This window comes from Procambarus clarkii, chromosome 15 (genome assembly GCF_040958095.1).
Source record: "Procambarus clarkii isolate CNS0578487 chromosome 15, FALCON_Pclarkii_2.0, whole genome shotgun sequence".
In the NCBI taxonomy this organism is placed as follows: domain Eukaryota; kingdom Metazoa; phylum Arthropoda; class Malacostraca; order Decapoda; family Cambaridae; genus Procambarus; species Procambarus clarkii.
The window spans coordinates 3,677,026-3,821,204 of NC_091164.1; the positions used below are offsets into that span (position 1 = coordinate 3,677,026).

Consider the following 144,179-nt stretch of genomic DNA (forward strand, 5'->3'; position numbering starts at 1 on the left):
TACAGGTCTTCCTGTACCCTGCAGTTTTCAAACAAATTAATTTAAGTTTTGAAGGTTTCAGAGCAGGTAAAAGTAATTAGCCTATTAGTGATTTATATTACGCATGTGTGAAGTTGCTTCATGAAAGGGTTACCAGCGTGAGGTAGCCGGGGTGTCTCCAGCGTGAGGTGGCCGGGGTGTCTCCAGCGTGAGGTGGCCGGGGTGTCTCCAGCGAAGGGCTGTCTGTATACGAGTGAGGTTGGTTAAGGACAAGCAGGAGCTGCCTCGACTAAAATACCTGCTGCCGCTTCCTGTATTCTTGTGTCAAATTCTAAGTCTTGCGGCGGTGAAAACTGTCTTAAGAAATGTACGAAGTCTCAAGTGTTCGGTTTAGTTATCTCGATACATTTATAATTTGACAATATTCAAATGTTAAAAAACTTCTCCCTTACATATCTGAACAGGTAAAGATAACTACTGTTAAATTTAAATGCCTGTTAATATATTAATAACCTTGTGCTTCCCTCAGGATGGGGGGGGGGGGGAGGCGTTATCAGTGTCGTTGTTGGTAAGGGTTAATTATTATTTTGGTAGACATTGTTGTTCCACTCCTCGTGTTAACAATGATATAATTATCGCCATTATCATGTGATAACGATCATTATAAAGTGGGTGGCAGGTGGTGGAGTGCCTTCCCCACCCCGGTCCACCACACCCTGGTCCACCACACCCCGGTCCACCACACCCCGGTCCACCACACCCCGGTCCACCACACCCCGGTCCACCACACCCCGGTCCACCCAACCCTGGTCCACCACACCCCGGTCCACCCAACCCTGGTCCACCACACCCCGGTCCACCACACCCCGGTCCACCACACCCCGGCCCACCACACCCCGGCCCACCACATCCCGGCCCACCACATCCCGGCCCACCACACCCCGGTCCACCACACCCCCAGGAACACTGGGAGGCCGCCACACCACCCCAGGAACACTGGGAGGCCGCCACACCACCCCCAGGAACACTGGGAGGCCGCCACACCACCCCAGGAACACTGGGAGGCCGCCACACCACCCCCAGGAACACTGGGAGGCCGCCACACCACCCCAGGAACACTGGGAGGCCGCCACACCACCCCCAGGAACACTGGGAGGCCGCCACACCACCCCAGGAACACTGGGAGGCCGCCACACCACCCCAGGAACACTGGGAGGCCGCCACACCACCCCAGGAACACTGGGAGGCCGCCACACCACCCCCAGGAACACTGGGAGGCCGCCACACCACCCCAGGAACACTGGGAGGCCGCCACACCACCCCAGGAACACTGGGAGGCCGCCACACCACCCCCAGGAACACTGGGAGGCCGCCACACCACCCCAGGAACACTGGGAGGCCGCCACACCACCCCAGGAACACTGGGAGGCCGCCACACCACCCCCAGGAACACTGGGAGGCCGCCACACCACCCCAGGAACACTGGGAGGCCGCCACACCACCCCCAGGAACACTGGGAGGCCGCCACACCACCCCCAGGAACACTGGGAGGCCGCCACACCACCCCCAGGAACACTGGGAGGCCGCCACACCACCCCCAGGAACACTGGGAGGCCGCCACACCACCCCAGGAACACTGGGAGGCCGCCACACCACCCCCAGGAACACTGGGAGGCCGCCACACCACCCCCAGGAACACTGGGGGGCCGCAACATCACCCCCAGGAACACTGGGGGGCCGCAACATCACCCCCAGGAACAGCAGGTCGGTGTTGCCACACACATGTCAGATTTGCTCAGAATGTCGTAACAGAGCTCCGAGCTGAAATTTGCTTCAGTGTTATTTAGCGTTAAAATGAAAAAAGGAGAGCATTACAAACTAGCTACGGTTATTGCAAAACATTGAACGGGTCTACGAGTGTGTATATATGTCAGCCTGTAAGTTAGACTGCGCGTAGGCCAGTGCCAGAACCTCATTTTTTTTCATTCTCATTTAAAATAAACCATTGTTGTACAGTGACCTGAATTTAATTCATTTACCCGAGGGCCACCATCTCTTTAGTGACCTCGACGGGGACAGGAAACTAACGGCTTGTCAAAAGTTCCCACTATTCCCATTTTCCTGGTGATTTTATCCAGCTGGATTTTGAACTGGAGTAAAGTTATCAGCATTTACGACTTCGGCGGGTAGGCGGTTCCATAAATTTATAACTATGGGTGAAAAGGCATCTGTTTTCTGTCCTATATTGCGGCGTGTTGAGCTAGAAGCTGTTGCTCCTTGTGTTGCATTTGACCGTGTAAAGAAGTTGTGTGGATTAATATTACAGTCCGTATCACACACAGAGATCACACTAACGTGATGCATCAAATGAACAAATCCACAAGGGCCGTGACGAGGATTCGAACCTGCGTCCGGGAGCATCCCAGACACTGCCTTAATCTACCTTTTAACCCTGTCGTAGCTCAGTCGATTAAGGCAGTGTCTGAGATGCTCCCGGACGCAGGTTCGAATCCTCGTCACGGCCCTTGTGGATTTGTACAGTCCGTATTTTAAAGGTTTCAATGCGATCATCGCTGGTATGTATAGTGTGAAGTGTCGTTGTTTTCGGTATATTATTGTCGTCAGGCTGCTCAGGGGCAACCCAAGGTGGCAACCAACTCCCTCCTTAAGAGCTCATGCCTTTACTAACTCTTCAGTTGCATGATGCGTTCGGAGGCCAACACGGGATGGGATTCACAGGAGAGACGGATTTCATCATTTATTATATTATTGCTAGATAGGGTACCCGGCAATGCCCGGGGTCTCACTCCTCCTTTCTTGTATCCATTACCTTCAGCAACCAACTGGATAGTTATCCTGATATTTGTGATGGTCTGAAAGCATATTACGGTTCCAGTAATAATCTACTTATAAAGTGGCAAGTGAACCTTTGTCCTGAGATTATCATCAAGTTATCAATATATTGTATTATAAATCGTTGGTTTAAAATATAAAAAGTACGTTAAAAACGTTTTCTTTGAAACGGTCTAAAGAATTGGGTTTTCTGTAAACGAAATTCAAGGATACACTTATAGTTTTCGAATTCCACATTTCACATTTTGGCCAATATTACACAGTATTAACATACCCAAACGTTATGAAACCTAACCTAACCAAACCTTAACCTGAAGTAACCTTATAATAGCACTAATTACGTAGTCGTTGTAAATCCATTACCGTGAGCGGACTTCCTCCGCAAGGGCTGGTTGTGTACGGACGTATAGTAAACAATATCGGCTGAGAGCTTGTTGTTGTTGTTGTTATAGATTCAGCTACTCGGAACAAGTTCCAAGTAACACGGGCTATGGTGAGCCCGTAGTGGACTTACCTGCCACAGGAGTGGTGCCGGCTGAAGAGCGAAGGCCCAGTTATTTATACGAGGTCCAGTGGACTGGTATAGTGAACCAGGGAGCTGCTACAGGCTGCTTCCTGGGGGTGTGTAACAAAAAGGAGGCCTGGTTGAGAACCGGGCCGCGGGGACGCTAAGCCCCGAAATCATTTCAAGATATCTCATCTCAAGATAACCATGAATGTAAATAGTTTAGGAAAGGGTGCGCTTTATGATATCATCTATCTGGCTTAAAGCATCGCGTTTTGTTTCAAGTTCATGGGTGGATCTTAAATCATCTTGGGTGGAAAGGGTGGGATGGTAATTTGGAAATAATGTATAAAACTGATATGTTTAACTGTTAATGAGCATTTTATGTAATTTTTTTTCAGACGGAGAAGAACAGGGAAAACGAAAAGAACAAAGAGAACGAGCAGAAACAGCTGAATTCGTCCCGTCGAGAGAGCGCCATCAGTGTCATCGACGGACATGCTGTTGCAGATGAAATCGAATCCCTTGCTAGAACTATAGAAAATGGAACGAAGGCGGACTTGGCCCTAACTTAGATATTCATTTGTTATTGTGGAAGTGAATTGTGATATCTAATTATTAGATTTAGTATCTGACCAGTGATAGCCCCTCCATATCACGTTATAAGATATGATATTTATATAACTTAAAGTGCAGTAAAATCATATGCCTTAATTCACTCATAAGCAACCTGCAAAAGACCAATCAACCTGTCCTCTTACAAAGAACGTTTTTAATTCATAATAATTGTGCTGGGGTGCAGGCCAGAGTGTATTTACACACATTAGGCTTATATTGTGGTCCCATTAACCCCTTCCCCCCCAGATCGAATTACAGACCATCCCAGGATGCAGTCCAATAACAAGCTGACTAACTTCCCTACAAACACACAACGAAACTGTCCCTATTTTTCCACTTGTTACAACTTGTAATAAAGTTGTTACATCTTCTTAAAACGTTTTTATGACGTATTAGAACGTTACATGTTATATTGGTTGTTACATCTTGTTAGGTGTTTAAAACTTGTTCGAATATTGTAGCAACGTTGTATGTTTGACAGGCTGTCACCTACTTGCTGCTACGGGGCATTAGGTGATCGGAAATACACTCAATCATTTCCATACCTCCCGGGACTCGAACCTGACATTCTCGATTGAATTCCGGGACCTTTTGGGGAAAAAAAATCCGGATCAACATCCTCCAATTTGTTCAGTACCGTATTTTTTAAAGTTTCGATGAAATCCGCCCTAGTAGTAGGGTAAAGTGCGACTAGAACCATGCGCACCACCTGAGCAGAGGGGGCCTAATTGGCTCACCTGCTCAGGTAGTGCAAGCGGTTCTAGTCGCACTTTACCCTACTACCTCTGCTCAGGTGGTGCGCATGGTTCTAGTCGCACTTTACCCTACTTCTCTGGATTACAGTGTTGTCAGCCCCGTGGCCCTGAGCCGTTCATGTTATGGGAGTTGACTTAGTTCTGGAATAATTTTTGTTGCCCTGTGTTGAACTTTCTTCAACTCCAGTAATAGGTGATGGTGAGCATTGTATGTTCATGTAGACTGTCCAGAGTTGTTGTTGTTTTAGATTTAGCTACTTAGAACGAAGTGTCCAGGTACCACGGGCTATGGTGAGCCCGTAATCTGTCCAGAGGAACCTTATTCCAATATATATCTTGAGTGAGCATGAACGTCATTATCATTAAGTTTAGGGACACAGCGCCCCTGTATTTTAATTCCGATCACGACAGAGCCAGTCTAATTATTGTAACCAGTTGTGTGTGTATCCACCAGCTGTAGAGCATCTCGTTATCAGAGTCCTCGCTTCATTTGTTATCACATGCGATAAAGAGCTGTTAACCGGACAGGTGTGTGTGTCTACCCGAGGTAACAGTAACACCTTCACACGTTTGGTCTCTTTACACAACTATATTGCGCATCTTATCGTTTGTTAAACACGATAAAACCTCTACAAATATATAGTAACTATATTCGTCCGATATTAATTTTAAAAACTCCGATAACATTGGATAACAGAATGCTTTAATAAAATAACATTTTTAAGGCGTTCACATATAAAATTCTCTCTTTACAGATGTTAAAATTAATGGGTTTTGTTTTACACAGTGTTCCTCCCGAGCTACGAGAGAGCACCCGTGTGTGTGTGTGTGTGTGTGGGGAGGGGGGGGGGGATATTCCTGAGACCCTGCCCTGGCACTTGAATACTGTGTTAATACATTGATGAATAGCCACCTAGGAGGTGGCACGGGCATGAATAGCCCGTAAATTGTTAATAATGTTACCCGTTATATACATGTACCACCCGCACTCTCCTCCCACCCACCTCTCACTCCACTCCCACCTCCCTCACTTGACCCACCATTCCATCCATCCTCACTCACCCCTTCAAGTTCAAGTATGTTTATTGAGACAAGAAAAAAATTAATCTCAAAGGGATAGTGTAGCTTAGGCTATTTCTACCCCGTTCTACTTCAAGTCCCTGAAGGGGAACACAAATTCAGCGAGTACAAATACACAAATCACAGTACAAGAATCCCATTTAACATTGCAGGTTAATATAGTAAGCACAGCATATAAGTGTTAGACTCTTGGGGTCCACCTTTCTTCCCTCAACCCACCCTTAAATACCACCAACATGTTTTGACTTGTACAACCAGGCAACCAACTTACATGAATCTTTCACATGGCGTAATTAACGTTTTTTTTTCCTCAAATTTATATATATTGTGGGTTCATGCATAGTTTAGTCTGTGTAAGGTTAAGTAAGGTGAGTGTTGGTTACGGCCAGTTAGGAGAGGTTGTCAGTACAACCTAAAGTGAAGGAAGCATGTTTCGAGTCATAGCTTTGAACATTGTCACGTGGCCTATAGGTCGAAATACTGTACTTGACTTATGCATTGTCAACCGAACGCCCCTGTTTGTATGATGGGCTGGTACATGCAGTGCGTGGGTGAAGCATTCAGAAAGATGCTATTTGAACACAGGAGGATAGTATAGCACAAAGACAAATGAAAGGAAGGCGGGCGTATCCACAGCAGAGCAAAAACATTAAGTATTGATCAGCAGTTCCGAAACAATGAAACTCACTTTGTCTCGATTAACCGTTTCGAAACCATCATGATCCAGTTCAGTCTCCCATTTTGTTCACTTTCTCAGACCAAAGATCAATTTTCTGGGGTTATGCAGCCCGTCCTCATAAACAAAGGCCAAACGTGAATCCATGCACCCGCCAAACCCCGTTTATGAACGAAAAAAGGTTTACACGATTCAACCAATGACGTTCGAACATTTCTCGAACAGTGCTTCGTTGACTTTTGTTCGAATCGCAACTCTGTAAATGCTTCACCCACGTACCATAAATACAAATTATCGCCAACAGATCCTAAACACCTGATCTATGCATAACTATACAAAAAATGTAAACATATAATAATATTAATTTAAAGGTGAAAACTATTTTGAATGCACAATTCGGTAAAATTGATTAATATACGTCCTCGGGGTCGTTTGTCACTTTAACAAGCCTAGTATGAGGACAGGTTGTGTGAGGAGCCTGTAGTTGGCTTCAGTCACTGCTTGCACTTTAACAATGAAAGAATTTTCTTGACGGCTTATAAAACTTATAGATTCGCTATATAAGTTTTGGAAGACGCATCTCAAGTCTTGATATATATTAATATAAGCTTGACTATGTACGTGTGAATTTAAATAATAGATTGTTTTGAATATATTTATTTTACCCTTTGCCGCTAAGCTACTTGACGTGGCCAGGTTTACTGTAGTGAATCTAAGAGAGTAATGAGCCTCGACACCATCTCTATCACTGGCTACCAATTATAGTCTGGGATGCCAATATACAACCCATCCTCCTGTTTAGATGGTACTTTTCGTAACTATGCACACCATCGTACATATGTTGACGTAAAAGCTAATTAGATAGTAGAATTTGGTACTGTTCACTTCAGTCCGAAAAAAAATTAAGCTAAAAAAAATATTCCTAGGCCTATATGGATATTCCTAGGAATATTGATCAAGTACTATCACCTATAGCATATATGTAGTATATTAGGCCTCAGATAGCGTGCATTAGGTTAGGTTAGTTCAAGTTTTCTTTGCTACATAAATACAACACGGGTTGTATTTTTAATACTTTTCCGGGTTGTCCAAATTTAGTATTACCAATTTCTACTATGTAATTGCCTTTTACGTCAATATATATGTACGATGGTCCTCATCGTTACTATAAGTACTACCTAAGCAGGATTGTTGTTGCTTTAGATTTAGCTACTCAGAACAACATTTATTAATGTGGACTTACAGCCGGGCTCCTGTGCCAGGTAACTGTCACACCCCTAATCAGGAGGATGGGCCGCAATATATACAGAATGTGCTGCAGCTGTGAAAGGAAAGCACAGCACCGCTCCTGTGCCAGGTAAGTCCACTACGGGCTCACCATAGCCCGTGCTACTTGGAACATGTTCCGAGTAGCTGAATCTATAACGACAACAAGCTGTGAAAGTCTGGCTCTCCATCCCGCCCCGCCGCTTCCAGTGTGGCTGCATTACCAGGATGACACAGAGGGAGGAGTCTTGTCAGTCTGTCCTCTCGAGTTGTCACAACAATATGTACCAAATTTCCCGAAACTAACCTTACCGAGGGCCCACGTGAATAGAAAACGTGAGTTTTGCGAGCCGCTGTGATTTGTAGTACATCATGTTTTGCCCGTTGGGGATTGTGACACCAGTATGCGATGTATTGTTAGGTTTAGATTTATATTTACATCAATATGCGATGTACTATTTAGGCGATACTATTAGAGAGGACAGGTGACCACAACACACTAATAGGTAACTAGCACACGAGGAGAAACTAATGTAAAAGATAATGGATAATGTTCGCCCTCTCCCTCCTCCGACCAGTCACCTACCCAACAGCAATCACCATCTCAAACTCCCTCCTGGATGACCAAGAGACGATGAGCAGGGCATCTGAAGGCTTCAGTGATATAGAGGTATGTTAAAGAGTCCTTGGACCTCTAGTTGAAATCGAAGGACAAGCAGGATAAAATTAAAACTACTGTACGGCTGCCGTGTTGCCGGCGTCACCAAAGTGGGACTCAAATTCAGTGTGGATATAATAATGTTTTAAACTAACTGACCTAGCGTGAGTTGAAGCAGGTGTACGAGTGCTTATACCTGGCTCAGCTCACTATAGACCTTCACTCACATGTACTGCGGATAGACATCATCTAAACTTACAATGCAGCTGGTGTATGTTAAATAAAGCCATTCCAGCACTCTTAAGACTGCTGTTGCTATCGGTTCATACACAATTGTTCATGAGAAGTAAAACAACAACAAATTACCCGCTCTCTCTCTGTTAAGGACTAATTAAGGACGATACAGTTAACTGACCAAGCTAAACAACCTCCCTACTTAGCTGGATATTTTGCAAGAGTAGACCAGAACGGACGTCTTCTTTTGGCTCGATGTACCCTGGGGTAGAGTAACACCCATCACTGCTCCAGTGGAACTGTCTTAGTGGGTGTAGAGGATCAGTCTTATTGGTATAGGTGATTTAGATGGTCGGTGTGGCAAGAATATTGGACAAAATTAGTGTGGGTTTAACCTACCTCCACGCCGTCAGCTGGCTCCACCTCGTTTCTTGTTTTCAATCCCAGCTGGAGACCGCATGGGCTCCTCCAGGGGCTACCAGTAATTCATTTCTCTAGCGTAATTACAGTATTTACTGCTAGTAGCTATTCACTTTTACTATATTTATTTATTTAATATATTTAAGATTATCATAAGAGTAGGGAGTTACGATAGTTGATGGTATATTATTTAATTTGAAGAGATTGACAATTGCTAAACTTCTCGTTTAATATGCTTTGTGACCATTATCAAGATCCACATGTATTATGCATTATTCAGCATTAATTTGCCTATATACAGGCTATTTATTGTGTCTATAGGTTAACCATAATTATTACCCCAGCTGTCTCGACGAGCCTAAAGTTAGTTTACATCTGAACAGCCTTTCTGCGCGTGCGCAGTATTGAGAGGCAAATCTAGTTTTAAACTAATACTTCATAAATTCCAGTATTAAGGACATATGTTGGATTAGTATCAAGTTAATATTTCAAGTCTAGTATTAAATATTAAAATTCAAGTATCGCTAATTACGATACACATTTAAATAGTACCTTATGAATTTATCCCATATAATTTTAGCTATTTGTGGGAATTTCCCAGATTCAGCACAGACATTGTATGAAAAAATATTGTAGATCCGAAAATTGGGAAACCTCCGATTACTTTAACTACGGGAAGGTGACTCGAGCAAGAATTACATTGAGTTAAATGGTGCTAGTGTGGTCTCTATAAATAAAAATGTATATAAATTAAAAAAAAAAGTTACATTTCTTATAAGAATGATGTTAACAAATGACAAGGATGATGTGCTCTGTGACAATGTTGTTCCTGTATGCGTGTAGTTCAGACCATGGAAATATAGGAAAATCCAGCCCATCCTCGACTCGAGTCCATTACATCCAGCGATCGACCCCACAGACGCATTCATAAATTTTAACATGTTCATTCAAAACGGGAATTTCCCAAATATAAATTAATATTATAATATTAGCATATTGTGCATATATATAGGCTTAGGTTAGGTTTTTAGGCTCTATTGGAGATTATTTGTATTTGTAGTACAAATACCCGTCCCATCCCAAATCCTTATCCTGACCCCTTCCAAGTGCTATATAGTCGTAATGGCTTGGCGCATGCCACTGGTAGTTCCCTTGCAACAGAACCACCAACCACTTTGGCTGGACCGTCTCGCTTCATGCAGGTCGACGTTCAATCCCCGACCGTCCAAGTGGTTGACCACCATTCCTCCCCCCCCCCCCGTCCTACCTCAAATCCTTATCCTGACCTTCCCAGTGCTATATAGTCGTAATGGCTTGGCGCTTTCCCCTTGATAATTCCCTCCCCTCCAACAGAACCTAAACACCTAACTATACATAGAACTTTAATGTATAATAATAATAATAATTTATCTTTGAGAACAAATCAATTTTTAATACACGGTACGTTAAAATTGACGAATGCGTCTGAGGAGGACGGCCCAGACAGTTACCTAAACGGGAATTACCTAGGACAACCCAGACGACTAAAAAGCAGCTTTAAACAGCCTAGTGAGAGGACGGGTTGTTTGTTGGCATCACAAATGTAAATGCTTCACTCATGTACTACAAAATAAAAATAATCGCCAAAAAAAAAAAAAACCTAAACACCTTACCAATGTCTAAATATCCTAATATATAATATTGATTTATATGAGAAAATACCAATTTTGAATGAACAGCATATGAATGCCTCTTTTGGGGTCGACCGTTGGAAGGAATAAACAGACTGAAGACAGGTTGAGTGGCCAACTGTCAAAAGCCTTGTCAACCAACATTTTTGTTGAGAGCTGCATGTATTAGGTCATGCATATTTATAAGAGCATCGTTGGTGCTTTTATTGGGCCTGAAGCCAAATTCATTTGTGCTTATTTAAAAAGGATAGAAGGGTAAAAGGATAAAAAGGTCCGTCAAGGACGGACCAGAGACAGGCGGACAGGGTCCGGAACAGGTGGCGGCAATGGAGAAGGCGGTCAAGGGAAGCAGGTTGAGAGGGGGGCAGAAACACAGGAGCGCATCTCAAGGGCAGCAACCGAGAGAGAATCGAGGACTAAAGGAACCGCTATAGTTGGGACAGGGAGCCCAACTACCGAAATGGGAGGGGATGCAGTGATAAAGTCGGAGGTGGAGGGTGGGGAAGAAAGCATACCTTCTTATCTGCCGGGGAGGAGGAAGAAGAGCCAGGCTTACGTTTCTGACTTAGAGAGATAGGTGTGTCAGCAACAACGTACTGAGCGACAGTCTCTAGTGTCCCAACAAAAGGAGAACGGGAGCGAATAACATGAATATTGCTGGGAGGATGATAGAAAACAGCCTGGACAGAGAGGCGGCGTGGAGGGCCAAGAGACGGGGAAGGGCTGGACAGAAGAATCGGGGAGAGATGGGACAGAAGACATAGGAAACATGGCAGACTGGGAAGGAAGACGGGAAACACCAGATGGATAACCAGGAGGAAGACCCCTTGGTTCGGAACGTAAAGGAACAGGGGGAGGAGGCGGTGGCCGTGTCCGGGTCTAAGGCCTGGAAACAATTGAGAGACTGTGAAAGGAGGGAAGGGCGAGGATAGGTGGAATGCAGCACACGAGCATATACGCTAGCGAAAGAGATGAGACGGTGGACTTGGCGCCTCCCCTCAGGAAAAGACGAGCGATCGCGGTGCTTCAAATTGAGGATGGCTTCCTCAAATTTGTGACGGGAGACATCTCCCGTCACGCAGGGTGCAGTTGCACCTCCACAGATCTCCAGTATCAGCTCTTGATACTGGAAATGGCTCAAAAGGGCTACCACTTACGGGCTATTCATGCCCGTGCCACCTTTTGGGTGGCTTAATCTTCATCAATCAATCATCTCAAATTTGTAGCGTATACACGCGCGGGAGAAGGTAGAATGGTCGTCACCGATATTTAAGGCAGTGAGCCTGGGAGGAGCACTTCGTCTTGATCCAGAGTGATTCAGTCCCCCCCCCCCCCCCAACATTGGGCATAGACACCGCAATTGTGCATTTGAGGGCACCATGCCCAAATTTCCAGCACGTATTGCAAAGTCTAGGAGAGGGAATGTACTCCTAAATGGAGCATCTGGCACCAGCAAGAATTATAGAAGGCGGATGGGTCCTGCTATCAAAAGTGATCTTCACAACTCGACGACCATGAGGGGGTCGAGTGAACGTATCAGCCTGGAGGACAAAATGGCGTTGGGCTTCAAGGATATGTTTAATATCCTCGTGGCAGTCTTTCAGGTCCCTAACACCAGTAGCAACATGGTGCGGGAGGATAACAGTGCCAATACTGGCATTTAACCGGGCATTTTTGGAGACCCTAACAGGGGTCTCCCCAATGGTGGACAATGCCGCTAAGTGGGTAGCTGCATCCTGAGCAGCAGCAGCAACGATACGTGTACCAAAACGGTGAGGTTAAAAGTAACAAGAGGCATCTACCAAATCAACGAGGTGTTTATAGAGGAAGAAATCGTCAGGAAGCGTAGAATCCAGGTGGTTGAGATCAAAGTATTTAGTCCATGTAGCAGGCCCAAACAAGGAGTGGAACGCATTAGCACGGGAAGGAATCGCGCGAGAGCATCTGGGGGGGGGGGGGGGGGGGTACAGAGGGATTGGAGCTCGACTCTACCACAGAGGAGGTAGTAGTTAGGAAGGTCAAAGGATTAGCTTGGTCTGGGCCCAATGTAGCGGGGGCTACAGAGCCCGGTCTTTCATCACAGTCTGACTTGGGGGCCTGGTTGCCCACACCACGAGCCTGAATAAGCAAGCGATGTCGGTTCAGTTTTTATATCATCAATTCTAAAAGTCTGGGGCCTGGAGCCATGGGATACCACCTACCAGGGCAGCCGAGCGTAGGCTAGTGCAGGAAGGGGTGCGTCGTCCAAAGTGGTGCTCCCCCTTTTTAACAGGAGAGTCCTACTGCTTCGTCCATTCTCCCACACTGGTGCAAAGACCCCATTTTCCTTTTCGCCCCAGCCTACACACTCAACTATCCACTTAGGGCAGCTCCTCATGGGCAACCCCTCCAGTGGGTGTTCTGGTGACTCACAAGGCCCCTACGTTTGTGCTCGTATGCACGAACAACTCCCAAAGACGGGCCGGAAAGGGGGTAAAGGCATCCCTCAAGGATCCCAGGGAGGTGTGAGCGAGAGCCCCCGCACCACGACAAGATAACACTATGGAGGCGAAATATGCACCACAAGACAAGTTTGCTTATTAAGTTTGGTGCATCTGTTTCACACGTGTCATACCCTTGAAGACAGCCAAAATATGGAGCAACACTTGACAAATGAAATTTAATGTGAAGAAATGCCACGTTATGGAATGTGGAGGTGAGAATAGTCCACACAACCTACATAGGAAAAAAAAGCTTTAAAGAATTGAAATGTATCGATGGTGAAATATTAAAGAAATTATTCATGACCCTTTTGAGACCAAAACTGGAATATGCAATGGTTATATAATGCCCTAATCTCAAGATGCACATCATTAAACTAGAAAAGGTGTAGAGACATGCAACTAAATGGCATCCAGAACTGAAAAACTAGAGCTATGAGGAAAGGTTAGAAGTAGTAAGTATACCAAAGTTAGAAGTAATTTTCAAAAGAAGGCACCAAGCCGGGAGACCATGAAGCACCATCAAAGTTGCAGGATATTCAAAAGGCACTGAATGTCACTAAGGATGCCACCATAGTTAGAAGATAGAAGAAAATAAGGTGATATGATCACTACATAAAAAATAGTAAGAATCTACAAAAATTGACTAGGAATAATTTTTGAAAATTGCAATGTCAAGAACAAGAGGACATAGGTTCAAACTAAAGAAACAAAGCTGCCAAAAAACATTTAAAAGTTCACTTTTGTAAATAGTGGAAAACACTATGAACAAGTGAGGTGGTGGAGGCCAAAACCATCTGTAGTTTCAAAGCAAGTGTTATATGAGAGTCCTGGGAAGCTGGGACACCACAAGTGTAGCTCTCATCCTGTAACTACATTTAGGTAATTACACTTAATTACTCCGCACAGGAATGGAAATTTGCTGATAAATAAACAAAACAAATTCTCTACACTTTATTATAAGAAAAAGTTTGCCAGATGTGCAGAATTACACATCCTAAAATATATAATTTTGACTATACACTACCAAGCATTTCTGAAAAGAAAAATATTAAGAGCACTGCATATATTAAAACCCGAGCATAAGGATAATGAAAATAAAGTATAGGTGTAAACACTGAGACCAAATTTATTTATGCATATTGGAACATCCAGTACAAGAAAGCCTGTATAAATAATTATATTAAAAGCATTGCTGACCTGTCCAAGCACACTGACCAGCTAGGATATGCATCATGTGGCATGGTTATCAAGAGGTGCCAAGGGCAGGTTGGCGCCTCCCACACAGAACCAGTTCAATGTCAGTAGGACAATGGTGGTGGGCCACCACCTACCTGGCACAGGTGGCAGTGTTGTGTGGTGCCCCGTCCTGACTAGCTCGTGGGAATGTGCAGTGGTACAATAGGGAGGACAGGCCAGCCGTGCCAGGCCACCCACAATGCAGCCTTGACCAACCCTTAATGCTGGTCCTTAGCCAGGCATAAAAGTTTGGAAGTAAAGTCTGCTGGGCAACCGCCGGCGCGGCAGAGTGAGCACGGTAAAACCTGGCGGCCGCCTGCTAACATGGCAACACAACACCAACACATGGATACGTGGGGCATGCCGCAAGCACCGCCCTCCCAGCTCCTGGCCAACTGACCATTCATGGCCACCAGGATCACACATGCCGCTCTATCAACCACCTCAGCCTGTGGACTGCGGCTGACTACCAGAAAATACAGGGCTGAGAAGACGGCGGACACGACAACTCCCCTTATTGCTCCTGGCTTCATTGCTACATTGGGAGTGTGAAGGCAATGGCAAGCAGTACATGTTGGAAGTTAAATGATTGTAGTGTGTGAAGATTTATGCAAGGAAAAGGACAGAACCCACTTGGCTACAACAAGGATGGGATTCATGGGCAGCCCTTGCAGCAGTTGCGGCATGTCATGTCACATGGAGGTGGAGGCCCCGGATGTCGTGGTGGAGACTGAGGCTTGCATATGGGCAGGGACCGGGGCCACTGAACACACAAGAGAGGCACAGGGGGAGCACCTGACATTGCTGCAACAGCTGTGGCTGCTCTTTAGGGGATGGACATGAAATATGCCATGTGGGTTCCAAAAATGTGTAAGTGTGTTTTGCAATACAGTGAAAAATACTGTGGAATTGTGGGAAAATTAAAATGGGGCAGTAGGAGTGTGGCACCTCCTGAAGGTGAGGACCTGGAGCCAAGCAATGCATCCACAGCAGCCTGTCAAGAAGGCTTGGCACAGGACCCTCAGGACTAGACAAGCTCACTGGACAAGGAGGCTAAAACACATCCTCTGCCCCAGCATGTGGGTGGGGTGAGGGAGAAAGAAAAGTCCAACTGTGTTTCCAACTAGTGCTGCCTGCCACCTCACACATCACATGAATGTCACAAGTTGAGTGTGGTAACCCTGAGCAGGCAACAAACCATCCCTTTCACAATAGCAAGTACATTTTTATAACTTTTTGTAGACTTTAATATCTGTAAGTTACCTTAGCTTAGTCACGTATTAGATGCCACCACTACACAGCATAGAGAGACACTATTAAGCTCTTTTACATTTAAAGTGAAAGCCTCGACATTCGGACCACCGGTGCTACCCTAGACCACATCCTGGCCATAATCAACTTACACCTACTACTTCAACAAAACCTCACAAGGACACTAAGATAATTCCCTGTTGTAAAAGAGCTTAGACCAGACTTGAACACATTCTACATGTATGAGCAATTCGCCAATAATATACCAGTGATTCAATCTCATATTACTTGAGGAAAAAATACTGGCAGCAACAACCATACAGGGCCTAGCATCAGTCAATATTACGCTAAGTCCTGCACCAACGACCGTTGCCTTGCACATCTAAAAATATATGTATAAAACGTACATCACTCATCTAATACAAAATTCTGACTCGTTACCGGTGCTGATGTGATAATACCATTTAAGTTACATGGAAAGACTTGCCTGTCTAGCCTCAGGTGGAGCTATGGCAGGTTGCCACCAATCACCCCAGGAGCCCTCAATTATCACCACACACTCAAGGGGGGTTACAGTTGAGGGCTCACCATTGCCACTCCTAGTACTCCCTGAGGAGGAGGAGGGTTGGAGCAGCTTTGGGTAGGAGTTGGGGCATAATGGCAGCGGGATGCCACAACAGCAGCATCATACTGCAGCTGCGGGGTGATGCTAATACACACAAATGCTTTGGTTCACCGCCGCACACACATTACTCAAGAGAACGTGCACGGAGTGTGCGATATGTCTTGATGGTAGTATCGGTAAGATACAACTATTATGCCCTCATCAGTATACTTGTTCCTAATCAAAATGTCCAAAACGAGAACCATGAGAACGCAACCATCACTTCATTACATCTAGGTGATTAAGAGCAACACTGGAATCGGTGACAAAGGAACACAGCCTAGATTGTTTTGTGTATTTTTCTACAAGACATGACCAGATAGGCTAAACTTAAGAAAACTTACATTCAAGCTATAATTATTATAAGAGAAATATTATTTACTATTGATCATATCCAGTTATTACTAGTTTAATTTGGCACCATAACCAAGAAGTCATAAACCTATCAGTTGCTACAAATGGCACCCATTACTTCCTTCAAGGTATCTTTGGAATCTCATGTTTGAAATGCATTTCAAAGTTGACAAAGCTGCAACAATTGTCTTTGAGGTGCAGTACAAAGAAGTGGGTGGTTACAGGGTGGTGGTGGTGGGGGGGAGGGGGGTAGAATTTTTGGAAGGTGACCCCTGCCTAGCCATGGTCTGGACTTCACTGGCTAACCCTTCAAAGCTCCAACAGTTCTTATAGTGACCCAGCTTTTAGCTGCCTCACTTTTGACAGGGTTATGCAGCTGCAGGAAGCAACAAATTATACTTGAACTTTCTAAGAAAGTTAGGATATGGATTGTGACAATATTGTGACATTACTGCAATTATAAAATTGATTGCAGACAAATCTCCAAAATATAAGCATACAATGAAGCCAGGTGAGAGGCAGAATGGAGTCATTATTAAGTGCTGAATGAGTAGAGCTGAGTGTCTAGGGAGGGTGAAGGTATGTGCTCAGCCCTGCCACACTCTCCAGCTCCCCCCCATCGCCAGCACGAAATATATTACACCCACTAATATTACACACTTCTCACTCTCCAACACGATGGTAACAAAACTGAGATCAACTACTCCTCAGCTTTATTATTATTATTATTTTGACGAGGAGAGAACCGAGTAGTTGACTGCAAGTTAAGTCACTCTTTGACTGCACGTGTCAAGTTCATTTAAACTACAGTTATTACCACTTCATGGAATCAACTGTGTATATTTTAATCTATATAGCAATATTAAAAGAATATCTTGACTTGTACATAGTCAGGTACAAAAATCATAATACAAGTTTTATCACCCAAAAGCCTTAACTGGAACTCCAAGGATCTTTGGAATCAGGACACTTTTACAACAGGAATTACTTAGCACATTTAGGTGTGGGATGGCTGACACCACATAGGCACCACAGTGTTCCTGCTGCCAACAACCTCTCACACAGCAGTAGCAACTCTTAAGTTTTTGAAAAAGAGCAGAAACAGTTGACTTGATACACAACAGTAGCAGCAGTGGTAGTGATGCCAGTAAGTACTCCGTAGGCCTTTAGCCAACTCAATCTCTCCAGTTAGCAGTTGATGCAAACACTGCTCTTCTTACTGCCATCTGGTTGACTGCTCCCTGAGACCGGCCATGTGGACAACCACATACCTCGTATCACTGCCTGCTAACTGCTCAACATACCACAACCTTCAGCAAAATCTAATATATAGATCATTGGTGCTTTCTACACACTTATTAATAGCAAGTCCACGTAGTTCCTTGGCTAGCACTTTCCATTAATAAATTGAGGCAGGGTGTGGTACAGTCACTTATATGAGGATTTGCATTGGCGTTGCTACTCTTTTCCGAACTTATTTTCAAATGCTACACTGTACATTGTCCGAAGTTGTGCAGACTGTGTGACCCCCTTTTTAGAAGGCACACAAGCACAGGTGGTAGTGGTGGTGGTGTCATTGCAAGCCACCATAAATCAAACACAAGGCACATATACGTTGCACTTGCTGAGGGTAGTGAAGCCCTTGTGTCTGACCAGAGAGGGGAGTATCACACTTGGATTCAACTCACAACCATAACAACCTTAGGCACCTCACACCATACACTCTACCTGGCATACATTTTCCTTTTTTATTTGTTTTTTATTACTTTTATTAAATGCTTTCTCCTTTTTTTTCTTTTTTTTTTTTTGTATAGATGCCAAGCAGGATTATTGACTATTTTCTAAGGGAGGAAGTCGTGTGAGGCCCCTAAGCAAGGAAGATGTGTCGAGCCTGAAACCTAACCAGGGATATACTTCTTTCACCAGTATCTGGTACAAATTTAGTACTGCAAGTGGTTCTGTTAATGGGGTAGTAATGTTGAACATTACGGGAGAGAGAGAAAAGAGGGGCAGAGGCATGGGCAAGGTACATGCAGACTTGAGATCTCCAACTGACGGGAAGTAGTGGCGAGTATAAGTACAGTCCCTGGATAGGTAAGAGGCCCTGTAGCACTCCTAGCACAGCACCTTCCCTGCCCCAGTGATGCTGCCCACCCATACTATCATAGCATCACCACAACCACACTCATTTGTTAACACTTCAATACACATTACCATATACTATGTGCTAGTTTATTATATTTATATATATATATATACATATATATTTTATAATTATATTTATATAATTACTACTCATCCATACAATAAATTGAGTACATCAAGTCTTTTAGTCATTAGTACTATATTTAACCCATAAAACAAGAAAATCACCAGTCATTAGTCAGGAAACATAGTAAAACATCACAGGCAAAACTAAAATGATCATAAGTCACCCCAGTCATACTAACACAGCCACCTACACTCAGAGTGTCTTTACGCAGATAGGTGCAGAAGTGTGACATGTGCAGTGTGGGTGGGTGGGTGACAGTGTGGGGGCAGCAGGCAGGACGGGCAAGCGCACGAGCTAGGATGCCAGTGGCCAACTATTGAGGCTTTGGTCCTCCATCAACAGTCCATGGATCACACGTAGCACCAAACACAGCTTGTGCACATATAATCAACCACACAAGCCTTGCTTCCCTGCACCCAGCAGTTACTTTGTCACAGGTTCTTTTGTATACCAATAAAACAATCATGAAGACCAGTTATCACATGAGATGTGAAACAAGGCTTGTGTGGAGCTCTTGATACTGAAGACGCAGGCTAGGACGGTAGTTATAAGTTAGTAGTTGATCAGCGTTACTTCATTAAACATCACAACTACACTTCTTTTCTGAAGAGGAATGAATAAGGCATTGCGCTTCTTCTCTAGTCAATCTAAAGCATGAATACACCATGCATCACTAACTGTCACCCTAAAGCATGAATGTAAATCATGCAATCACTTATATGGTCATTCATGTGCACGAATATAATATCATGCATCACATACGATTGTCCACAAGACATCCTTGAGTTTTTTATGTGCATCAATTTTATGCATCAGATTATTTTTATGATCTTTGTATTTTGATAAAATATTGCACTAATAATGAGAATAAATGCAGGAGACGGAGTTTCCAACTACAAAGATCCTTACACCTACCATTCGTCGAATGCAATGAACGAGTTTCGCCCTAGTGGCAGACTGGAAAACTCTAGATGGGAGTCCTGCATAGTTTGAGAGAAATGCACTGTAGCACGTGGACTACCAAGAAATGAGCAGCAGATTGTTTTTTAGAACCAAGTAGATGCAATTGGTTCTCAAATAACAGACTGCTACTCAAAACACAGTTGAACATTATTGCCCTAAAACCCAGCTGTGGTTTATTACCTTCAACTGAGAAGCACACTCCTCATTAAGCAAACGAGCAGATCTTTCCTTCAGCTAAGAAACAAACTATTTCTTCAGCAAACAAATTGATGTTTCCTTTGGCATAATAAAAATATTTACCTTTCAGCAAAACAGGTACTATCTAAAATCTATGAGACCGTCTGTTGCAGTCTCAGAATAATTTACATATGTAACAAGCAGAATTCACTTAACATGCTGAGAAACAAGTTGTTTCTGTAACTGAAGAACCTGTAAACTAACCTAGGGAACCAACTATTCCACAACCCAAGAAACATAAATGAAACCCATGGAGCAGACTGCTACTTAACCTAAGGAGTCCAGTGTTCCTTAAGGAGCTAGCTGTTCCCCAAGAAGAGTATCAGACTGCTAAGCAGTGCATAACAACAGACTGTTCACTAGATAGAACAGCAGGCCGTTCACCAGTGCTGAGCAGATTATCCGTCCCCTGCGCCACAAAGGTTCCTGAGAAAATGCCATAAGCTGACCTCATCACCCTAAAAATACTATGCAACCTAATCTTAAACAAACTAAACAATTTCTTATCAAATAAAACCTACCATTAACAATTAGTTCCTCTTAAAGGCAGAATAACAATCACCCTAGCAAAAATCACAACTGCGAAGAGAAGTGTAGCAGCCGGCTACAACTTAGCAAATGCGAGATGACTATTAACCTCAGGTAAACCTTGGGACACAGAATACATAACCTAGATCTATAATGAAACACCCCAGAGATCCCTCTCAGCAAGAGTGTGTGCAGTGGTGGCATCTAACGCTTGTACAACTTGCAGCACAGTTTATATACAGTGCTATATGTAAATCATTTATAATAACCACAAAAAAATTAAAAGTTTGGTTCTTGTACATAGTTAACACAGGGAGAGAAGGCGAGTATCTTAACTGGCTAAATAATCTTGGAAGAATTACTCTTAGGGCAGCTGAGTTTCAGAGGAGCACATGATCACCTTTAAGTAGGGCATCCATTACTACAGCTGCACTAACACCATTTCTGAGATTGCTGCACATTGATACACGACCTCAGACGTCTACAAGTTTTACAAGTCAGGTTCAAGCTGATATAGCTATATTACAGCTAGAAGCACACAGGCCATGTACCGACAAGGGCAAGGCCGTGCACCTTCTGGTGGTCTCGTGTAAAGTCCTGACAATTATACTAAACTATGCTGGTGTTGGATCAATTAGAGCCCAGATTACAGTGCTCCTCTGAGAATAAAACCACCCAGGCATCAGGCCAAGCTAACAAGCATAAATCATGGAGCAAGCATCACCACTGCCAGTCAGTCAAACCCGACAGTGGCAGTAGAAATGTGTCTACTGCTATAAAGGGACTAATGCTAACCAAGGTGGAGAAAATTGACAAGTACCAGTAATGCTGTACCTGGCCTGGTACCTGACCTTGACAGTTTACACAGTTTCCTAATACTATAATAACCCAACCCCTACTACACATACCACTAAAAACTAGTAAATATTTGGGAGACCACACAACATGTGGTTCCCCAAAATGCAAGGAATCATCAAAGCTGATTCTCAGAACAGCTGGAAGTCTGACAGCTACTTAACATGCTGTTATACATGGAGAAGTTAGTCTCAATTATGATGATTCACTGCCTTGCTTAGTCTAGATTTTTGGCAGACTGGCTTGATTATTCATTGTATTTAGATCATTAATCTGAAAGCTATAATATTGATATGGCTCCAAAGTATCACTACAGCTAAAGGTCAAGATAATATCCAGACATATAAGAGCTCTGTCACTTACAATATATCATCCTCAAAAAAAAATAATAATTATGGTGGCACTTTGTTTATACTCCTTTTCAAAACTGTACAAAATACTGAATACGGAAAAATACTACACCATGACTTGAGTTCATAAAACAAATTACAACAATCATCTTTTTTTTTGTGCATTTTTTGTAGGGATAAAAATAGTAAGTAAAGCTGAGCGACAAAGAGAATTAATAATAACATTATGAAAGAGTGGACTGGACCTATCACTAAATCTCACATTTAGCATGATTATTTGCAGCACCATTGTTTGTCAACCTGACACTTGGTATGCTGCTGACTCACTCGTGGCTACCAACCCTACAACATCAGCCCAAATCGGCTTAAATGTGAGTATGCCTAAGTATTACATTTTCCTAATTTGATTAGTTGTCTATTATTCCAAGAGAACACTGATTGGCTGGATGTTGCTAAGTTGATTTCGATAGATATTGTAGGATTTGTACCATGATGCAACCTCAGCTAGCAGCCACGCTCACAGCGGCTCACACCAACAAGTATGAACCACAAGGGGTGGTGTTTAGGTGACTAAGCAGATCCACTGGTCTTTCAACAAGTGTCGTGTGAGGCAATGAACCCGGCTGCCAATCTCTCGGCTGCTGGAGCAAGAACCTGGGATCTAACACCCAAACCTAACCTTTGGACCACTGGTGACTTATTATATCACAACATCAAACTTGCCAGAAGTTACATAAACACATTATGTACAGCATGCTTTCCATCATCCCCTATTGAACGAAGTGACAGCAGCATCACAAAGTGATAATGTGTTAGTTTTCCAACAAGCAGAAGTAGCAGGGGAGGTTCACCCTGGGGAGAGGGAGACCAATGAGCCAAAGGTTGAATGGGTTTAAAATACAGGGATGATAATGATCATGATAATATAATAATGATGTGTATGAGTACGACTGAGGGTAGCAAAATTGAGGGCTTGCATGACAATGTTATGGCAGAGGCCACAACATTTGGTCTACCAGATGATAATGCAGCAGATCTGTGGGCTATGCTTGCTGAGTTCTCTGAAACCACAACACACTGCCATATTGGCTGGAGGCCTCAACTACATCATCACAGTAGACTTGGAGGCCAGCAGTATGATGACACATTTAATTAATTAATACATCACTTCAGAGTGCTAACAAAATAGCTGACTTAAATCTGGATGATGTCAACACCATGTAGCCATTAAATTGACTAACTTTATGACAACGGAACATAGTTGGATGGCTAGCATAATGACGAAACAGAGGCCTACAAGAGGCCAGGTGACAATTGCACAGCAGAGCCCAGTATGAGGCCTTTGATGACGACAGCAGAACTACTGGACGATCCGAGGAATGGTGCTTGGCTCCTCACTGCACCCCGTACCTACCTAATCACTAGACTGAGGAATATCTGCTGAGTCCTGGAGAGCTCCATTGTACATATGAGCAGATCTTGTGTGGAGGATGTAAATCTTACAAGCACTAGAGTCTGTGGTGGAACTTGAGATACATAAGTAAGCACATTTAAAGTATATATAATTATCCATTTAGGAAATATCACACAGAGGAGTGCTATCACTGAACAATTCTGCAACTTCAACTATAAACTTAATTATATTTTAACCTAGAACTTACATTTAATCTCTCTTAAAACTAAATATAACTTAATTGTTTATCTTTTGGTACATGTACATCAAAACACTGCAAAACTGTGTGTAGGTATATTCTTTTGTTATCATATAATAAGACTTGATTCATGGTAAGAACAGACTTAGATAATATTGGCATTTAAAAGTAGGACCAGTTATGTAACTGAAGCAAATGACAAGCGCAGGCAGATCATCTCTTGCTTCGGTTTAGCTTGCACCTTTGTTTCTCCTAAAATAATGGTCAACATCAGCATGTCAATACAAGTAACTTTGTATTTAAGTCACAGCACATGAACTATTTTAGCTCCATGGTCTTCACCTTAACCATAAGAGCATTGAAATGATTGATTATTCTTGTGTGTGCTTGGAGCTAAGTCTTTTAAGGCATTGTGTCAATAAAATGGGATTGATATACACATGTATGGACCAGCATAATTACTTAAAGGTGTTTGAGTAAGACTGTGAGCTTACCCTGTGTAGTGGCAGGGCTGTAGCATGTGGTTATGGAACTACACTACCACTGTGGTTTCTGCACGCAGGGTTTTGCTGTGACGGTGCATACTGGGTGACGGCACTTGCCTCCCACCTCCCCTATTATATGGACTCGGAGGTGAGAAGGCCATCCGGCAGGTAGGGTTTGAGTGAGGAAGGTGTGGCACGATGTTGATCCCCATCACCCAGACTGGCCCCACCCCACAGCGAGGACCCAACTGTAGGGGCAGTGCTCCACAAATTAGAACCATTACCATTACCCCACGAGTCTACTTTGGAGCCTGAAGACGACTGGGAAGTAGGGGTAGAGCCACGACCAGAACCTCCCCAGCTTGAGGCATTAGATGGGGCAGGAGTGGGTGGGGCACCTTGGCTCTGGTGGGTTTGTTGGCCCATTACTTGCTTTACTTCACTGTCACAAGCAAACTCAGCCAGGATTGTGGTATTGCTCAACAGGCAATTATTGAGATTACCTTGGGCCTGTAAAAAAAAAAAAAAAGTATGAATATTTTACACAGTATTGCCACATGGCTTAAATGACCTGAAAAAGGAATAGTTTTAATCACATTTCATCATTTGAAGTATCCAGAACTACTAATCAATGTATATTATAAATACAGGTGTGTGTACTCTTAAAAATAAAATCACCCCACCTCACTGTACAAATGTTATAATTTGGATAAAAAAAGAGCAAAAGAATTGTTCTGGGTGGTGTGGATAGCTGAGTAACATGTCCTGGGATGTGTCAATTAACAGCTTAAGTACCAGTGGTATTAGTATTAATGGTGTTAACACCACCAATGAAGATATATTTAATCTCTCATAATCTCATTATGAGATCACTCTCTCTGCCAAGTCTGAAGAACCGATGTGAACTTTCAATATTTGGATTTTCAGTGTTGAAGCATAATTAATCGCTATAAAAAATTGTCACAAGGACACTATTTTGTACACATAGTACAGCATCTTTCCCCTATTTGTCATCCTCCTCACCATTCCCCATAACTATTAATGTCTGAACACTCATCTTCAGCTATCACAGCATAACCTGGGTCATGTGCACCTTTAGGTTGATTGCTGCGGCTAATACACATCTCGATTAAATATTGATGAAGCGTTATCAAATAATGTTGCAAAGCAAAGCAAATCTTTCAGATAGAGTAATTTTATTTTACTGCACAAGAGGGTTATCTTGAGATGATTTTGGGACTTAAGTGTCCCTGGTCCTCGACTTGGCCTCCAAGTCGATTAATAATAAATTTGTAAATTTATTTGGCCAATAATGCATCGATTTAATGTATTTGTTTAATTTTTAATATGCCACTGCATGTCAGTAATTAACTATAACATCAAGCAAGCCCCATTATTCAAATTTGGTCCAAAACAACAAACGGTCTAACTCAATTGTGAGTTTGGCCAAACTACTCAAGAAGTTCAAGTTAGTGTGGGCCAAATGTGTAAGCATTCAGTGTATACACCATAATCATTTAACCAAAAGCAAAGCATTACTTTAAGATATAGTACCTTAGCAGCTTCCTCTCTAGAGCCGTAGTTGACGAGAGCAAAGCCATGGTTAAGAGACAGGTAGAAGTTGACCAGCGGCCCATGCTGCATGCACAGTGTCTTCAGGGTAGAACCATCAATCTGAAGGAAAGATTATAACAAAAACCTAAAGCAGATATATTAACACAAATATTGACAACATTTGAAGATGAAATGTAATATATTAATACTGCACTATCTGCACAAGATTATGTAATTCCACTTTCCAAACCTGAAAAAAAGAGTGATGAACCTCATAAAATGAGAAGAAACTTAAAGCTAATTCATTGAATAACTGGATATTTTCTGATGACAGCCAATTGAGTGTCAACTGATTCCCCTGTGCCAAGCTCACCACATAAAAAATCTACAATATTTGAAGAAAAAATAAATCCAAGAACTCTTTCTATATAGAGTATATTATACACTATTTCTATATAGAGTAAGAGAGACTGAGTGTGGGTGGATGATATTCTGGGTATTATGAGTGAGGGGGGGGGGGGGCACAGTGGGGAAAGCAAGTACTGCAATTACCGAAGTGTAGTTACAAAATAAGAGCTACGCATATGGTGTCCTGTCTTCCCAGTACGCTTGTCATATGACACAAACTACCGACTGCTTTGGCATCCTCCACCACCACCTCACTACACTTCTTCCACCTGACTACCACTCTGTAAAGGAGAATTTTCTTGTATTTTTGCCACATTTGTTTCCTTAGCTTGACCACTTGTTTTTGTAGTTGCAGGTTAAAAAAATTCTTTCCTGGCTATTTTGTCGATTCTTTTTACTATTTTTTTATTTTATTTATATATACAAGAGTTCTTACATTCTTGTAAAGCCACTAGAATGCCTAACATTTTGGGCAGGTCCTTAATGCAATTTTCCCCAGAATATGACCTGCCAAATCATTTAACAACCAGGTACCCATTCACTGCTGGGTGAACGAGGCTACAGTTAAGGATCGGCACCCAGTCAATCCTCCCCTGCCATGACACGAAAACAGACCAAAGCACCCGCGAAGCGTCTGGCGAGTTCTTACCACTGCACCATGGGGAACTATATTGTATGTAGTCATCATGTTGCTTAATTACTTCTCATCTTTTAGTATTGACATGTTTAGTGCCTCCAGTCTCTCATCTTAAATTTTGGAAGTCATTTAGTAGCATATCTTTGCTCCCTTTCTATTTTGTTTATGCACTTCTTGAGATATGGGTTCCACATGAACCCAAATCTCAAGAAGTTCCTGTCACCTGCAAATATGATTGACTTCCAGAAATGTGTCTTGTGAGGGGCTATGTCAAACTATCTTTTTCTTAATGTCCAGATTTATGCAATTAGTTCAACCTTCCATTTCTTGCAATATTTCTGTGATTCAAGACATTACCATTCAAAATCTAAACTATCTGTCCATTATTATATTGTTACTTTGCAGATACTCTGTCCATTTTTTTTTAGTGCTTCTACTACCATGCTGCTCAATGATACATGACTATAGTTTAGTGGGTCTTCCCTGTTTTCATTCTTATAGTATGAAACTGTTTGCCTTTTTCTATATGTCAGTTTGATTCCCTGTTTGAAAGGAATGTTTAGAAGATAATATTATTGTGGGACATTGCATGTGGGTGAGGCTGTGCAGAAACGTGCACCGAGTGAATATACTGTACGGCAGGTGATGTAGGTATATTGAAGGTGGAAACGTGGGTGTTGAGGTGGTGGGGAGTGAGTGTGGGGGCAGCTGAGGTGGTGAGAAGTGGGTGTGGGAGCAGCTGAGGTGGTGGGGAGTGGGTGTGGGAGCAGCTGAGGTGGTGGGGAGTGGGTGTGGGTGGTTGAGGTGACGGGGAGTGAGTATGAGTGGTTGAGTAAATACCGTAATGAGTAATACCATAAATATTCAAACAAAAGTTATGTTCAGTAAATAAAAAACAAGTCCCCGGATTCACGAATCTAATTTCAGATTTACATTACCAAATATTAATAGGAAGTTCAGCTTAATAATCATGCATATCTGTTTTAGCTGATAAGTTATAAAATGAGACATCATAATACAGTATATATCAGAATCAAGAAAAATACAACAGCAGTTGCTATTGGATTAGTGCGCAACATTGAATTCAGTTCAGTTTTATCATAAGCAAGTGGTGATGGTGTAAAATTAATGAGACTTAAAATATTACTTGGAAATGGATGAAAATTACCTGTACAAGTAATTGCTATTGGGCTATATTACTTAACTTTTATAGGAGCCAAACTTTATGGTTTAAACTTAAATATATATAAAGTTTCAAGTCATAGTGATGAGGCATTCTCAAGATAATGATTAGAATGAGCATCTGAAGAACGATAAAATATTTACAAAAAACTATATACTTTCCCTACCAAGAATATCTAATATGAAACAACTGGAATAATACATACTGCAAGAAAAAAAATACAACCGAGTCCTTAACCCTTTTGTTGTAATATTTGACTACAGTCCTATGAATAAAAATGGTACAACACTGTGATATGTAACACTTCTCCATTTGCATAGAAAACATTTTTCAAGTAAAGTGATTTTTGACCAGGTTCTCAAGCCTTAAAATTGGCACCTGGACCTGGTATGTGCTGCCGATCGATGGTGACAATCATATGTAAACCCCGTCACAAGGGGCCAGAAAGGAACCCCAAAACCCCATGGGGGAAGAGGGGTAACAACAGGGCGGGAAATGGTAGCTACTGATGTTTGAGCTTACTCACAACGGTGCCTTGGAGAACAGGACAGCTTTGCTGAAAAAGAACACACAATTAAAAGAACAGATAAAGATATAAAAGGGCTTACCTGTGGGAGAAGTAGGCAGAAGACCAGAGCACGGGTAAGAAGAGGGCCCCAAGCCCAGAGAATTGAAAAATATAAAAAAAACAAAGAACCCCATGAAAGGTGATCAGACGGGAAAGAAAAAATAAGCACCATACAGGCAAAAAGGCAAACAGGCATCAGCCAAACACAACAGACCATGGTCACAGCCAGTGGCTGATGCTGCTCAAACAGCAGGTCTGCACAAATCAGAAAAAGAACTAGTCAAGAGCAGGGGCCAGATTAAGATTTTGAAGGCCCTTGGGCTACAAGTACCGAGAGTTCCCAATAATATTTTCAAAAAGAAAAGAAAGTTAAAGAAAAGTTAAATATTTAAACAAAGTCAAGCCTAATTTAAATTAAAACATTTGTTTGTGCAATTTCTTTGAAACAAATTTCTCCAAAATTGGTAAATAAATAAATTGTAAATTATTGAAAAAATCGTTTTCAATTGCCATGGTAGCAAATATTTTTAGTCGTTCTTGTGCTACTGTTGATTTGTGTACGTTCTTTAGATGCTTCATCTTGGAGAAACTTATCTCTCCCATCACATTAGTTATCATTATGTAAATAAAACTATGCAAAATGCTTAAACCCATAATATGTAAATTACAGTTATGCAGGCAGAGGCCCCTGGGCTGCAGTCCCCTAAAGTCCATGCCTTAATCTGACCCTAGCCAACAGCCAGGTGACAGGAGACAGGACCTGTCAAAGATGATAAAAAAACACCATGGCACCCCAACCCAGGAAACAAAGAGCGAAGCTCCTTGTAGAGATGGAACATACCCAACAAAGACCCTCGGAGAAAAATACAAATCCAAGGAAACTGCCAGGAAAAACCTGAAAGAAACAAGAGGGCCACAAATCGATAGAAAGGCATGATGACCGGATATCACATATCAGAAAATGAAGAAACGATGGTGATTCGGTCCATCCTGGACCATTATCAAGTCTGGTGACAAACATTTAAATCGCTTTGTTTATGCAAAGGTAACATCTATCCGATTGTTACATATTGTACCTCTTGTTTGGAAGTTAATTAAGGGAGTATGCATTTTTTTTTTAACTTTGTAGAATACACACAGTCCAGCCACATCTTTCCTGTGTTGGTGATTCTGCATATACAGCATTAGGTCAAGTACATTAACTTTATTTCTTACTAAACACAGTCCTATCGTGAATATTGTCTAACTTAAGATTGTGAATAAACCCTTTCTATTAGTGTTGACAATCAGATTTCCTGGTTTTCAGAAAGTCCTACTACTGTTTTTGGCAAGAAGCAAGACACCCGACCCCAACCAGTCTTTAAGTTTAGGACGTGCAGCACTCTACCAATAGTACAGATCTAATAGATCCATTGACGAAGCACTGTGGTGATCTTCGAGTACATGTATAAAACAATATATACATAGGTAAGAGGACAAAGATTAAAGGCTAGCGCACAGGGAATAAATATATATATAAATAAAGGAATTCTTGAAAGGAGCACAGTTGGAGGCAAACCTCACTAGGATGTCGTTGCAAGGCATGATAAACTATGTGGTCCAGAAACATTCAAACACTGTAGAGAGATTCATTCCATCACACAAGACAAAGGAATAATGCACAATGTCAGTTAATAGTTTAACAGAAAGTGTCTTTAAGCAAAAAAAAGCAGAGCTTGAAAGAGGTAAATGGAGAGAACAGGAAAGTTTAAAACAACTGCAAGAGACGGGTATGAAAGTGTGTCAACAAAGACCGACATGGAAAAACAATACATGAAAGATATAGCTTCCAAAGCTAAAGAAACTACTACTACTACTACTACTACACCAAGCTAAAAAAAAGGACCAAACAAAAGTATGTCAAAGAAATGTGTGGTACTAAATAATGAAGCTCAGAGCAAATCATTTAACATTCTACAATGCTTCATTGGAGGGAAGGAGAGCTACCACAATGATAAAAGATGCCTTATAATATAATTATATATGAAGAGGCATAGGCAAGAGGCACTAAACTACAGGTCTGCTTCATAGACATGTACACCCCTGTAAGGTTCTATAGAATTAATTCCCAAGACAAATCTACTGGAATTCGACAAGATGTCAATGATCACACAAAAGAAGGATGGTTTTGGCTGCATTTTCCTGGATTACTAGAAGGCCATGGACATTGGTTTACATAATAGACTGCTACACAAACATGAGTAATGTAACTGGTAGCATACTGAGCTGGATGAGAGAATACCCATCCAACAGGAGGCAGAGAGCAGTAGTAAGATGGCAGAGACCAGAATGGAAGGTAGTAATGTAATCAGTACTAGGACCTATATTGTTTCCAAATACAGAATATTGTCAATGACATAACTAATGAAGATACTTCGTGCCAATGTTTGCTGACGATTCTAAACTGAAGAAATTGATAAGAACAGTGAGGATATGGTAACAGTGGATGGGGATAATTGTGTGTAAAAAAACAAAGGGAGGCACACGAGAGAGCAGCAGCAGCAGCAGCTTGATGATCCAATCCTCACAGATTTTATAGAACAAAAAATGTACAACACATGGAAAACATGATTATTAATGATTCTCCAATTAGCAAGCATATTATATCTTCTTTTATTTCAAGGAGCAATAGCTTAGATATTTTTATTTTGTGCAGGAATGGATGCAAACATTATCTAGCAATTAGCTATTTTGCTAATGGCCGATTCATGGTAATCGTTTGGCTATCAGCCAGTCTCGCCTCCTTAGCCCCCAGTTACTCGGGTCCCAATTTTTTTGTTTCTCCCATCTTAATTTTTATTTGGATGGTATTGTACTTATTTGGTACAAAAACTGAAGCACGCATGATATAGCTATATACAAAGCTTTCCATTTGTTGGTGGTAAGGGCGGCTCACTAAGGCCCTCATTGAATTATCCATAGTTTCTATCATTACAAATGTACAACACACAGTTTAAGAGTTTTTTTACTTTATTCAAGATTAACAATTGTGAACAAGCTGATTGTGTATAAAAACAGTTATGAATGTGGATAGAGAAGACAGCAAGGGGTGAGGCTGGTTAGAGCTATTTTGAGAATAGTGTGACTATCTGCCACTCTGATAGTAGTAGTACAGTACATGCAACTACTTTCGTCATTTACAAATACAGTACCATACTTGCATAAACATTGTACTTATTGCATTTTTCATTTTCTTTTAACTATAAGAGAGCTTGGAAAGGGTTTATTTAGCCAGGTTAGGAAGAGTTGTTATTTTTTCAAGTGAGTGCTGGTTGCCACTATAATTAAGCGACAATTCAGAAAGCCAGTGCATAAATCAATTTCTAGCTTTTACTGGAATATTCATTTGAAGAACCTAATGTTAATTATTTCTGCCTCTCCCCACTATGCACACATTTACACTTAGGTAATTACACACACACACACACACACACACACACCCTAATTATGTGGAAAGGTATTAAAGAACTCTAACAAAGAGTTATAGGGGCAGTTCCAGATAGTAGAATGTCACCAGAGGAACACACAAAAGACATTGTGTGAGGAACATATGCTGTGCTTTCCAACTTCAGACACTCTTAATTATATAATTGATGAAATACTAAAGAAACTGTTCATGACTTTTGTGACACCAAAACTGGAATATGCAGCAGTTGTATGATGCCCATATCTCAAGCAGCTCAACAATAAACTGGAAAAGGTGCAAAGGCATGCTACAAAATGGCTTCCAGAACTGAAAAACAAGTTATGAAGAGTGGCTAGTGGCATTAAATATGACAGAGCTAGAAATTAGAAGAAAATGAGGCAATATGATCACTACTTACAAAATAATAACAGAATTGACCATATTGACAAAGAGGAATTCCTGAAGCCAGCAACCTCAAGAACAAGAGGTCATAGATTCAAGCTAAGGAAACAAAGGTGGTGAAATTTTTTTAGAAAGTTTTCTTTTGCATAGTGGTAGACGGTAAGTGAGAAAGTGGGGGGCCAAAACCATAGGTACTGTAGTTTTAAAGTGTTATATGACAAGGGTGCTGGGGAAGATGGGACACCACGAGCATAGTTCTCATCCTGTTACATGAGGAAATTATCATACTTCTTTTGGTGTCGTCGGCAAAGGATGACATGAAACTATGGCTTTTACTTCTGTCTATGGCATTTTCTATGAAGATGAGAAAGATAAACCTGTGTGTGTGGACTATATAATGTACTGTAGTTTCATTATATTCTTGGGCTGGATTTTGTTTCATTTACTGCGATTCTAGGCAATCTGTTTTTAGAAAATTTAAACCCTTCGACAGCGGTTATCATCAAATGATGATTCACGGGGTAATGCGATTATTGTCATATGACGATTTAAACAATTATTGCCTGGGTTTTACATGCATGATGCAAATAAGGATATAATAGCTAGCTATGTAATGGAGTTTACCTTGACCCATGAAAAAAAATCTTGTCATGGTTACGTTACTAGTTTGATTGGATATAATTTATAATTATTAAATATGATTCATTGTCATACATGGTATGCACTCAGTTAATGGCTACCGAGTGTACTTAGATCAATAGTTATGTTAACTGCTACTTATCAGCTATGTGGAGAACCTGCACGTTACTTCTGATAGACTATCACAAAAAGTATCTAATTTGTTGATGTAATTGTGATAGATTTTAACTTAACTCATGAAACTCCTCAAGCATATAATGAATTATCCCTGATGAACAAGCTAAAAATGAATTTTGTAAAAAAAGATTTGAAAGCATATTGTTTATAACAAATGAGAAGAACATCATGGTCAAGATGAGAGTAATATTGTATGCCAACACATGCCCACACGCACGCACAGATGCACACGCCCACACACAAACATATACACAAACACTCAATATGCAGACAAGTGAAGAATGCATAAACACTCACTATCAAAGACAAGGTAAACAAGAATATAACTAACCTATTCTAAGCAAGAAAAGACATGATAGGTAGTGTGCATGATACTAAGTCCATAAGGGGGCATGGTGGAGGTTTATCACAGTACCTGAAAATAATATAAACATTAGTACTATATTCTAGAGGGCCAACGTCTGGGATAAACAATGAACTGCCAAGATAATTATAAACAAAGAATAAGAATTAAACTGCAAAAAATTAACAAAATATAACATCAGATTTTTAAAAGGAACTACAAAGTTGGAAGAAAGCACTCAACAAAACAGACTATACACTAAGTGTACAAGTTTGTCTAAAGAGCAGAAAGAGCAGCATACCATAATGATAAAATAGAAAACTGGTTGTTGTATATGAAATATGGAGCTTAAATATATACATGGGTTGATGTGTTTCACAGCATGAAACAAACCTGTTTCCTGTTGAAACATGAACGTGAAATAAACCTGTTTGGTACCTGCGTGTACATGTACGCATGCGACACACAAACACACTTTACTTCCACTGCCCCTATATATTGACAAATTAAACTCCATATTTCAGGTATTTTTAATTAACCAGTTTTCTCAAATTTTCGTTCTACCATACTCCTCTCTTGTGATGCTCTCACTCCTGCTTCACACACATGCCAGCACCAGTTAATGTCAGGAAACCTCAATACGCAATTTTACATTTACTCATCCAATCATTCTCGAGAATCATCTTCTATCACTTAGTGCAGTCAAAGTGTTAAGAATGACAAGGGGTGTGTGTTGTTGCATGAACTGATAGAAAAATGACAGCACATGTTAAACATAAATTAGATGAAGAAAATGGAACTATAATGAATAAAAAGTTAATAGTAGCAGCAGCTAAACAAGAAAAGCAGTGAATTCAGAAGTATATAAAAAAAAAAAAGTTCAGAAAACAAAGTTCTGGAAATAAATAGGTACAGAAAGAGTGTGGTGGCAAAGCCAGTAAGAATATTAAATATAATGATAGGGAAATGATAAGGGCTGAATAAAATAGAAGTAGATAGAAAGGAATACTTTGAATTTCTAATGGATGAAGTATTAATATTAAGTGCAAACTTGAACATGTTTCTGGTACATTTTACTGATACGAAAGGAGCAAGAGATCAGATATATTTATGGAAGGAGTAAATGCATCAGTGCAGAAACTGATGTGTAGGAAAACTACAGGTGGAGAGAGGGAATGGAGTGGGTATGAAGAATTTGCCAGGAGGCATTGAAAGTTGGTACTTTTGGTACCTTGGCAGGTGATATGAAAAAATATGCTGTAATTGTACTGGGACTGTTGTATAAAATTATGGGAACACAGTGAATAATTATTATAGTGGTAGCTGTGCAGCCCCCCTCCCTAGAAGGGGAAGGGGGGGGGGCCCTGGATCCCCAGTGCCGGCCACTTCAACATTCAGTTCCAAGGCCGAGCATCAAAAAATGCGAAAAACCACAGACGGGAGGGAGAGTGCCAGGGGTCTCTACGGCTCATCCAGAAAAATGGTGTTTCATTACGATCAATGCTGGTTTTCTGTGCGGAGCCCCGTCGGCTCCCAGGAGCTACCTAAACAAAGGAAAGTGACAAAAGGGACTTACTCGGTAGGCAGCTGCCACTCGCATCTCAACTCGAAGTCGAGGGGGGAATTTCAGGGACAATCGGCTCGATGGTGTTAAGTGACGTTTTTGCTTGTTTAATTTGTGAGTTTTGCCTGTCAGTGTTTTGGTAGTGATTTTTACCATATGGGGTTTGTTTTGTTATGCCAACCTTTCTGGGTGCCAGACCCCAGTTGATGGCAAATATGGAATGCTTCCAAATACATGGGGTGTTTCCATAGGCCATTGCTCCTCGTGCCTCTTTGAAGAGGCCAGGTTCTGGCTCGTGTTACCCAATAGACAAGAATTCCAATCGATCGATGCCACAGTCTAATACATACATATCAGCCCAGTAAGCTCTGGGGAGCCATAGGGGTTCCCCACAGAAATTACGACCATTAGGACCAAAATACAAAAATCCTGTTTCCAGATGAAAGCGTGAAGCTCCTTAGCGTGACAAAGCCTTAAAGAAAGAACAGAAAACTAAGGACAGGAGAGAAAACCCAAAACCTTATCCAAAGATCAAGATGGTTCAGGAGTATGAGCAGGCCTGAGATGAAAAATTGTTCAAGACAACCTGTGGCAAAAGGGCTGATGATTCGTCGGCACTGAATGCCAACGGCAACATTTCTGCCAAAGCTGAACAATACGAAGTATCAGTTTTCGAAATGATAAGCCTATCCACAAACCCGAAGATAAAAAAAAGTAACAAAAGATCGCCCACCTGTGGACCATACAAAAAGTGGTACACAAGAAAAAAAAATCCAAAATGTGTAGATCAGCAGAGAGCCTTGAATCAGAGAGGAACATCTCCAGGCCTCTCTGCAAAATGAGGAGCCACAGAAAGAAACATGGTTTAGACAACGAGCCCAAGGAGTCGGAAACAACGGCTGGACCAGCCAATATTTCTGTCCAATTTGGACAGAGCTGGAGCAACAGCCAAACCAGTGGAGAGAGAAAGGAAATCCCACTAACCCCAGTCCAGCTGAATGGTATCAATTGCAAAAGCCACATGATTGGGAAAGTACGCCATGTAAAACAAAGTCACCTTGCTGACGTGAAGAAGTTCACCTCATGGAAGCTGAACATTTCATAAGACCAACAGAAGGATGTGTTGCCAACATCACTATGTGGTGATGGGAAAAGGAGAGATTATCCACCAGAATGCTGGACCTGCTCTGAATATGAACTGCAAGGAGATGAAAACCCAGAGAATCCAGAAGACAAGCTAGTTGCAGCAAATAGCCCAACAACAGAGGAGACAATTCAATGCAAAATTCAAACCAATTCAAACAAACTAACAGGGAGCAGTCGGAGCCCACCAGTAGAAGCAGCATTCGCAGAGCATGCCAGACTGCTGCAAACTCATGCACTGTGGATGTTAATTACACATCCTCAACCCAAGGCGAGAGACATCCATGACAAGGTTGAGTGTGGCAAACACTAAAATAAAATAAAGAGTAAATACACAAGCAAATGACCCCCACAGAACAAAAAGTCCAGGACAGCTGGTACTCATCTGAAAAACTAGGACCAGAAGGGCGATGGGAGGTAAGTCGAGCATAACAGTATACATGCTAGACACAAGCGTCGAGCAACATACGAGACTGAGGTGACATGGTTCGTGGATTGAGAAAGATGGTGTGAAGTCCCATGGTGGTGCGCAGGTGGAACTAACAAGAAAATTGTCTCGCCACCAAGTGGTTTGTAAATCTCATGGCTTCACTGTTCCATATTCACACTGTGTTTACCTTGCTGTTTGTCTATCTTTCTGGTGAACTTTTCTTGGTTACTGTGATCAATGATCCTCCTGCTGCTTGACCTCTTCAGCAGGAGGCCAGGTTTTGGCCTTTAATCCCAAGTAGGCGAACACTTTGCCTGGCCCATAACTCATAATGTGTCCGTATATGAATATACTCAGACTGGGCGAGGACGCACGCCGAGTCCTCAATTAAAACATTCGTTAAAAAAACATTTTTTTCCCGATCATTATGTGAATAGTATTAAAATGTGCGGCTTATGATTGCAAACAATTTGTTACCAGAATGAATGATGTAGCACAATAATTGAGGTGATGAAACTGGAAAGAATAAATATTTGAGTGTGGGTGGTGGGTGCACGCTCACATGTAAAACTCTGCCAAACTTGGTGTGTGCTGCATTTGGCACTGGGCCATTTGACCTTATATGCATATATCCCTTTAGAGCATTCTATTGCAAACAATTTGATACCAAAATGAAGTACATAGCACGAAAATTTAAGGTGAGAAAACTTAAAATATTATAAACATTTTAGTGCGGGTGCTTGCTCACGGGTAACGCTTGGCCCAAATTTTGGGTTTGCTGCGGGTGGCAAGCTGGGCTTTTTGATCTTCTATGCATATATCCCTTAAGGGAATTCTATTGCGAACAATTTGATACCAAAATGAAAGATGCTGCACAAAAATTGAAGAAAGAAAACTGGAAAGAATATACAAATTTTAGTGAGTGTGTGTACCGACGCGAAACGCTCAGCCCACCTTGGGCTGTGCTGGGTGGCGCATGCCAGGCAGGACAAAGTGCTAATATAACTTGCAACAGCTTGGCGTGAATCGGCTTGAGTGGAGCTTGTTGGGTAGCAAGCACCAAGGGCACCACCAATAAAAGCCTTCCCAGAAAAGGTGACAGAATGCTATGTAATATAACCTGAATGAAGTTAAAGAACAATAAAATGCTATTAACACAATAATCGTAAATAACTTATAAAAATATACATATTTATACAATTTACCAACCCATTTTTCTGTAAGGAATTGAAGGAGACAAGTAGTCGTGTTAGGAAGAAAGCAACCACCTGCTCTCTCTGCCTATGGCACCTCTACTTCTCATTGGTTCTATTCTATATTTCATTCTGTATCTTTTGCTCCAGTACAGTATGTTGTTATTCTACTGTGCAAACTTAGGACCTGGCCTTCCAGTATCTTCCATATACTGTACATATTATTTGATGACACTCGTCTCCTTTCCAGAGTACATTTTGAAAACTTTGACAAGGTCCCAATAATTTAGGTCCTTTATTGTGTTTATGCATGCGGTATATGCTCTCTGTATTCCCTTTATTTCAGAAATCTCCCCTGCTCTGAAAGGGGAAGTGAGTACCGAGCAGTACTAACATGAGACAGCACCAGTGATTTAAATAATAATATTAGCATTGCAGTGGGATCCCTGGATTTAAATGTGCTCATGATCCATCCTAATTATTTTCCTGGCTGTAGATACACTCACCTCACCTTGCACTTCTCCCTTACCCTTCCTCACTTATACCCTTTCCTCCTCTTTCTGTTAACCTCTGATATACCAACCTACAATTATCCACATCTCTTCCCCCCTTTTCTCACCAACCACTACCCCTCTCAACTTCACCCCTCCACCATCCATCCCTCTAATAGTTAGGTACAAGTATGTAGTCATTTCCACATCAATGAGTGCTACATACTTAAATGAAATGCTTAAAATAGAAGACCTGTGCATTTACCTTATCCATTATAGAGAGCAACAAATGTCCATTGATTGTACTGGAAAATTAAATTGTGATAATTTTAGATGTTCCAGCAAGAATGTGCAAGATAAAATAGAAGCGTAAAATGGGAAGATGTAGATATGAAGAAATTGTTGATTTAGTGTATTTATTAATGTAAAACCATTTAAATGATACTATTGAGGTCACTCTCATGAGACATAAGAGACGACAATTTTTCCCCTCGAACATGTACATTTGTCCAACACTTAACTACAGTGCAAGTAACTAACACCACTGCATAAAACACAGCAGACAGTCTATATAAATTATAACTTTTAACGAAAGAATAATTGCTTTTCAATGCACACACTATAAGTGGGGATCTAACAAGAAAACAAGCTGGCACGGAGTGGCATTATAAGAAGCACTGTAAGGAGACGTGCACCATACATCACAGCAACGATGAGTACCACTGTACGAAGCACAGAATGGGGGACGTGCCACCACATTACAAAAATGACGTGTACTACAGTACAAAGAACACAGGTAATGTGCCACCATATAAAGCACAATAAGATTATGTGCGAATGTGTACACACAAAAATGCGTACCATAGCATAGTATAAAACATAATACAGAGAAGTGGCCCCATATAATGACTAGTAGTGTCAGTGAATGAAGTACAGTAAAGAGGTGCGCCACTGTATAGAACACAGTAAGGATGAGTCCCACTGTAAAGAACACAGTAAGGATGAGTCCCACTGTAAAGAACACAGTAAGGATGAGTCCCACTGTATGGAACACAGTAAGGAGGCATGCCCATGTATGAAGCATTCATACAATGTATGAAACACAGCAAAGGAAGTGCCATTACATAAGTACAGTAAAGGGGAAGCATTAATGTATGAAGCACAGTGAAATAGCGTGCACTTTATAACAGTAAAGTGAGTTCCACTGCATGAAGGAGTGCCACTATATGAAGCACAGTAAAAGGAAGTGCCACTATGCATCATAGTAAAGGGTAGTGCCACTGTATTATGCACAGTAGAGGGTAGGGCCACAATGAAACAGTAAAGGGGAGCGCCACAATATGAAACACAGCAAAGGGGGAATGCCAATGAAGCATAGTACACGGGAGTGTTCCTATGAACCACAGTAGAAGAGTGCCACTGTATGAAGCACAGTAAAGGGGAGTGCCACTATTAAACAAGGTAATAGGGAGTGCCAATTAATGAAGCACAGGGTGCCATGAAAGTCTGTGCCCATGTTTGAACTCTTAATACAGTAGTGAGTTATTTGTGTCATTCTACCATGTATAAACCCACCGAATGCTTGATTTCCTTACAGGACATCATAAGAGGAAGGACCATATAAATTTTAAGAGGCAATTAAAAAAAAAATGAACCTGAAGTGTGAGAGCATGGAACACGATCAAGTTTTTATTTGCAGCACAAGGCCAACCCAACACAGAAGAATGATCGTGAAAGAAAGGCGCGAGCTTGCTACAGTAAACATGTAGTATGTCAACTGAAAATAAGTTAATATGAATATATGAATACATGAATAAATGCAGTAGTATGCAGGCGATGAGTCACAATAACGTGGCTAAAGTATGTTGACCAGACCACACACCAGAAGGTGAAGGGACGACGACGTTTCGGTCCGTCCTGGACCATTCTCAAGTCGATTCTCACAATCGACTTGAGAATGGTCCAGGACGGACCGAAACGTCGTCGTCCCTTCACCTTCTAGTGTGTGATCTGGTCAACAAATGCAGTAGTAGTCAAGGTGTTAAAATGTCTTGCAGTAAGTAGCATGTATTTTATATAGAAATATAAAACACACGGGATGCAAACAATTAAAACTATTTAAAATGTTGTGAGCAGTACTATACCATTAAAGGGGTAAGACAGGGTTGCGCACACACACACCAAGTTCTCAACTAGAGCTCTAATTAAAAGGCAAGAACCATAAATAGGATATGAATATAGGTACTAAAAAGAAATGAAACAAGAATCATGCCTTACTGTGACAATTACAGCCCGAGTGTTCCAGTCAACACTAATAAGGAAATGAGATAAGGATATATTTTGGCTGCAGCAAGTGAATAATGAAATAGTTATCTTTATTTCACGGGTTTACATTAACATCATTATATGTTTTGAGAAAGTGCAATTAACTGTCTTTTGAAGAAGAGTATGAAAGTAATTAGTGTCAGTACCTATTATGTAGACAGTATGAGAGATGACCAGAAGATTATATTTGATAAATAAGGGAGACAAAAATATTAGTATAGAGGAAGGTGCAAATATGTCCAGCAACCAAAAATCCCTGGAGATTCCGAATTTAATGAGTAAGCAAAGAGCTATTATTGTGACAAATAAAGCCAATGACAATTAACATACCAGTTATTATATTAATGCTACTTAATTTAGTTACATACCAATAATTTTGCTGGCCTGTTATGTGCACATTGCATATGCATAATAATTCTCCTTTACTACTTTTCAAGCGTCAATCTTTACCTTCAAGGCTTTAAATACTTTCACCCCATCTTATGAACTCAATTTTGTATAGAGAAAAGCCAACTATTAAATTGGAATATCATGAGCCTTATAAGAAAAGACCTGCAAGGGGACCATATATTAATCAGTATATGCCAATCATTTTAATTTTTTCTCCTCTGGCCACCCCACCTATATTGGAACAATCTCATTGCTAATGTAAATACATACATTTTTCCTCCTCTTGTCAATATATTACAATTTATACAACCTTTGCCCCACTCCCACTCCTTATTTAAAGTGGTTACTCACCACAAATAGGCAGAACATGCAAAAGTTGTAATTAACTAAAATTTTCAGTTTCAGTTTTTTTTTATGTCTAGACCATATCACATTCTTGAGCTGTTAACTGGTGTCTTAGATCCTGAAAGCTTAGGATAAGTGTAACTGTGATAAGATTATATGAAAAGTGGGAAGTTACCTGAGGTGTTAAGTTCCTTAGGATGAGCCAGGTGGAGGGCAGCTGAGAGTTGGTCCAGGCTCCTGAAGCAGCAGCGGCTGCAGCAGCAGCCGAATGTAAGGCACTGTTTGGGGGATTCCTATGCTGCTCTCCAGACCATGATGTTGATCTGCCAAGGGTCCCCCATGACCCTCCTCCACTGACCACACCGCTATTCTTTTGAACACCAACACTACCGGCAATTAGCCCTGGTGGTGGGCCACGAAGCTTGTTCCCTGGGGCACCCCACAGTTCTGAGGCCAAATTGCTGCCACCTTCATGGACAGTCTCGCTCCACGATGACCCACTCTTGCCATTGGTCCCACTGCTCAGCTTGCTGTCCCTGCCATTGGTATTTTTGTTTTCTATGCTTTATTAACTCCTATTAATTTGTTATATAAATTAACATGTAATTGACGTAAACTACGGAGCACACAATGAGAGTAAAGTAATTTTGAAGGGGGCCAAAGAGTAACTACTCTGTGGGGCCTATTATATTCTGGAAAGCTGATATTCATTTCATGGCCAAAAATCTACAGTCCAATGTCACCCTTCCCTCATTAGAAAATGGTCCACTGAAGTTTTAAACATCCCCACTGGGTCCAAAAGACTTCATTCCATCTAGGCCCATATCAAAATTAGTTGGCATGGAAGTAAAAGTACAGGCAAAGTATGGTAAATTTCAAGCAGAAATGTACACCGGAAGCTCCCTAATGAATAAATTTTGGCAGTGTGACAGATGGACAATAAGCAAAGTCACAAAGCACATTAAAATGAAGTCCATAGGAAGTTCAAGCATTTAACATTTCATGCAAAAATGTTCAATTAAGCTCCCAAATAAATGTGCTCTGACACAGTGTGATATGGCAAGCCACAATTACATCAACATTTGATGACTCAATATACCAAATGACCCAATTTCACTTGGAAAACTCACTGGATGCTAATAAATGAATAAACTCTAAAATGGCTAAATGGTAGACACAGAAAGCTTACAGTACAATGAAGAAGAAATACTACTCTGAAATTTATTTTCATGCACACTCTCATCTTTTTTTTCACATATTACTGGTATTCCTAAAAATAGTAATTCTGAGTTCCTTCTTTGTATTACTATATCAGAATGTGGCTGAGAGACTGCAAGAAGTTAAAATTGTATATTAATAAGGACAATTATTATAGAACAACAAAGACATAACACCATTACCCTAAACTTAACTATTGTGGCTATCATATTTACAAAATAAAAGTAACCAATGACAAGACCTCTCAGGCGCACACACACATACCTAATTTGGTAATTACACTTAGGTAATTACACGTGCTAAGTAACCACAAATGCCGACGTACCCTGACAGCGGAGAGTTGGTGGTGTGGTGGCCGGGTCCAGGGTTGAAGCTCCAAGTGTTGGAGGAGAGTGAGAGAGAGGTGAGATGGCTGGTCATGTCTGAAACAGTGTTGGTGGTCGGGGTCTTGCTGATGGATGACAACAACTCTGAGTCCTTAATACCCAAGGACAAAGGAGAACGTGTCACTGAACCCGGCGTTATATTTGGGTCATCCTCAATATTCTTCATCTGAAATTTAGTTGTTACGAAGTATATATGTATATTTCAGTTTTGAACATTTACCCATAAGTTGAATACAGTACTTTATCTAGATCACAAATATACTCAATACTCAAGTCAAAATTATTCTCTAAAACAATTTTTTTGCAGCATCTGAACTTAAATATCCATACACAAAGAAATCACATTAACGTGATATATCTACAAGAAAATCTTTGGAGTAGGATGGCAGGATCGAACTAACGTCCTAGTAACCAAAGATGTGTGCCGTACCCTAAGGTATGGCACACATCTGTGGAACACAGGATAAAGTGATAAGAAATTAAAACAGTTGCAATCATTTTAGTCTTTAACAAGTTTAAAGTTGACTACTGATTGCAAATGTTAATTTTAAACTGAAATGTTGACGGATATTATTTAGATAAATTAAAAATAATAATATAAACCAATAGATCAGTTACCAACCATGCAATTCATCAGTGTACTGTAAATTTTTTACATACCATCCATGGTTTCCCAGGTTCAAAAGGCTTAATGTCAAGGCCATAGGACCCCGAGGCATTGGCCTGTGAGGAGGTTGCCCACTGCGAATCCATATTCGGCACTCCCTTGTCAACACCACCAGTGCTGTTGTCATTGCCAGCACTGCTACTATCTGGCCACCCAGTCTCAGAGGTGCGATTTAGAGACCAGGTACTGAAATCAATACATGACAAAATCAGTTATGAAACAACTCATGAAGTGCAGCAAACTGAATATAGCTCCTGCTAAACAAGTTATCCTTCTAAATACCTGCTGACATGGAATGAAGCAATGATAGGCACTGTATGATTTACAAAGCTACATACTTTACTCCATCATATTACTGTATGAGCTTCTTCGTCTGGAGCAAGTTCAACTGGACCTTTGGGTTATCCAAGCAAAATGTAGTCCAAATTTTTGGTTGCTAAACTTCACCATACAGTACAAGGACAAATTCAAATGATAGGATTTTGGCTTGACAACCAGGAACAGCATTAGGCCATACTGTATTAATCCTGTACAGAAGTCACTAGAGGCACAGGAATGGGAGGTGTTAGGGTGGGTGGTACCTTGGTCTACGAATGCCCCAGAGTACAAATTTTTCAGTGTACAACGTCAATTTCGTTGTAAAATTTGACCTGGTGTATGACGTTTACTCCAGAGGACGACTCACTCCTTGATACATTACTTGTATGGGTCAGGTGTGTGTGGGTTCTGCTGGGGAGCGGGGTGAGGAACGCTCAGTTTAACAGTGTATCCCCCCTACCTTGAGGTGCTTCTGGGGCTTAGTGTCCCCGCGGCCCGGTCGTCGACCAGGCCTCCTGGTTGCTGGACTGATCAACCAGGCTGTTAGACGCGGCTGCTCGCAGCCTGACGTATGAGTCACAGCCTGGTTGATCAGGTATCCTTTGGAGGTGCTTATCCAGTTCTCTCTTGAACACTGTGAGGGGTTTGCCAGTTATGCCCCTTATGTGTAGTGGAAGCGTGTTGAACAGTCTCGGGCCTCTGATGTTGATAGAGTTCTCTCTCAGAGTACCTGTTGCACCTCTGCTTTTCAACGGGGGTATTCTGCACATCCTGCCATGTCTTCTGGTCTCATGTGGTGTTATTTCTGTGTGCAGGTTTGGGACCAGCCCCTCAATTATTTTCCACGTGTAAATTATTATGTATCTCTCCCGCCTGCGCTCAAGGGAGTACAGATTTAGGCTCTTTAGTCGGTCCCAGTAATTTAGATGTTTTACTGAGTGGATTCTAGCAGTAAAGGATCTCTGCACGCTCTCTAGGTCAGCAATTTCTCCAGCTTTGAAAGGGGCTGTCATTGTGCAGCAGTACTCCACTCTAGATAGCACAAGCGTTTTGAAAAGTATCATCATCGGTATAGCATCTCTAGTGTGAAAAGTTCTTGTTATCCAACCTGTCATTTTTCTTGCAGTTGTGACGGCTACTTTATTGTGTTCTTTAAAGGTAAGGTCTTCCGACATGAGTACACCCAGGTCCTTTACATTGCCTTTTCGTTCTATGTTATGATTTGCCTGCGTTTTGTACGTGGTTTCTGTTTTTATATTTTCAATTTTTCCGTAGCGCATGAGCTGAAACTTATCCTCGTTGAATACCATATTATTTTCTGTAGCCCATAGAAAGACCTGATCTACATCTGATTGGAGGTTTGCCGTGTCCTCTATGTTGCCAACTCTCATGAAAATCCTAGTGTCATCTGCAAAGGATGATACAGTGCTATAGGTTGTGTTCTGGTCTATGTCCGATATGAGGATGAGAAAAAGTACTGGAGCAAGCACAGTACCCTGGGGGACTGAGCTCTTCACGGTTGATGGGCTGGATTTTATTTTGTTGACTATTACACATTGGGTTCTGTCAGTCAGGAAATTGTAGATCCATCTGCCTATTTTCCCGGTAATTCCTTTTGAACGCATTTTATGTGCAATAACACCATGGTCACATTTATCAAAAGCTTTTGCGAAATCTGTGTAAATTACATCAGCGTTTTGTTTGTCTTCCATAGCATCTAATGCCATATCATAGTGGTCCAGCAACTGCGACAGGCAAGAGCGCCCTGTTCTGAAACCATGTTGTCCGGGGTTATGGAGATGCTGTGATTCCATGTATTTTGTGATCTTACTTCTTAGCACTCTCTCAAAAATTTTTATGATGTGCGATGTTAGTGCTATCGGTCTGTAATTTTTTGCCTCTGCCTTATTTCCTCCTTTATGGAGTGGTGCTATCTCTGCTGTTTTTAGTATGTCAGGGATAACGCCAGTATCTAGACTTTGTCTCCACAGAATGTGAAGGGCCTGCGATAGTGGTTTTTTACAGTTCTTGATGAATATGGAGTTCCAAGAATCCGGGCCTGGTGCAGAGTGCATAGGCATACTGTTTATGGCTTCTTCAAAATCTAGTGGGGATAGGGCGACGTCTGATATGTGATTTGATGTTGGTATCATATCCATGAAAAATTCATTTGGGTTATCAATCTTTAGTGCATTTAATGGCTCACTGAAAACAGAGTCGTACTGCTTCCTCAGTAACTCGCTCATTTCTTTGTTGTCATCTGTGAAAGTTCCATCTCCCTTTCGCAGGGGCCCGATACTAGATGTGGTTTTTGATCTTGATTTTGCATAGGAGAAAAAATATTTCGGATTTCTCTCTATTTCACTGATGGCCTTTTGCTCTCTTTGCCTCTCCTGGGTTTTGTATGATTCTTGTAGCTTGAGTTCAATTGTTTCTATTTCTCTACCTAACCTTCTTCTCCGTTCTTGAGATAGGGTGCGACTCTCAAGTTGTTCCGCGATTCGTTTTCTTCGCCTATATAGGGAACGACGTTCCCGTTCCAATCTGCATCTCTTTCTCTTTTTTCTTAGGGGTATGCGGTTTGAACATATTTCTAGTGCTACTGAGCTTATTTTTTCCAGGCACAGGCACCCCACTTGAATTCTTTGTTAATAATTTCATTGTTTTCTGCTTTTTTGGATTCTAAACAGAAAAGTTCTTATTACATATCATGCCATGGGTCCTCATGTCATGAGGACCAATTCACGACAATGGATCAATTCAATTTACATTATTTTTACGGAAAAATTCAATTCGGTGTACGAATATTCGGTTTACAATCAGTCTCTTGGAACAGATTAAATTTGTAAACCGAGGTTCCACTGTATTATAATGGGGAAAGTATAAAATTTTTGTGGGGGCAGGGGTTTCTTGCCTCTGTAATCTTTCCTACTGGGCCTCTTGATAGCTCAGAGGATGAGATTCCGCTTCACACCATGTCCCCCATCCATTATAACATCAGGCAGCGAGTATTTTTCTGGGGTACTCTCTCTCCTACGTTTTGCAGGCATACCACTAAGACCTAGTTGTGGCTCACTGCTTGTTTGTCTCACTAAAAACCTGTCTATTGACACTTGTTTTTCCCTACGTTTTAACACTTGTTTGTAATGAGACATCACGTTGTCATTAAAAAGGTTAATGCAATGGCCTGTTACAGCTTTATTTGGGAGAAACTTTTCAGCAAAACTTTTCAGTTCTTCCCATACTACACACATTTTAAAAATTTAAAATAATCTCTTGTTTTTCCACTAGCATTATACTCAACTATTTTTTTAGGTTGAACTTTACCACTAACTTTCTTGGGGCCCACCGCGTGATATATAATAACTTTTACGTTCAGAAACCAAAAAAACGCAAACAATGAAATTCTTTACAAAGAATTCAAGCACGATCGTCACCAGGTGGAATACACTGGCAAACTGAGTGCGCCACCAAGGCAGAGAGCCGCTGCTACACAGAGGAATTCTGCATCTAGATGCGTACCTGTTGCCGACATGGGTACTGCCAAAAGAAAGTCCCCTGACAGGGGGCACGCACTACTTTAAGGCGGGCTTTCTCCTTATTTTGATGTTGTGGTGCTGAGCATGGCATCAGCTAATTTTTTCCATTGTTGGGCTGTCCCAGCTGGATTGTGCTTTTTTGTTGAATTGTTGGATCTATGTTGGGTACCAACTACAAGAGCATCCCACCGATTTGAACATTGGGTAAAAGCAGGAACATATATCACTGCTGAATCACTCAAGGTTCTTGTAGTATTTCTCTTACAAGGTCATTCAATGCATGGGAGGAAATGAAGGCTGGTAGAGCAATCTAGGAGGTTGTGCAAACACCAAGGCCTTCCTGCCCATTGAACCATTATGGTAGTTTCCTCCGTGCAGTCTTCCCATGTGTAGGTAGACAAGCGTTAACTCACCGAGGGTCTCAAACCATCAGCTACCCTCACCCGTTCTCCCCCCTTCCCCAAGTTGAAGTGGATTACCGGGTTGTGGCAGCTACTGGTAGTCACAGGTGAGAGATGAGTGCATGTGGGGACCAAAGCTGATAAACCACCCGAAGGTGCGGTATGACATCAGTATGACAGGTATATAACAGGTATGACATCAGTATGACAGGTATATAACAGGTATTACATCAGTCATACCTGTTACTTAAATAGCTAAATACACTCACATGAAAATAATAAAATAAATCTTAATGTGTTAAATGAAATAAATTTGATAAAATTATTGATAAAGATTATCCTGTCACCATTATGAATGTCAACTTTGAAGAAACACACAGCTTAATAAACAACATTACCTATTTGATGGTCCCAGCAGAGGTGTTAAATTTGGAGATGAATGAGACTGTGGCATGGCAGGTTTTCCTGGGGCTCCAGGAGCACGAATGAAGTCATTGTCATCATTTTCCAGAGAAGGCAGCTTCCACTGATGTAAACGGCTTCCATGTTGCTAGAGTATAAGAAATCAAAATGATAATTTTATTTGATACATCAATATTTGCATAGTTAGTATACATTTGGCTAGTAATCTACATAAAGCCCATTATCACTTCATTCCTCTTTCAAAAAGATGAAATATAATAGAATGTGAAAAAATTGTGGAATTCAGAAAGAACACTTGAAAAGTACGTAAGTACAGAGGGAGGGGGGGGGGGGCCCACTGTACTTATAAAGTAACTATGTAGTCCAGGCACAAATGGCTAAACATTTTCCTCCTTTTTGTCAATACCGATTATTTTGGTTACACACATTACAACATTCAAATCATAAAAAAAAAAAAAAAAAATCTCGCAGAGTGCTAGGGTTTGAAGGAAGCATCTTGGCTGATTTTCAGCTCTACTGTACTGGAAACAGTGACATTTGATTCTGCTGTCAATTGCCAGCAATATTTGACTAATTTGTGGGGCCTACTGTGAAGGTCAAAGGACCTAGTTGAACATTACATGATACGGAAAGCAATTTCTAGACATGTGGACCGAGGTCATACAGTACAGTCTGATTTTGTTTTGTTTTTAATTGACCACAATTGATTTACACAGCCAAAGGGTTAAGCTTTTAACCATGTTGATGTTTTACATATACATACACATACATACATACATATATATGTATATATATATATAAATTTTCAGGGATACTGCTGTGGGGGAGGGGGGGGGGTGTTTAAGCCTCTGACTGGCCCACCAGTTGTTACTCATTTCAGTCTCACCCTCTTGAGATGATGGGTAAGTGTTTATGGCTCATATGCTAGTTTCAGTGAGGTCACATCCAATGTGTTTAACAACTTCTGCATTTTTAAATCTCAAAAGGTAATCTTGCTTGGTTTGTTAACTCTGCACTGTTTGAGTTACAAGCCCACATAAACAGTTGTCTGTTTGGCAATCCTCCACAATGTCCTGTAGATATATTCCGTCCTTTTCTGGAACCTGTGAGCCTAATTCCCATGTACAAGGTATTCAAGCCATCACTGTTTCTACCAGAGGAATGTTCAAATTATAGTCACAATTTGGCATCCTATTTTTATCGCAAGTTTACAGTACATTATAGTTCTGTTGAACTATAGGTTGTCCATTAACCGATTTTCTCACACTCATTTTAACTGACATTTCCACAAGCTGTGAAATTTTGGTATTCTCAGTTGATTATTTCTCTATGAGTAACTCACCCCAATGTTTATTGCTGGAGGGTTTTCACTGACTGGCATCTGAGGGAAGTTACTAGGATACAGCTGATCTGGAAGACTGGGCTTGTTGAAAAAGTCATTTTGAGTGCCAGGGGGACCACCTGTCAAGTGGGAGTGAAGTTGGTGGTGATGCTGCTGCTGCTGCTGCTTCACATACAAGGCCTGCTGGGCAGCTATCTGATTCTGCAGACACACAAATTACACAAGTTATCCTCCTGCTGTAAAACAATTATTTTATACCCATTACTAAAAGTCATATAAACAGTTTTTTATGGAGTGGTTATTCAATTATGGCTGATAAGATGTATTCAGTATAGTAGTTTAAAATTGCAAACACATTTAAAAGCCATATTCAACATATATGTAACTCATGAAATGCAAGTTTCAAGTTAGAAACAAATTTCAAAAACATTTGAAAGAGAGATACAGTACCTGTAAGTTTTGGATTTGCTGCTTAGTTTTAGTGATATTAATGTTGAGCTGAAGAAGAGTTTGTGAAGAATTTTTGTTGAGGTGAGCCTGAGCTTGCCAAAGGGCTTGCTGCTGGGAGAACTTTTGTAGCACATTAATGTGCGAGAGCATATTATTGAGGAGCACGAGTGTGGTGGGGGCCAGGGGTTGGTTCAGGATCTGGGGGTTGAGGTAGCCCGCCTGCACTGCCATCTGGATATGCTGCATAAGAGCACGGACATGCGGGGAGTTGCCAGATCCACCCTGCTGTAAACAAGTTGGCTGTTATCAGTATATTAGACCTGTTCATTAATCTATGTATCTTTGATTGCTTGTCCCACTTTCAAGAATGTATCCTTTCTTGATGGGGGATGGTCTCATGCAGAACTTCACCCAATCATTTCACTGCCGTTAAATGTTAAAATATGTTTGAATGACCATTTGAAACAACTGCTAAGGAATTCCTTATGTTGGGTAGCTAACATAAGTAAATCAGTTACTACTTGCTTGCACCAAGAAACAGGTTGTATGGAAACAAGAATGACTACATAAGTATGCAAAAGTAGACAAATGGTATTTCAAGGATAAAACAAAGCCAAAATAGAGCAGCAATAAAAATAGCACACTACCACCATGATGGAATACTTTCTACCTGCATTAACTAATTAAACCTAATGGACAACACAACAAATTCTCAGCAGATGCATACTCTGCTGCTGGCAGCAAAATCTGCATGAAACAATTTGGGCTAATAATTTATTCGTCTGAATTAGATCCTTAACAAGAGCAAAGTTTCTGTCATGATGTATGGACCTAGATGAGGTTACCCAGGATAGGAGGGGGGGGGGGTCAGAACAAGATTACAGGGGGAGAGGTCAGAACAAGGTTACAGGGGGGGGGGTCAGAACAAGGTTACAGGGGGGGGGGTCAGAACAAGGTTACAGGGGAGGGGGGGTCAGAACAAGGTTACAGGGGGCGGGGGGTCAGAACAAGGTTACAGGGGGCGGGGGGTCAGAACAAGGTTACAGGGGGCGGGGGGTCAGAACAAGGTTACAGGGGGCGGGGGGTCAGAACAAGGTTACAGGGGGCGGGGGGTCAGAACAAGGTTACAGGGGGCGGGGGGTCAGAACAAGGTTACAGGGGGCGGGGGGTCAGAACAAGGTTACAGGGGGAGGTCAGAACAAGGTTACAGGGGGGGGTCAGAACAAGGTTACAGGGGGGGGGGGTCAGAACAAGGTTACAGGGGGGGGGTCAGAACAAGGTTACAGGGGGGGGGTCAGAACAAGGTTACAGGGGGGGGGATCAGAACAAGGTTACAGGGGGGGGGATCAGAACAAGGTTACAAGGCCCGGGATAAGGTCACAAGGCCCGGGATAAGGTCACAAGGCCCGGGATAAGGTCACAAGGCCCAAGATAAGAACTTTTATAAGTTAACCCACTAAAGTGCTCTGATGTCTTCCTTGCACCAAGTGAGAGGGATAGGTACATCTCCATTTGGGTGGAAATTTGAGACCAATAATGGAGTTCTACAAGCCAGTGGTGTTATTCTGCAGTTGTATTTTGGAAAATTGGTTAAAAATCAAAACAGAAGTAAACACTGCCCCTTCAGTCAAGATTCACACTGAGGACCAGCTGACCTTCAGTTCGATACGATAACTTCTCCACCGCAACACTAACTCAATACTCAAGTGAAAAATATCTATCTCCCAGGCTAAGCCATTGATCTTCACTGCAGGGACCTGAATACAGGACAACACAGTCATGCAAAGATACACGTCAGCATAAGGCTCCATAAAATATCTCCATCCATTTAAAGTTACAGACTGGACACGAACATTACCTAAAATTTCTGAAGTTTGACTGACATCAGGCAGTGTCAATGACCTTTTTGATGCCGGAACCTGAATTTGTTATGCGATACTTCATCCGGTTGATTCACACATCTGTGTGAAGTTCCAACAAAATAACTACTTTGGTTGAAAAATAAGGAACCACACATGAAACGTTAATGGACATAAAGCCAAATAGAGGTACAGATGTGTGAACAAACAGATGGCTGGATGCACACAATTGTATAGTGTAATGGGTTCCATAATATAAAACGGCCATGTCTTTTTTTTTTCTAAACACACAAAATAAAAAATTATGCCTGGAAAACCATAATTTAGGCACTGAAGTTATGTTAATTTTCTCAGTTGCAGTCAAGAAAATTAGAAGAATCAACACTATCTGCTTAAACCTATTTATAAATGCCATCCATTCTTGACAATAACACTAAATTTCAGAAGCAAGCTTCAGTGCTACCATTTTACTTTTACTTATACATCTTTTAAAGCAAAGCTTAAGGACATAACTTCTTTCCAATGGCTCCCGTGTCCTCGCCTCGAGTCTATGGCAAGAATACTGGAGACAATCTTATCGTGAGGACAAGAGGCTGCTATATCTATAATATCGATATCGTCTTCAGCTGACACTTCAAATCGAGAATCAGTACAAGAAACCCAACAAATAAGAGACCTCAGAAAGAGATCTCTGAAATTCCAGCACTCTATTTAGCCTCCTTGGTTGGAAACAAAGCACCAATGCATGAGTTCTTGTCTCCATTTTATTTCACTGGAAAAGAATTCAATGAGTAATTGTCAGAAGATGACACCAAGCCAGGAAGACTATGCAGCACTGGAGAACTCGATGAATTATGAACTACACCAGAAACCTGGTCCATAACAGGGTCATCAACAGAATTACCAAATTTATACTTGATCTCTAAAACCTAAAAACCTACACAGCAGCACTTCTTCCACGATCGACAATCTTGATGTAAAAAATATAATTACTCGCTCAAATTTTAAATTTCAAAACAAAATGTAACTATACTTATAAAAACTAGCAAAGGGTTGTGGAAAAAACCCACAGAACCCTGCAACTCCCTAACCATACTGCCATCATTCACTGCTGCTGTCACACTGTACCTCAGCTTCCCTTGCAAATCATCAATGCTCTTTCCCTCAGGAACACATTTATCACAATAACCCCTTACCTAACACGGTAACAATCATTGCCAAATGAGCAGTTAGGGATCGGGAAGTCGATGAGATGGCACACAAAATTAAAACAACAAACTCATTAGAAGAAAGAAGTGTGAAGGACAAAGGAGGCGGGAACATATTCCTGAAAATTGTGTATTCCAACATTGATGAGCTAAGGTAAAAAAGACTGGAGTTAAATTATATAATACAGTTTAATACAATTAAGATGCCGGATATTGTCGCACTAGAAGTTTAAAATGGATTATAAGATTTTGAATGAGGTAGTATTCCCAAGGGGCTATGCTATTTAGAGATGCAACAGACAAAGTTATAAAAGGTGGAGGTGTTGCAATCCTCCTGAAGAAATGACTGAAGGAAAAAGAATTGATACTTGACAACCCTTGAGAATTAGGCATAAGAGAACAGGAGATTTGCAGTCAGAATGAAAAACTAATAATCATTACTGCAAACAGTCCACCAGCAAGCAATACATGGAATGAGGAGGAGATCGATGACAAAAGAGAGGGCCTTATAATGATCATGAGAGAAATTCTTGTAAAAGCAGATAAACATAAATCCCGATTGTTGATACTTAATGACTTCAATTTAAAATCGATAGACTGGGAAGACTATAAAGCAAAACCAGGATTTTTGAACTGGCTGATTCGTAAACCTCATCAGGGAATCTTTCATTTATCAACATGTAAAACAGCCCACACGAATGAGAGAAGGTGATGCTACATCATTGCTGGATTTGGTATTTACCAGGAGAGAAGAAAAGGTATTTGACATTCAGTACCTTCTTCCCTTGGGAGAGTGTGACCATGTCCTGTTCGCAATTAGATAAACTATGCAATATAATCTAGAAGAGAATGGCAAAATTGAAATACAGTAGTTGACAAACTGTATTTTTAAAAAGGTTACTATAGGGAACTTAAATTCTTTAATGAAAGTAATTGGAAAGACTAGTTGTTTGGCAAGGAAATGAGATGAATGCCAAATTCTGTGAACTATACAATGAAGGTATAAATAAATATATACCAAAACAGATGCAGTACTGTACTAGAAAACAGGACTTGTTCAATAGAAATTGAACCAATTTCAGCCAGAGGAAAAGAAAAGAAAATGGGTACAATATAGGAAGAAGCCAAACCCTCAAACAAACCAGCAGTATAAACAAGCAAGAAACAATTACAGATCAGTGAGGAGAGAGGCAAAAAGTGATGTTGAGAAAGGAGTAGTGGACAAGTGTAAAAACGTATACAACTTGATAATGGTCCAGGACAGACTGAAACGTCATCGTTTTTCCATCTCCTGATGTGTGGTTTGGTCATCAAATGTAAAACAGATCCAGCTCTTTTCAATAAATTCATTAAAAGCAAGCTGCATGTAAAGGATAAAATCCAGAGTGAGAATGGGGGACAGGTTCACTAAGAATGAAAAAGAAATGTGTGAAATATTAAATGAACAGTTCCAAAGTGTGTGTACGCGTGCGTGCGTGCGTGTGTGTGTGTGCAAAATGAGGATTTGAGATAGCCAGACCCAATGCAAATTCCAGAAAACATCATAGAGTACATAGAGGTGTCTCAAGATGAAGCGAAAAATTTACTCGAGGGGCTAGGAAGAAATAAAGCTCTTGGACCAGATGGAGTTTTGCTTGGGTACAGAGAATGTGCACCAGAGCTCAGCATTTGACTTCAATTGATTTTTCAGACATCCATGTACTCAGGAGTCCTGGCAAATATATGGAAAAAAGCTAACCGTTCCAATCTACAAAAGTGACAGCAGGGAAGACCCCCTTTAATTAATGATCTGTATCACTGACATGTGTAGTAGTCAAAATATTGGATAAATAATTAAAACTAAATGAGTAGAACACCTGAAGAAAATTATATAATAACAAATGGTATGCTTTCGATCCGGAAGATCTTTTGTTACGAATTCACCGTTTCTATAATAGAGCCACAAAGATTTTACAGGAAAGAGATGGTTTGCGTGGTTGCAGTCAAACTTGTGGAACTTATGCAAGTTAGCATAAGTTCCACAAGTTGTTTATTATCAATGACAAGGTGGTGGAGGCCAAAACTGCCAGTAGTTTCAAAAAGAGTTATATGATAGAGTACTGGGAAGATGGGACACCACATTCTTAGCTCTCATCCTGTAACTACACTTAGGTAATTACACACAACATTCACTAGAATTATACCAAAACTGTAAATGTGGATATCGAATCTTGTCAGTTTATACAACCACTATTTTACCATTACAATTTTTTTGTTATCAAATACTGTACATTAAAATATTTTCTAAGGATAAATTTCTTAAGTAAGCATTTAACTGTTTTTAGTAAAGATGAATCAATAGTTTAACAAAACAAGCCACTATATTCCTATCCCATACATTTACTTTATGTAGACTTACTTGAGAAGGAAATAGATGATGCGGTGCTGGAGGGAAGCGTTGCTGGAAGTTGGGATTGTTAATATCGAAAGGAATATGTTCGTCTAGAGGAGGGTTGCGCCAGGCATCACTCGCACTCCCGGTAGCAGTTACCCCGCGGTTGCCAAGCTCCATTAGTGTGTCGTCCAAACCCATATTATTGTTGCGAAGTGCAGCTTCAATGTCTTCCTTCTGTATGGGAAGAGATTAAAGCTTTTGGCACATCCAAAAATACAGTGAAAAACACTGCTGAAACATATGAAGTCCACGGCCGATATGACCCGATTCTTCTGCATTCAAGACTGACGTTGCTTTGTATTAACCTTAAGGAGAAAATACTTATATTTTTGGAGACCATCATCAAACTAAAATATAATTTTGTTACATAAGCATGTAAATTTATTCATTACTCTACTCTAATTATATACTACACCTTCCAAACTTGGAAAAGGAAACACAGCAGTCAAAAAGGAAATGTATAGAACAAAATTATAGCAATAGAAAGAGAGGAGAGAGAAAAGGGAATGAGCAGTTGAGGTATGAAAAGAGAAAGGCTTAGAGATGGGGAATACGAGTGACAAAAACAAGAGAGCCAGGATGAGGGAGCGATATGGAAAGAGGAATAAGACGGGCACAACAGCACAATGAAATACAAGTATGCAGAAAGGCCATACGGAGGAAATGAGCAGCAGGAAGGAAGAAGGATAGACAGGGAAAAGGTGGGGAAGAGATATAAAGGGGAGGAGGCATGGACAGGGGGAAGGAGGAGGAGGCATGGACAGGGGGAAGGAGGAGGAGGCATGGACAGGGGGAAGGAGGAGGAGGCATGGACAGGGGGAAGGAGGAGGAGGCATGGACAGGGGGAAGGAGGAGGCATGGACAGGGGGAAGGAGGAGGAGGCATGGACAGGGGGAAGGAGGAGGAGGCATGGACAGGGGGAAGGAGGAGGAGGCATGGACAGGGGGGAGGAGGAGGAGGCATGGACAGGGGGGAGGAGGAGGAGGCATGGACAGGGGGGAGGAGGAGGAGGCATGGACAGGGGGGAGGAGGAGGAGGCATGGACAGGGGGGAGGAGGAGGAGGCAGGGACAGGGGGAAGGAGGAGGAACAGACAGGGTGAAGGAAGAGGAAGAGGCAGAATGGACAGGGGAAGGAGGAAAAGGGATGGACAAACAGGGAAAAGGAGGGGGGGGGGCGAAACAAACGTGGGGAAGGGAGGAGGAGGAGGAGGGACAAACGCTGGGAAGGAGGAGGAAAGCAGGTGGGACAGACAGGAGGCGGGGGATGTGGGCGGGGCACGACACGGCTGTCATTAAGGTTCCAAACTGTGATGTGCAGTAGGGATGAACGATGGAAGTGAGCTGTAAAGATAAACAAAATGATGTTGCAGTCAAGTGGAATCAATTGTCTTCTTGAACTGATACAAAAGCCACTAGATTAGACATGCAGGTTTGAATAATGAAGTTAAAGGCTTGGATTAAACTTTGGGAAAAATAAACCCATGATGGGGTTCATTGGCTTCCAGGCTAATGGGATACTATACAAAATTTGCATACAAATTAGCAAGTAGCCAAAGGGTTAAATTGGCCAAGAAATTTGACTTCAATTTTGTTCTTAATTTTTGAACATCTTAATTTTTTGCTTCTAAATTATGGATATTCAGTGAACAGTTTTTCTGGAACAATCAGTCAAATTAATCCAACCTGGATGTCAACTTCTGAAAAACATGTATGTTCCATGTCAGAAAAATAGAAACCTATCCCTGAGGTTTGAAAATTGAAGATCAACATCCACAAAATCAAAATCTAACAATACTGGAAATTTTAGATTTGTATTGACAACTTACAGCCCAATAAAACAGCACACAATTAACAAATTAATCAACTATATAAAATCATTGTTGTACAGTAGAAGCTCAATAATATATGGAGAGCAAATCATTCCCAACCAATATATGGAGGGCTAAGTCAGATATATACAGAGGGCTAAATTATTCAGAAACCAATTTTTGGAGACTAAGTAATTCAGAAATTAATACATTGAGGGATAAGTCATTCAGAAATTAATATATGGAGGGGATATGTCATTCAGAAATGAATATATGGAGGGCTAAATCATTCAGAAATGAATATATGGAGGGGCTATGTCATTCAGAAATGAATATATGGAGGGCTAAGTCATTCAGAAACCAATATAAGGAGGGCTAAATCATTCAGAAATGAATGTGGAGGGCTAAGTCTGAAATATACATAGGGCTAAGTCATTCAGAAATGAATATATGGAGGGCTAAGTCATTCAGAAGTGAATATATGGTGGGCTAAGTCATTCAGAAACCAATAAACATATTTGAAAGGCTAAATAATTCTCAACCGATATCTACACAGGTGATTTGTAGTCATTCTCAATCAGCATCTGAAGGGAAAATAATTCTCAGCCTTGTAGCAAGCCGAGAATTTTCATTATCGTCAATTTGCATCATGTTTAACATATGCAAAGAGGTGAAACTCAGAGTTTTAAATAAAAATGTAAACACAAATGTATATTATGAATCATATTGAATATAATCCTTATGTTTAGGATCCCAAGGTAGGGCAAAATATATAACTGCATATCCTTGTTTTATTTCTAGATGTGGATTTCTCAAGTATGATTTTATGAGCGATATTACACTAATAAAACAAGTGATAAATATAGAAAATTGTGTTTTCTTTTTAAATACATTAGGCTGTATTCTTGCATATCAGTTACCATCATTTTATTTATTTCTAGATTAACTATATTATGAAAACCTTTTATCTGGGAGAGTTCAAGAATTCAGGTTGCTTTTCTGAGCTATATGATTTGGTTGCCCCCTCAGGTGCCGTGTTCTCTGTACAAGGATCTACATTGTCAGGAAGAGGATATTCTATACCACAGCACCACAGGGAGATTTTTCAAATGGTCTCTGTAGGGTTATTACAGAGACTAGAAGCTCCCTGAAAAATAGGCTCAAATTAAATGATAGCCAAATACAGTATATACAAAGTGGATTTTTCTACTTTGTCTATTCTTCTCAGGATCTTATATATCAAGATCATATCCCCACACTGTTCATTCTCTCCTCTAAAGTTGTGGGGGCGAGTTCTCTCAACTTGTCCTTGTAGAATTGAGAGGCCTCTGCTGATACTAATCTAGTTGCAAACCTCTGAACACACTCAATTTTCTGTTTATGCTTCACAAGGTTCCATGCTGGTGCTGCATACACAAGTAAAGGTCTCACATGTGCAGGGTGTATGGACTTGAAAGCTTTCTTTTTTAGATTCTTAAAGTATGTTGTATATACTAACTACCCATATGCTGGTGACATTATCCTGTAAAAGGTTCTTGGCAGGAATCCATATGACCAAATCCAAAAGGTTCCATATGACAGGAATCAAAGTGTAGTGTGGTCATGAAACTGTTCCTCTTCAAGATTTCTTGTATCTCCAACCTGTTCTCCGACCAAGTCCATTCCATCCAGCAGTTGACCTCAAAGATGCATTCATCAATTTTAAAATGCTGTTCCTTCAAAATAGGAATTTTTTCATAAATAAATATTGTTATATTTTGGCATACTGTGCATATTATGAATTTAGGTTCTGTTAGCAATTATTTGTATTTGTAGTACGTGGGTCAAGCATTTACAGCGTTGTGGTTCAAACAAAAGTCGTCAATGAAGCACTTGTTCCAGAAGTGTTCAGACATCATCAGTCGAGAGTCGTATGTAAATCGTTTTTCATTCATAAACAGGGAGGGGGTTTGGCAAGTGCATGGAATGAACTTTGGCCTTTGTTTATGAGGATAGGCCACATGTCTTGTACCTGAGCCTTGTATCAAATGCCAGTGTTGAATCCTCTGTTGCTCAGATTTTGCTTCAATTTCTCAGCTCATCTTTTCATGCAACACAGTCATGCCATCCATCTCTGCCCATTCGATGTCCATTCCATGCACCTAAGAAACTTGGCTGGCTGTTAGAGAGAATGTTAACTTTCTCATCTTCCACTAGCTTTTGGGTAGTTCCTTTCTTTCACTTTACCAATTACTCTTTGTTGGCTCTTGCCACTGGCAACAGCAACAAAAGCAGCAAAGATGTGTGTGTTTGAAAGGGATGATTTATTGTTATTTACAACATTTTAACCAAAAGTCTTAGTTAAAAATGAGACTCGTGCATCACAGAGAATCCAATTCTTGATTGATTCCTGTGTCCTGCTGCTCTCCATACATACAATACGTCCAGTTGCTTCACCGACACTATTTGTATGTTACATCCAACTCTGTCAATCCTCACACTATAATTCCTCATTCTAAAGTTCGTACATCTTGGCTCTTGTGAACACTAGTTAAATCAAGTCAGCCACAGGCCCAATGAAGCGAGTGTTAATCGAGGTCCATGCTCAAGACTTTGGGATTACCATATAGAGGGTTGGCCATACTTTCATTCCACTAATCCTCCACCAGCTTCCAGTCAGCACATCTCTGCTCTCATATTTCATTTATACCATATATGAAGTTTACCTAAGGAAACAGCCAAATATAATTGTTCTGAAATATAAATTCAGTAAATGTGAAAATCACTTCTCTGAGCTGTCATTCGGTTGACCCTGATCATGTCCTTTCTCTTCATTTCTCCTGTCTGCAGAATGATGTGACTTAGAAATGAATATGAAGGGTATTCATATTCAAACCCCAGGAACCTTATTGTGTCCACGACTGTCATCTGGTGGCAACTGGGGGCTATTAAGTAGCCATGTAGGTTGTGGACTCCTAAATGGAAACCTCATTTGACAGTCATGTGTGGTGATAAATCTTACTCAATTTTGTGTTAATATGGAATGTACCTACCTGTTGCTTATTCTAGGCTATAATGTGCTTAATTTCAGTAACCCCTAGCATCTTTACGACCAAGCAGTGCCATACGAAATGCTTACCAAGGTGCCAGTGCCTAGAATGTCTCCTGCCTGCCATGACACTTGTCCACAGGACACCACATCTTAATGGAGCAACCAAATAGCATTGCTTACTCAATTATATGTTTACAGTTGTACTGTACTCCTAAATAAGTAATATCTCAGTTCCCTAATATGGGGACATGATCATAATTTCATGAGATTTGTTGAGTCACAACCACACATTACATTTAATTTAATCTCTTAAATTACTGCTAGTTAATCTTTATGTCAAGCATCACACACACATCTAAAGGTTCCCATCTATATACATCTTCATTGTACAGAATTGTTCTGCCAAATTAACCAACATCAAACTCCAGGTTAGTCAAATTCAGCAGAAAGCACAACGATGCCTTTGTTTTACATTAGTTGTATGTCCAATTTTAGTGAATTTGATTGCAAAAGTCAAGAGTATTTTTGCACCAAGAATAATCTGACAAAACACACTGCATGAAACAATGAAACCAAATGCTACACTCAACATAATCAAGCATTAACCTGTCGAGAAAAAATAATTAATTATTTTAATTATACACCAGAAGCAGCTCACCGGAGACACTTCTGGATATTATTTCCACAACTGTTGGTCAAATTACCAAAGCAAAATACATTGAATAAATATTACAGATGAAAAGAGAGATGTCTGCCAAGAGCAAGGCATTATTACACTTTGTGCATCGACAAGAGGGCCCACCCACCACAACTGGCAACCCTGCTTGTGCACTGCACCACCCTAAAATGCCATTCTTCACAATTTATAATTCTTGATTTGCTGATATGAAACAAATGTAACTTTTATCTAGCAAATCATTATATTTTTAAGATATTCTATATGAAAACTAAGTTTTGAATTTAGACAAATCCATTGAGGAATCATTATCTCTAATGAATTCTGCTAATTAAAATTTGAAAAGAAGCAGCAATAGGTCTTGTATCAGGATAAGTGCCAGACTCAAGAATGGCCTTATTTTCTCACCTTATAACCCATCTCCAGGAGTGTACGAAATTGCTTGCTGTTGTAGATTATTTCTTTTGAGAGACCCTTAGGAACCTGGCAACAAAAATCAAGACCCAGGAGTGAGCAATGTGCATCTCTGTGAGGGAAGGGGAAGGGAGGGGTAGTCTACTGATGGCCAAATATATACAGTTTGTATATATATATATATATATATATTATATATATATATATATTATATATATATATATATTATATATATATATATATATATTATATATATATATATATATATATATATATACAGCATATATATATGTGGCTAGAGCAGAAGCAGTGTATGATCTGAAGTAGTAGTCATCACTTTGCCACCATGCTCACTTGAAACCACCACCTGGTACCACCACCACCACCTTACCATCATAACGTCCACCTCATCAGAAACCCTCAAGGACCAAAACTCAAAGTCACCATGCCAGGCATCGGATGGAAAATGGCTCATCCTAAAGACTCATCTCATGCGGTTTACTTTGTAATAAAGTGCATGGTTCACTTGGATCTGACATTAATGATAAAAGAAAAATAAATTAAAACTTGTAATCTCAAATTATTGATTAAATAGTATTAGCAACAAGAGCCATAGGAAAAGCCAACTTTTAACATGCTCCTGAAGTGTTTGATAACGCATGCATAATGATTAACCTAGGCAAGTCTTAACTTTTGTTTTGTAGCATAATATTCTTTAACATGCACCTGTTAGTTTAAAGCATTTAGCCAATATATATAATAATAAAAAATATTCCAATCCCTATCATTTTTATTTACATTATTTCTGTACAACACTGTACTTCCAAAAAATATCTTCTCTTTGCAATATCCAACTGTAACCTGTAAAGATTATATAACTAATGTTAAGAGCAAAAATGTACCAATTAACCTACGAAGCATTACAACACATACAAAACTGCACACACACACTAGTCACTTGCACAAATATCAGCATCACATTAAGCTTAGGTTGCAATTTTTTTTTAAGTGGCAATTACTGTAAATCAGGAACATGAATACAATTAAATACTGAAGTCACACACTTCTAATGTGTGGCTTTAGTGTTTAATTTGTACAACCTCCCTCTGAGTGAAGTTAACCACAACAGGCTCATTAAATATGGTAAATGACAACACAAATTTACAGTTACAGCAATACTTAACAGCATTAAACTAAAGCTTACCATTCTATGAAATACTAATATATTGTATTTACAATACATTACACTACATACACCTGATTCAATTGCCATTTGAATAAAGCAAAAGCTCCTGGCTTTAATAACTATAAGGAATGAACTTGAGAAGTTTCACATATAATGCTCAATGCTGTAAATAGCAAATGTCAGAAAAGATGTAGGAGCAAGTCCTTACAGAGAATACAGTAAGAAAAATATGAACGTAACTGAAAGGAATCCTAATCTGAAGACAGAACTAAGCAAAGCAGGGGCAATATATTTGGACAAACTTTATTGGATGACACCATGCAGAGAAACCCAATAAGCGAGAATCACTAAGGAGAAAAACGACATTCGAAAATCACTAGTAATCATCACAAAAAAATTCAATATTGTACATTATGAAATATGCTAGCAAATCATACATGATATATTTTACAGGCTAATCATGTTACTACTTTACATAGTCCACTTCCAGTTGTGCACAAGTGTAATATTTAGACTGGTCATCACCTTAAAACGAGTGCATGTGTGCCATTATCAGTCATCATAAGCATGAACATAATGTTTCTTTTTCTGAATGTTATTATTACAAATTTGTTTTAAATGCATAGTATATTTTGAATTAACATCATTTTCTCCCTGAAATTTAATTGTGCTCAAACCACATGTTACAGACTACCACATACTTTCCGGACACACAAATTATCAACAAATGAGAGGTTTCTCATTTTTGGGTGGTGCGAATGAAGCTATTGATAAAGTTGTTAGCGACAGATTAAAACCAATTTTGCATAAAGGCTGTGAGAGCGAGTGATATGGATGTGTCACCAGAAGGGAAGGAATAATCTCTCTGCTCGCTGCGTTTGTGTCACATGAATGCCTCGTGTGCATGTGATCAACAATGAACCTGGACTCAGATTTTTTGTTTTTGTTTGTGACGTGGAAACTGAGGTGGTCATTCCCGTGATATATATGTGGACATAAAGGATCGTCAATAGTTATGAACATCCATTTGCTATGTTGTCATTTACCAAGGTAAAATGTCAGTAATGGATTCAACTAGTAAGAAACCCAAAAGAAAGGTGACTTTTGAAAAGAAAATGGAAAGGTCTGTTGAGGTAAGGTTTTCTGACATGATTACTCCTAGATCCTTTACATTGCTTCCTTGTTCTATAGTGTATTTTGATTCCGCTGTATATGTGATTTAAATTCTTACATTTTCATTTTTTCATAATGAAGGAGCTGAAACTTACTTTAATTAGACATCATAATATCTGTGGCCCTTTGAAAGACCCGATTAATATCCAATTGGAGGTTTGCGTTGTCCTCTATATTGTCAACTCGCATGAAAACCCTAGTGTCATCTGCAAATCATGATACAGTACTGTACTGTAGTTTGTATCCTTGTCTATGTCTGATATTCGAATGAGAAAGTACCGAAATAAGTACGATACCTTGGGGGACTGTGGTTTTTGCAGTAGCTGGTCCAGAATTTACTGAGTTGACCATTACAATCTGTTCTGCTTGTTAGGAAGTTGAAGATCCATCTCTTTATTTTGCCAGTAATTCCTTTTGCACACATTTTGTGCGCAATAACACAATGGTCACTCGACTTGAGAATGGTCCAGGACAGACCGAAACGTTGTCGTCTCTTCACATTCTAGTGTGTGGTCTGGTCATCATACTTTAGCCACGTTATTGTGACTCATCGCCTGCACAATGGTCACATTTGTCGAAACCTTTTGCAAAATCTATATTTTGAATTTATGTTTTGCTTGTCTTCCATAGCACCTAAGGCCATATCATAGTGATCTAGCAATTGTGAGAGGCAGGAGCACCCTGTTCTGCACACATGTCCCCAGAGGCCCACATCAAAAGGACATCCTCAGCGACATATGCTAGACTGGCCAACATAAGAACTGCCTTTAGAAACTTGTGTAAGGATTCGTTCAGGACCCTGTATACCACTTATGTCAAGACCAATCCTGGAATATGCAGCTCCAGCTTGGAGTCCATACCTAGTTAAACACAAGATAAAATTAGGAAAGATCCAGCAGTATGCCACCAGACTCGTCCCGGAACTGAGAGGTATGAGCTGCGAGGAAAGGCTAAAGGAGCTAAAACTCGCGTCCCTGGAAGACAGAAGAGTAAGGGGAGACATGATAACCACCTACAAAATTCTTAGGGGAATTGACAGGGCGAACAAAGACAAACTCTTTAGCACAGGCGGAACACGAACAAGGGAACACAGGTGAAGCTTGAGTACCCAAATGAGCCACAGACATTAGAAAGAACTTTTTCAGTGTCCGAGTAGTTAACAGATGGAATGCATTAAGTAGTGATGTGGTGGAGGCTGACTCCATACAAAGTTTCAAATGTAGATATGAAAAGAGCCCAGTAGGCTCAGGAATCTGTACACCAGTTGACTGACAGTTGAGAGGTGGGACCAAAGAGCCAAAGCTCAACCCCCCACTAGCACAACTAGGTGAGTACATGTTGTCCTGGGTTATGCAGATATTGAGAGTCCATGTGATATTTAATCTTACTTCTTAGCACTCATTCAAAGATTTTCATGATGTGTGAAGTTGAAGCTATTGGTCTATAATTGTTTCTTCTTCTTTACTACCTCTATTGTGAAGTGGCATGAGCTTCCCTGTTTTCAGTATGTTAGGGATGACACCAGTGTCTAGGCTCCATCTCCAAAAGATGTTTAGGGCCTGTGATAGTGGTGTTTTGCACTTTTTGATGAATACAGAATTCCACAAGTCTGGGCCTGGTGCAAAGTGCATGAGCATGGGTAAACAGAAAGGGTGAAATATTAGCATATGAATGGTAACTCTTAACCCTTGTAGAATGCAAATTATATACAGTAAAGTGGCCTCTCTATTTACGAATTTAATGTTCCCAGAGACGGGTCCTAACTTGAAATGAATTTTCCCAATAGAAATAATGTAAATTGAATTACGTAATCCTTTCCACACTCCCAAAAATACTAACTTCAAAATACATTTCATACATAATACACACATATTTTGTACTATAGTATGCACTTGTACTATAGTATGCACAGGTAATAGCTTACTTTTATTGATGACTGTTGTTGGCAGGTTAAAGATGGTGAGATGTTAATGTTTGGAAGGGAAGTCCCCTTCCATTATAACATTAGGCAGTGATACTTGTCTGGGGTACTCTCTCCTACATTTTACAAGCATCCCACACTAGGATCTGGTTGTGGCTCACTGCTTGCTTGTCTTACTAAGAACCTGTTTAAAGACACTTGTTTTTTCCCTACATTTTAACACTTGTCTGTAGGGAGATATCACATTGTCATTAAACAGGCTAATGCAATGGCCTGCTACATCTTTATCAGGGTAAGTTTATTCAACAAAACTTTGCAGTTCTTTCCATACTTCACACATTTTCTTAACGAAGAAGGAACTGCCTCTACTCATCTATTTTAAGTTGAATCTTACCACTGACTTTCTTGGGAACCATGGTCTGATATATAATAATTACTTTTATGTTCAAAAAACAAAAAAGCACAAAAACAATGAAACTCTTTACAAAGAATTCAAGTGTGATTGTCACTAAGCAGGCGGTCTGGTCAACTGAAGCGGGGTCACCCATACCACCAGGAACCATGCGCGCCGTCGACCCATATATGTATAAACAAAATCACAAGTTGACAAAGGACGTAAGTCGAGTCAAATTTTCTGACGAAATTGGAGTCGTAACTCAAAAAATTCGTAAGTGGGGGCATTCATAAATCAAGGTTCCACTGTACTGTATACAATACAGGTATATAATTTTGGGCTAACTTGATGGGAGGGTGCATTTCATTCATAATAATATAATATAATATCCACATGTATACTGTACACATGTATACTGTACACATATACTGTACACACACATATATATATATATATATATATATATATATATATACACACACACACTTATATTATTCAGAGTTCCACATAAGATTTAAAAGTATTGCACAAACAGGGCTCACATTTGCTTTCTCATGCCTCCAGCATCCACCCACCATCTTGAAAAACTTTCAACTCGCTCACTTTCCTTCTAGGGCCTTTTAATAAGATGATGAGGACCATATGTGGCAAATCAAATCCAGTGTCTGAACGTGCAGGGCAGTCATACTAGGAGCCCCTGAACTTTTGATAACAGCAAATGAGTGATTCCATGTAAATATGTCAGGCAAAATGTTGATATGTACAATGTTAAGATTTATTTATTAAATTTATTAAATTTAATTTATTTTATTTATTGAATTCATTTAATTGATTTTATTTATTGAATTCATTTAATTTATTAATTTGTTTTGTGACAAATATAGTGTCGAAAAAGATAAACTCCTCGTCTACTGGTGTGTGGTTTGGTCATCATATCTTCAGCCACGTTATTGTGATTCATCGTCTACATATAAGGTGACAATGAGACAGGTCAAACACCTCACGAGCTTCAATCTAAGTACATAGGTTTAACGTCAACCAAGCTCACGATGTGTTTGACCTGTCATCTTCAATTGGGTGCCCCTAAAAATCAAATGTGATATCTCCCTAACAAGATAAATGCTGAATAAAAATACCTACACATCAGACAAAACACAAGATGTAAGAAGAATACAAATTCTTCAAGACCTTCACATAAAAGTCGAGTCCACCATAAATACTCAAATAACGAAACTATTCACCCTACCCACGAGTGAGAGCAAAACTGGAATGCGAAGATGCCAATGATGACGCCAATGCCCAAAAGGCCATGCCCACTTCACCTGACCCATCTTCGTAAGGTATAAATTATTGACATATGCTTCTTACCTCACGGGCTCACCATACCTGTGCTACATGGACACTTCGTTCTGAGTAGCTAAATCTGAAACAACAACAACCTCTTACCTCTACTCCTCACCCTTCACCTATTTTCATGTCCCTGACCGTCTGGTCGACGACCAGGCCGCAGGGACGCTTAGCCCCCGGAGGCACCTCAAGGTAACCTCCCAACAGTACAAATCCTGTATGTTCTCTCTCTGGTCTTCTTACTTGAGAATGAACCTTGTAGGTTCAAAACATTGTGTAAATTTCTAAAAAGTGTATGATCGAATTTTGCCTACCCTGCAAGAATGCACTACTTGGCCTACTAGGCAAGGCCCAATTTGCCTAATAGGCAATGATTTGTTATTTTCAAAACATGATTTTAATTGTTTCATTTGAATTAATATTATTTTATTAAGAACATGAATTACTGACTTAGTTGTGATAGGTCGGGTTGTGATAGGTTTGATCGTACTTATTTCTATATTAGTTTTAACTCAAAATTAAAAAAACCTAATCATATATAATGGAAAGCTTTATCATTTCATTAGAAAAAATGTATAGAAATATATACTATACAGTGGAACATTAGTTGACAACTGCCCTAGAACACAAATTTTTTGGTTGATAACGTCAAATGTGTAGCAAAATTTGAATTTGTGTAAGACGGTTTACTTGAAAGACGACGTCTGTTCGTACGCGTATGGGTCGAACGAGTGCATGATGCTGGAGGTGCGGGGCAAGGCACTTTCGGTTTGTTTACAAGTCTATTCCGCATAATGACGACCACAGTCGCGCATGAATTCTTTGTGAGAAATGTCATTGTTTGCCTGTTTTTTTGCTTTTTTAACATAAAAGTTCGTATTATATATCATGCTATGGGTCCCAAGAAAGTCAGTGGTAAAGTTCAACCCAAGAAAATAGTTGTGAGGATGACGACAGAGGAAAAACAATATATAGTGAGAATGTGATGTTTCACTATAGACAAGTGTTAAAACGTAGAGAAAACAAGTATCTATAGACAGACTCTTAGTAAGATAAGCAAGCAGTGAGCCACAACCAGGTCCTGGTGGTATGCCTACAAAACGTAGGAAAGAGAGTACCCCAGAAATGTCATCACTGCTGTCATAATAGAAGGGGGCTCGCCTTCTAAACACTAACACCTCTCCTCCTCACCGTCTTCCATACACCAACAAGAGTCCTCATTCAAGGTAAGATATACATACATTACTGTATTGTAGCTAGTACAAAATGAGTGTTATTCGGTATAAAATGCATTTTTAAGTTAATATTTTTGGGGTGTGGAACAAATTAATTCAATTTACATTATTTCTTAAGGGAAAATTCATTTTGGTTGCCTAATTTTTGGTTGATGATGGGTCTCTGGGAGCAGATTACGATCGTAAACGAAGATACCACTGTACTGTATTTATCTTTAAGAAAACTCGGCTTATTAGGCAAACTGGGCCTTGCATAGTCGGCCAAGTAGTGCAGTCTGGCTATTAGGTACAACATGTAATTGTACATGTACAGTACAACATGGTTGTACTGTACTATATGTGCAGTACAACCTCGATTCAACAGACTATATGGGACCAACCCCAATTTGTTGCAACTGGAGATTACTTCACAAGATCCGTTTTTGCGAACGAAAACTGGAAAATCTCAAATGAAAACGAACCATAGAATTTGGTTTTAACACTTTCCTGGATTTTCCACTTGGAATTACGGGCGTTTTGCTTAACCGCTTGTCAGATCACGACGTAAATTTACGGACCATGTTATAGTGGGTATTTACTACTCGATCGACTGGGGGTTTGTATGAATATGTTTGCCATTAAATTTTTGTTTTCTCTAATAGGCACAGTGCCTATTTGAGAAAACGGCAATGTATTGTAACTTAGAGGAGAGACTATTGAGTTGGTGATAACGAGGGTAATCGCCCACTCCACACACTCTTGTGTTGGCCGCGATCATGATTCTACATTTATATGCATATGTCTGTGTAGAGAATTTTATTCCGAACACTATACAAACAAAAAAAACGGTGTGAAACAAGTATAAACTTGAAAAAACATGAGCAAAGTAAAAACTTTTTACGCTCACGGGTACAAACACGTGTAAGATTTTATTCGCCGCAAATTTATTTGACGCTCTGTTGGCCAATTCTACTCATGTTCTTATAGAACTTTCTATTGTTATATATAAAACTTTCTATTGCGAACACATTGCTATAAAAATGAAATATGTAGCTCGAGAAATAATGTCAGGACAGTAAAATAAGTATAAACTTTCAAAGCGCTGCATCACAACAGTGTCGTCGCTGCTGAAATCACGGCTAACGCTTCGCCCAGTTCCCACACTCGTGCGGAACATAATTAGACATTGATAGGCATATGTCTGGGTGGGGAATTTTATTGCGAGTTCAGTGATATCAAAATAAGCGCTGTAGGATGACTGAGGCTGGCAACAAACGAAAGAGTATGAACATTTACTTCCTGTTTGGGTGTCACGGCGAGTCATCTTCGTGTTTATTTACTTCGTGGTGGGATAGCAAATGCTTGGGTGACATTTTATGCATATGATCTTGTAGAGAATTTTATTGCCAACGCATTGATACCAAAATGAAAAACGTAGCTCGAGAATTGATGTTAGGAGCGTGAAAAGATTATAAACTTTTTTGTGTTTACGCTTGAGCGCCCAGAACGCCGCGCGCACAAGGCGCTTTTTTTTCAGCGAGTGCCGCGCGCACTAAAGTGTTAAATGTGCTAAATGGCTTCCCCAGGGCCCCCAACTCTTTTTAAAAGGTATACCCATCTACAAAATTCATTAAAAACCTGATTGGAGCTATATTAACAGTTAAAATTAATACCCAACTGTTTCCCACGCTCTATGGGCTGATTTCAGTGAGTGAAATTTTAATTTCAACCTGTTATATCAAGGGCAACTACCAAGAGCACCTATCTATGCTCGTATAATATTTTAATCACATCTAGCATATTTCCCTTGCCTCGAAACCTCCTTTTCAGAGAGAACAGCGCGCCCATATTTGTGAACAAAAATCAGGAAATCTCAAAATGAAAATGAATCAGAATTTTGTTTTAAAGGTGCTCAATCACTTTCCCAAGGCCCCAACTCTTTCTTCTACTGCTGCACCCATCTACGAAAATCATTAAGAAACAATTAGAGCAATATTAACAGTTACCATTCATACTTTATGGGCTGATTTCATTAAAGAGATCTTTAATTTTTAGCCTATTAATATGATAGGCAAATTTTCTACCAGTCTGTGAACTCTGTCCCAACACCCTAAGCAAATCCGCACATCGCCCATTTCAGTGAACAAGAGTTTGTGGAACTGGGTGAGTAAATCCAGCTTGGAAAGTGTGCGTGCCAACCGGAGATTCACCGTTGTACCTACTTCCCCTACTATACAAGGCCCAATTTGCCTAAGCCAAGTTTTTCTGAAGTTATATATTTTTCTAATTTTTTTCTTATGATATGATAAAGTTTTCCATTACATTACATATATGAGTTAGTTTTAACTCAAAAAAAAATGAACGTAGAAATATGATCAAACCTAACCTATGATAACTTAACCTGAACTAATATAACTAAGTCAGAAATTCATGTTCTTAATGTATTAATATTAATTCAAATAAACCAATTGGAAACAACTTTTTTTTTAAATAATGAAAATCTCACTGCCTACTAGGCCTTGTATACTAGGCCAAGTAGTGCATTCTGTTATTAGGTACGACATACATAACACACACACACACACACACACACACACACACACACACACACACACACACACACACACACACACACACACACACACACACACAGTGTATATACACTTACACACACACACATTATTTTATTTATATATATATAAAGCTAATGGTTTTCCTTAATTTATTTCATATTTGGACTGTATATTTGCGTTGTAACTATCATGAACCAGTACTGCTCAAATTATATAAATTTGCATTGTATTTTGAACATATGATTTAGTACTTACGTGGGCATTTTGTGAACCAGTAAAAAAATTTCAGGTATGTAAATTAATCCAATAAGGGGTTTAAACCCCGAGTGAAAATATTAACATTTCCACAGTGACCTGAAATGTCGCAAATCAATCTGAACCTGCTGTGGCAAACTCGCACACAGAATAGTGTAGAACTTGAGTGGCATGCGAGCAACAAAATTAACTTAATTATTTTAGACTGTTTTCAAGCCCAGCTATAAGTAAAATACAGCAGAAAAGTCATTTATCATGAACAGAACAAATTAAAGATGTATATAAACTTCCCGTAGTAAATAGGTTTCATTGAAACTACTGAGACACACTATCTACACAAAGTTGGCTTTTCTACATCAAATTTTCAGAAAAGAAATGAGAATAATACTGGAAAGCAGAATAGCTTATGTAGTTCCTCTTTAGTTTGAAGAGGTCATTAGGAAACTATCATACAAAGAACTGATCAAACAAATTTCTACAAATTACGAAGTACTCTACAGAATATTTTTAGTTCATAAATCATATACATGCACCAGCAATTAATAAATTTTGACAAATTATTTCCAGAACTGCAGCAAAATTTGGCTACCTTATTCAAATAACATTTGCAAGTAATTTAAGTCAGTTCCAGTTCTACTGTAATTTCTCCATAAAATGACTGCCTTATACTTGTAATAAGCATAGCCTTCTGGCCTTGTCTAAGACACAACAAGCAGACAACAGCCATACAATGAGGACAGATCAAGCTGGTAAGCAAATAGAGCCCCAAATATGGCTTAAAGTGAGAGTACTGGCAACTTACAGCAAATGGGAAGTGGGACTCGGGTATGAGAGCTTTGGGAGATCTGAGATCAAGTAGAGGAGGATAACCACTCATCTGTAATATTAATGTCAGAAAAGTGTTGCCAGATGCCATCAAAAGTATACAATATAATTATTAAAACCACCACAAGTGGTACCAAGCTGAAAATTGACACAGTACAGTACATGACATTACTCAGTATATGACATTGCTCTAAAGCATGTTTAACATATAACTTTTTACGTGATATGAGAAATTGACACAACCCACCTATCTTTCCACCAATTGGTTAGAAGGCTGGAACTTATTTAACATGTGATAAAAAAAAACTGACTTGAATGCACAATTTTGGTAAATTCTGTTAATTTACTTAAATACTGAAAAAACACCCTATATAAATAGCTTTTATAAATTCATGAATTGTCTATTTACAATACTAGGATGGAAATATAACACACACAAAAATTAAGGTTTCTCTTTATAGAAAATTAGCAAAGGCAAATAAAAATTCATGGGGTTGTGATTCAAGAAGAGACTATCAGTCACATCCCCTGGTGTTGGGGCATGGGTAATGTCTGCATAGTGCATTCCCTGGTGTTGGGGCATGGGTAATGTCTGCATAGTGTATTCCCTGGTGTTGGGGCATGGGTAATGTCTGCATAGTGCATTCCCTGGTGTTGGGGCATGGGTAATGTCTGCATAGTGCATTCCCTGGTGTTGGGGCATGGGTAATGTCTGCATAGTGTATTCCCTGGTGTTGGGGCATGGGTAATGTCTGCATAGTGTATTCCCTGGTGTTGGGGCATGGGTAATGTCTGCATAGTGTATTCCCTGGTGTTGGGGCATGGGTATTGTCTGCATAGTGCATTCCCTGGTGTTGGGGCATGGGTAATGTCTGCATAGTGTATTCCCTGGTGTTGGGGCATGGGTAATGTCTGCATAGTGTATTCCCTGGTGTTGGGGGCATGGGTATTGTCTGCATAGTGTATTCCCTGGTGATGGGGCATGGGTATTGTCTGCATAGTGTATTCCCTGGTGTTGGGGCATGGGTATTGTATGCATAGTGTATTCCCTGGTGTTGGGGCATGGGTATTGTCTGCATAGTGTATTCCCTGGTGTTGGGGAATGGGTATTGTCTGCATAGTGCATTCCCTGGTGTTGGGGCATGGGTAATGTCTGCATAGTGTATTCCCTGGTGTTGGGGGCATGGGTATTGTCTGCATAGTGTATTCCCTGGTGATGGGGCATGGGTATTGTCTGCATAGTGTATTCCCTGGTGTTGGGGCATGGGTATTGTATGCATAGTGTATTCCCTGGTGTTGGGGCATGGGTATTGTATGCATAGTGTATTCCCTGGTGTTGGGGCATGGGTATAGTCTCTCTAGTACATCCAAATATTGTACATTTTTCCTGTAAGTTAAAGTGTTTACTGTATGGATATTGTGTATTTAGCACATCTGCTTGTGTTGAGACATGGGTATAGTCAACTCACAACATCCCCTGACACTGAAGCATGATTATAGACTATCCCCACATTTCCCAATGTTCTGGCATGATAACAGACTATCCACAAAATCACTGTGATGTTGGGAATGATTACAGACTATCCATAACATTCCCCCAAGCATCATGGTGTGAACAATGTTTGGGGACTTAAGCTTATTCTTGTCATTACGTTGTACAGAGATGAAACCCTTCCCTCCCTGGCATGGAAGAATTAAATAGCTTCTACACCCATCATCATGGGCACTGTCTCCTCCTTCGATGAAAATTTTACCTGTTATATGCACCAACCAACTATGGCCAATCTGACTCATCCTTTTATCTCAAGCATATAATCAGAGGTATATGAAGCAAATAATTTTCTATAACATTCAAGCTATTTGTTTTCAATCATTAATTTACTGAAATTAATATCCACTAAGCAAATGGGGTAGAATTATTTAGCAGCAGGACACGATGCTTCAAAACTGCAGAATACATGTTAGACAATAATTATTACCAAAGGATCATGTGCAAAAAAAATTTGAGGCGAGTCAGCTGGTGTACAAAATATTTTTAATTTAGGCCTGTAATATTAGAACTCGCCAAAAACTTTCATAAGTAACGGTGAGGCTGCAGACCCAGCCAACACAATGCAGCACATCACACAGTATAGTACAGTACTGTACAAGGCGTGCGAATACCAAATTTACACAAAGCAATAGGTTAATTATCACCCTCCAAGTCAAAATGAGTTTTCATAATGGCCATCACGAGAAGAGGGGGGGATGGGAAGTGCCAGCTATACAAAAAATATATAGCAAAGTGAATAATGCAAGCACAAACGTTTCAAGTTTGAAGCAAATTCATAAAGGCCGTCTCAAAAAGTCCAGATTCATTGGTAAACAAAATATTTAAAATGAAATAAATAAATTAAGCAAAACTTCTAGTCAATACACAAAACTGCATTATCTTCATAATGATGTAATCAATGATCGAAACTTAAGTTGTGTTCCTTATGGGACAGCTTGTCAATTTAATCAAGCTGAACATGCCTAATATTGCAAATTCATTAACATAATACAGGATTGTTAGTATTCATAAACCTAGCCTCAATAGTATATGAATTGTTTATGACTTGTATTTGATAATATTGTTAAATATATTTTCAAAGAATGACTTAGAACTTAAATGTTCATTTTGTTCAACAAACTTAAGACATTAAATTTTAAAATTCAACTGGTGGTTTACACCCAGAGTAAAAACATCAACATTTCTGCAGTGAATTGCAATATTGAAAATGAATTTGAACCTGCTGTGGAAAACACTTTCCCAGAACAGTGAAGAACTTCTGTGGCATGTGAGCAACAAAAATAAATGAATCACTGTAGACTCTGCCCAAGACCAGCCATAAATAACATACAACATTGAAGTCAATCATTTATGACAAAATTAAGGCTGTATACAAAATTGCCAAAGCAATCAAGTTTCACTGATACTACTGTAACACTATCTACACAAAGTTGGCTTTTTGGTAAATCAAATATTTTGTAAAGGAATAAAAACAATCCAGGAGAGCAGAATTGCTTATCATGTTTATAATTAATTTTTGAGGTCATTTAGGACACCACCATACAACGGATTGGCAAAATAATAATATTGCACATTTTGGGGAACTCTTAATAGAAGATGGGGTTCATAAATCATATACATGCACCAGCAATTAATAAATTTTGACAAATTATTTCCAGAACTGCAGCAAAATTTGGCTACCTTATTAAAATAACATTTGCAAATAATTAAGTCAGTTCCAGTTCTATTGTAATTTCTCCATAAAATGACTGCCTTATACTTGTAATAAGCATAGCCTTCTGGCCTTGTCTAAGACACAACAAGCAGACAACAGCCATACAATGAGGACAGATCAAGCTGGTAAGCAAATAGAGCCCCAAATATGGCTTAAAGTGAGAGTACTGGCAACTTACAGCAAATGGGAAGTGGGACTCGGGTATGAGAGCTTTGGGAGATCTGAGATCAAGTAGAGGAGGATAACCACTCATCTGTAATATTAATTATTAGCCTCTATTATACGTGTCCTACGTTGGCCACATCAATACAAAAAATTGAGAAATTGTGTGCTCCTCAGTATTTCCACCATTAAATAAATAAATAAAAACATAAAACACATGTTACTTTCTTTGTGATTTACACAATATATATATTGTATTTTGCCTTGCTTCTATTTATTGTTATATATATATATATATATATATATATATATATATATATATATATATATATATATATATATCTTACCCTTTCGGTCATATTCAACAACATATGTAAGAAAGACTACTAGCAAAATATAAAATATACTATTATATAATATATATATATATATATATATATATATATATATATATATATATATATATATATATATATATATATATATATATATATATATATATATATATATATATTATATAATAGTATATTTTATATTTTGCTAGTAGTCTTTCTTACATATGTTGTTGAATATGACCGAAAGGGTAAGATTAAGGATTCTAACACGAATCTTCTCAATATTTCTGATGTTTTTCTTACATAAGAAATATTGAGACAATTCGTGTTAGAATAATTAATCTTACCCTTTCAGTCATATTCAACAAATATTTATTATATATTTATATATATATATATATATATATATATATATATATATATATATATATATATATATATATATATATATAATATATATATATATACACACACAGTATATATAATATATATAAAAACACTTTCAATGTACAACTTGCATCATATTCAGAAAGCTGAAATGGCAAGTTCTATATCTATACCATAGTTAAAATTTGAAAAGAAATTAAATTAATCGAACTTTACAATTATTTTTAAACCAGAACAAAAGGTTACACCAATTTAAAATACTGTACCTTAAAACAATATACAGTACTGTATATGTGAGGCACTTACGTCCTAATAACGAATAGATGACTATATAAAAAAAAAAGTTAAACAGTGGTCCCTCAAAAACCCAGACCCTTTAAAACAATAGATTAAAACCATCCCTCAGATTTCATCTTCAAAATAAAGACTAAAAAATACCCCCCCCCCCACTTAATGTAATGAAATGCTTCTATTCAGTGTGACCTGGTGGTTCCCTTTTGTCTGACAAACTCCACCCACTTCAATCCTGCCAGGTTCTAGCCAGTCGTAAATAAGCCTACCGAGGACCAGACGGTAAAACCTAACCCATCAATAGAGGCACAAGGAGCAGAGCAATGGAAATCATAACCATCCTAACTAACCAGCGTTGAATGTAATAAAGCGCCAATTTCTGTGCGAGCCCTGATGTCTCCTTGAAGCTACCGTCCCCAATGTAGGAGCCAGCTACTAAGTGCCATCAGTTGCAGAGTTCTCTGGCCTACCTGGTCTTCTCACTGAGGAGCAGGGAGCCATGGAATTTATATATTAACCCTTGGACAGCAGCAATACCAAAATGGTCATTCCTGCCATTTGTGTATGATGTATACACAATAACAGGACACCCTGGCACTGCGATACTATGCTGGTATTCTTAAAAAGTGCTGTGTAAATTAACTCATCCTAACTAAGATGGCTGGGAAAACCTACCTCAGTGCCGAAATGCAGCTCACTTGAAACCCAATGCACCCTATCAGCCAAGACACTCCAACTACGGAAAAGACAGAAGCTAAGAACCCCACACTTACCCCAAAGCAAAGGTCACCACAAACAAGCAAGGCCTCTGAAGGTCCCTTTGCTTGTGTTCGGTTGAGTGTCAACTGAACACTCCAGGGAAGAAACCCCTGGGACTGCAAGAGAAGCACTAGCGAGCACCCAGAGAAGGGAACCTTGAACACATGCAGCTCCAAGTGCACTAAACTTCTGGCCCACACATACAAACATGCAACAAACTGCCACCAAGGCAAAAGAACACCCGAGAAAAAATACCGAGGCCAGAGCAACAGTGGCAGACTCGGCACCAGTAAACAGAGGAAAACTAACAAAGATTGATCCTTGGAACCAAGGCAAGAGAAGAAGGGTATATATTTGGTGGTTCAAAGAGCGAGGTGCACATTCCCTGGTGCACATTTTTAAAACTGCTTCACTACAAAATGGTTCATGAATCTCAAGGTTTCACTATTCCATTTTCTATGGTTTGTTTACCTAATTATAGTCTGTTTTGACCTGCTCCCCATTCCCTTTCTGTTGGCCTTTCCTGATTAGAATGATTTACACTTCCCTCCTCCTTGCACCTCTATAGAGGAGCCAGGTTTTGGCCTCTGGCAGGATATTTCTGACTCACTAGGGCCTGGGATTGACTGAATTGGGTGGTGCTTGCCAAGCAGCAAGCATGAAAGAGACATTTAAGGAGAGGGATGCTGTAAAATTTAAGCTGTCAGCTCATGTATTATTCATATTTTTTCCTGTTTTTGCTAAGATTTCGTTTTATTTCAAAATCTTACTCAAAATGCTGTAAAGCAATCATATTTCAGAAATCTTTTACTGTAACAACTTATACAAAAGTTTCTTCATACTGTATGATATTTTTCAAGAGGCATCCAACCATACCATCAGGGCACTAACAACCATGTGTTTTCTGTATGCGAGTGCAGTATAACTTCTAATTACTTAAGGATTTATAATAGCTTTTCTTGATAGTAAGTTGAAGCCATGGGAACTTATTTGGGAGTTGAAGCCATGTCATACGGCTCAAGTGGTACGAATACGTACACTAGACGTGGAAAATGGAACTACCTTACCATGGATAAGAAGCCAGAGATACTAGAGAAACGTAATTATAGCTGGGAAGGCAAACAGCTGGCACTGGACTATTGCATTAGTACAAGTACTGTACTTTTCCGACATAAAGCAAAGGACGCAGCTCATGATTAGAGTCAAAGGGACGCAATGGTGGTGGTAAAAAAAAAAAAAAAAAAAAAAAAAAAAAAAAAAAAGGTGACAAAAATATTGAAACCTTCTAAGCATGAGGATATGGATGATACCATTTATCAGTGGCTTGTGTAGCATTATAGTCTGGGGCTGGGTGCTGGTGGTGCCATTACAGCCTGTAGGCAACTTTACATTTTATTTATTTTGATTTTTGTTTATATATAAGGGACATTGATCCTTGAATCCAACTCAAGGTAAGGATACCATTTTGTTGTTCCAGTGTGTTTGTTATACAGAATAGATAATACATGAACTCTAAACATCTTAACAAAACCCATGTCTGAAAATGATGTTGATAGGAAATAACCTGTTCTGAATATATTAGTTTCTAACGTTAATACTGTACTGGTTTTGCTGTAAATGTTTATAGAAAGTCAACCTTTAGTGATCTGGGTTTGAAGTTTGTGTCATGTTTTAAAGTTTGAGCAATGTTTAAAAGAATGCTTTAAGAACTTTAATTAAAGATATTTATTATGTTCAGACTGATTCTCCTTTGACTTAGAAATTAGATTCTTCTTGACCTTTTTTCATAATTATGGTTAACCTCTTGAAAGTTTTTATGGGATTCTTAAGTTCATTCTAAATGGCAGACACATTCCTTATATTCCTGTAGTATATATTCCTAGAGATATTAAAACATATTTGCCTCCTATTTTAAAGGTACAGTATGACACAAAATTTAATTCTTTAAAATTACAACAATTTATGACGTGGATATAAATTTATATGGCGGTGATTCATATGTCAGGCTATGAGTAGCTGCGTCCACCAGCCTGGTTGACCAGTCCTGCGACCAGGTGGCCTGGTCGACGACCGGGCCGCGGGGACACTAAGCCCCGGAAGCACCTCAAGGTAACCTCAAGCTTCAGTAGTAATCAGGGGAAACTAAAAAAAATTTCAGTTTGGCAGCAGGTTGCTGCTTCTGGAAACTTTCCTTATTAAGACTACTCAACAGCTCGGTCGATAGAGCTTGGGAATCACACGCGCGGGGTCTGCAGTTCGAGTCTCCTAGAGCCCAGATGAATGGAATACAGAATCAAAGTTATCAGATCTGTCCATAGTTATCTAAATTTCTTTACTGCTATGATCCTCAAATTAAATTTATATACTTTTATTAAGTTTTTACATTGGAAAAATTTTAGACAAAGAATCTTTCCAAACATCGTTATATGCTAAATTAATTATCAAAAGTAGGCACCAAACTAGTTAACACTATTTAAAACTGTCACAAGTCAAAAGGTACTAAATATTACTCAATAAATTACTAGATAAACAATACTATTACTAAATAAACAATGCAAAAGCAAACAGACTTAAGTGACGTCAAAGCAAGCATGATTTTATCGAGAAATACTGTGAAGTAAGAATTACTGTTATCCTGAAAAATTACGACATTTTACGTAGTGCACAACTTCAAGAGGGCCAATGCACCACAGGAGTTAAGTGCTTGTGAACAATACCCAGGTTAGCCAGAACCATTTCCCACTGCCTATTAAAGTGTGGTAGGAGCAAAAACAGTACTGTATATATATTTACTTGCTCTAACCATGTTAAAAATATTTAATGTACATTTCCTAATTTAAAAATTAGAATTAAATTCATTCATTAGAGTACATTCTCTTGAATTGGGCTATAATCTAGTCTGTTAACTTTCAAATTTTAGCTAAATCAAACAAATATATTTTGAGGATATTGGAAAGTTTATAAATGCAATAAAATCAAACAAATCAAATCCAACTTATCTACTACTTGCCACATACACACACAAATGATTTTTTTAAAGATTTTCCATAATTTTTCAATGGATGCTATTGTAACAGTGTTCATCTGTCACTTTAATGCCCATTCCAATCTTGCTCTACTGTCAATATAGTGTATCCCTCAGGTATTTCCCATAGATTGTTAATGTGAATTTATTTTTAAATTTGTCTTATTTGTTCGTATACTGTATATCAATCACTAACGTTGTCTTTGAACATGTGGTATTTGATTTATTTTCATTTATATTGCATTTTGTATCTTCGGAGTCCTCTCATCTTTGAGGACGCAAGTCTCACATTTTTAAGATGCCTGGAGCATGCCTGGAGGGGGTTTCGGGAGTTCTACTCCCTGAGCCCGGCCTGGGGCCAGACTCAACCCCCAGGTCACTACTATAACTTGTAACTTTTAGTTCTGGTATGAAGATAATGATGAATAAATAAATAACATTCAAATCCCACACATGAAAAGAAAGGAAATGGTGATGTTTTGGCCCATCCTGTACCTTTTTAAAGTCTCGTCCTATGAGTGGGATGGGTTAATTTTCAGTCACATTACTGTGACTTATTCCCTCAATAATTGGAAAGTTTGATCAATTCAATTTCATTTAACCTTTCAATTGTCTAATTATAAAATTTGTTTCCACTCAGCTTCCAAGTGATGATGAAAGTTGTATACCGAGACAATTATTAAAAACACTTTAGCACTAGAGATGATCCTATCATCCCTCAGTATACCAGCTCATGAATGTGTGTTGCAGACGCACACGCACACATATGCTGGGAAGATGAGCCACCATGAGCATAGTTTTTATCCTGTAACAACACTTGGGTAATTACAAACACACACACACGGTAATTTGACTCACACTCATGATGATGACAACACAGTATAGAGCTCCAGGATTATATCATCATCATCCAGTTGGTAGTATTGGAGAGAGGTGCACAAGTGGTGTCCCAGCTACCATAAATATGGTGCACAAGTGGTGTCCCAGATACCATAAATATACTGAGATCAGTAATAGAAGGTGTAGAAAAATGAATTATTGAAAAACAGATACAGTATACAAATCTAGGAAAAGTTAAAGTAAGGTTTACCAAATGGAAGCAGACGAGAATTAAAATACTGTAAACATACTGTAAATGGCAGTCATGAGACCTGGACAATCAAAACAACATATGAAAATTTCAAGGAGTTTCACTGAGGAAAAAATAGGGAAAGGAGGTTTTCTTGGAAGGTTAGCAAAGGTTGAGGTTTTGCTATTGATTCATCAATCATCAATCCATCAATGCTGGATTTCGTATTTGCCAGGAAAGAAGAAAAATTTGGTATTCAGTACTTTTCTCCATTGAGTAAGAATGATTATGTCTTTTTGGAAATCAAATATGCAATGCATTATAATGCAGAAGAAAATGACGAAAAGGAAATGGTGGAAAACTTGATTTCATTATGGGATACTTTTAGAAAGTTATTTAATTATTGTGATTTGAAGGATTTGTTGTTAAGCAAGGAAATAATGAGATGTATGATCAATTTTGTGATATACAGTATATGATTTAGGCACAAAATGATTTATATATGAAAACAGAGATGCAGAACTAGAAAACAGGATTGGTTCAACAGAAATTTTAAGAGGGCCAGAGAACCAGACAAAATTGACATGGAATGTGGAATAGGAGAAAATAGACCCCACACAATCTAAAATTATGTGAAAAAAACTTTAAAGAATTCTGATAAGGAATGAGATCTAGGGGGTGGTTCTAGACAAAACCATCACCTGAGAACCACATAGAGAACATTGTGCAAGGAGCCTATGCTATGCTTTCCAATTTCAGAATTCTTTTAAAATACAAAGACCTAAATACATTTAAAGACCAAAGTTGGAATATGCACCGGTTGTATGGTGTCCGTATCTTGAGCAGTACATCAACAAACTGGATAAGGTGCAAAGACATGCAACTACTGCATATGACTTTGGGAACTGTACAACAAGAGCTACAAGGAGAGCTTAGAGGCATTGAATGTTCTAAAGCTAAACGGCAGAGAGAAAAAAAAAAAAAAAAAAAAAAAAGGTGATGTGATCACTATGTACAAAATAGTATTGGAATCGACAAAATTGATAAGGAATAATTTCTGAGGCCTGGTACTTCAAGAATAAGAGGTCATAGATTTAAGCTAACTTAACAAAGCTGCCAAAGAAATAAGAAATTCATTTTTGCAAACATGAGTGGTAGACAGTTGGAACAAGTTAAGTGAAGGTGGAGGCGGCCAAGACCATCAGTACAGTAGTTTCAAAGCATTATACGACAACGTTATGGGAAAACGGAACACCACGAGTGTAGCTCTCATCCTGTAATTACACATAGGCAATTACACATCAACTTATGATAAACTCCCGTGTTAACATAGTCAAGCACAAACCTAAAATTACACCCAGCAGAATATTACCACCTTAATTATGACAGGTTCCAAATTATCATTATTATTACTAAGCAATTGTTTACTCCACTGAACTTTATATAACATACAGCTAAAAAATACTAAACTTATTATTTATAATAAAGGTTCTAATTAAATTTTACATTTTTATGTAGACAAGAATAATTTGAACACAACTACAATTTAAACAAGGAAAGAGACTTTATTCAAGTTTAACCAATTTAAAAATTATTTGCAACCTAAATGCTTAACAGCCCAGGTATTTTAAGAATACATGTAGTTCCTAGCCTTTACCAATTGATAACCTTACTTAATCTCTTCTCGTTAAACACTACCACGCCTCGATATTTACTCGAGCCCATAAAACAAAAAATTACTGTACTGTTGACTTATTACATAGTAATTTTTCTTTTAAATATGAGTCAAGATTTGAGGAATAATGGAATATACAGGCTAACACACAAAGATTTCACCTATTTAAATAATTTCCAACCATAGTTTGAAGGTTTAGCATGATATTGCTTCATCAAGCTGACCTTTGTCATCGACCATAAGCACAACTGTGTGTGATTTTAATGATGTAAGGCAGTAAATGAAATAATAAATCAAGTGTCTGTGGAATTAATGAAGGTGCTTGTTAAAACACTTATGTAAACAGTGTATTTATGATATTTATCCTGATATTCAATATACTAGAATTATAAGATGAGAAATAATTAAATATATTTCTCTAAGAATGTATTATAAATTTCATTGAATTTCAGACATGTGATTCATTGCTTTTTCAGATTTCAAGCCATAACAGATGACTGCAAATATAAACTGAAATCCTTTTGCCTCGTTAATCTTTCACTCTCACAGTCTGAACACCCCAACAAATGTAGTCCGAGTGTTAGAATGCATGAAGATATGTGTCATTTGTTGCCTAAAGACAACTAGTGCCTATGAAGATCAATTTAGATTTTAGCATCTTTCATTATTCACCCAAGAAGAACATTCAATTGTTTTCTCAGTTGTGATTTTGATGAATCTTTGCAAGATAAACACATTACAGCTGTGATGAACATTCCTGAACTCTACTTGTGCACTTACTCGCCTGCCTACAAGAAGTCCACTATTGAATAACTTTGGTAGACAGTTAGTATTTATTGTTCCATTATTTACAGGTACCAGCCATTATAGACAAACCCAAGTTAATGGAGTGAGTTTCTAACCTTAAATGCAAGTAACATCCAAACACACCTACACACTACTCAACAGACCTGAAAATAACTGCACAGCTGAGATCCTAAAGTCTCAGCCTCAGCTAGTCCAAGTGGCATTACTCTCCTTTACACAGTTAAGAGTCTTACCTTGTTTTGGTGTCCCCAGCCTTGAAGTTCCATTTCAGATTCACCCCAACCAACAGGACCGCCAGGACCTCCTGTTGGGGTCTTCGGTTTTGTGCCCCATGACGATGGTGATGTAATTGGTTGTTCTCCCCAACCAGCTGATTTGGGATCCTCCCCCCACATGCCACTACCCGTATCGTGAGGGGCGTCACTCCAGCTGCCATTTCTCCTGAAGCAAAACGTTTTTATTTTAAAAAAAGTTAAGATCATTTTTATCATAAAAAATTATTCATAAACAATTCAAAAGCCACACAAGGATGGTAGTCACTCACCCATGCTGTCCCCACATTCGCTGATCTGGTTTTATTCCTGATGGAACTGGTGGTCCTGGCATACGTCCCGGCTGTGGCCCTGGAATTCCAGGCCTTCCCATCATGTTAGGAGTAGGCATATCCTTCCACCGTGAGACATTAGCTTGTTGCTGTGGATTGCCCCACACAGCTGTGCCATCATCTCGTCGTTGTGAGGGTGGTGAAGGCTCCTCCCATCCACTAGGGCCACTTGGTCCACCTGGCTTAATGTCTTTAGGACCATTCCATTGTGCTGGACCTCCTGGACCACCAGGAGGAACTCCATGAGTAAGACTACCATGAGGACCACTGTGAGGGCCACCATGAGGTCCATTATGAGGACCACCATGTGGCCCACTGTGGGGTGCACCATGAGGTCCACCATGAGGGCCATTGTGGGGTCCACCATGTGGGCCATTGTGTGGGCCTGTGTGAGGCCCTGCATGTGGACCTGTATGAGGGCCACTATGGGGACCACCATGTGGACCACTGTGGGGACTAGTGTGAGGGCCTGTGTGTGGACCAGTATGCGCAACATGAGGTCCAGGTTTGTGAGGGCCCCCAGGTCCCCATTCACTGGGAGGATTTTCAATTCCAGATCTTTGTGGTCCATGTTCTCCCCATCCGCTGCCACCACTTCCACCACCACCACTGCCGCCGCCACCACCGCTGCTGCTGCCGCCGCCACCGCCACCACCCCCGCCACCGCCGCCCCCACCACCGCCACCGCTACCACTCCAATCAATATTTTTCTTTGGAGGTGCACCACCACCCCACATGTTAGGAGCACTAGGTGTGTTAGCTCCCCACTGTGGATTATTGGGTGGGACACCAGTCCAAACATTAGAAGAGTCTGTGGCATCGTCATCTTCTCCCCATGTACCCCCATAGTTCGTGGCTGGGGTGTGACCCCACGGAGCTTGCTGAGCTTTAGGGGGTGCAGCCCCACCATTTCGCAAATTGTTTTCCCATAGGTCACATCCGTTGTTAACATTAAGTTTAAAATGGGGTGCACTTGAATCTTTACCAGGTTCTGGCGATCCTGGAAGATCCCACGAGGTATCCTGGTTCACATTTTCTCCACCCCAACCTTCACTGCTGAGCAATGCTTCCCTGATACTCTGCAGTTGCTGCTCCATGTGACGTTTTTGAGCATCTCCTGACCCACTACCAGCTGGAAGACCTTTCCCTGCAGCTTGTGCCCAAGTGTTATTACTATTGCCTCCTTGTCCACTGGTACCTTGCTGAGTCTGCTGCTGACTGACTCCTGTTGGTCCCTGCTGCCCTCCAGTTCCTCCAGTCTGTGTGTTCTGCTGGCCTGCTGGAGAACTGGGCTGCTGGGCAGGACCACTAGATTGCTGTGCTGGTTTGAGGTTACCTCCCTGGGCAGGTGATGTGTTGGGAGCCCCTCCACCCCGACTGGGACCTCCACCCCACTGGCTCTGTGAACCGGACTGGTTGGCACCAGAGCTACCCCACCCAGCTGTTTGAGGGGCTGATCCTCCCCACCCATTGGCTGCACTTTCCCCCCCGCCTACGAGACCCAAGCCACGTGGAATGCCCCACTTATTAACTTTAATAAAGCCATGGGGGAAGGAAGCAAAACCAAATTTTCCAGGCTTGCCTGCAGCCTGGAATTTTGATGAAGTAGGAAATGAAGCGTATTGGTTGCAGGTTGCACTTATTAGGAGTAAGCTGGCTGTAGCCTGCTTTACCTCCTGGTTAAAGCTAGGGTTGCTACCCTGGAGTTGGCTATTGGCATTATTGTTGGCCATTGAGCCAGGAATGTTGAGACTGGCCTGTGCAGGTGTGTGTGCTACAGCTGGTGATGACTTCTGAGTTGGCTGAGAGGTGTTGTGCAGCGAACATGTGGTACAGGAAGCCTCAGCCCCAACTACACAACAATGGCTTGATGCTGCTCTAACTGTCACAACACCTTGCTGGCCAGAGGGGGTCACAAGTGTCTCCCCAGGGGACCCCCCCAGCCCAGGGGACCCAGGGGCAGTGGTCGAGGACGGACGGCTGGGCCCCATGGTGCCCTTGGGCTCCTCATCTCTGCTGCTGACGCGAGCACCGGCAACGGAGATGTGACCACATAACGGCGTGGAGCTGAATATCACAGAAGAAGATTCAACAGATTGGCAAGGCAAGTATGGGTCAGCTCCAACCCCATCCGCCTCACCATCTGTTACTGGGGACTCACGGCCAGCTGCTGATACTGGCGTGCTGCTTATTTCATTAGCTGCCATACTGGCACTGTCATCAGCACTTAAAATGCTCTGGCTGCTGCTACATCTGTGGTCCACATCCCTTTTACTTTGTGCTTCACACACCATGCCAAAGGTCTCCACATCCTGTTGAGAGATAAGCAAATTAAAGAAAAATATTAAAATCAAGGTACCATTACTAATCATAAGACAGACAATAATTATGTACAATTTCATTAAAAATAATGTGGAACCAGTGAAACTGCTTCCACATGATTTTGCTCCACAATAGCAAGATACCAAAAATAATGGTGAATGTAATGAAACATCCATCTCTAGGCAGCTTCAGTTTCCTTGGTGGATCAGTTTTGGCGAAATGGAAACAGCCATAAAATCTACCAAGCCTCTGGACTTTCATAGGCCTACCAAACACCAGGACCAAAATCTGGTGCTTAAAGGAAAGAGGAGCACGAGGATCCGAGATCAGTCTCGTAATCGAGTAAAACTCCCAATAAATTACAGGCAATCCCTGACTAACAGACAACTCTGATGACGAAGTCAAAACTAGCCCATCGTAGAGGTACAGTTGTACTTGCGTTTACGAATTAAATTCGTTCCCAGAGATGGCTCATAAACCGAAAATTCGCAATCCAAAACAAATTTTTCCATAAGAAATAATGCAAATTGAAGTAATTCGTTCCACACTCCCAAAAATATTATCTTCAAAATAGATTTCATACATATTACACAAATGTTTTGTACTATAATATGTTCAAGTTATAGCTTACCTTTATTGATGACTTATTGGCGTATGGAAGACAATGAGGAGAGTGGGAGGAGGAGAGGTGTTAGTGTTTGGAAGGAGTCCCATTCCATTATAACATCCGGCAGTGATAACTTCTTTGGAGTACTCTCTCTCTCTCCTATGTTTTGCCTGCATACCACTAGGACCTGGTTGTGGCTCACTGCTTGGTTTTCTCACTAAGAACCTTTCCATAGAGACTTGTTTTTCCCTATGTTTTGACACTTTCTGTAGTGAGGCATCACAGTGTCATTAAAAAGGTTAAGGCAACGGCCTACTGCAGCTTGATTTGGGCGAGTTATTTCAACAAAATTTTGCATTTCTTCCCATACTGCACACTACGTCTTAATTGTTGAAGAACCCCTTGCATGATATATAATATTTACTTTATGTTCAGAAAGCAGAAAAAAATTAAATTCTTTACAAAGAATTCAAGCATGATCATTACTAAGCAAGAGCCACTGGTAAACTGAATCGCGGTCGCCCTTGCCACCAGGAATCACGCACTCGGTCGACCCATACATGTATCAACAAGCTCGCAAATCGAGGCAAAGCTCGTAAACCGATTCGAATGAGTGCTACACTCTCACTAGCAGTGAGATTTGGGATCATAGTGAGGGCAGTAGCACTCCAGGATGCAATTCTTTTACCATGTTGTGGCACAGCTGGGAACATCCTGTGCATAGGTTCGAACCCTCATCACGGCACTTGTGGATTTGTTCATTTAATATATAATGCTACTATGATTTCTGTGTGTATTGAAGTAAGGCCAAAACCATCAGTTGTTTCAGAGCACCACACAACAAAGACTACTCAGAAGACAGGACACTACAAGCACAGCTCTCATCCTGGAACTACACTTAGATAATTAGATGTCCAGCAACAAATAAAGTAAATCTGTCACTGAAAAAATCCTCGAACTCGGCAGAGAGAGCAAGTCAGAAACACTGACTCGCATCCCTGAAAGCTGCAGTCTAAATCAAGGTTGCAAACAACCACCAAAAGGAAAAAAATAAATAACACATAATCGTAATACTATGTTATTATATACTGTGTGTGCCAAAAGTGCCACCGGGACTTAATGCGGACTGGCTGTAAGACATTAATAAATGTCCAAATGCACAAGACATTAGGGTTGTGATGCCAAATCCTGGCAAGTATAAATGAGAAAGATACATAGTGCCATGGATTTAAACTGAATGAACCTTTATGCATTAACAGAGTGGAATTCCATAAAGATGGAAAGGCATACCTACAACTTCCAATAACAGGTCTGGTTTATAGACCAAGTCCGAAGCCCTAACCAGACACCAGGGAAACTAATAATAGAAGCCCTTGAAAAAGTGGATACTTAAACCCAGTGGAGAAGACTGCTCTGGTGGGGAAACAAAATACAAGCTACACAGTCACAAAGTTGGCTAATTAATCATCCAAGAATATGTATAATGGAGAGCATAAACACAATGATGAAGTGTAACAGAAATACTAAGCATGCCACCCACCACCCAACCTGCAGGACAACAAAATCCTAAAGAACACAACCAGGCTCACAAGCTAAGTCTAGTCTGCAAGCTGAACTCTTGGAAGGCCTGAGCTGCCATCTGGTGATGCACTTGGATACTGGCACATGGTATGTTGACATCTGGCAAACTACTGCTTCCCTTCTTTTCATCTTTTCTCTCACCTCCATGAGTACACCAATTTCTGGTCTTGGTGCTGGGTAGGCCTGCACAGGTCCAGAGGCCTGGTAGTGTCATGGGTGTGTCTGGTGCCAGAATCAATGCACCGGGGAGCTACTGAGGGCCAGCCCAGAAACCATTATTTTGTTGAAGAGGTCAAGTCCCAATTAGTCGCACATATTAAGGTTCGACAACAGTACTTTGACAGCAAAAATAATGCCAGTATGAAAGCTTCTTTGCCTTGCAAAACAATTAAAACAACATTAAATGGGAGCTTGACTTTAAAGACAGTAAAGCAGAGAAGCCACTTAATTGACACATGGCTGTATTTAATTAATGGGAATTAGAGATACAAAAATAAATCATTTCTTAGGAATTTATTATACGAGTTTCTTGCACTTCATTAGCTGAAAACTCGGTAACAGATAAGAGCATTACTGTACTTGGAAACTAATAAAACCTTAAAATAAATCTTAACTAGCCAGAACCTCTGTACAATTATGCTAAATATTGAACTGAATGCTATATACAGTACAACTTACTGTAGAGGTATCAGGCACTTTGTTGGTAGGAAACTCAGGATTTGGCAAGTTTGTGACCGCATTGGCCTGGTGTGCTTCACAGTGGCTGTCCATTCTGGTGCACAACTCACCACCTACACAACACTAGAAACAAATACAGCATAAATAAACTGAACAAATAAGTACATCAAATTATCAACTAATTTGCATGTGCTATTGCCCCAGAATATTCAAGTTTCAGATATGGTACTGAACTGCAATAATCAAAACTTTTAAAGAAAATACAGTACTGTACACAGAAACTTTGCATCACCAGCTGAGCTTAAAGCTTCAAATATTGTGTTCACTGAAGCAGCTAGATAAGTTTCAATTAGAACCAATCGAGGAAGGTATCCCAACATTATACCAAATTTACATAAATACGGTGCAACCCAGTTTATCAAACTAATGCATGCTAGAGGATGTCCACTTTGGCAAAATACAGTTAAATAAATCGAGGTGCAAGGTAAGCATGTTGAGAGAATCTCAAGCATACCACCAAATAAGTATACTCTTGCTTATTTGGTGTAAAATGGGATTGAAAATATTATATAGCTATTGAAGGTAGTGACCAACACTACCCTCACTTATACTGTACTGTTTTTACAAGCTCTTAGTATCAGAAAACTGTATTTAAGTTATTTCTCACACTATGATATAAATAGTGAGGATGGGTTGATTTTGTGTAAATTAAAGGTTCCAAGAGAAAAGCAGCTGGCAGTGATCACAGCTGGCTGCCGCCACCACCACCACATGCCAAACAATTCCTCCTAGAGACTAACATGCAGCCAAAAACTCACTGAATCCACAGGACATCTGGAGGCCCCTACTGAAGCAAGTGCAGGTTTTACAAACAACCGCCCCTCCCCCATGTACTATGGTATAGGTAATGGAAGAACTCCATTACCCATACCAGAAGGCATGGGGGGTTGTATTAAAACCTGGACTGGTCAAGTCCCAATTAGTCGCACCTATTAAGGTTCGACAACAGTACTTTGACAGCAAAAATAGGGGCCTCCAGATGTCCTGTGGATTCAGTGGGATCTCAGGTTGCATAACTTGTACCATGTTGTGGTCCAGAGTGCGCAGCTTGGAAGTACCCAAGTGAGGGTTCGAATCCCCCTCATTTCTCAGAATGATTTTCTCAATAAAAATAATAATAAGTACCTTGGGCCCCTGCAAGGATTACCTATGGACACAGCAGAACAATAACACCAAATAAGTTATTATGGCAAGAATATCATTTTGGGGGGAGCTCCTTGTGGCTCCCTATAGCTAACATCTCCGATGTGGACTCGCCTAGTTGTACTGACCTAGTTGCGCTTGCGGGGGTTGAGCTTCAGCTCTTCGTTCCCACCTCTCGACCATCAATCACTGGTATACAGATTCCCGAGCCTATTGGGCTCTATCATATCTACATTTGAAGCAGCGTATGAAGTCTGCCTCTACCACATCACTGTCTATCGTGCATTCTATTTCATAACTAGTCTGACACTAAAAAAGTTCCTTCTAATGTATGTATGGCTCATCTGAACACTTGCTTCTATTTGTCCCCCCCTTGTGCATGTACCCCTTGTGTTAAATAAACTGTCTTTATGTACCCTATCAATTCCTCTGATAATCTTGTATGTGATCATGTCTCCTCTAACTCTTCTTTCTTCCAGCGATGTGAGGTTCAGTTCCTGTAGTCTCTCCTCGTAGCTCATATCCTTCAACTCGGGTATCAGTCTGGTGGCATACCATTGAGCCTTCTCCAATTTAATCTTGTGTTTTACTAGATACAGGCTCCATGCTGGGGCTGCATGCCATAGAATTGGTCTGATATACCTGCTTGATGGGGTTCTGGGAGTAGTTCTACTCCCCAAGCCTGGCCCACCACACTGTTGCTAGGAGCAGCCCGCAGGCCCACATACCCACCACAGCCCGGTGGGTTGTGGTATATGTGGTATATAAAGACCTGAATGATTCCTTGCACAAGATCCTAAAGGCAGTTATTATGTTGGCTAACCTAGCATATGCCACTGATGATATCCTCTTTACATGGGTTTCAAGGAACAGATCTGGTGAGTTATCAACTCCTAGGTCTTTCTCCCTCCCAGATTCTTGAAGGATTTCATCTCCCAAATGGTATCATATATCCAGTCTCCTGCTCCCTACCCCTATATTCATTACTTTGCATTTGCATCAAATTAAATTCTAATAGCTATATAAATTGTCATCCACACTTCCATGCCATTTGTTGGGCCATTCTTTCAGATGTCCAGGTCATCTTGAAGCCACATACTGTTTTCCCGTCTTAATTTTCTCATAATTTTAGCATTATCAGCAAACATTGACAGGAATTAGTCTATACCCTCTGGAAGATCAGTTACATACATCAAAAACAAGATAGGTCTGAGCACAGAACCTTGTGGAACACGGCTAGTGACATCATGCCATCCTGAGACCTCACCCCTCACAATAATACACTGCTTCCTATTACTTAGGTACTCCTTCATCCACAGGAGCACCCAAGCAACCATTTTCCGGGTTGGAACGTGCGAGTACTGCATTGCCAAACAGGTGCCATCAGTTGCAAAGTTCTAGGGCCTACCAGGGACCACGTGCCAGTACCTGGTCCCCCCTCACAGACACTCAGGGAGCAGTAGCATCTATTTTGTATATGCCACCAATAGGGAAAGCCCCCAGAAAGTCAGTGAGAAAACGACCACAGTTGGCTACTTCCTATACCTGCAGACTTGAAAACAGCCATTGAACTCTCCCAAATTAGATAAACAACTGAAAATATTTTGATCCAGCTCACACTCATTTACCACCTACTCTCATTTAGGGGATGGTGGTGGTGACACGTTCATGGCTTCTAGGCCACAAGCCGGCCAGCTCTCCTCTGACGTGTCAGGCAGCCATGTCACTATGGCCCGAGCTCTTTTCCTGGGTTTTTGCCTTGGTTATTTTGCCATACAATATTCTGTGTGCATGGGCCAGGAGTTGTGTGCATTTGTAACACCTGTTCCATCCCATCTCGAAGGAGTGGACTGTCACTGTCGCCTCCCTCCTCAGTCTGTGCGAGACGTTTGATCGCCAAGTCTCTGATCTCTGTGTTCGGCTTGGTCCCAGTGTTTTCCCTTACACAGCACCACTTGAGGCTCTTGTGGTGGATGCCTTTTGGCAGGACTAGGCAAGGTGGGAGTTTCTGTACCTCTTTTCCCCAGTCTGGCTGTTACTCTGGGATCTGGAGAGGTTGGATTCCTACTGAGGATGGGTGCTCCTTCTGGCTTCTTGGTGGCAAACCCAGCCGTGGTTTAAAGCACTGCTTGTTGGGTGCTTGAATTCGGCATTCTTTCCACTGCCTCACCTCCTCCGAAGGATTGGCCAGCCTTGCCTTGCTAAGTCGACCTCCTTCTCTACTCTTCGCACTTATCCTTTTAATGCAGGGGTATCGTCCCTCCCGAGTTGATCACGTATTTACAAAGTGTCGTGCCTGTAGGGTTCGTCAAGGCATCAGTGTGTGGTTCTTGAAGGTTGTTTCCCCCTCTTCCTTTTGTTGTACTTTTTGGTTGGCATCTTCTACTGATACTGTTGCCTCAAATCATACAATGCTGGCGGAGCCTCTGCAGCTTGCATAGGGGGTCGACATTGTCTCGACTTTATTTTGAAAGTTGTTTCATACTTCGTTTCACCTCTAGCTTGCTCTTGTGCTGCCAGAGCCAGTCTGGTCTCTAGACTGGGTGCTCCCTTTTGTCTCTTCTGCTCAGTTTCCTGTTTCCTTTGGTCCGGGTTTCTTTTCTTTCGACTCTTCTAGGTCGCCATGACTTTCAGCTACCGTGCAGGGGTGCTTCATGCTTTCCTTCAGTGCCGGTAGTTTTGCTCTTTTGGTCCAGGCGGTTGGGTTCTTCGGTCCCGGCCTGCTGCTGCTCCTAGCTCAGCGAGGGTCATTTGGTTTCCAAAATGGTCCCTTAGTTCTCGTTTCCTTGTTCTGGCCAGGGGTACATCCTGTTTTGTGTCTTGTGGAGGTTCTTCGTCACTGTCTTCATACTTTGCTGTATCATTGGTGGATGCCTTCGGGGGTTTTCCAGTCTCTCTGGGTCCCTGTTCCAAGGTTCATCCTTCTCGAGTCATCCACAGTGTTGTTCAGTCCCACTGACCTGCAGTCTGTCCTCGTGCCCGTGATATTTGCCCATCAGTCACACTCTCGGTTGTCATGCTGCTATGCCCTGGACTGTTGTTCATGCACGGGGGGTTTGGGTAGTTAGCCGTGATTTTGGCTGCCAGTTGTTGGGTTATTGCTCTTGAACCTCAGAGCCTGTGTATCTCTGGATCGGCTTCTATGCTGACCATCTTTTCTTCGTTCTGATATCGGCAGTGCTTCCTCCTCTCTAGTACATCCCTCTCCTCTTCTTTGTGGGTAGATAGCTGCAGAGTGCCACAGGGGGCCTCACAGTACCAGAAATCCCAGCATTGAATTTAATGAAACCCCAATTTTTGGGCAAGCCCCAGTGGCTCCCAGACACCCGCCCTCCATCCAGGGATTCGGGTGCTTCACGCCATTTGTTGAACTGACTGGCTTGTGGCCTTGGAGTAACAGACAGCCCACCTTTCTCCCAAACGAGAGGGTGTGGTGGAGTAATCTAGTGAGAGCTGGATCAAAACATTTTCAGTTCTTTCTTTACCTCCTTTTGGGGGAAGTTCTATGGCCATTTTCAAGTCTTCAGGCATAGGAAGTAGCCAGCTGTGGTCTGTTTTGCCTTGCTGACTTTCTAGGTGCCTTTCCTGGTGGTGGCATATACAAAATAGAAGCCACTGCTTCCTGCATCTCTGAGGGGGGGCCAGAACCCTGACTAGTCTACCCCCAGTAGGCCAGAGAACTCTGCAACTGATGGCACCTGTTAGGCAATACACACATCAGGAATGTTAACTACAGGAAGCCACCGGGGCTCACCCAGAAATTGACATTTAATTACATTCAACGCTGGTTTTTGGCAAATGAATTAATGCACAAATTTTTTAAGATGTTTCCCATTATGGCCTCATAATAAGTGCCACCAATAATTATAGGAAAGTTATCAAAAGTAATTTTAAAACATGTCAGATCATATATAGTTTGGGAGACATTAAGTGTACTCTACAGTTGACTTTCAGCATTTTTAAAGTCTGGTTGCCTGGTCTGAGGCTTCCTGGGTGGCTGCCCAATGGATATTTAGAAAATGGTACTAAATAGTATTCATAATTTATGGTTTGGCAACAAATTTTTGAAAGATAAAAAAATACAGATTGTTAGATATATGAAACAGGTAGAAAGGCCAGTGGGTGGGTAAGAAAGGTCAGTGGGTGGGTAAGAAAGGCCAGTGGGTGGGTAAGAAAGGCCAGTGGGTGGGTAAGAAAGGCCAGTGGGTGGGTAAGAAAGGCCAGTGGGTGGGTAAGAAAGGCCAGTGGGTGGGTAAGAAAGGCCAGTGGGTGGGTAAGAAAGGCCAGTGGGTGGGTAAGAAAGGCCAGTGGGTGGGTAAGAAAGGCCAGTGGGTGGGTAAGAAAGGCCAGTGGGTGGGTAAGAAAGGCCAGTGGGTGGGTAAGAAAGGCCAGTGGGTGGGTAAGAAAGGCCAGTGGGTGGGTAAGAAAGGCCAGCGGGTGGGTAAGAAAGACCAGCGGGTGGGTAAGAAAGACCAGCGGGTGGGTAAGAAAGACCAGCGGGTGGGTAAGAAAGACCAGCGGGTGGGTAAGAAAGACCAGCGGGTGGGTAAGAAAGACCAGCGGGTGGGTAAGAAAGACCAGCGGGTGGGTAAGAAAGACCAGTGGGTGGGTAAGAAAGACCAGTGGGTGGGTAAGGAAGGCAAGTGGGTGGGTAAGGAAGGCAAGTGGGTGGGTATGAAAGACCAGTGGGTGGGTAAGAAAGACCAGTGGGTGGGTAAGGAAGGCAAGTGGGTGGGTATGAAAGACCAGTGGGTGGGTAAGGAAGACAATCAAACAGGGATAAAGGCAAGCAGGTGGGTAGAAGAACTATCAAGCTAGTATAAAAACCACAAAGAAAACCTTGTCCAGGATGCCAAAAAATCCCATCAGTGAACACCAAGAAACTCCATTTGTTTCCTACCACAGGCTAACTCACCTTGACTATGAGAGAGAAGGCCTCTGAATCCGAGCTCCCTGAAGAAGAAACACCGAGTGGACTGACCAAGCAGTCGTCTACACACTCTTTGGCTGACAATGCATAGAACCTAAGATCTGAAAAGTAAAAATATATCCAATAACTAACTGCCAGAATATACTGTATGAGAAAATATTACATGTCGCTTAGAAATACAACCCATCCTCCTGTTTAGATGATACTTTTTTTAACTATGTACACCATAGTAAAAACATTGACATACTAAGCAATTAGTAAAATTTGGTACTATTCACTTCATAGTAAAAAAAAAAATGAAGCTAAAAAATTTAAAGGTTCCTAGGCCAAGTATATCACACACACCCACATGTACTATATTAGGCCTCAGATAGTGTGTATTAGGCCTTGGAAGGGTAGGTTAGGTTAGTTTAGTTTGTCTTCACAAATACAAAAATTTATTCTGGTTTGTCCAAATTCAATAGTGATTTTTACTTTTTTTTTATTCTGTTGTACGCCGGTATATGTACAATGTACTATATACTGAACCCGAAGCCACCCACTCTGAGAAGACTCAACATAGCCAAGGAGAGGAGGCCTGCCCCAAGCCCCCCCCCCCCCCACCCAAAAAAAGGCAGGACCAACAAACTTCACTGCAGGCCGCAAGAAACAACCCGAAGTCGTGGGACCAAGAGCCGGTAAACCGAGCTAGCTTCTTCCCCACTGCTCCACAAGGGGGGTGACCTACATAAGGGCCAGCATGAACCCCGAGAGCTAGCTTTTCAAGCAGAGCGATAATGGTGCCAACCAGACAAAAACGACAAGGCTTGGGGATTACATCTAACCCAGCTACTGGCACCACAGAGGATCCACCTCGACCAACAGAAGACAACACCCTGGACTAACCAAATTGCCAAGAAAGGCGAGAAGAACAATAGACAAAAAAGGTAAAGAAGTGAGAGCCATGGCCCATGTTTAGCCCAAAGACTGAACCAGCACGGCTTGCTGACACGGGTTTTTACGGGCTCACCATAGCCCGTGCTACATGGACACTTCATTTTGATTAGCTAAATCTGAAACAACAACAACAAACTGACACGCGAGACAGGTGAAAAACATGAAACTGCCTCCTGAATGATCGGAGCATACAGCTTAAGGAGGGTTGCCAATGCCAAAGCAGCAGAGGTCAAGACCCCTGCACAAGGAACCTCATCGGGCATACCAACATCCTCCAAGAGCCAATCAGAATGAAGCTCTAGGAGGCTCAAGAAATGCACAACAGAAGCCAAGTGAGAGCGGACAAGAAGGTCGTCAGTAACCAAGGCAGCCGACAGAAGAGGAGCCTGAGCATGTAGCTGAACAAGACCCACATCACAGGAAAGGGAAGGAGCAACGATGCACTCATTGAGACCCTCAAAAGAATAAAAAATATACAATCCTGCAACACACAAGAAACTTCCATCAGTCAAGCGTGCAGTTACAGTCAAGCTCAAAGTAAAAAGGGCAGTTGACTCCAGAACCTCATAATGCATCCAATAAGGGGAAGAATTAATGAACTCAACTATGTTGAGCAAAAGGTATGTACTAAGGGCCTCCCGGGCCTCCGCCACGGGGACCTGGGAGGAAGGAAGAAGTGCAATATAACCCCAATATAACCCAGGAAGAGGCAAAATTTATTAATTTACATTCATGACACCTGGAACTTCCAAGAACAAGAGGTCATAGATTTAAACTACTAAAACAGAGCTGCCAAAAAAAAAAATTAGAAAGTTCACTTCTGCAAACAGAGGAATAGATGACTGGAACACGTGAGAAGGTGGTGGATGCAAAAACCCTCAGTAGTTTCAAACCATCCTATGAGAGAGTTCTGGAAAGACAGGACACCACGAGTGTAGCTGTCATCCTATAACTACACTTATCAATAACACATAAGTAATTATGTGTAATTAATACGTTAATTACTTGCCAGTTAATAAATTAATACAGTAATACAGTGCAGTAATAAATACCAGTTAACAAAATGAAGCTATAAGATGCACTTAGCTGTTATTATACATGTTGATGAAAGTGTATAAAATGCCCACTAAAACTGTTCACTATTATCCTGCCCCACCTACCCATTTGTTAACCACTGGTATCAAACAAAATACAGTATTTTGATCTTGGTCAAATACAAATAATAGACTTAGGATATGAAGTACCTAACAGATTTTTGGAGTCACCTTGTCAAACAATGCTTCCCAACACTCACCTCCTGAACTTGGTACAGATAGGACATCTTGGCACGAAAGAAGAGGGTTTGGATCACATATGGGTTTGGAATTATCTGAAAAAATATAATTAAATTACATTAATAAATTATTAGTGATAACTACAATAATAATTATTAGCCGAAACCTTTAGTTATTCAAGAAAAGCATACCATCTTCTTCCCTAAGTTACATATATGTAACTTATAAACAATCAAATGTTTGAGTGCAACTAAGAACTCTTCCTTTTTATAACACTGAGGTGGCAAATGTATCAATTATACTGAACATAGCTAAGACAGCTTCGTGGTCAATATTTAACACGATTAAACTTTGGCCTATATTTATATTTTTCATTAAAATTTTAATGAATTAACCATTGATACTCAAACACTAGTCTTAATTAAAATACAGTTCCAAACTCTTCCGCTAACAGTTCCTAAATTATGTCAATGACCTACCCGAGGGACAGAGCTCATATGTCAATGTTTGCAGAAAATGCAAAGCTAATGAGAAATGTAAAAGCTGATGAAAACATTAGCAAGTTACAAGACCTTTACAAAGTCCTAGAGGAGAAGAAAAATGGTTGCTACAATTCAATACATGCAAATTTAAGATAATGAAGATGAGAAAGGGAGACAATGGACCAGGAGATATCTACACTACAAGATAAAGACAACTACAGGAATATTTGAAAAAGTACTGTATTGTACTGAGGTTTGCAACAAGATTAGTTAGTGCAGAGCTGAAAGGGGTTAGCCCTTTTAAGGACCAGGTCCCAAATTTGCACAGTAGAATAACATACTGGAGCGAAAGGTACAGAAGGAAATGCAGAATAGAACCAGTGAGAAGTAGAGGTGCCATAGGCACAATCGGAGAGCAATGTCTTAACACCAGGGAGGGGTCCACGGCTGTTCAACACCCTACCAACAAGCATTACAAATATTGGTGGAAAGGTGGATGTATTCAAGAGGCACTTGGACAGGTTCTTGCAAGAAGTGCCGGACCAACCATGCTGAAGTGAACATGTGGGCCTGCAGGATGCTCCAGGCAATAGCCTATTGGACCAAGTTATCACAAGACGAGCCTGGCCTCAGACCAGGCTCAGGGAGTAGAAGAACTCACGAAACCCTCTTCAGGTATGCTCCAGGTTAAGGTATGAGGATAGGCTAAGGGGCCATGTTTTCAACAGGTTTTGAGATGGGCCTGCAGGCCACTCCAAGCAACATCCTGTTGGGCCAAGCTCTCACAAGTCAAGCCTGGTCCGAGGCCAGACTTGGGGAGTAAAGAACTTCCAGAACCCCATCAACCAGGTATACAAGTTATATATACACATGTACAGTATATGCACACACACATACATATTTTACTTTTATACTTTTATACTTTACTTTTATATAGTGGCACCTCGGAATACGAGTGTCCCTGTATACGAGTTTTTCGGAATACGAGCAGGATTTCCTCGGAAAATGTGCCTCGGAAGGTGAGGGTTACCTCAGAATCCGAGTTTGTTGATACGCGTACAGGCCGAACTAGCACGTGGTGGTACGGCGATCGTCGCCCCTCACCCCTCAGTTTACCAGTGCTTCACGCCCAGTGACTATCCCACGTCAATTCTTCACCCGGATTTTCAGTGTTTTGTTGGATTTTTGGTCATTTGACCATAAGAGTTGTTATTATATATCTCACCATGGGTCCCAAGGAAGCCAGTTGTAGGGATCAAGGCAAGAGAGCACATGTGAGGATGACAATAGAGGAAAAACAAGAGATCATTCGGAAGCATGAAAATGGTACGTGTGTTGTTGAACTTTGTAGGCAGTACAACAAAGCCACGTCAACGATATGCACTATACTTAGCAAGAAAAAAGGACATTATGAGTGCTAAAGTGGCAAAAGGCGTAAGAACAATCACGAAACAAAGACCACAAATACTTGAAAAAGTTGAAAAGTTGTTATTAATTTGGATACACAACAAGGAGTTAGCGGGTGATAAGTGTTTCAGGGGCCATCATTTGTGAGAAAGTCAGGGTATTGCACGAAGACCTTGTAAAGAAAACCCCAGGAACGAGTGCAGATACGATAGACTTTAAGGCAAGCAGGGGATGTTTTGAAAAATTTAGAAAAAGAAGTGGTATCCATAGTGTCATTGTGTCATAGTGTCATCCATATCCACCACACCTCTCCTCCTCCCCCCTCCTCACCATCTTCCATATGCCTACAGCATTCATCAACAAGGGTAAGTAATAACTTGAACATAGTTTTGTAGGTTTATTTAGATGAATTAGGTATAAAATTTAGTTTGAAGTGAGGTTTTTGGGGTAGTCAGGAACGGATAAATTCATTTCCCATTATTTCTTATGGGGAAATTATCTTCGGATTACGAGTTTTTGGAATACGAGCTGTCTCCAGGAACGGATTAAACTCTTAAACCGAGGTACCACTATATGTGTATGTGTGTTTATGTATTTTATTTATATATATATATATATATATATATATATATATATATATATATATATATATATATATATATATATATATATATATATATATATATATATATATATATATATATATATATATAATATATATATATATATAATATATATATATATATAATATATATATATATAATATATATATATATATATATATATATATATATATATATATATATATATATATATATAAATAATTACACACACACACAATGTATATAATTCTGGCACGAATTCTCAATATTTCTTGTGTTTCTTCACTGAAGCAGGAAGTTGAAAAATTAACTCTCCAAAGATTATTTTTACTTTTTATTAGGCCTGACATCTAGCAATGCATTTCACAAGGTGACTCCTCACATTCTCAGATAAATTCTATCATTCTTAGCACTGGGATATATCCTTTTATGGTGAGGTTGTCAGGTAACATATTGATGAATGGCATTACATTGGGGATATTGATAAAGTATTAAATGTATCAGCACAGTATGACATGTTGGCAGCTTATGTTCTTCCTGGTTGCTTCCATTCCTGATGCAGGGTCATTCGGTCCTGCTTCTGCATTGGCCCGGGGTCTTGAAGTACATAGGGGGTAACTGTGTATTAGCTGGTTGTTGATTGCTGATCTAAATTTCTTGATATGCAGTGCCTCACTGATGTCTAATTTTCTATTGTCATTGTATCTATCAATGATTTTGGGGTTGCTCGTCAAAATATCCCTGGTGATCGTCTCGTGTGTGGTGATTATATGTTCCTTGATGGAGCCCTGTTGCTTTTGCATTGTTAATCGCCTAGAGAGGGATGTTGTCTTGCCTATATACTGAGATCGTTGAGGCTGACAGTCCCCCAAGTGGGCATGCGAAAGCGTAGACATTGTTGGTTTCTTTCAAGGCATTTTGCTTGGTGTTGGGCACATTCTTCATTAGAGGATTGAGCAGTTTCCTTGCTCTTATAATATATTGTTAGTTTAATCTTTTAGATGGTTACCTAACCACCTCACCATAAGATCTTAGGATATAACACGGTGCCAAGCACAGTAAAATCTGTTTTTGAGAATGTGAGGAGCGACCTTGCGAAATGTAATTATATATATGAAATATAAACATACAGGTATAGACATACAACACACCTAAATATGGCTTTTGACGGAGTTCCATGTAAGAGGTTGTTCTATAAACTGGGACACATTGGAGAGGTGAAAGGTAAGCTTCTAACACGGATGAAAAATTTTCCGACTGATAGAAAAATGAGGGCAGGAATAAGAGGAATATCGGACTAGAGAAATGTCACAAATGGAGTACCACAGGGTTCAGTTCTTGCATCGGTAATGTTCATTGTCTACATAAATGATCTACCAAATGGAATACAGAATTATGTGAGCATGTTTGCTAATGATGCTAATAGGGAAGATGAGTAACTTAGATGATTGTCATACCCTTCAAGAAGACCTGGGACAGAATAAGTATATGGAGCACCACTTGGCAAATGGAATTTAATGTAAATAAATGCCATTTTCTGGAATGTGAAATAGGGGAATATATACCCCCACACAACCTATAAATTATGTGAGAAATCTTTAAAGAATTCCGATAAAGAAAGAGAACTATGGGTGGTAATAGATAGAAAACTATCACCTGAGGACCACATTAAAAACATTGAGCGAGGAGCCTATGCTACACTTTCTAACATCAGAATTGCTTTTAAATACATGGATGGCGAAATGCTAAAGAAATTATTCTCGACTTTTGTTAGCCCAAAGCCCAAAGCTGGAATATGCAGTTGTATGGTGCCCATAATACACCTATATCTAAGAATCACATCAACAAACTGGAAAGGGTGCAAAGACATACTACTAAGTGGCTTCCAGAACTGAAGGACAAGAGCTACGAGGAGAGGTTAGAGGCATGAAATATGCCAAAACTAGAAGATAGAAGAAAAAGAGGCGATATGATCACCACGTACAAAATAGTAACAGGAACTGATAAAATTGATAGGGAAGACCTGGAACTTCAAGAACAAGAGGTCATCGATTTAAAGTAACTAAACAAAGTTGCCAAAGAAATAAGAAAATTCACTTTCACAAATAGTGGTAGACGGTTGGAACAAGTTATGCGAGAAGGTGGGAGGCCAAAACCGTCAGTAATTTCAAAGCGTTATATGAAAGTGTGCTGGGAAGACGACTAGCTAGCTTTACTTTCCTTCTGCTTTGCTATTCAACTTCCAAAGCAAATTGGTTAAATTACTTTGAAATATTAGCACACCTATTCTACAGTTCTAAGAAACCAGTGGTGGTGTTTTTACAACTCTCAAAACTTGGCACATAGCTAGATAACACACACATGACAAGAGTTGGCATTTGCATGGTTCCACTTTGAAATTGTGACATGGGTACGTAATGACATGTTTTCTGTACACTAAACTTCAGCCTTATAGTTAATACAAGTGTACCCAAAAAAAACACAAATATGGTAAATACAGGTATTACACATCTGCAGAGATGCACTGCAAATGTTTAATAAGGATAACTTAATAGCCAGGGATAGGGGGGATGGGTGAAACCTAATCAAAACAGCATGACATGGGGAGTGAAAACCTAATTCAAACAGAGGATGTGGGGTGAAAATGTCATTAAAATAGCAGGGGTTTGTGGGGTAAAAATGTAATTAAAGTAGCAGGGGATCAGAGAGCTGGAGGGGGTTAAAAACCTAATTAAAATAGCAGGGGGATGGAGGAGTGAAAACAATTAAAATGGTATGTGAAGGGGTGAAAACTTAATTAAAATAGTAGTGGGTATTCAAAAGTGACTATGACACCGAATAGTAACCCAAAATTAAAAAAAAAATTGAAGCCATAGAGTAACCCCTACCATGGATACGTAATAAATAACGAATAATAAAAAATTACCTCAATCAAAAGATAAAAAATTATTATTGTACAGTACCCATAACTGCTATTAGAGAGCAGTTTCCATAAATCAAGTCATACTTCAAATTTCTCCACCTAATAAGTACAGTACAATGTTCATCTTTGTCACATACGAGCATGTGGTTTTTATCACTGGATACGTGAGCAACAATTCATAAACTAAACCAAGGGGCCTACAATTTTTCACCATGATTTACAGACAATAAGCAACTGTAACTCTTCACTACCTTTGATAAGCAGCAAGAATCCCTATTCAGCATAAAGAACTTTTAAAGATTAATTTTGTCCATCTGGACATGGTTTTAATAATTAATAATAGTGCATGAAATATATTTGTCAAGCTTCAATAACAAAAGAGAAGCAAGTTATGAAAGTTACCATTATTCCTCTGGCTTGATATACGAGTAAATTTTAGGTTACCCTGAATATATTCATTCCATGTTTCAAGTTCATCTGGCCAACAGTTTTCAGGGTGAAAGTTGACAACTCCAAACAGCAATGGTTCATAAACTTCAAAGATTCTGGAAAATGTCAGTAAGATTACATAAACAAATTTGAATGGGATGACAACACATACCAAATTTAAAGCTAACTTTAATTACTGTATACTGAACTGTTTGTTCTTTAATTAAAAAAACTAACACTACTCATCCTAGGAATTACTTTACAATTACTGTATATCACATTTGCCAATTATAACTCCCATAAATGCCAAAAATTTCACCCAAAAGTTTTCAGTCTACACATGCAAAAATGAACACACTGTTACCAAGAAAAAATAAATGCTCAATCATGGCTAGTTAGGAAAACAAGAAACTAAGACTACTTTATGTTTAGACTAGCAGGCTACATTAATGAGGAAAAACGTGCAGCATGAAGTGAATACAGCAGGAAAGGGGAACGTTTTTCAGAGCATATGATAAAATGGTGATAATTTCCTAAAACGTTCTCTTGAGTATCAATGAAGCAAAAATGCCTGAAAACATTATTAAAGAACTTTGTTTAAGAGACGAATAACTGTATGCACGACAGCAAAATAGTTACGCGAATTATGTTCAACACATGTGCCATTGGTTCTCACCCCCAGACTAGCAAAACGTCTCCAGTATCCAGACACTAACGTAATTGAAGTTTTAATTGGACTAAAATAAAGTTTTAATATAATGAGAAGAATTTTTTTGGTGGGTGTGTCAGCAGGGAGCTGAAGTCCTGATATAGCCAGGTATTGGTATGTATTATAATTTATATTATATAACCCACAACAACCGTTGTCAACACCAGACTGGTGTTGACAACGGCTTTAACATGCCGAAACGTTCATCTCTCTTCCCCATTTCTTTGTGGTTTTTCCGCATACAAATGATCAGTGTTTAGTGATTGTCAATTGCATGCATATTATATTATATATATATATATATATATATATATATATATATATATATATATATATATATATATATATACATACATTATATATATATATATATAATTTATATATGTCGCACCTAGTAGGCAGAACGCACTTCTCAGCCTACTATACAAGGCCCGATTTGCCTAATAAGCCAAGGTTTCATGAATTAATTGGTTTTCGACAACCTAACGTACCTAACCTAACCTAACTTTTTCGGCTACCTAACCTAACCTAATCTATAAAGATAGGTTAGGTAGGGTTGGTTAGGTTCGGTCATATATCTACGTTAATTTTAACTCCAATAAAAAAAAATTGACCACATACATAATGAAATTGGTAGCTTTATCATTTCATAAGAAAAAAATTATAGAAAATATATTAATTCAGGAAAACTTGGCTTATTAGGCAAATCGGGCCTTGCATAGTAGGCTGAGAAGTGCGTTCTGGCTACTAGGTACGACATATATATATATATATACAATATATATATATTGTATATATATAATGTATATATATATATACAATATATATATATATATACATTATATATATATACATTATATATATATATATATATATATATACATTATATATATATATATATATATATATATACATATATATATATATATATATATATATATATGTCGTACCTAGTAGCCAGAACGCACTTATCAGCCTACTATGCAAGGCCCGATTTGCCTAATAAGCCAAGTTTTCATGAATTAATTGTTTTTCGACTACCTAACCTACCTAACCTAACCTAACTTTTTCTGCTACCTAACCTATAAAGATAGGTTAGGTTAGGTTAGGTAGGTTTGATTAGGTTCGGTCATATATCTACGTTAATTTTAACTCCAATAAAAAAAAACTGAGCTCATACATATTGAAATGGCTAGCTTTATCAATTTATAAGAAAAAAATTAGAGAAAATATATTATTTCAGGAAAACTTGGCTTATTAGGCAAATTGGGCCTTGCATAGTAGGCCAAAAAGTGCGTTCTGGCTACTAGGTACGACATATGTATATATATATATATATATATATGTATATATATATATATATATGTATATATATATATATATATATATGTATATATATATATATATATATGTATATATATATATATATATATATGTATATATATATATATGTATATATATATATATATATGTCGTACCTAGTAGCCAGAACTCACTTCTCAGCCTACTATGCAAGGCCCGATTTGCCTAATAAGCCTAGTTTTCATGAATTAATGTTTTTTCGACAACCTAACCTACCTAACCTAACGTTTTTGGCTACCTAACCTAACCTAACCTATAAAGATAGATTAGGTTAGGTTAGGTAGGTTATATATATATATATATATATACATATATATATATATACATATGTCGTACCTAGTAGCCAGAACGCACTTCTCAGCCTACTATGCAAGGCCCGATTTGCCTAATAAGTCAAGTTTTACTGAATTAATATATTTTCTCTAATTTTTTTCTTACGAAATGATAAAGCTACCCATTTCATTATGTATGAGGTCAATTTTTTCTTATTGAAGGTAAAATTAAACGTAGATATATGACCGAACCTAACCAACCCTACCTAACCTAACCTATCTTTATAGGTTAGGTTAGGTTGCCGAGAAAGTTAGGTTAGGTTAGGTTAGGTCGTCGAAAAAACATTATTTCATGAAAACTTGACTTATTAGGCAAATCGGGCCTTGCATAGTAGGCTGAGAAGTGTGTTCTGGCTACTAGGTACGACATATGTATATATATATATATGTATATATACATACAGTATATATATATATATATATATATATATATATATATATATACATACATATATACACATACATACAATTATATATATATATATATATATATATATATATATATATATATATATATATATATATATATATATATATATATATTATATATATATGTCGTACCTAGTAGCCAGAACGCACTTCTCCGCCTACTATTCAAGGCCCGATTTGCCTAATAAGCCAAGTTTTCCTGAATTAATATATTTTCTCTAATTTTTTTCTTATGAAATGATAAAGCTACCCATTTCATTATGTATGAGGTCAATTTTTCTTTATTGGAGTTAAAATTACCTAACCTAACCTAACTTTTTCGGCTACCTAACCTAACCTAACCTATAAAGATAGGTTAGGTTAGGTAGGGTTGGTTAGGTTCGGTCATATATCTACATTGATTTTAACTGCAATAAATAAAAATTGACCTCATACATAATGAAATGGGTAGCTTTATCATTTCATAAGAAAAAAAATTGAGAAAATATATTAATTCATGAAAACTTGGCTTATTAGGCAAATCGGGCCTTGCATAGTAGACTGAGAAGTGCGTTCTGGCTACTAGGTATGACATATATATATATACACACACACATGTATATACATACATAGGTATACATATATACATACATAGGTATACATATATACATACATACATGTACATATATACATACATATACATATATACATACATACACATATATACATACATACGTATACACATATATACATACATACGTATACACATATATACATACATACGTATACACATATATACATACATACGTATACACATATATACATACATACGTATACATATATATACATATGTATACATATATATACATACATACGTATACATATATATACATACGTATACATATATACACATACATACGTATAAATATATATACATACATACGTATAAATATATATACATACATACGTATAAATATATATATACATACATACGTATAAATATATATATACATACATACGTATAAATATATATATACATACATACGTATAAATATATATACATACATACGTATACATATATATACATACATACGTATACATATATATACATACATACATATACATATATATACATACATATACATATATATACATACATACATATACATATATATATACATACATATGCATACATATATATACATACATATATATACATATGTACATACATATACATTATATATATATATATATATATATATATATATATATATATATATATACATACATACATACGTATACATATATATACATACATACATATGTATACATACATATACATATATATACATGCATACATATGTATACATATATATACATACATAGGTATACATATATATACATACATGCGTATATATAAACGAAAACATAGGTATACATATATATTACATATGTATACATATATACACACATAGGTATACATATATACACACATAGGTATACATACATACACATAGGTATTACATACATACACAGGTATACATACACACATACATGGGTATACATATATACACACATACATGGGTATACATATATACACACATACATGGGTATACATATATACACACATACATGGGTATACATATATACACACATACATGGGTATACATATATACACACATACATGGGTATACATATATACACACATACATGGGTATACATATATACACACATACATGGGTATACATATATACACACAATGGGTATACATATATACACACACATACATGGGTATACATATATACACACACATGGGTATACATATATACACACACATACATGGGTATACATACACACACATACATGGGTATACATATATACACACATACATGGGTATACATATATACACACATACATGGGTATACATATATACACACATACATGGGTATACATATATACACACATACATGGGTATACATATATACACACATACATGGGTATACATATATACACACATACATGGGTATACATATATACACACATACATGGGTATACATATATACACACATACATGGGTATACATATATACACACATACATGGGTATACATATATACACACACATGGGTATACATATACACACACACATGGGTATACATATATACACACACGTACATGGGTATACATATATACACATACATGGGTATACATATATACACACACATACATGGGTATACATATATACACACACATACATGGGTATACATATATACACACACATACATGGGTATACATATATACACACACATACATGGGTATACATATATACACACACATACATGGGTATACATATATACACACATACATGGGTATACATATATACACACACATACATGGGTATACATATATACACACATACATGGGTATACATATATACACATACATGGGTATACATATATACACATACATGGGTATACACACATACATGGGTGTACATATATACACACACATACATGGGTGTACATATATACACACACATACATGGGTATACATATATACACACACATACATGGGTATACATATATACACACATACATGGGTATACATATATACACACACATGGGTATACATATATATATACACACACATACATGGGTATACATATATACACACACATACATGGGTATACATATATACACACACATGGGTATACATATATACACACATACATGGGTATACATATATACACACATACATGGGTATACATATATACACACATACATGGGTATACATATATACACACATACATGGGTATACATATATACACATACATGGGTATACATATATACACACATACATGGGTATACATATACACACATAGATGGGTATACATATATACACACATACATGGGTATACATATATACACACATACATGGGTATACATATATACACACATACATGGGTATACATATACACACATACATGGGTATACATATATACACATACATGGGTATACATATATACACACATAGGTATACATATATACACATAGGTATACATATATACACACATGGGTATACATATATACACACATAGGTATACATATATACACACATAGGTATACATATATACACACATAGGTATACATATATACACACAGGTATACATATATGCACACATACATATGTATACATACATACACACATACATAGGTATACATATATACACATACATAGGTATACATGCATAGGTATACATATATACACATAGGTATACATACATACACACATAGGTATACATACATACACAAAGGTATACATACACACATAGGTATACATACATACATAGGTATACATATATACACATACATAGGTATACATATATACACACATACATAGGTATACATATATACACACATACATAGGTATACATATATACACACATACATAGGTATACATATATACACACATACATAGGTATACATATATACACATACATAGGTATACATATATACACACATAGGTATACATACATAGGTATACATATATACACACATAGGTATACATATATACACACAGGTATACATATATGCACACATACATATGTATACATACATACACACATACATAGGTATACATATATACACATACATAGGTATACATGCATAGGTATACATATATACACATAGGTATACATACATACACACATAGGTATACATACATACACAAAGGTATACATACACACATAGGTATACATACATACATAGGTATACATATATACACATACATAGGTATACATATATACACACATACATAGGTATACATATATACACACATACATAGGTATACATATATACACACATACATAGGTATACATATATACATACATACATAGGTATACATATATACACATACATAGGTATACATATATACACACATTCATAGGTATACATATATACACATTCATAGGTATACATATATACACATTCATAGGTATACATATATACACACATACATAGGTATACATATATACACACATACATAGGTATACATATATACACATACATAGGTATACATATATACACACATAGGTATACATATATACACATACAAAGGTATACATATATACACACATACATAGGTATACATATATACACACATAGGTATACATATATACATACATAGGTATACATATATACACTCATAGGTATACATATATACACATTCATAGGTATACATATATACACATACATAGGTATACATATATACACATACATAGGTATACATATATACACATACATAGTTATACATATATACACACATGTATACATATACGTATACACACATACATATATATATATATATATATATATATATATATATATATATATATATATATATATATATATACACACATACATATATATATATACACATACATATATATATACATACATATATATTTACATATATATATATACATATACATATATATATATACATATATATACACATACATATACACATATACAAATATATATACACAAGTATACATATATATATATACATACGTATACATATATATACCTACGTATACATATATATATATATATATATCTATGTATGCATATACATTCGTATAAATATATACACATATGTATACGTATTCATATATATACGCACATTAGCATACATATATATACATATGTATACATGTATATACATACATACGCATGCATATATATATATATATATATATATATATATATATATATATATATATATATATATATATTACATATACATATATATATATACATATATTTATAGACATGTATATCAATATACATTTGTGTATATATTATACACTTGTGTATATGTATACATATATAAGTATAATATATACACAAATGTATATTGATATACATGTCTTTAAATATATATATATACATATATTAGCATACATATATACATACGTATATATACATACATACGCATGCATATATATACATACGTATACATATATTTATAGACATTTGTATATCAATATACATTTGTGTATATATGATACACTTGTGTATATGTATACATATACACATACGTATACATACACATGAACACAAATATACATACATATATACATAAATAAAAGACACACACACAAGATTAGTTCAGGTATTGTTGACTGAAAATATAGGAATTTGGAAGCGGCAGGTAAATTCAGATTGACAGCGTGTTCCTGCCTGACATTTCATACTTTCATAATCTAACAAGAAAGGTGATCAGTACTGAACACTTGATATCTGTAGCCCAGAAGAATGACGGCAACATGCACAACAAACTCTTGTGCCAGTCGTAATTGAGAACAGTTGGCATGGAAACACCCACAAGCTGTGTTTACGTTAATCACCTCATTATGGGGGGCCCAACCTAGGAGGTCGTCGTGGGTGCCCACTTGAACCTCACCAACTAAAGGTAAGGGGAAGAACTATTTACATTTCAATCAACGCGACGATACATGAAGATGATTGAGCAGCCAACAAAACATCAACCCTCCCCTCCCATACCCCCCTTGATGTTGTGGGTGGTTAGGGGCGTGATTGTGACAAAAGCAAAGGCAAACACAACAAAAACTTTAAGGTGGGGCGGCGGCCTAAAGTGTGTGTGCGGCGGGGCGGCCTTTTAAAATATGCCACCATAGGTAATTGCATAAACAAGACCTGAGCTGGGTACACCCCGAGCAACTTTTAGCAATGTTGCCCCCACACAGGGGGGACAACTGGACGCAACCCGTTCCTCTTTTACGGCAGGCTCAGGAGCCTCACGCCAGCACAACCTTCCAAGATGATACACTTAAGATATTGTATAGTTTTAGAGGAGGAAGAGGAGAGAGAAGTCATCGGCCTACGTTGATGATGGCTCCCGTGTGTCTGCTGACCAATGTTGAGACCGTCCCCAAAACACTCACTGCTTCACACCACATTTCCACCACTCCACTTCTCTTCAAACACTCTTTCCCTTCACTGACCACACCCACGGTTCACTACGACTTTACTTGTGGTACACTACGAGGATATAAAGCTCACTGTGCTTACTTTTCGCCATTAAAACAGTCTATGGCTGAGCGACGTGGTACTCGGCAGCCATTCCGCGGGTAACACTGAGGGGCCGCTAGCCTCGGCCCGGGACCCCGCTAATCCTCGCTATCTCTACACCCTTTACCACCCTTTAACTCCTCTACGCAATATTACACCCTTATCAAACCCCTCTTCCATCTGACCACCCCTATACGCTCCGTATTTTAATGGAGTGCTGGACCACGCGAAATTAAATTTTGAGTGTAAAGCGCAAATATAAGTTGCAGTAAAAACGTATGGCGTTGGATGGCCGACTTGCCAGAAGTCTTCATTTGAGATCTTCCGATTTTGAGGGTGCGGGCCTAGAACCACATGATAGGTTGATTGGTTGGTGGGGTTGTGTCAATTGGTTAAGGTGTGGTGGGTGAGAGTGCTTTGCGGGTGAGATAAGCAGAGTGAATAAGAATGTGAAGGTGGTGCGGGTGGTGACACTGGCCAAGTTTGGCTCGCCTGTCGCGAGCCCTGGCGTCCGAACACACGCACATTTACACACGCACGCACACACGCATACACACACACATACTGTACGTACATATCAACATACATACATACATACATACATACATACATACATACATACATACATACATACATACATACATACATACATACATACATAAACACATATATACATAAACACACACATACATAAACACACACACACACACACACACACACACACACACACACACACACACACACACACACACACACACACACACACACACACACACACACACACACACACAATGATTAAGAAAAGATGAAGATTAACACAGGAAAACAGCATGAGAATCCAAGATGACCTGGACAAACTAAAGGAATGGTCCAACAAATGGCAAATGGTTATTAGAGTTTAACCTAAGCAAATGTAACATAATGAAGATAGATGTAGGCATCAGGAGGCCAGATACAAGGTACCATTTGAGAGATGAAATCCTTTAACAATTAGGGAGTGATTTAGGAATCAGGAGGCCTGGTCAGACTTGGTCCAGGGAACCTTGACCGAACCGAGAAAGACCTGAGAGTTGATATCACGCCAGACCTCTCCCTTGAAGCCAACATCAAGAGGATATCATCAGCGGCATATGCCAGGGTGGCCAACAAAATAACTGCCTTTAGAAACTTATGTAAGGAATCATTCAGAACGTGGTATACTAAATATGTCAGACCAATCCAGGAGCTTTACGCTGGAGCTCCAGCATAGAGTCCGTATCTAGTCAAGCACAAGACTAAATTGGAGAAGGTTCAAAGATATGCCACCAGACTAGTACCCGAGCTGAGGAGTATGAGCTTCGAGGAGAGACTACGGGGCCTGAAACTCCCGTCGCTGAAGATAGAAAAGTTAGTATAACATCATCATGCGCATGTGTTAGAGAGAAGTATATGTGGTAGATATAATAGAGGAAAAATAAATGGCTAGAAAGGCGGGGTCCAAGAGCTAATAGCTCGATTCTGCAGACACAAATAGTAAATAGTAAATACACAGACTAGTACCCGAGTACTAGTATGGGGCTTTGCGGCTAAAGTGGACTGCGCTCTGGGGTCCTAAAGGCCAGGCAGAAACAAATGGCTAGAATTTCTTTCACCCAGGTTCACCTGTTCACCTAGCAGTAAATAGGTACATGTGAGTTAGCCAGCTGCTACGGGCTGCTTCCTGTGTGTGTGTCTGTGTGTGTGTAAGAGAAATATAAGTAGATAAGTAATAAGTAGAAATATATGTAGTAGACATAATAGAGGATTATGTGTTCACAAATAGTAAATACACACACACATTAGGTGAGCACATTGTGGAAGCAAACACTATTCATAGCTTTAAAATTAGGTATAATAAGTCACCTATTTAAAGTCATTGCTTTCAACAACCGAAGTCTATAGAAAGGCGGGGATCCAAGAGCCGACGCTCGATCCTGCAAGCACAAATAGATGAGTAAACACACACACACACACAAATGTAGATATGATAGAGCCCAGTAGGCTCAGTAATCTGTACACCAGTTGATTGACAGTTGAGAGGCGGGACCAAAGAGCCAAAGCTCAACCCCCGCAAGCACAAATAGGTGAGTACAAATAGGTGAATACACACACACACACACACACACACACACACACACACACACACACACACACACACACACACACACACACACACACACACACACACACACACACACGTCCGAATGATTTAATTATAAGGCAACAGGTATAACAAGACTAGGAGATGTCAGATCCATGTCAGCTCTCGCCGCCCCGTGGTTACTGACAGGTAGATACTAATATGTTGTTGTTATAGATTCAGCTACTCGGAACCAGTTCCAAGTAGCATGGGCTATGGTGAGCCCGTAGTGGACTTACCTGACACAGGAGCGGTGCTGAGAGAGGAGATACTAATAGGTCAGCACACAATTTAATCCTAAGAATCCTAAACCATTTACCACGTATGTATGAGGCTACGGGGGGGGGGGGGGGGTTTCTCAATTCATAACTGTGAAGTGGGAATAATTCTTTATTTATAACAATAAACAATCCTTTAATATCTCCATATCTAAAATATTTTATTAACAAAAGACCAAACTTCAATGTATAATAATTTATTGTAAATACATAGATATTGTAATTAAAAAATGTATGTAACTAGTTGATGTTATACTAGTAATGTGAGTAGGTACGTGTATACTTATAATTATAAGTATACTAATAATTTGAGTAGGTTAGGTGTAATTGTTAATGTAAACATCTTCGACCTTTTGCCTTCTGTAATCCTTCCTTGTGCTACCGCTCACAGGATGACCATGGGGTGCACAACCAACTACCACTCACAGGATGACCATGGGGTGCACAACCAACTACCACTCACAGGATGACCATGGAGTGCACAACCAACTACCACTCACAGAATGACCATGGGGTGCACAACCAACTACCACTCACAGGATGACCATGGGGTGCACAACCAACTACCGCTCACAGGATGACCATGGGGTGCACAACCAACTACCGCTCACAGGATGACCATGGGGTGCACAACCAACTACCGCTCACAGGATGACCATGGGGTGCACAACCAACTACCGCTCACAGGATGACCATGGGGTGCACAACCAACTACCGCTCACAGGATGACCATGGGGTGCACAACCAACTACCGCTCACAGGATGACCATGGGGTGCACAACCAACTACCACTCACAGGATGACCATGGGGTGCACAACCAACTACCACTCACAGGATGACCATGGTGTGCACAACCAACTACCACTCACAGGATGACCATGGGGTGCACAACCAACTACCGCTCACAGGATGACCATGGGGTGCACAACCAACTACCGCTCACAGGATGACCATGGGGTGCACAACCAACTCGCCGCTGCAGACAGCAACAACCGTTGCTATGTACATTGGTGAGGTTGCCTGAACATTGGTGAGGTTGCCTGAACATTGGTGAGGTTGCCTGAACATTGGTGAGGTTGCCTGAACATTGGTGTGGTTGCCTGAACTGGCAACTCTCGCGCGCCCTGTAGACACATTCCCTAAACCTTCCCCACCTATCGAATCATCCTTCCATGAGCCATTGAGTTAATTGAGAAACCACAATTCAACTACTGTCTGGCTGCCTTGTTTTTGTCCTGTAACTAATAGCAGTGGACTTACCTACCAAGCTGGACGACCCGCTACTGCATGCAATAACTCACAAAAAATTCACAAAAAATATTTACAAAACTTCCCTTCCCTCTTTCCACTTATTCCCTTCATTCCAGACCATTTTCCCCCTGCAAAGTTGGGTGAGGTTAGCCCCCGAAGTGTCTGTCCTCTTTGAACATTCTCTCTGTTCACTTGGGACAGTTAAGCAAGTCCCAGCTGTGTCTGGGTACAAGTAACAGCGTGAACAACCCAGCGGGTTTTCTTCCTATTGAGATTTATGAAAAAGAAGAAAGTGAAAATGACATTGAAGCCTTCAAGTAAAAGAAAGTAGTTCTCCAACTGCATACATCTCTGGTGCACTCCCCAATTGGACTGCTCTGTGCAAACATAGAGACCGCCTGTCCAGATAGACTGAGCTGCGTTGGAGAAAGCACAACACCAGACAGATCTCATCGAAAGTTTTAAAATACTGAACAATTTGGAAGATAACAGATGTAACACAAACAAGGCGCAACAGTTTTAAGCATAACAAGCCACAATAAAGGACATAAAACAGGAGATGATCTTTCACCACATAAACCCTTGGAACTGCCTATCCGCCGAAGCCGCAAATGCCAAAATAATGTTAAATTTTAAAATCCGGCTTGAAAAAGTCTTTAGGACAAAATAGGGGGACTTTTTGACAAGCCGGAGGCGTCCTGTCCTCGTCGAGGCCAATAGTGTTAGTGGCCCCTCAGGTAAATTCAGGTAAATAATTTGGTATTTGTTGGCTAGTGATAGATGACTTAGTTTGTTTGCTGCATCATACCTAGCCAATGTTCAGTCGTCTATTGTCGCTGTATTTGACCATTATTTCCCTGTTGTTTGTAGAGTTAATTATTAATTTATTTATTTAGAAGAAGGTACATTGGGTTGTGAGACTACCTAATAAACTACTACTAAATTGAATATAATATCAGCTGGTTCTTACATTCTTGCAGCACGCGTAGCGTTCTCTGGTGGTGATCTGGTTATGTGTAGAACCTATATGTTCATTGATAGGGCCTTGCTGTTTGTGCATTTTTAGGCGTCTTGAAAGAGATGTTATTGTCTTGCCTATATATTGAGTTCGTTGGGGCTGACGGTCCCCAAGTGGGCATATGAACGCATAGACGACAATCGCCTCCTTCAAGAGGTTTTGTATGGTGTCTGAAAAGTTTTTCATGAACAAGTTGGCAGTGGCTTCTTGCTCTTATAGTATATTATTAGTTCAATCTTGGTGTTGGTATGCCAGGGGTCACACTTCTATCAGTAATGCAGGCGATGAGTTACAATAACGTGGCTGAAGAATGTTGACCAGACCACACACTAGAAGGTGAAGGGACGACGACGTTTCGGTCCGTTTTGGACCATTCTCAAGTCGATTGTGAGAATGACTTAATCACAATCGACTTGAGAATGATCCAGGACGGACTGAAACGTCGTCGTTCTCAGGACTCTTCCGTTTTTGTGGGCCGTGGAGTATAAGGTCCTATATAGTTCATGTACAATAGTGTGGATCGGTGATGCACTGATGTCTGTTTCGCTGGAGGTTACATGGCGGCTCTTGATGATCTCTGCGACATATGCATTATTGACCTGCCTTACTCTACGGACTTCCTCGTCAACCTCCGTCCAACTTCATACACCACTTCGCGCTAGAATCATTGATCTCACTCTTTCTGTCATAAATACGTAATATATTTACCTGAGAGCCACTGACGCTAGTGGCTACGATGAGGACAAGGAAGCCGGCGGCTTGTCGAAGGTCCTCCTATTAGCCTTGACGATCTTTTCCAGTTGTACTTTAAAAGTTAATAAAGTTGTGGTATTTACGACTTGGCGCTCCTAATGAGCCAAACTAAAGCCGTGCCGACTATATGGTGTGTGGTGGTGGTTGTGGTGGTGGTTGTGGTGGGTGGTGTAGTGATGGGGGAGTAGGAGTGGTGGTGGTGGTGGGTGGTGTAGTGATGGGGAAGTAGGAGTGGTGGTGGTGGTGTGGAGAGCGGAGGCGGTGTGTGGTGTGTGGTGCGTGGCGGTGGTGGTGGTGGTGGCGGATGCTCGCATATCAGACCCCGCCACCACTACAGGTGTACCGCCGCCGACCCCCCAAACACGGCCTCAGTTCAACTCTCCAACATAGTCACTACGGGCTCACCATAGCCCGTGCTACTTGGAACTTTTTGTTCCAAGTAGCGAATCATGAACAACAAATCTCCAATAAAATAATAACACTATGATTTCGGTTCATTTTTGGATCCAGAATTATTTACAAAAATATGTTAGAGAGAGAATATACAGTATGTGGCCAGTCATCTAGGAATAATGCAAACATTCAGTTAAGTATACCTGAATTTACCTGAGGGCCACTAACACTCTAGTGGCCCTCGACGAGGACAGAAACCCGGCGGTTTGTCAAAGGTTCCCTCATTGTTTCCAGCTGGATTTGAATATTAAACAGCGTTTGGGTATGTAAGGCTTCGGCGGGTAGGCTGTTCCATAGGTATATAGCCCTGTGGGTGGAAAAGCATCTCCTGTTTTCATTCCTGCATTGTGGCTTGTTGAGTTTGAAACCGTTGCTCCTTGTTTGTGTTACATCTGACCCCAGTGAAAGGAATCTGAAAGCACATATTTTTTAATTAGTTTCTAGGCCGGTCGGCCGAGCGGACAGCACACTGGACTTATGAGCCTGTGGTCCTGGGTTAGATCCCAGGCGCCGGCGAAAAACAATGAGCAGAGTTTCTTTCACCCTATGCCCCTGTTACCTAGCAGTAAAATAGGTACCTGGGTGTTAGTTGTCACGGGCTGCTTCCTGGGGGTAGAGGCCTGGTCGAGGACCGGGCCGCGGGGACACTAAAGCCCCGAAATCATCTCAAGATAACCTCAAGATAGGCGAACTATACTGACTTTCCCGAAGAAGTTACCCACAGCAGTTGCCTACTTCCCGGGAATCTATTTTCTGCTAGGTGAACAGAGGTATCAGGTGTAAGGAACTCTGGTCCAATCTGTTGAGGGGCGACTATAGTCATCCCAATGCGCGTGATAGTGTGAATCTAGTCCATTTACGCGCATATACAGCAGCCCGGCCTCCTAAACTGGAAGTACTTATGGTAACGATGTGGTCGATTGTATCAATTTGGACAAACCGGAAAAGTTGTTCTATTTATGTGCTATTGTAACCTAACTTAATCATCCTAGGCCAAATACACGATATCTTAGGCCTACAATAATATATATATATTATATACTTGGCCAAGGAATATTTAAGTTTGGATTTTAAGTTTATTTTTTCTATAAAGTAAATAGTACCAAATTCTACTTTTCTAAAGTAGGCTCAGGAACCTGTACACTAGTTGATTGACGGTTGAGAGGCGGGAGCAAGGAGCCGAAGCTCTACCCTCTCAAGCACAACTAGGTGAGTAGAGAGGGCGAGGGCTCTTGCCTGGACCCCGAGCTGCCTGAAGACCTTCCCTGTATGGGTCCAAACTCACTGCCACCCCATTAATTCATAATTTCGTTTAACCATCTACAGTAGTACGTTTTCCTTAGTAATTTCCTCTCGCATGAAATCGATTGTAGCACGGTCTCGCTTCATGCAGGTCGGCGTTCAATCCCCGACCATCCAAGGGGTTGGGCGCTATTCCTCCCCATTCATCCATCCCCTTATCCCATCCCCAAGCCTTATCCTGACCCCTTCCAAGTGCTATATAGTCGTAATGGTTGGCGATTTCCTTTGATAATTCCCCATTTCTCGAGTTAATTGGCATATAGTGGTTACTAATTGTCATGTTTAGGTTCTATTATTTTGTTATTCAGTAATTTCTCTACCTTTTTTCCACTCCCAACACCCCACTTCTGTTCCCTTCTCCCCAACACCCCACTTCTGCTCCCTTCTCCCCAACACCCCACTTCTGTTCCCTTCTCCCCAACACCCCCACTTCTCCTTCCCTCTCTCAGAAAAACTTAATATTGTGAAGCACTAAGAACACTTCAAAAGCTATTTTGGAAAACAAATCCTGGTTTCAGATTTCAAGAACGTTGTAGAAGGGACGAACGTCGTTATTTATTAAATAACTGGCAAACACTGGGACGACCCCGACTTGACTATGACACTCCTACAACCAATTATTTATGAACATAATGCTAACATCAACTCACAAATCATATTTTATAACTTCACTGGACTTTGTAGTAGCCATAAATAGCGTACCAACACACCCCGCTCCAGGTCCGGATTCCTGGAATTCTATATTCATCAACAATTGCAAAAAAACAAAACAATTACAGGCCCTAAACGCCAGTTGGAGGCGGAGTGGGAACGTTTCAGTCACACGTGACAATGGTTCACGACGGACCGGAACGTCATTACTTTCAGGTGTGTGGGTCGGGTATCTAATTTCCAGCCATGTTATTGTGACAATCTTTGCCTTCAGTGATGAAGCCTAAATAATGGTGCTATCCTCAACACTTAAAACAGACCTCACACCACTCCGCAAAGCAGGTAGTCAGGTAGACGCAATTTTTTGTTAGACCAATAGCACTAAACTTCCCACATGATAAAAATCTTTGAGAGAGAGTACTAAGATGTAAGATCACATGACACATGGAGTGACTACGTCTACATAACCCTGGAGAACATGGGTTCAGAACAGGGTGCTCCTCTTTTCCTTAACTGTTAGACTACTATGACATGTCCTTACATACCTCAGAAGACGAGCATAACGCAGATGTAATAATCACGGATTTAACGAAACCTAAATTTAGCTTTTCACAAATGTGACCATGGTTTATTGCACACAATAAGGACACTAAAGAAATTACTGGCACAGTAGGAAGATGGATATTCAATACCTTAACGAACACAAACTACAGTTCCGTATCAAACATTTCAGATGACTCTAGGATTTTTATGAGAGTAGACAATATAGAGGACACACCAAACCTCCAAACTGGGGTAAGTCAGGTCTTTCAATGGACCACAGAAAAATAAAAACATGATATTTAATGAAGACAAATTCCAGCTCCTGCGCTGTGGTATAAAAGGAAAATATCAAAACTGAATCCACATATAAAATGACATCAGATTGAACACATTCTCATCACACTATACATTAAAAGGTCATATAAAAGATTTAGGAGTAATAATGTCGGAAAACCTGACTTTTTCTTTTAAAGAACACAATAAAGTAGCTGCCATAACTGCAAGACAAATGACAGGTTGGATAACAAGAACATTTCAGACAAGAGATGCCAGACCAGTGATGGTACTTTTCAAGACTCAAGACACCCTAGGTAGCTAGGGGTGGACTATTGTTGCACACTAACAGCTCTATTCAAACCTGGAGAAGTTGCTGACTTGGAGAACGCGCAGAGATCTTTTACCGCTCGAATTCATTCAGTAACATTAAATTATTGGGACCATTTTAAAATTCCTAAAGCGCAGGCGGGAGAGATACATAATAATTTACACTTGGAAAATATTAGAGGGACAGGGTCCAAATCTTCACATGAAAATAACACCACAAGCGACCAGAAGGTATGACAGGAAGTGCAGAATAGCCCCATTGAAAAGCAAAGTTGCGATAGGTACGTTGAGACAATTTTATCAACAAGGATGCAAGACTTCAACACTCTCCCTCTACACGTAAGGGGGCATAACTTGCCGACCTTTTACGGTGTTCAAAAGAGATAAAACCCTCCAAAGGATTCTTGATCAACTGGGTTTCTTGATTCTGGATTCTTGATCGAATTTATACATCAAACTGCGAGTAGCAGCATCTAACAGCCTCGTTGACTAGACCACCAACCGGGAGTCCTGGTCACTGACTAGGCCGCGGGGACATTGATCGCCGGAATCATTACAAGGTAGACTCCAGGTAGATGTCCCTCTAACCATGTGTCTCACTCCCTTAAGTACTTAACTACTAAGCCCATGAGAGTTCCATTCTTCATCGTATACATGGATGTCATCACAGAAATTCAGTCCCATTTGTATGGATACCCATTTGTATGGATACCCATTTGTATGGATATCTCTCATAGTATGACAGACCATATGATATGGATACTTTGAGCTCTGTAAGTATTTCAAACACTCACGAATATTGGTAGCTATTCTTGTGCTCAACCCAGAGTTTGCTAGTGCAGGCTAGTAGACTAGACTAGCACCTCATGTTTTCTCCTGATTCCATGTATGACTAACCGTCCTGCGAGATGGGGTTATTAGATGAACTTATAGCTAGCTCTAGAAGCTCTACTGTGTAACCCCCTCATATAGAATAGGGTAGCCGCACATTGCTGTACGTACCTAAGCTTTATGATAAAGAATAAACCCATAGAGGTGAGTGAGAACTTGCTCTATGACTGTAAATCAGCCCCTCTTCCCAGTTAGTATGTGGGCGATGTAAACAGTGAAGGCGCAAGAGCGCCTCTTCCAGACCACAACACAGAGGTTACTGACCCACTGAACCTCGGGTTTAATTGTACCTCCTCTCACACGCATTCTAGTTTCTGTTTTGTTTTTCCTCTACTGGCGCAGTCCTCACATCCATCTGCCCTTAGTTGCCATCTATAAATCAAGTGAATTCATTTCCACACAAGACAGTGGATTATGGATTAAAATGATAAAAAGGCGGAAGTAGGACTAATACACTCACTAACATACTTCTTTATGCAAGTATCAAAAGGCAATCGCAGCACAGCAGTTGAAAGACATGTCTAAGAACAGATAAGTCTAATCGTCGTATATGAAGTCTGATGAAATGTGTATGAAATTGAAGAAGTTACCTGAGCCAGTAAGGCTGTGTCGTTACTCATATACTGGTTTCTAAGTCCTTAGATAGCTATGGTCGGTGTCTTTGCTTACTGTGACCCAGTCAATCACTCTCCAGTTCACTGTCATCCAGTCACTGACAGCCCAGTTCCCTATGCTCACGTCATTGTCCGTTCACGTGATCCCGTCACTGGAAGAGCTGGGATATAGGGAGAAGTGCTAAGGAAGTGCTCCCTTAGATATAGGGAGAAGTGCTAAGAAAGGCTTCACTGATACACAGGACTGTTCGGATCCTTGGACTGCTGATGAAGAAGAGACGAGAGAATCTTAAATCAGAAATTAGAAACATGGTCGGAGTGTTAACAGTGTCATCGCACTTGGACTGTTTCCTCATAGCAATACATGTGAAAACTGGCGATATATGCAAACTATACTACAACCAGACGGAGTCTAATGACTCCGGACCAAACAGAGTCCGGCGAGGACCAGACAGAGTCCGGTGAGGATCAGACAGAGTCTGGTGAGGACCAGACAGAGTCCAGTGAGGACCAGACAGAGTCCGGTGAGGACCAGACAGAGTCCGGCGAGGACCAGACAGAGTCCGGTGAGGACCAGACAGAGTCCGGCGAGGACCAGACAGAGTCCGGCGAGGACCAGACAGAGTCCGGCGAGGACCAGACAGAGTCCGGCGAGGACCAGACAGAGTCCGGCGAGGACTAGACAGAGTCCAGTGAGGACCAGACAGAGTCCGGCGAGGACTAGACAGAGTCCAGTGAGGACCAGACAGAGTCCGGTGAGGTTCAGGCAGTGTGGAAGAAAATGCATTACACCTTATGTGCCTTTAATAGAGCCAACGGTATCTCTAGCTGAGCTGACGGTACGTCTAGCAGAGCTGACGGTACGTCTAGCAGAGCTGACGGTACGTCTAGCAGAGCTGACGGTACGTCTAGCAGAGCTGACGGTACGTCTAGCAGAGCCAACTAACGTAGGCGTAGTTACAGAGCCTGCAACTACGCCCCAGTGAGAGGGTGTAGTTGCTGGAGCTCCTGATACACGGTTGGTGTTAGTTACCAATACTGGAAGGTGTAATTAGAGAATCAGTGGAGCTACGAGGAGCTTTGAGGACAGAGTTGGACTCGCAACGGGAGAAGCTTAGGCGGATGAAACAACGTGTCTGCCCTCATGAGGAAGCAAAGGAGTGCAGCATTAGGAAGTCTTGGTCTTGTATCACGAAAGACAGGAGACTTTGGAATACTCTGACAAGGCCTTCTATAGCCTTGAAGACCTCTAACTCATTCGCCGTGTTGGAAGAAGAGTGCTGAAGGGAGAAGAGTGCTGAAGGAAGACTGCAGTTCACCCTAAGAGCAAGGCAACGAACGGAGTGCCAGTAAAGAAAGGAATTAAGCGATTGTGGTTGTGGGTGGTTCCCAGGTGAGGTACTTGGACAGAACCTCTTGTGCCAGAGACAGGGGGTGGACACAGGTTAAGGGTTTACTATCAGGGAGCAGGAATACGGAATATTGTAAACAATATGAATGCCATTGTGGCTGTAAATAGGAACAAATCCGTTATTTGTATGAGTGCTGGTGGCAACGAAGCAAGATGTATTAGGAGTGAGGCACTAATGCACAGGTTTAAGACAGCCATCTATTTAGTTAGGAGCACAGGCGGGATTCCGAGTATCTGTGTCATTCTTCCAAGAAGGGAAGTTGGAAATGATTGGTTGTCTAGGGCACTTGGAGTCGGTTGCCGACTAGATTTTTTTTTGTATATCAAATACAATATCATTCTTTGATAACTGGGAACACTTCAATGGAAGGAATGACATGTATGCTCATGATGGGGAGATGTTGTTTTTGTGAATTGAAATTGAAATTGAAATAAGTTTATTGATGTAAAATACACACAAAGGGATGAGGTAGCTCAAGCTATTCTCACCCCGTTCAGTACATCGTGTTAATACATACATATACACACACGGTTGGAGAAGTTTGTTTGGGTTTAAACTGTTAGTAGATAGTGGTATGGGATTGGATTTGGGGAAAGGAGGCGGAGAAAGTATGTGGCGGTAGGGAAAATGAATTGGTCAAAGAACAGGGATGGCGAAGAGCCTCAAAAGAGCAATACCTTTAAGGTGTATTTACACAAATAACAGGAGTCTAAGAAACAAAATAAACGATTTAAATGCTCTTGTCTGTACAGAAACAAAAGATATTATTGCAGTAACCGAAACATGGATATAGAAAACAGGGAACTGTTAGCTGCATATCAAATAAACGGATTTAAACTATGTCATACAGATAGACATATTAGACGAGGAAGGGCCATATGTCAGGACAATTTTAAATGTAGTGTCAAAGAGGAAATCATTATTTGGAAATCAACTATTTGGTTAGAATTATATGAAAAAGTTAATTATATAATAGTTGGAAACAAAGAGTTATATAAAAGATATTACACTTAGAACGGAAGCAAATCATCAATGGGAAAGGTTAAACAGTGTTTGTGTTATGGGTGACTTTGATTTTAGTGGAATAAATTGGTTTAACAAAACAGGGGAATTCCGAAAGAGATTTCTTCTAAAACTAATTAACGAGTGCTTCCTTAAACAACACATTTAGGAACGAATGGGCGAAAGAAACAAAATTCGATTCAAAACATATATATAAAAAATGACATCGAAATAGAGAGCTAGGGAAAGCTGATCACAAGGAAATAGATTTTCTTGACTGCTGCAAGCTGTGAAATACATACCGCAAGCTGTGGCTGAAATACATGCCGCAAGCTGTGGCTGAAATACATGCCGCAAGCTGTGGCTGAAATACATGCCGCAAGCTGTGGCTGAAATACATACCGCAAGCTGTGGCTGAAATACATACCGCAAGCTGTGGCTGAAATACATACCGCATGCTGTGGCTGAAATACATACCGCAAGCTGTGGCTGAAATACATACCGCAAGCTGTGGCTGAAATACATACCGCAAGCTGTGGCTGAAATACATACCGCAAACTGTGGCTGAAATACATGCCGCAAGCTGTGGCTGAAATACATACCGCAAGCTGTGGCTGAAATACATACCGCAAGCTGTGGCTGAAATACATACCGCAAGCTGTGGCTGAAATACATACCGCAAGCTGTGGCTGAAATACATACCGCAAGCTGTGGCTGAAATACATACCGCAAGCTGTGGCTGAAATACATACCGCAAGCTGTGGCTGAAATACACACCGCAAGCTGTAGCTGACATACATACCGCAAGCTGTGGCTGAAATACATACCGCAAGCTGTGGCTGAAATGCATACCGCAAGCTGTGGCTGAAATACATACCGCAAGCTGTGGCTGAAATACATGCCGCAAGCTGTGGCTGAAATACATACCGCAAGCTGTGGCTGAAATACATACCGCAAGCTGTGGCTGAAATACATACCGCAAGCTGTGGCTGAAATACATACCGCAAGCTGTGGCTGAAATACATACCGCAAGCTGTAGCTGACATACATACCGCAAGCTGTGGCTGAAATACATACCGCAAGCTGTGGCTGAAATACACACCGCAAGCTGTAGCTGACATACATACCGCAAGCTGTGGCTGAAATACATACCGCAAGCTGTGGCTGAAATACATACCGCAAGCTGTGGCTGAAATACATACCGCAAGCTGTGGCTGAAATACATACCGCAAGCTGTGGCTGAAATACATACCGCAAGCTGTGGCTGAAATACATACCGCAAGCTGTGGCTGAAATACATACCGCAAGCTGTGGCTGAAATACATACCGCAAGCTGTGGCTGAAATACATACCGCAAGCTGTGGCTGAAATACACACCGCAAGCTGTAGCTGACATACATACCGCAAGCTGTGGCTGAAATACATACCGCAAGCTGTGGCTGAAATGCATACCGCAAGCTGTGGCTGAAATACATACCGCAAGCTGTGGCTGAAATACATGCCGCAAGCTGTGGCTGAAATACATACCGCAAGCTGTGGCTGAAATACATACCGCAAGCTGTGGCTGAAATACATACCGCAAGCTGTGGCTGAAATACATACCGCAAGCTGTGGCTGAAATACATACCGCAAGCTGTGGCTGAAATACATACCGCAAGCTGTGGCTGAAATACATACCGCAAACTGTGGCTGAAATACATACCGCAAGCTGTGGCTGAAATACATACCGCAAGCTGTGGCTGAAATACATACCGCAAGCTGTGGCTGAAATACATACCGCAAGCTGTGGCTGAAATACATACCGCAAGCTGTAGCTGACATACATACCGCAAGCTGTGGCTGAAATACATACCGCAAGCTGTGGCTGAAATACATACCGCAAGCTGTGGCTGAAATACATACCGCAAGCTGTGGCTGAAATACATACCGCAAGCTGTGGCTGAAATACACACCGCAAGCTGTAGCTGACATACATACCGCAAGCTGTGGCTGAAATACATACCGCAAGCTGTGGCTGAAATACATACCGCAAGCTGTAGCTGACATACATACCGCAAGCTGTGGCTGAAATGCATACCGCAAGCTGTGGCTGAAATACATACCGCAAGCTGTGGCTGAAATACATACCGCAAGCTGTAGCTGACATACATACCGCAAGCTGTGGCTGAAATAGATGCTATAAGCCGTGGCTGCAAAATCTAAATCTAACGACGGACATCAGGATACAGCAGGATGTATTTACTATGTCATGCCCGGATAATACATGACATTTATATAAATTATATTTTTATACTAAAGAAGATAAAGTGATGTGATGGCAACAAAAGAGAGAGCCACGTACCCTAAGTTTGCATACTGAGGATACTTCAAGTTCAAGTCAATTTATTGAGATAATAAAGTACATACCAGATGGATAGAGTAACTAGCCTAGTCTATTTCTCGCCTTACTGTTGATAGCCTAATCTATTTTTCACCTCACTGTAGGTAGCCTAGTCTATTTTTTCCCTCACTGTTGGTAGCCTAGTTTATTTCTTCCGTCACTGTAGGTAGCCTAGTCTATTTCTTACCTCACCGTAGGTAGCCTAGTCTATTTCTTCCCTCACTGTAGGTAGCCTAGTCTATTTCTTCCCTCACTGTAGGTAGCCTAGTCTATTACTTCCCTCACTGTAGGTAGCCTAGTCTATTTCTTACCTCACTGTAGGTAGCCTAGTCTATTACTTCCCTCACTGTAGGTAGCCTAGTCTATTTCTTCCCTCACTGTAGGTAGCCTAGTCTATTTCTTCCCTCACTGTAGGTAGAACCCACTGGATGAGTGAAGAATGCATGATAGGCAAATTTAAATTTGATGCAACTATTTCACTATAAATATACATAGCTTAGATTAAAGATCATCGAAGTGCAGTATTTTAACCCATTATATGACCATGAAACTCGCCCATTATGGGTAAATAACGAAGTAAACTAAACCAAAAAATACATGGAGATAGCTAGAGCAAGCACCCAGCCAGAAGAATGAACTACAGGAGGATGAGAGGTGCAGAAGAGAGCTGACCCAGTTCGACTCCTGGAGGAGGCTACTAAGCAGGGTGCGGCCGGCCTACACCAGCCAGACACCGCACCAGCAATGAACCACCGGCGGTTCACAGGCAGACGTCTGGCTGTCGTTGGGGAGATGGGGGGGTCAATGGTGGGGGAGGAGCAGACGGTGTGTGGGAGGTCTCCGGTGAGGGAGGGCGGGAGGGAAGGTGAGGGAGAGGGAGAGGGGTCTGGACCGGAGGGAAGGTGAGGGAGGGGGAGAGGCACGAGAGAAGGGTCCGGGAGGCGTGAACCAGACACCACAGCATCGCTTGGGAGCGGCCAGGGAGCCCCTCTTGGAAACAAAGACTAAAAGATACTTGCTTTTTTTCGGCCAGGTAATTGGGTATATTTTTGAGGAAGTACTTTTCATAGCATGTTTTTCTTGTATAATATTTATTTCCAAACGAATTAAACAATACGCCTTAAATTTTAATTTAGTAATCAGAAAATATAATTAAATCATTTTTCGGTTCAGCTTAGATGGGTTCACTTATGTTTAGTTTTACTACAAGAAAACAATTCTATTGACAACTCTTCAGACATTATTCAAACAGAGAGAAGAATTAAAAATTCCAGAGTAAAGAAAAGGTAAAATCAATATACCATGCAAATTGGTTTGACACTTCTTGTCAGTTTTAAACTATTTCATAATATCTTAAATATATACAAAAGGCTTATTAACCAAAATGGGAAGCATATACAGTAATACAAATGGAGAGAAGCTGAGGACTTGTGTGATGTTGAGGACCTGTGTGATGTTGAGGACCTGTGTGATGTTGAGGACTTGTGTGATGTTGAGGACCTGTGTGATGTTGAGGACCTGTGTGATGTTGAGGACTTGTGTGATGTTGAGGACCTGTGTGATGTTGAGGACCTGTGTGATGTTGAGGACTTGTGTGATGTTGAGGACCTGTGTGATGTTGAGGACCTGTGTGATGTTGAGGACCTGTGTGATGTTGAGGACCTGTGTGATGTTGAGGGCCTGTGTGATGTTGAGGACCTGTGTGATGTTGAGGACCTGTGTGATGTTGAGGACTTGTGTGATGTTGAGGACTTGTGTGATGTTGAGGACTTGTGTGATGTTGAGGACTTGTGTGATGTTGAGGACTTGTGTGATGTTGAGGACCTGTGTGATGTTGAGGACTTGTGTGATGTTGAGGGCCTGTGTGATGTTGAGGACCTGTGTGATGTTGAGGACCTGTGTGATGTTGAGGACCTGTGTGATGTTGAGGACCTATGTGATGTTGAGGGCCTGTGTGATGTTGAGGACCTGTGTGATGTTGAGGACTTGTGTGATGTTGAGGACTTGTGTGATGTTGAGGGCCTGTGTGATGTTGAGGACCTGTGTGTTGTTGAGGACCTGTGTGATGTTGAGGGCCTGTGTGATGTTGAGGACCTGTGTGATGTTGAGGACTTGTGTAATGTTGAGGACTTGTGTGATGTTGAGGAATTGTGTGTTGTTGAGGACTTGTGTGATGTTGAGGGCCTGTGTGATGTTGAGGACCTGTGTGATGTTGAGGACTTGTGTGATGTTGAGGAATTGTGTGTTGTTGAGGACCTGTGTGATGTTGAGGACCTGTGTGTTGTTGAGGACCTGTGTGATGTTGAGGACTTGTGTGATGTTGAGGACCTGTGTGATGTTGAGGACCTGTGTGATGTTGAGGGCCTGTGTGAAGTTGAGGACCTGTGTGTTGTTGAGGACCTGTGTGATGTTGAGTACCTGTGTGATGTTGAGGACCTGTGTGATGTTGAGGACCTGTGTGATGTTGAGGACCTGTGTGATGATGTTGAGGACCTGTATGATGTTGAGGACCTGTGTGATGTTGAGGACCTGTGTGATGTTGAGGACCTGTGTGATGTTGAGGACCTGTGTGATGTTGAGGACCGACCTTACGTTGCGGTTACCTTACGGTTATTTCGAGGATCAACGTCCCCGCGGCCCGGTCCTCAACCAGGCCTCTTGGCTGCACTGCCTGACTGGTCAACCAGGCTGTTGGCCGCGGCTGCTCGCACCCTGTCGTATGAATCACAGCCTGGTTGATCAGGTATCCTTTGGGGGGTGTTTATCCAGTTCTCTCTTGAACACTGCGAAAGGTCGGCCAGTTATGCCCCTTATGCGTAGTGGAAGCGTGTTGAACAGTCTCGGACCTCTGATGTTGAGGACCTGTGTGATGTTGAGGACCTGTGTGATGTTGAGGTGAGTGAGGGTGAGGAGGTGAGTGGAGAGGAAGGGGGTGGGTGGGGGACGACTTACGTGGTGTAGTAGTGGGTGGGGTACACACAGGCCAGCCCACTACCCCCGCCCCCAATCAACAGGGGGGCGCCCCAACACCCACCACACTACAAAGCTCTTTAAAACCAAACCAAAATAATCTTGCCACGCCAGCGTAATTTAAATACCAAAATAACAGCTTACAACTCAATCCTATTTTATTTCAAATACCATTTAACCGCGCAGACATATATATATATATATATAGATATCGTACACACAGAACCCCCTCACGTTACTCCCTGAATCCCACGTGAAATCCGGGGGCGATAAGTCTTGTAAAACGTTTAAAGGGGATGTAGCAGGCGCTGTACCAGCTTTAGGCTCCCGCTCTACGATCACCTCAGCCTCCTCTCTCTCTCCTGTTTACTCACACATGCTCAAGAAGAAAAAAAATCCCCTGATTGGTTTCTTCGTATATGAAATGTACTGTAATGGAGAAAGATAGTGGGTTAGGCCTTTGGTGCAGGAGGCAGAGGGCAAGTTGCTGCGCCACTCAGAGCATGAATGGGCGCCTCAGGGATGCCACAGCCTAGCTCACTCTCTACCAAAAACAAATAAATAACACTTATATTTGGTTTCATTCAATTTATTATATTGAAAAAGGTGTATAGAGTATACAGGTGGACACATTAGGCGAGTGATGCGTGATACTCAGGATGGTTGAGTGTGAAGTGTTGTGTTTGTTGTGGCTGTTGTGTTTATGGCAGGAAGGAGCTAGGGCTCACTAGGTGATGAATTATTTATTGACTTCCACTCTCTATAAATGTTTCCCTCAGTGATATTTTGTTTTATTTGTAGTGCATAATCCATGGCGTATTGAGAGAGAGAGAGAGAGAGAGAGAGAGAGAGAGAGAGAGAGAGAGAGAGAGAGAGAGAGAGAGAGAGAGAGAGAGAGAGAGAGAGAGAGAGAGAGAGAGAGAGAGAGAGAGAGAGAGAGAAGAGAGAGAGAAGAGAGAGAGAAGAGAGAGAAGAGAGAGAAGAGAGAGAGAGAGAGAGAGAGAGAGAGAGAGAGAGAGAGAGAGAGAGAGAGAGAGAGAGAGAGAGAGAGAGAGAGAGAAGAGAGAGAGAGAGAGAGAGAGAGAGAGAGAGAGAGAGAGAGAGAGAGAGAGAGAGAGAGAGAGAGAGAGAGAGAGAGAGAGAGAGAGAGAGAGAGAGAGAAGAGAGAGAAGAGAGAGAAGAGAGAGAGAGAGAGAGAGAGAGAGAGAGAGAGAGAGAGAGAGAGAGAGAGAGAGAGAGAGAGAGAGAGAGAAAGAGAGAGAGAGAGAGAGAGAGAGAGAGAGAGAGAGAGAGAGAGAGAGAGAGAGAGAGAAAGAGAGAGAGAGAGAGAGACTAAATATAATTTTCACTCCCACTTTACCGTAAATATTAGTGTCATCTGCAAATTTGACGATGTGGTTTGTTTTTATTCTGCCACTGATGTATATGACAAAAAGGTTTGACCCCAAAATTGACCCTTGAGGTACCCCACTCACCACATTTCTCCAGAAAAACTAATTTCCGTACGACCCTCTGTTTTCTTTGTTTTAACCATTGTTTTATCCATTCTAGTGTTCTACCATTGTTTCAGTGTGCCTGCAATTTCTCAGTCTTTCATGTGGTACCTTATTAACAACTTTAGCAACATCCATGTTTACTACATCTATCGGATGTCCTATGTCTAAATATAGCTGGTTAGGGTCTCCAAAATGTGAGCAGATTTGGAAGGCAGGATCTAGTTTTTAACATACCCATGTTGCGTTGATTTTACAAGATTATTCACTCTGAGATGCTGAATGATTTCCTTCCTCCCTTAGTATTCTCTCCATGAGCATGTAGATGTGTAAAGTCAAAGTGGTCGGATGCTAGGTTTCTGCTGAGCTCTTTCTGCCTTTTTTCGAAAATAAGGGTGCCATTTGCATATTTGGAATCTAAGGAAACTATCTCCTGGTCCTGAGATTTTCTGAAAAAAAAGAGTTTCAGAAGTAGGTATAATTGCTCTGCCCCTTCCTTAACTACTTTAGATGTAATTTCGTCCTCCTGTGCGGCCAGAAGCTGAGGATGTCTGTCACCAGTAAATAGGTACCTGGGTGTTAGTCAGCTGTCACGGGCTGCTTCCTGGGGGTGGAGGCCTGGTCGAGGACCGGGCCGCGGGGACACTAAAGCCCCGAAATCATCTCAAGATAACCTCAAGATAACCTTCCCCGTCTACTTCAGACTTCATATATGACATGTCTCCAGTTTAATGTTGGAGAACTACACCGATACTGCCCTTTTACCAGAGAAGTTATGCAGCGTGCCGGTGGATACCGCGGGAGATAGGGCGATGGGCAGGAATGAGATATGGAGATGAGATAAGGGGATGGTCAGGAGATGAGATAGGAAGATGAGCCAGGAGGGAAGGCGTGTGGTTGGTGCGGCTGGTGGTGGATAAGTGTGTCAGGGGAGGCAGGAAGTGGGTCCCCAGGTTGTCTCCATAATGCCCGCCGCCACCTCCGCTCCTCATAAACACTGCCACCAGTGCGCAGGCGCGTGTTGCGTCACAACACCTTCTCAACAACTGCTGCAGGTGTTCTTCCTATGTTAAAGGCTCCTCGCAGATCAGGGCATGAACATGACACAATAGTTGTCTCGTAATTATTTTCGTGAATTTACCTAAGAGGTGGCCTCGACGAGGACAGGAAGCTGGCGGCTTGTGAGTTCTCCCCTCATTTGTCCTGATGATTTTCTTCAAGCTGGATTTTGAACGGCAGCAGTGTTGTGGCATTTATGACTTCGCCGGGTAGGCGGTTCCGTGGGTTTATATCCGTATGAGTGAAAAAGTATCTGCTGTTTTCTGTCCTAAATTGTGGCTTGTTGAGCTTGAAACACCGTTGCTCCTTGTTTGTGTTACATCTTTGGATTAATATCCTCCAACTTCTTCCGTATTTTAGAAGTTTGGATGAACTGTACCCTCTCATGTCTGGTTTACAGTGCTGTTAGCCCTCAAGCCTTCATCCCGTCCTGACATGAGTCGATTTATTTCTGGGATAATTTTTGTCGATGTTGAACTTTTCTCCAGAGCAACAATGCCTTCCTGAAGAATTCTCCATGCACCAGAGATTTATACAGTTGAATTTTCTTTGAACTCAATGGTTCGTTTGACTATTCCTAGATATTTTTTTTAACTGGAGCTTCCATTTGGCACAGGGGCTGAACTAGAGTAATAATCAAGGTAAGGATCGAGTACCACCTAATGGGGTTAGGGTAGGTCCGGCCCTATCTAAAAGCCCTACAATTTAAATAACACTAATCCAACACATTCGGAGCCTATCACTAAAATACCTACATGGGTAAAGGGTCCCAATTTCACTGTGAACACTGCTATACGATCCTGAGCCCGTTTGCCACAGTGCAATGCTGGACACTGGGTCGTAACAGCATCTTTCAGTGATTGGTGGACTCAAATCACGTTTCTTCGTTAATCCGCTGCTAGGTAATGGTGTTAATTTGATAGTTGTGACGCGAATTGTTGTCCTCCACATGCAAGGTCTTGCATTTTTTTTTATAATAAAAAGCATTTGCCAGTCTTCCAACCATTTGTGGAGTTCATGTGGTTCTCTTTGGAAGGCTTCAATATCATTTTAATTTCTTATTTGACATAGATCTTGGTATCATTTGCAGATTTGATGATGTGGTTTGTAATATTCTCACCTATGTCATTGTTGTATATGACAAAAAGGGCCCCCAAATGGTACCCCACTCACCACATTTCTCCAGTTAAGACTTATTTCCGTGTTACACGACCCTTTGTTTTCTTAGTTTTAATCATTGTTTTATCCATTCTAGTATTCTACCATTTGTTCCATGCCTGTGATTTCTTTGCATGGCTTTCATGCAGGACCCTATCAAAATCTTTGATAGGGTACAATCACCTCTATCTCTAGCGATGCCCATCTACTGGAAGTACTTTGTCTGAATAGCTGGTTACCGTTTCCCAAAATGTGGGCAGGTTTGTAAGGCAGGATTATTTTTAACGAAACGCTGTTGCGTTGATTTGATAAGATTGTTCACAGAGTGACTGATTCCCTCCCTTAGGATTCTGTCCATGAGCTTGCAGATGTGCGGCTTAGTTATTAGCACTGTTTTAGTGTCCGTGTCATCCATCAAGTTCTGTTTCTTTCTGTCTTAATTGCCACATATTTTTTAACAAGTTCAATGATGACATTTTTTTTAAGTTTCCCATGATATTTCTACGCCTTGATCCCCTATTAACTCCCTCCAGGAGGTGTTTATCTCTCATACCTTGATAGACTCCTCGAGGGGCGTCTACAAAGTCATCATCTTGGGCCTTTACCTGGGGTAAAGTGTAATCCATCTTAGAATATTGTGCTCACCTGAAAGGCAGCCCTCTTCCCATACCTGTATTTGATCGATCATGCTCTCTTCTGATGTTAGCACAAGATCTAGGATGTCTTTTTTTAGGATGGGCTCTGTTACATGCTGTATGAGAAAGGAGTCTTGTAGCGAGATGAGGCCACAGCCCGTTCTCCTAAGGTTTCCCCAACATCAAGAAACTATGGTGCTAAAGTGCCACTATCCTAACCTACCAGAGGACCCAACACAGACATACTGTATGGGACAGTATGTCTGTTTCGCGAGCCGCTGCCATTTTCTAGTACGACGATTTTTGGTCTTAGGTAACGTCTTTGTCAAAATGCGACGCTCTGGTATGCTCTGGTACGGGATGGGCTGCGAATGGAGATCGGTACCGCTGACTGCAACGCCTTAAGCCATTTTGATGCTCTGTCCACAGAACATTCACTCTCTCAAATCAAATACACTACTGGTTCCCTACACCGCACCACGGGTGCAGCTGTTAGTGCAGTTGTCCTGACAATGGCCGATGGCTTATATTTTGAGTGGGGAGTCCGTATATACAACTGGGCCTTCAGACCGAAGTATTTGCCTTGCTTCTTGTACTGAAATGTGAACAAGTCTCCAAACTTGACACATTAATTGTAAGTGACTCTTTATCATCCTTAATTGCTCTTAACTCTTTAAGACATAACTGTAACATGCTCGTGTCTGAAGCTAGACACAAATACAACAAAATTATTAATGATGGTAACCGAGTCCATCTCATGTGGACTCCATCTCATGTTGGGCTCCGAATGCAAGGTAGAACTGATGAGTTAGCCAAAGAATCTGTCTTTAAAGGAGAAATTGAGTATAACCTTGGATTGTCAATAAGCAGTCTGAGAGCAATAGTACACCAAGAACCTCAACAAAATCTTGTAGATCTGAGGCAAAGTGAAATCGACATCAGTAATTCCATCTATCATGCTATCATAGGTTGAGGACTATGACTGATAGGTCAGTGTAGAACTAATAAGGTCAAAGTGGGTAATGAAGCATCCGCTTACAAGCTGAGTATGGGGAGCTCTCAAACTACAGCTCACAGGGTAAGTATGGGCAGCACAACAAGCTACATCTCACAGGATGAGTATGGGGGGATGCACAATAGTCTATACTGCCAAGAGTGTGCCGCATGAATGGATGAATGGGCAGCCTATGACACAACAAAACTTCGGGACCAAAGAGCCGAAGCTCAACCCCCGCAAGCACAACTTGGTGAGTACAACAGGGACACACAAATACGTGAAACCCTCAAAACCTTCCGTATTTTGTGCTGAGAGGCAAGAACTGACTTCAAAGACTTGGTGGCCACCAGAAGTACGAGGACATGGCCCGAAGTGTCTAATTTCAGGCAAGGCACAGCAAAAGGAAGGGTTTTATGAGTGAGGGGTTATCGAAGAGGCTGTCGCACTCACACACACACACACACGTGATGAAAGCAGAGAAGGCAATCTCTCCCGCGAGCTCTGTATACGTTCACGTCAGCGTTCGCACTGAACCCCGGTAAACAACATTAGATCGTATACACGCGGGAATGGAGTCGAACTCAAACATTAAATAGTCCTGTTATTTTGTTTTGTTTATATATTTTTTTGTAATTGAAAATATTATATTGTGCTATTTTTGGTACTCTGATTTTTTTGTTTTAAGAATTGAGAGATAACTTGAAATCCACAGCTTCAGTTATCTACGATAATAAAGGTATTTTTCAACAGCCAGCCAAACGTATCTCCTCCCTTACAGTGTGTGGGCAGGGTGATCTTCCCTACCCTCCCTTGGGGGGAGCAGGGTGATCTTCTCCTTTACCTTACAATGGAAGAGCAATGTGAACAATTTCATTAGGGAATAGGGTGATCTTCCCCACACTGCAAAGGCAGGGTGAACACCTCTACAATGAAAGAAGAGGATGATCTCTGCACTGCAAGAACAGGGTGCTCTCTTCTATAGGGCAGTAACAGGTCATCTCCTCTACACTGCAGGAGCAGGGTGACCTGTACACTGCAGGAACAGGGTGACCTGTACATTGCAGGAGCAGGGTGATATCTACACTGCCTCTGCAGGGGGGGGGGGATGTACAGCAGTTATACAGTGCAGATTCTGTAGTGTAGAGATATACAGCCTTTACATTAACAAGACACTAGTGTTAGTGGCCCTCAGGTAACTTCAGGTAAAGTGCCTAAACTTCAGCACCTTCATATAACACAGCCAAAATGTATCAAAAACTGTCGGTACACTTTCCAAAATCAGATATTATGTTCTCCGCTCTGCTCTCCTCTCATTATACTACTCGCTAGTCTATTCCTAATTTACATACGTTATTTGTGCATGGGGTTCAACCACTGCACATTACTTCAAGCCCGTCATCACCCCTGCAAAAATATGCTATCAGAACTTTAACAAACTTTGCCTCCAGACAGCACACAGCTCCTCTGTTTAAGTCCCTAAACATGCTAAACATTGATGACCAGACCACACACTAGAAATTGAAGGGACGACGACGTTTCGACTTGAGAATGGTCCAGGACGGACCGAAACGTCGTCGTCCCTTCAATTTCTAGTGTGTGGTCTGGTCAACATACTTCAGCCACGTTATTGTGACTCATCGCCTGCATGCTAAACATTCACTCACTCCACACATTATCTTGTTCTATTTACGTGTACAGAACCTTGTTTCTAATTGCTAATCGTAATCTGAAACTCTTCCTTGATAGATGTAAAAGAACTCATGAGCACCACGCCAGAAATAAATATATCTTTAATATCCCCAAAGTCAAACTTTGAAGACCTGTGCAAATACTATGTAAATAAAAGGACCCAGTCTATCGAACTGGGGTTATAGAACTATTGAACCCGTTCTTCCAATAGATCGTCGCATTTTGACGTATATATTCTACATAAGGCCAAAAATTGTCGCATTAGAAAATGGTAGCGGCTCGCGAAATTGACATACTGTCCCGTTTTCTCTTTTGAATTCTCTGGTAGGTTAGGATAGGGGACTTTAGTACTACAGTTACGTAACGTAACGTTGGGAAAGCTTAGGAGGACGGGCTGCATTCCCTAATAAATTAAAAAAATGTCCATCTATCCCTTATTCAGAAGTAAAACCAAAAAGCACCTATGCAGGCGATGAGTCACAATAACGTGGCTAAAGTAAGTTGACCAGACCACACACTAGAAGGTGAAGGGACGACGACGTTTCGGTCCATCCTGGACCATTCTCAAGTCGATTGATGGTCCAGGACGGACCGAAACGTCGTCGTCCCTTCACCTTCTAGTGTGTGGTCTGGTCAAAAAAGTACCTAATTTCTCATAGTTTCTTACCTTGTGTTTTAAACTCATACCATATTTGGTGCTACTCACTTCCCCAATATTAGAACTTAAGACATGAATCTTTACCAGTGTAATCATCCCCGATAATTCATATTGTAGTTATTATGTTGAGCTCAAATTATGCTACAATGTACCTATTCATCTTATGTTGAGAAGATTAAGGACCTGTCCGAAACGCTATGCGCGGTGGCTTTGCAAGAATGTAAGAACACCAATGAACCTTGTTCTAGGAAACTAGATTGTTTCCTTCAAGGAGTGCCGACCAACCGGGCTGTGGTGGGTATGTGGGCCTGCGGGCCGCTCCAAGCAACAGCCTGGTGGACCAAACACTCACAAGTCAAGCCTGGCCTCGGGCCGGGCTTGGGGAGTAGAACTCCCAGAACCCCATCAACCAGGTATATGTGGGCCTGCGGGCCGCTCCAAGCAACAGCCCGGTGGACCAAACTCTCACAAGTCAAGTCTGGCCCCAGGCCGGGCTTGGGGAGTAGAAGAACTCGCAGAACCCCATCAACCAGGTAACCTTCTTGCATATAAATATATAAAGCATGGTGATCTCCTCACTGTAGGAGCAGAGTGATCTGCCCCTAGCCTGCAGGAAGAGGGAAGCTCCTATACTCTGCAGGAAGAGGGAAGCTCCTATACTCTGCAGGAAGAGGGAAGCTCCTATACTCTGCAGGAGCAGGGCGATCTCTACACTGCGGGAGCAGGGTGAGCGCACAGGTGCTTAAATGTCTTCTATTTATAGACAAATGTGGCTCGCGCGCACAGATACGCGCCGGTGGGGGTTGAGTCAGCCAAGCTGTCCGGTGTGCGCCAACGGCCCTCACGCAGCTCACGCAGTACCTCGCTCGCGCTCCACTAACCGAATTTCCACTCACCTAAATGTATTTCTATTCACCTAGTTGTGCTTTGTCTCTTTGGTCCCGCCTCTCAACCGTCAATCAACTGGTGTACAGGTTCCTGAGCCTACTGGGCTCTATCATATTTATATTTGAAACTGTGTATGGAGTCAGCCTGCACCACATCACTTCCTAGTGCATTCCATTTGTTAACTACTCTGACACTGAAAAATTCTTTCTAAATGTCACTGTGGCTCATCTGGGTACTAAGTTTCCACCTGTGTCCCCTTGTTCGTGTTCCACCCGTGCTGAAGAGTTTGTCTTTGTCCACCCTGTCAATTCCCCTGAGAATTTTATAGGTGGTTATCATGTCTCCCCTTACTCTTCTGTTTTCCAGGGACGTGAGGTTCAACTCCTTTAGCCTTTCCTCGTAGCTCATACCTCTCAGTTCCGGGACAAGTCTGGTGGCATACCGCTGAATCTTCTCTAACTTTGTCTTGTGTTTAACTAGGTATGGACTCCAAGCTGGAGCTGCAAATTCAGGATTGGTCTGACATAGGTGATATACAGGGTCCTGAACGATTCCTTACACAAGTTTCTAAAGACAGTTCTTATGTTGGCCAGTCTAGCATATGCCGCTGATGATATTCTTTTGATATGGGCCTCTGGAGACAGGTTCGGTGTGATATCAACCCCCAGATCTTTCTTTCTATTTGACTCTTGCATGATTTCACCTCCCAGATGATACCTTGTGTTCAGCCTTCTGCCTCCTTCGCCTAATTTCATTACTTTACACTTTCCTGAGTTGAACTTTAGTAGCCATTTTCTAGACCATTCCTCCAGTTTGTCCAGGTCGTTCTGTAGTCTCTGTCTATCTTCATCTGTCTTGATTCTTTTCATAATTTTTGCATCATCAGCAAACATTGAGAGGAATGAGTCTATACCCTCCGGAAGGTCTTCGTGAGTCAACCTTTAGAGGCTGTGTACCTCTATGTCGATCCGTGTCGAGTCTGTGTACCATGGGTCGATCTGCAGGTCCTGTGTACCCATGGGTCGAGCTGCGGGTTCTGTGAACCCATGGGTCGATCTGCAGGTCCTGTGTACCCATGGGTCGAGCTGCAGGTCCTGTGTACCCATGGGTCGAGCTGCAGGTCCTGTGTACCCATGGGTCGAGCTGCGGGTTCTGTGTACCCATGGGTCGAGCTGCAGGTCCTGTGTACCCATGGGTCGAGCTGCAGGTCCTGTGTACCCATGGGTCGAGCTGCAGGTCCTGTGTACCCATGGGTCGAGCTGCGGGTTCTGTGTACCCATGGGTCGAGCTGCAGGTCCTGTGTACCCATGGGTCGAGCTGCAGGTCCTGTGTACCCATGGGTCGAGCTGCAGGTCCTGTGTACCCATGGGTCGAGCTGCAGGTCCTGTGTACCCATGGGTCGAGCTGCAGGTCCTGTGTACCCATGGGTCGAGCTGCAGGTCCTGTGTACCCATGGGTCGAGCTGCAGGTCCTGTGTACCCATGGGTCGAGCTGCAGGTCCTGTGTACCCATGGGTCGAGCTGCAGGTCCTGTGTACCCATGGGTCGAGCTGCAGGTCCTGTGTACCCATGGGTCGAGCTGCAGGTCCTGTGTACCCATGGGTCGAGCTGCGGGTTCTGTGTACCCATGGGTCGAGCTGCAGGTCCTGTGTACCCATGGGTCGAGCTGCAGGTCCTGTGTACCCATGGGTCGAGCTGCAGGTCCTGTGTACCCATGGGTCGAGCTGCAGGTCCTGTTTACCCATGGGTCGAGCTGCAGGTCCTGTGTACCCATGGGTCGAGCTGCAGGTCCTGTGTACCCATGGGTCGAGCTGCAGGTCCTGTGTACCCATGGGTCGAGCTGCAGGTCCTGTGTACCCATGGGTCGAGCTGCAGGTCCTGTGTACCCATGGGTCGAGCTGCAGGTCCTGTGTACCCATGGGTCGAGCTGCAGGTCCTGTGTACCCATGGGTCGAGCTGCAGGTCCTGTGTACCCATGGGTCGAGCTGCAGGTCCTGTGTACCCATGGGTCGAGCTGTAAGCCAGAATCCCTGTTGTCGACTGTCTAATGCAGTGAGTTTCCAAATGTCCTCAGTTTGCTAGTTTTTGGTAGTAAATGTGGATGATTGTAACCTTTTTACCGCTGCCCACTGGATGGGGAGTGGTGTGCATAATAGACAAATCAGCTATGAAACTAGCTCATCGCATATGTAAGCTACATAGCTTAGAGACTGTACTTGTAGTCATTCTCGAACCTATTGTTGAAATAATACTAATATACATTCAACCGTGTACAACTTATCAAGACAGTAACTAGCTTAGCTAACTGAATTTTAGGGTTCAGTCCCTGAGCCTATTATGTGCCCCTGTCACCCTTTCCACTAACGCCCACAGGATGGGTATGGGGAGCATAATAAATGGACTACACTAACTAAAACTTCATTTATCTCATGTAATCTACAGCGGAACTTTCGGAACAACTGTCGGGACAAAACATTTTAATCGTTTTCGTCATTGTAGCAGCCTGGAGAGCCTTCGTGGGCGGACACGCTTCCACTTGGCTGGTAATGCTGACGATGGTGGCATTTCACGATCTGAATATAACGAGAGCCGACGGTGGAGGGAATTAGCTATGATAAAAACTTGAGTCAACCTCAGTTTACAAGTGGTTTAGTTACGCTCGATGCTATAAGGAGGGAAGGTACACTTGGGAGAAGGGGCCAGATTCACGAAGGCACTTACGCAAGCACTTACGAACGTGTACAACTTTCCTCTATCTTTGACGGCTTTGGTTATATTTATTATACAGTTTAAAAGCATGAAAACTTCCCAATCAACTGTTGTTATTGTTATAAACAGCCTCCTGGTGCTTCGGAGATAATTAACTGTTTAATAATTGTAAACAAAACCGCCAAAGATTGTGAAAAGATGTACAAGTTCATAAGTGCTTTCGTGAATCTGGCCCCTGGGGGTCAACTCGTAGCTCGAGAGGAAAGGTACTTCTGACGTAGTATTGGGAGGTACAGAGGAGGCGAGGAAAGTATGTCGGTGTGTGGTGAGAAGCGGGAGGGGAGCATAAATATCTCAGTAGATTATAATCTTCGTCTGAAAAAATGTTAAGACATGCAGGCAGTGGTTGGGCATGCATCACTGAGCGGCATGACCACTAGCATGCAGCCCAGCGGTGCTCGTAATCCCTGGAGTAACATTATACAAAAGAAAAACAAAATATGCAAAACATTTCATTCTCAGCAGCACAAGAACGCGGAAAGGCAAGTCAACAAATTTGGAATACACAAACTATGTCAAGTGATGCAGATGTACTAATGGAGATAGGTAACTATCTCCATTACTTCAGCAATCATGCGAAGTCAAAAGTAGGTTTCTTCGGGTCTTTTGTTAAAATCAGAGCGAATCTGTAGTCCTCAGTGGTTAGACATTAAAATGAATGAACTATACAGTCGACTAAATAAAGCAGGATGCCCAAATTGGCTCCTGTGCGAAGCTTTAAAAGCTGCCAAAGCAAATTACTACCAGACTGACACCACTAGGCAGCAGGAGATGGCTACTACGAACAGCTTGGTCATTACGTATAGTTCTAACATAGAGCACACCACTAAGAACTTAAGCAAAACGGGTGAAACAAAGTTCATTTTCAGTTACCCAAATAAAATCGGAAATGAATTAGTAAATGTCAATCAGAAGAAAGATAAAACTGAGGGTGCCGGAGTCTATAAGATTCCTTGTAATGGGTGTAGCAATGTTTAGTATGGTCAAACAGGCAGGGATCTAAACCTCCGCATCACCGAACACAAGGGGCCAGATTCACGAAGCAGTTACGCAAGCACTTAAGAACCTGTACATCTTTTAGCAATCTTTGGCGGCTTTGTTAACAATTATTAAACAGTTAATGAGCTCCGAAGCACCAGGAGGCTGTTTACAACAATAACAACAGTTGAATGGGAAGTTTTCGTGCTTGTAAACTGTTTAATAAATGTAACCAAAGCCATCGATGATTGAGGAAAGATGTACACGTTCATAAGTGCTTGCGTAACTGCTTCGTGAATCTGGCCCCTGATATCTGTTAGATATGGCCAGGAAAGCTCAGCTTTATATAAACATGTAATATCGATCAAAAAATTAAATGGGATATTCATGTATAAATTATCCCCAACACTGTGGCTTTAAATGAAAAATAATAAAATCTACTTTTATAAACAATAATCTAAATTTTAATATCTCCTCAAGTCAGTGGTTACGAGATTTGGTGAGTAATTATGTAACAAGGAAGTTATTACCCAATGTTTACACTTCTCCCCAGAACACCTGACTTGACGACATA

General features: G+C 40.7%; 3 protein-coding genes across 18 annotated transcripts in view; 2 read left to right on the forward strand and 1 right to left on the reverse strand.

Annotated features, from left to right (window-relative positions):
• Positions 1-7,112, forward strand: part of LOC123759048 (uncharacterized) — an 8,292-nt gene extending 1,180 nt beyond the window's left edge. The window contains exon 2 of the mRNA XM_045743805.2: positions 3,739-7,112. Coding sequence (XP_045599761.1) covers positions 3,739-3,912 — 174 coding nt within the window. The 3' untranslated portion in view covers positions 3,913-7,112. The remainder of the gene's footprint in view (positions 1-3,738) is intronic.
• A 7,187-nt stretch (positions 7,113-14,299) lies between these two features.
• LOC123759049 (trinucleotide repeat containing adaptor protein gawky) lies at positions 14,300-113,168 on the reverse strand. 16 transcript variants are annotated; one of them, XM_045743817.2, is made up of 19 exons: positions 113,003-113,158; positions 104,114-104,214; positions 98,276-98,350; positions 96,031-96,146; positions 89,913-90,035; positions 84,665-87,036; positions 84,354-84,561; positions 75,789-75,863; positions 72,322-72,396; positions 61,451-61,525; positions 55,491-55,700; positions 50,026-50,325; positions 49,576-49,776; positions 48,209-48,360; positions 43,546-43,738; positions 42,825-43,051; positions 41,457-41,817; positions 25,599-25,718; positions 14,300-24,554 (listed from the first exon to the last, which is right to left on the reverse strand). In XM_045743817.2, exons 5-19 carry the CDS (start codon positions 90,003-90,005, stop codon positions 24,177-24,179), a joined length of 5,040 nt encoding a protein of 1,679 aa, XP_045599773.1. In that variant the 5' UTR covers positions 90,006-90,035; positions 96,031-96,146; positions 98,276-98,350; positions 104,114-104,214; positions 113,003-113,158; the 3' UTR covers positions 14,300-24,176. The 16 variants fall into 16 exon arrangements, 15 of the variants coding, with proteins under 15 accessions (XP_045599773.1, XP_045599772.1, XP_069180986.1 ...); XM_045743816.2 differs by having other exon boundaries at positions 104,072-104,214; XM_069324885.1 differs by lacking the exon at positions 113,003-113,158 and adding an exon at positions 112,876-112,951.
• Positions 113,169-123,933: 10,765 nt separating this feature from the next.
• Positions 123,934-131,051, forward strand: LOC138364848 (dentin sialophosphoprotein-like). The gene is made up of 3 exons (XM_069324827.1): positions 123,934-124,189; positions 124,329-124,500; positions 129,728-131,051. Exons 1-3 carry the CDS (start codon positions 123,934-123,936, stop codon positions 131,049-131,051), a joined length of 1,752 nt encoding a protein of 583 aa, XP_069180928.1.
• Positions 131,052-144,179: the final 13,128 nt, after the last annotated feature.

Coding starts and splice junctions, on each gene's coding strand:
- LOC123759049 (XM_045743806.2), bottom strand. Junction 87,037..89,912: donor AAGTGCCTGATACCTCTACA/GTAAGTTGTACT, acceptor ATCTCTCAACAG/GATGTGGAGACCTTTGGCAT. Junction 50,326..55,490: donor ATCATCTATTTCCTTCTCAA/GTAAGTCTACAT, acceptor TACTGATAACAG/CCAACTTGTTTACAGCAGGG.
- LOC138364848 (XM_069324827.1), top strand. CDS start 123,934: ATGACTCCGGACCAAACAGAGTCCGGCGAGGACCAGACAGAGTCCGGT. Junction 124,190..124,328: donor CGAGGACCAGACAGAGTCCG/GCGAGGACTAGA, acceptor TGCCTTTAATAG/AGCCAACGGTATCTCTAGCT. Junction 124,501..129,727: donor GAGCCTGCAACTACGCCCCA/GTGAGAGGGTGT, acceptor ATACAAATGGAG/AGAAGCTGAGGACTTGTGTG.